The 114,752-nt window shown below is 34.9% G+C and overlaps 2 protein-coding genes across 3 annotated transcripts in view; both read left to right on the forward strand.

Moving 5' to 3' along the window:
• The first annotated feature begins 297 nt into the window (after positions 1-297).
• On the forward strand, positions 298-56,605 carry N4BP2 (NEDD4 binding protein 2). Its single transcript, XM_051964387.1, has 16 exons — positions 298-623; positions 2,372-3,548; positions 14,582-14,706; positions 16,383-16,471; positions 18,038-18,114; positions 20,009-20,164; positions 27,233-29,613; positions 30,361-30,446; positions 31,004-31,049; positions 32,360-32,556; positions 34,962-35,080; positions 36,539-36,677; positions 39,217-39,405; positions 44,226-44,394; positions 51,508-51,631; positions 53,015-56,605. Exons 1-16 carry the CDS (start codon positions 401-403, stop codon positions 53,058-53,060), a joined length of 5,343 nt encoding a protein of 1,780 aa, XP_051820347.1. The 5' UTR covers positions 298-400; the 3' UTR covers positions 53,061-56,605.
• A 28,221-nt stretch (positions 56,606-84,826) lies between these two features.
• Positions 84,827-114,752, forward strand: part of RHOH (ras homolog family member H) — a 47,368-nt gene continuing 17,442 nt past the window's right edge. The window contains exon 1 of one of the 2 annotated variants that reach the window (XM_051964419.1): positions 84,827-85,550. The gene's annotated coding sequence lies outside the window, so the exon portion shown is untranslated. Of the gene's footprint in view, positions 85,551-89,022; positions 89,413-114,752 lie in introns of those variants that run through there. The other variant, XM_051964418.1, reaches the window with a different exon arrangement.

Genomic DNA, 114,752 nt, shown 5'->3' on the forward strand with positions numbered 1-114,752 from the left:
TATGAGGCCTCCTAATTATTTGAATTTGTATTTCTTTCACTGTTAGTGATTTAGAGTTTTCTTTTAATAGGTTATTTCTCAAAAAATGCTGGTTCCTGTATTTTGAACTTTTTCCTGTTGGAGAATGTGCCTTAGTTCTTGCTTTACTAGGAATCCCAGTTGTTGGTTTTTTTTTTTTTTAACAGTGTGAAAGTTAATTTAAAACTTTAAATGGAGAATTGGGATTTAAGAAATAAAAGTTATACTCATCCAGTCTGAGTAATGTTACTTTTTTTTTTTAAATATGCCTTAGACCCTGTTACTACTGGATTATGCAAGTTATTTGGCCCTGTTTCCTCTGAGATATGACTTAAATATCATTTAACTTGAATAAGAAAGGAACTGATTTTTAGAAAGCAGAATGCCAAGGAAAAGGAAAAATCTTGGTGGAAGTCCTGCTAGGAAGTCTCTGAATGCAGAGGATGTTGCATCCAATATTGTTCATCGTGAGGAGCTGACACCTCTTCCTACACCGCCTCAACCAAGTGTTGACAAAGAAAAACTCTTAAACAGCTTGTCAGAGATGTTTTCTGACCTGGATCCTGATGTTGTTTATTTGATGCTTTCAGAATGTGATTTCAAAGGTGAGACACGAACAATTTTTTTATTATTTACATCTTTTTCTTGGGTTACTTTAATAAATCTATCGTGAGAAAGAAATTATCTTTCTTAAGGTTTCTAAGTGTCAGAATTATTTTTGTAAGGAAATTAGATTTATAAGGAAAAGCTATTAGAAATGTTCTTGCCACAACAAATATTTGAGAAGAAAGAAACCTAGCCAAGTTAATTTTTTTATGACGGATGAGCACATTTTTTGTCCTATAAGTATTGCAAAATGCAAAGTATAGTTTTTGCTTCCCAAGATAGTGACTAAGAAGAGGGAGTTAAAGGGAAAAAAATTATTCAGAATTCTGTAAGTGTTCATTTAACTTACTCAATTCAAGGAATCATTTACATGTAGACATATGTTGTTTCTTAATTTAAAAGTCACATTAACACAAAATTCCATAAATTAAGTAGTTGTGTGAGGAGGGTACTCTGTATTTGACATGAATAGGCACTTCATATCACCTTTACCCAATATAACGACATAAAGTTAAACATAATTCAACTTGACAAAACACATAAACAGCAAGAATTTATTAAGTGCCTACTCTATGCAGATGTGGTGTGTGCTGTAAATCCAAAGACAAATAAAACAGTTTCTCTTCTCTACAAGCTTATTTTTTATTCAGGGATATTACATGAATGTCAGTAAACACATGTAAAATATATATAAGACAAGTGTAAGGTAAGATTTAAGGTAGAGAGGGGACCAACATTTGAGAGTAGGGAATCAGGGAAGGTTTCATGTAGGAGGTGGCCTTTGTGCTGGGCTTTCAGGGAAGCAGAATTTTAAGAGATAGAGAACATGTGGAAATGCAGTATAGGCTTGAGGGACAGATAGGGTGAAGATGGGGAGGTATGGAATGTCGTGGAGGAACAACAGGGCTGCCTTAGCTGGTCTTGGAGTCTGAAAAAGTTAGGTTGGGACCAAGATTCTAATGAGTTAAAAAAAAAAAAACTGAACCGAGGACCTGATAGTCCAAATGTGAGGCACGATCAGGTCTGCGCTTTAGGGCAGTCCCTTTGGGAGCAGGTGGTGGATGGACTGGAGAAGGACCGGCCGGAAAGTGGTTTCTGGGTTCAGGGGAGAGGCAGCAGGAACCTGAAGGAGAAGGTGGCTGTGGGAGGAGAGAGTTGGCAGTGGGCCCTGGGAGCTGCGGGCCTGCAGACTAGTCTGCTGGGATTTTGGACAGAAGTCAGCAATTGTGGAAAGGGGATGGATTCACAGGAAAAAATGTTGGACCTGTGGAGTTAGAGATGGATCTCTAATTTATGAATCCTCTGCTTAGAGATCTTAATTAACCCATGGGTACTAGTGATGTCATCGAGTGAGGATGTAGAGAGACTAGAGGAGGATTCTCTGATACCTGATGATCAGCAAAAGGAACTGAGAAGGAGCGGTCCTGTAGGTGGGAGGAGAGCCAAGAGAGGAGTGAGGGATTCTTCAGGCAGAGAAGGTGCCGTTAGTATCAGACTCTCTAGATGGGTCAGGAAGGGGTGAGGACTGGGAAAAGATCATTAGATCTGGCAGTTCAGAGATGATTGGTTCAAGCCCTGTCATAAACATTTACTTGTCAAGTCAGGCAAGCTCTGTTAGCAGTAGTGTCCTTGTCTATAAAATGAAAGGGTTGCTCTTCAGTGGCCTCTAAATTTCCTCTCAATTCTGTCATCCTGTGTACATTTTTTGCCCTGATTATAATGTTTTTGTGCCTCTCTTTACAAACAGTTGAAAATGCTATGGATTGTCTCTTAGAACTGTCCACTGGTGCCAAAGGAATGCCAGCCTCTAAAAGCTTAATATTGGAGTCAGTTGCAACACCACGTGCTTTTGTTAATCAGCAATTTGCTGAAGGAAACGAAATGAATGAAAAATGTCCTCTTGCAGAAGATGAAGACAGTTCAACAGCTGATGCTTTCTCTGATATGCGACTTACTGAAGACTTGGATTCCTTAATACAAAATGCATTTGAGAAATTGAATTCTAATGACCAAGTGTCTACACAGTCACTTTTGCCTTTGGAAAATAATTTTGGCGGTACTAGTGACAGTGGGAGAAGTGTTTCTCTGCAAAAACCAGAAATGGACACTGAAACATTTGAAAATTCAGAACATGTAACTTTGTATTCAGATTTGAGCAAGTCCAGAAATTGTAAAAAGGATGCTGTATGGCCTTTAACAAATAGCAGTCCTGTGGACACCCAGCCAAATAGCTTTTTCACTCAACCGAATGACTCTCTAGTGGTATATGTTAATCCCAGGCAGACTCAGAAAGCGCTTTCAGATGCTCAGAATTTTGGATGCCAGTCTTCTCAAGCCTGTGTACATTTGGGTACGAATGAATTAAGGACTGCTGTTAATCCTCTTGTACAGATTTCAGACCAGGCAGAAGATGGAGTGGTGGGCACATGTGGGGATCAGAATGGTGTTTCTGGCCCTGATTTGTTTACACAAGCCAAAGGGTTTGGTTTCATGTCACAAAATCATGTAGAACGACCCCCACCGGGAAGGGATTTCAACTTTTGCCCGGGAATGCCCTCATTGCCACCCCCAGCAGTGCTACCGCAGAGTTCCTGGAATCCAATGGCTTCTGCCTTTGAGCCTTTCCAGGGCATCCGCAGCTTCATCACGCCAGTCGCAGCTAGTCCTCAGCCCGTGATACCTATGTTTGACTACTGTGAACCCGGGAGAGTCTGTGCTTCTCTGCCACCCCCGGTCCTTTTTGGGCCCTGGGACAGAAATGCTTCCCTGCCAATGCCAGTAACATGGAGAAGTCAAGATGGAAATGCTTACCAAGGGCAGGAGCCTTCTGCTTCTCACAACGTTCGAAGAAAAAACCCTTACGTAGGCCAGACGCTTGTCCTACTCAGAGGACTTCCAGGATCTGGGAAATCCTTTTTGGCAAGGTACCAGTTTTTGTTAAGTGCCTGATAGCTTGAGTATTAGTACTATCTTCGTAATGGCTTCTCTATGTTAGCTGAGGCTTGGCCAAAATCTTAATTAAACTATTAAATATAGACTTTTTTTCTGAACACTTATTCTCCTAACACTATGTTTATACCTAATAATGCTTTTTCCTCTAAATGCTTTTACCAGACTTTCTCAAGTTTCTTTTGAAAGTCAAAGGAAAATGAGATCTAGAGGATGATTCTAAGATCCTGAGCCTTAGGGGTTCATTAGCAAGAGTAGGGAATTAAGTAGGCAGCATTATGTTTTAGACAAATAAATCCTTGCTCTAGCTCTCTGAGAAGCTGTATGGATGTGAATAGGAAAAGACAGACAGTCAAGGAGCTCCCACTGATAATTTAATGAATCTCATGTCACCAGGCACCCCATCTGGTTGACAAGTATTCTCTGGTTTGTTCAGAGACCTCTATTGATGGGACATCCACTGATGAGGAAAGCAGACCGTTTCAGTTCAGGATATATGCTAGGAATTTTTCCTTAACATTTTTTATCGAGTAACTTCTGTCTATTGTTTCTACTTCTGTCTGTTAGAGTCTAATCCTCACTGCCCATGCCAATCCTGAAGATTCTGGAAGGAATTTGTTATTTTAGTTCTTAAGTGTTCTCCGGTTCTTCCCACTGATTGTCATATTCTGGAGGTATTTTGCTATCCTGGTTATTTTCTGTTAGTTGTTCTCCAGCTCATAACTATCATTCCTAAAATTTGGTGTCCAGAAATTGAATGTGGTGGTCTACATATGGCTTGGTTAGGGCAAAAAATTGGGGGATCTTTCCCCTCTTTGGTTCTGGATATTCTTTTGTAATGTAACATGAGATTGAATAAGCTTTTATAGCTGCCTTACCTCACTGATACATTTCAAAGAATAGAATACTTCTGACCCCTCTCTCACATCTTCCTACTTATTATTGATTTTTTTGAATTCAGATGTAAGGCTTTTCTTTTATCCCTATAACATTTTTTTTTATCAGATCATATCCAGTGCCTTGTGGATGCTAACTCTGTTGTTCAGTTCATTAAATATCCCTCCTAGATTTCTTTTATATATCCATTTGATAAACATGCTGTCTATACCTTAGTAAAGTTGTTGATTAAAATGTTAACCAGCACAAAGCTAGATCCTAGGATATTACACTAAAACAAAGATTATTAAGTTAACTCACAGAGAGTTTTAGGTTGTAGTCCCATATGGAGTCTCATAACTGAATGTGGGCATCTTGAAATTACAAGTTGTTATCAGTAAATGTTTGATTTGTATATTTACTTTATATATCTATATACCTGGGGTCATGCAAAAATTTCTTGGGTGAAAAGGGGTCATGAGCAGGAAAAAGGTTAAGAAGCCCCGACTCTTTGCAAGTCAAACTCTCAGTGACTATTTTTTGGGTCTGACCATTTAGCCATCCTGAATCTGCCTAATTTATCATTGTCTAGCCTATATCTTTGTCTTATTCACAAGGATAACAAGAGAATCTCTTTTCAAATATTTTGCAAAAATCTAGGTAAACTACAGCACTGATTTTTATTATTGCCTCTTGGTTTTATATGGCATTTTATCTGTTTATCTGCCATGCCTACTATTGTCAGTGATCTTTCCTTTGTTAAAAAGAAAAACATGACTCATTTTTAATGATGCCATGTTGAAATCAAACTCATGGCCTTTCATTTGGCAACTCAAATTTCACTGTTTTGGTGTGTTTGCCTTTCTTCAGGCTTGTATTGTTCTCATTCTCCACAGTTGTGCATTTAGTTCTTTGAGTATACAAGATACTGTTCATCTAGACTTGATGCCTCTTACAGTCTCCTTATTGATATTGGTTTAAGTGTCCTTTTAGTTGTATTTGTTTTGTCTTTTTGTCCTTGACAGAAAAGCCAGAAAAAGAACTGAGCAGCTCTGCTTGGTTTTCAATTAATTATCTTCCCATACATCCATGCAGTAGTTCCATTTCTCGCTCTTTTTTTTTTTCTGATATTTTTTTCCCCCAAACATTTCCATAAAAGTTATATTGTGAAAGAAAACAGACCTCCCACCCTAATGAAAATAAAACTCCTCAAAAAAGTGTTAAAAATGAGAGAGAGAAAGAATGAGAGAGAATATGAGAATGTTTCTGGTTTATATTCAGACACAATCTTTTCCTTTTCTGGGTATGGGTAGGATTTTTCATCAAAATCCTTCAAAGTAGTCGTGGATGATTGTATTGCTGAGAATAACAAAGCCATTCACAGCTGGTCATCCCAGGACATTGCTGTTACTGTGTTTACTATATCTTTTCACTTTTGAGTTCATGGAGGATTTTCCAGGTATTTTTTTCCCCCCTGAGCATCCTGCTCATTATTTCCTATGGAACATTAAGAATTAAGAACATATTTATAGAACAATATAATTCTATCATAAACATATACCACACTTTATTGAGCTATTCCCCAATTGATGGCATCCTCTTCAAATTCCAATTTTTTTTTTTACCCTGAGAAAAGACCTGCTATGAATATTTTTTGGTACATATAGGTTATTTTCCTTTTTTTTTTGTTTTTAAAATATCTTCATATTCACACCTAGTAGTGATATTGTTAGTCAAAGGGTATGTATGAATTTATAGCCCATTGGACAGGTTTTTGTTTTTAAAGCCCATTTTATTGTCTATTGCTTTTTTTTCAACAGCCTCAGCTTATTTTGAGCTTCAGCTCTCCTAACACTGTTTTCCTAGAACTATGGTATTTTCTGATATTTCTTGTTACTTGACTGGCTGCTTAGTTCAGTGTGCCTATTTTATTTATTTATTTTTTTCAGACAATTGTGGTTTTGTTCAGACAATTTTGGATTATTTTCCTTAATGTTTTTCCTCCTTGGAGTCCTTTGAAATCTGTTATCCCAAAATCTAGGTTGCATTGACAGTAGTCCTGGAGAATAGATAATGAAACATCTCTCTTCATCAGAGAGATGGGGAGTATAGCAGAATGTTATGTATAATGTCACATGTAGTCATTGTGTTAGGGATTTTTGTTTAATTTTTCTTTGCTACAAGGAAGAATCCACTTTGAAGGGATAGGTATACAATTTTGTTTCCAGAAAGAATTGATAGAAAAATTACAAAATCAGTCAACAAAATTTTTTTTTTTAATGCTCTCCCTTTTTCTTTAATTTTTTAGCATCCGTTAAAAAAAAAAAATTGAGTTCCAAATTCTCTCCTTTCCTCGAGCCTCTCTGCCAATCATTGAGAAAGCAAACAATATGACATACATGTGAAATCATGCAAAATATTTCCATATTAACTGTGTTGCAGAAAAGAAGAGAGCAAGAAAAAGAAAGTGAAAAACCAAATGCTTCAATCTGCACTCAGTTTATCAGTTTTCTCTCTGGAACTGGAGAGCATTTTTCAAAATGAGCCCTCTGGGATTCTCTTGGATAATTGTATTGGTCAGCGTAGTTGTTTTTCACCTGTTGATTACTATTACAATACTGCTGTTATTGTGTACAGTGTTGTTCTGGTTCTGTTTACTTTACTTTCCATCAGTTCACATAAGTTTTCTCAGGTTTTTCTGAAACTATCTTCTTTATTTTTCTTTTTTTAAAAATCAGTTTCTTTTTTTTCTTCTTCTCATTTTCTGTTAATTTAATTGCCCATAGCACCTTGGCAATGTCAAAAAATTAAAAAAGGAATCCATCAGTTTAATATTTAAAGCATGAGTCTGTGTCACACCATATTGTTTGGGGCATTCTTGGCAACAGGAATAAACCAGAACAAAGGACAAATTAGAAACCAGAGAATTGGTTCTATTTTCCTTCCTCAATCCTTGTCTCTGTTTTGTTAAAAGATGTGAATGCTAAGGGAAGTCTAAATCATCTGAGGACACACACACACACACCCACATGTATGGAAATAGATGTACATATGTGCTCGTGTATGTAAACCTGCATGTGTGTATATATAAGTAGGTATTCATCTATTTTGAGTTCAACACAACTGAAAACAAAACCATTTTACTCTTTATTATTTCTTACAACACAGTATTATTTCATCACAATCATTTACTACAACTCGTTTAGCCATTCCCCAATTAATGGACATCTCAATTTCCAATTCTTTGTCACTACAAAATGAATTGCTATAAATATTTTTGTATAGAGAGATGCTTTTCTTTTTCTTTCTTTGATCTCTTTGAATTACAGATCTTGTGTGATATTGCTTGATTAATGAGTTGGCAGAGTTTTCTAGTCCTTCCCAAATTATTTAAAAAGCAATTATGATGGTGCAGCTAGGTGGTGCAGTGGATAGAGCACCAGCCCTAAAGTCAGGAGGACCTGAGTTCAAATATGATCTCAAGACACTTAAGACTTCCTAATTGTGTGACCCTGGGCAAATGACATAACCCCTATTGCCTGAGCCAAAAAAAAAAAAAGGCAATTAGGATGCCATGAAAGTTTGTCAGGCTTTACTCTTCTCTGCCTCAAAATGAGCAAATGTGCTCATTTTCTCGAAGTTTCCACTCCATTTACCAGTTCTATATTAATGAAAGCCAGAACCAAATTAGGATTCACCTTTGTTAGTTTAGTTACCTTTTAAAAGATGGAATAAATGCTCACTATGGCAAGTCAGTAAATTGAGTTTTTGGTTAACCCAAGACTCCAGCAGTTTTTCAAATAAAGGGCCCTTACTATGTTCCTCCCCTTTTCGTGTATTTCTCACATTTTTTACATACCCTTCCCTCCTTTTCTAATGAGTTGGTCAGTACTTTTTTTTTTTTTTTTTTTTTTTTTGAGATAAATTGTTACTGTTTACTTCTTATGAGGAGGCAGGATAGCCTTGTGGATAGGGAGCTGTCCTTGATATCTGGAGGAATTTGGTTAAAGTTGTATCTCTGCTGCTTATTGACTAAGTAATCTTGAGAAATGTATTTAATTACTCAGTGTCCCAGAAAACTTTACATCAGGGCTGAACATATTTTTTCTATAAGAGTCCAGGTAGTAAATATTTTAGGCCGTATGGGCCAATAGTCAAAATTGAACCTGCTATATAAATACAAATTTTCTACAATTTTATTGATGAAATTATATAATCAAGTATAACAATAATAATAAATATTTTTTTCTTTTTTTGCAGTACAAATCTGTACTGAGAAGAAAGGAATTCTTTCTGGGGAGGATAACATTTTAATTAATTAAAGTTTGAAGTTAGTGTTCCCTATCAAAATTAGAAGTGTTTGTCTATTAGTTCTGAAGATAGGAGTATATTATGAATAATGAGATTTTAGATATTTCCTTTTAGAAAATATTTTTTTCATGCAGATAGGTATTGCCAAACATACATATTAATTATTAGCATTAATTGAATTGAAAGGCTAACAGTCCTTTTTTTTTTTAATGGTAAATAATATCTTATTTTTATTTTCCAATTAGAAAAAGAGAGATTTCAATATTCTTTTATTTTTGAGTTTCAATTTTTTTTCTCCTTCCTTCCATTCCTCTCTCCCCAAAGTGGCAAACAGTCTGATATAGGTTATACTTGTGCAATCATGGAAACATATTTCCATGTTAGTCATATTGTGAAAGAAGAAACACAGAACCAAAGGAAAAAGCCACGAAAAACAAACAAAAAAAGTGAAAATAGTATGCTTTAGTCTACCTTCAGACTCTATAGTTCTTTTTCTGGATGTGATCAGCATTTTCCATCCCAAGTCTATTGGAATTGTCTTGGAGCACTGTATTACTGAGAAGAGCTAAGTCAGTCATATCTGATCATCATACAGTCTTCTTATTGCCATTGTACAGTGTTCTCTTGGTTCTACTTGCTTTATTTGGCATTGGTTCATGTAAGAGTTTCCAGGCTTTTCTGAAAACAGCCTGCTCATCATTTCTTATACAATATTCCATCACATTCATATACCATAATTTATTCAGCCATTCTCCAATTGATGGGCATCCACTCATTTTTTAATTCCTTGCTCCACAAAAATTGCTGCCATAAACATTTTTGCACATTTGGGCCCTTTTTCCTCTTTTTTGATTTCGTTGGGACGCAGAATCAAAGGGTATGCTTTATAGCCCTTTAGACATAGTTCTAAATTGCTCTCTAGAATGGTTGGATTAGTTCACAATTCCACCAACAACATATTAGTGTCTCAATTTTTCACATCCCTTCCAACATTTATCAGTATCTTTTCCTATCATCTTAGCCAATCTGAGAGATGTAAGATGGTTTAATTTGTATTTCTCTAATCAGTAATTAGAGCATTTTTTATGATGATAGATGCTTTAATTTCTTCTAAAAATTATTCATATTTTTTGACCATTTTTCACTTGGGGAATGACTTGTATCACAAGTTTGATGATTTATGATCTTAAAATATATAGGGAGCAGTTAGGTGGCACAGTGGATAGAGCACCAGCCCCGAAGTTAGGAGTTTCTGATAATTGTTGTTGGTAGCTGCAGTATCATTGAGTAAAACATAATAATGCTTTGCCATTTATCTTGAAGGAGGAGAGAAATCAGGACTTTAGATTTGGCTGAAAATGCTCCGTGGTTATCCTGGGAATGGGTTGCAAGCCTATCACTGAAATCGACAGTTTTTGGTCACTATACTGAAACAGAAGGTGTATCATAAATCTCCTTTTACAGAAGTTTGGCAGAACAGTGAAGGAGAGAAAATTGTCCTGCATGATTTTATAAAGATCAGGGAGATGTATACATTTTTGAAGGTCGGACTTAGGGAAGAGGACATTAAGAGAGATGAGGGAGATGGAGGAAAGACAGAGAGAGAGTAGGGGGAAAAGGGAGAAGAAGATGGAGAGGGGGAGGAAGGAATGCAGAGAGAGAAACAGAGACAGAAAAAGGGGTAAGTGAGAGAAGAAATGAGGCAGGAAATTAGGGAAGAGTAAAAGCCCTTTCTCATGACTGATTTTTAAGATCAGTCACACAGAGTTAAGTCTGTATGATGACACAGTGATAGTGGTCTTAATGGGTTTTTTCTCTAGATATCATTTTTTTAAAATGTTATTTATGAATTTAAAACATTTGTGGTATAGGTATATACTATGTATATTATAATATATAGGGCAGCTAGAGGACGTCATTGTGCCCAGAATGTGGGGCCTGCTGTAAGAAGGATTCCTCTCCCTGAGTTCAAATGTGGCCTGAGACACTCAGTTAGATGTATGATCCTGGCCAAGTCACAACCCTCTGCTTCAGTTCCTTATCTGCAAAATGAGCTGGAGAAGAAAATGGCAAAATACTCTGGTATCTTTGTCAAGAGAACCCCAAATAGGGTCATGAAAAGTCAGACTTAACTACAACAGCAACAGAAACATATATTGTATTCATATTGCTACAAAATCCATGTGTCCTGTGATTTGGCTCTTAGGACCAACAGATGGTAGTAAGGCAGCCCATGAGAGGACAGTTAGGACAGTTAGTTAAAACAGGATGAGGATAAAAAGAGTTGTGATGAATAAAGTGCATTTGAATTGAACAAAAAGCAAAAACTTTTCAGCCAATGTATATGTATATAGTAACTTTATATATAGTTTTAAAAATTTTTATGTGCAATTTTTTATTTTTAAAAGAAATGTCATTTTAGGATTTTTGGCTTAGTTTGGAATTAGACTATTAAGATCAATGTAGTATATAAAGGTATATTGAGCAATGTAGCAAAATTCTTCAATTAAATTTGTAGTAAAGAATATTTTCAGTAGGTAAAACATGTTTTCCTTTTAACTTTCATTTTAAAATTAGAAATGTTTTGCAGAGAAAAAAGATAGCTCCTATATAAGAGTAAAATCATACTTCCTCTTAAACTTCAGAAAGCTCTTCGGATTCTCTGTGGATTTAACTCTTTGATTTCACACTATTCAGTATGCAGGCATTTAATTGTCAGGAAAGATTAGCCCCTTCATTACTTTGATCCTCTAATTTATTTATAATCTCGTTCTTTATGCCTAGGTCATGGATCCATTTTGATCTTATCTTGGTATATGGTGTTAAGTATGGGTCCATGCCTAATTTCTGCATACTAATTTCCAATTATCCCAGCAGTTTTTATCAAATAATGAATTCTTTTCCCAGAAGTTAGGGGCTTTGGGTTTGTCAAACACTAGATTGCTACGGTTGACTATTCTGTCTTGTGAACCTAACCTTTTCCACTGATCCACTAATCTATTTCTTAGCCAATACCAAATGGTTTTGGTGACTGCTGCTTTATAATATAATTTTAAATCAGGTACAGCTAGGCCACCTTCATTTGATTTTTTTTTCATTAATTCCCTTGAGATTCTCGACTTTTTATTGTTCCATATGAATTTTGTTGTTATTTTTTCTAGATCATTAAAATATTTTCTTGGAAGTCTGATTGGTATAGCACTAAATAAATGCCCTTCATTACTTTGAGAAGCAGTTTTTTGAACAAAAAGGAAATTTAGAATTTAAGTCCCTTTCAGAAGAGTAAATTTCCTTTGAATGTCATATGTCCTTTGAATGGTTCTCCAGCTTTCACATTGTCCTTTCCCTTTGTCCCTTCCCTTTGTCCTTTCCTAAGTAAGATTTTTCTGTAATGTGTGATGCTTCATTATCTCTGCCTTGAAATACTCTTGGTTCCTTGGCTTCTATTTGCTCTTTTCATTTTTCAGCCTGTAGGGCAGTCATTTTTCAGCCTCTTGTCCTGGTTCATTTTCATTTCATGTTTCCCTACATTTTGATATTCCAGCCACTTTTTCTCTCTTTATATTACTTTGGTGATTTCATGGACTCAATTACTATCTCTAAGGAGATGCTTCTATATATTTAAAGCCGGTTTCTGTCCAAAGCTTTTGGCCTAACATTTCCAACTGTACTTAGAATTCATCATGTTTGAAATAATTACTCCATGCCACTTCCTTCCTCCAATAAAACTTTTCCAAATTTTCCTATTTCCTTCTTCTAAAAAAGATTTTTAATAGTGTTTTATTTTTCCAAAATACATATAGAGCATTCATTTTTGTAAGACTCCAATTTTCTCTCCCTCTCCTTCCCTTATCTTCCCTTATCTCCCTTCTCCCCAAGACAATAAGCAATCTGGTAGGTGCAATTCTTTTATACATATTTCCATATTTGTCATGTTATACAGGAAAAATTAGGTCAAAAGGAAAAATACCATGAGAAAGAAAAAAACAAACAAAAAAGTGAAAATACTGTGCTTTGCTCCCCATTTAGTCTCCACAGCTCGCTCTCTAGCTGCAGATGGCATTTTCCATCCCAAGTCTATTGGAATTGCCTCGAATCACTACATTGTTGAAAAGAGCCAAGTTCATAATTGCATAATCTTCTTGTTGCCGTGCATCTTTTAGTTCTGCTCACTTCACACAGCATCAGTTGATGTAAGTCTACAGGTTTTTCTGAAATCATCCTGCTGATCATTTCTTATAGAAGAAAAATACTGCATTACATTTATATATCATAACTTATTCCAGTTGATGGACATCCACTCAGTTCCCAATTCCTTGCCACTACAAAAAGAGCCGCTACAAACAAAAAAAGTTATTCTTTAATATGAAGAAATTTTTGAGTTTAAAATTCTCTTCCTCCAGCCCCTCCCCTTCCTCTTGAAAAGGCAACCATTGTATCCATTATATATGTGACATCATGCAAAACATTTAAATATTACCCATATTGTGAAAAAAAGCAAGAAAAATAAAGTGAGAATTTGCACACAATTCATCAGTTCTTTCACTGAAGATGGATTCTTTCATCATGAATACTTTGGATCTTGGATCATTGTATTGATCGGAATAGCTAAGTCTGCAACAATTGAACGCAACAATATAGCTGTTACTGTGTACAATGATTTCCTGGTTTTGCTCATTTGACTTTGCATCAGTTCATGTAAATCTATCTTCCCATTCTGCTTATTTATTATAGTACAATGGTTTTCTATCATAATCTTATACACAACTTGTTCAGTCATTCCTTAGGATAAGTAAATTTCCAGTTCCTTGCTACCACAGAAGGAGATGGTTCTTTTCCTTTTTCTTTGATCTTCCTTTTTTTTTTTTTAATCCAGTTATTTAGGCCTGATTCTTCCCTCTCACATTGCCCATCTGGTATAAATTTTAAAGATTTGTCACTTCTGTCTCCAAAACAGTCTGATACAGAGAAAACAGCAAGCAACTGCTTGAACTAAATATCCTTTTTGCATGAGCACTGTGTACTTTCCTGAACAATTTAAATATTGTAACTAAAACAGAATACCGAGCTCTTGCATAGCAGATTTTTATTATCTCAAAAGTTTGCTGTGTGCATTTGTCATTATGTATATAGTTTATTAGATTATCAGCTGCTGAATTTAACTTTCATTGGTTCTTAATATACAAAGTATTCAAAACAATCTTAGTTTTAATCTGCTTATTATTAAAACTGTACTAAGTAAGCACCTTTAGAAAACTCTATTTAAAATACTGTGTTAATATATTAACATCTTTAAATCATCACATAATTTGTTATTAATACTTTTGAAACAGTTATGGGATTTATGAAATGATACTAGGTCCTTCTCCATTTTTGATCACTTTAGTTTAATCCTTTGTTACCTTGGTTTCTGCTTAATATAAAACCTCCCCTAAATTCTCTTTGTCTTCTACTTCAGTTGGTTCCACACATCCAGTATGTCTCATAGGTACAGGAGTGGAAGTATCCATAACTGATATGTCCCATGTACTTGACAAGCTACTAAGGCTTCCTTGATAATTCTAAAATTTTAAATCTGCAGATTTTTACTCTGAAAGTTTTAAAATAGATTTCTGAGTGATAAGTTATACAAAGAAGCATAGATTAGTTTCCCCTAGGGTTCATAAACTTCCTTTAGTCTTTAAAGACTGTTGCACTATCCTCATCAAATAATATTCTCTGCATTTTATATCTTGGTTATAGACTTTCAGAAGGAAAGATTTGAAATTGGGAAACTAATTAAAAAAATAATTCCACTGATTAAATTTAATTTTAATTACAGGAAATTGCTAGAGGAGAATCCTAATGGAGTTATACTTAGTTCAGATGATTTTTTTTACAAAAATGGACAATATCAATTTGATGGAAATTTATTGGGTGAAGCACATGAATGGAATCAGAAACGAGGTAAGACACAAGGACATTAGATGCTTGGTCGTATTAAAATCAATTTAAAGGAAAGAGTTATTGTCATTTATACATTGAAGCATCTGGTACTGGTAAAGGAAATGTTTGCCTATATTTTTATTATGCTGTATAAAAGCAAGATGTATGTAGGCAAACATAGCTTTAGTTGCTTTGTTCCTAGAACTCCCTGCAAATATATTTTTGGTATAATCAAGATGGGCCATAGCCATGCAAGTATCCCCATTAGTGCATCAGAGTCTTTAACAGAATTATCAGCCAACCTAATCTTTTAAAGGAATCTTTTTAACATTAGCTAAAGCTAAAGTAACTTTTGTTGGAATAGGTTTATTTCTTTTTTTAAATAATAGCTTTTTTAATTTTTCAAAATACATGCAAAGTTTTTAACATTCACCCTTGCAAAACCTTGTGTTACATATTTTTCTCCCTTCTCCCCACCTTCCTCCCCTAGATAGTAAGTAATCCAATATATATTAAACATGTGCAATTCTTCTATAAATTTTTCCACATTTTATCATGTTGTACAAGAAAAATCTGATCAAAAAGAAAAAATAAGAAAGGGAAAAAGGCAAGCAAACAATAACAAAAAAGATGAAAATACTGTGTTGTAAACCACCCTCAGTTCCCACAGTGATCTCTCTGGGTGCAGATGGTTCTATCCATCACAAGTCTAATGGAACTGGCCTGAATCATCTTGCTGTTGAAAAGAGCCATGTCCATCAGAATTGATCGTCACATAATCTTGTTGTTGTATACAATGTTCTCTTGATTCTACTCACTTCACTCAGAATCAGTTCTTATAAGTCTCTCCAGGTCTTGCTGAAATCAGCCTGCTGATCATTTCTTATAGAACAATAATATAACATTCATATAGCATAATTTATTCAGCCATCCCCCAACTGATGGGCATCCACTCAGTTTCCAGTTTCTAGCCACTACAAAAAGAGCTTGCAGATGTGGATCTTTTTCTGTAATAGGTTCATTTTTAGGGCACAAATTTCCTAGCTATATAAGTCATTAAAGAATTAATTTTTAAGATACTTTTCTGTACTATATGGGAAAATTGTTATTTCTTTGGAGATGTTGTAAACAAGTTTAGAAACTTATTTTGACCTTGAGTCCCTGTAGAGGAAGTATTTTCCTTTGCTTTCTTGACTATCTCTTGAAAAAAGGAAAACTAGAATATGAAAGCACCTATATAAAATAAAAAAATCAAATGAAAGAAAAACTTTTAAAACTTCAAATTCTTTAATCTTAAATTGTACCTGGGTTTTTAAAAGGATTAATGTTCTGTGATGCTCCAAACTTAGATTGATATATATAAAAATATATATGTATATATATATATAAAACATTTGTGACATATGTAGATCTTATTTGGTTTGAAGTAAAAAAATTTTTTTTGATTGGTATTTTGGCATTTTATGCAATTTTTACATTAAAGATAAGTTAGATTATGTAACACTTAAAATGTTTTTGTAGTTTTATTTTCACTTACGATTTTCTTTATACTCACAAATTTATTGTTAATCTTGAGTGCATTGGTATACTGTTAGATATTTCCAGTATTTCAATTTTACTTAAAAAAATTCAAGATACTGAATGTCTGCTTGCTAAAAGATTATTCTGTTTTTCATAAATGTGAATGTATCTTTCAGCTAAAGAAGCATTAGAGAAGAAGGTTTCTCCTATAATAATAGATAACACAAATCTACAGGCATGGGAGATGAAGCCGTATATAATTATGGTTAGTATCATAATTTATTAAAAGTCTGTGATAGTAGGACTCAGATTGATGATTACTGCTTTTGCATCTTCTCCCTCCTTCCTTTACCCAAATTCTTTTGATGAATGGATAGGTCGTGTAGTTGGCTTCTGAAAACCTGGGTTATGTTTAATTTGTGACATTGGGCAAGTCATTTAACAATTCTGAGCTTCAGTTTTTTTCTTTTGTTAAAAGGAGAGAACAAGACTTTTACCACTACTCTCATGGAGTGGTTTTAAGAATCAAATGAGAGTAATATATACTGCTTTGTAATCATAAAATAGTGTAAGATATTTTTTGTTTAATGCCTTTCCCACTATTCTAGAATTTCTCTTGTGTGCTAAAGAAAAGTCCTTTGAATACAATTGAGTCTTGATTTATAGGTAAAGACAGTGTTATACGGTGGTAGTTGATGCTTAGAACTTGACTCTCTGGGCAAGACATTTTTGGAGTCTTCACCCTAGGAAGGAACATCATTTCTTTCTTTTCCTTCCTTTGATTCCCTGCAGATATTCACTGGCTAGAGTGCTCCCTCACTTTCAGAGAGAAAATCAAGAGCCTTGAGAAATGATTTCTTCCCTGTTGGCTCAGCTGAACTGTGTCATTGTATAAATGGATGGTTCTTTTAGTTTCTTTTTAATTTAAACTTTCTGCAGATATATTCTTTATCCCTCTTTTTGTTAAATTTCCTTTGCAGTTTTTGCAGTGTTCCTTTTCCATCCTCTGTACAGTTATCACTTGCATATAACGACTTTCCCCATTACGGTTTCAATATATTAGGAGTTGGCCTACGTAATAAATTAAAAGGGAATTTTTGGGACATTTTATGCTTAGGCCAGCAGATGGCACAGAAAAAGTTTAGAAACTCAGAGATGCATAAAATCTATGTATAGTATCGTATAATATCAACATATTTTATCTTTTAATACCATAATAATTCAGCCTTCTCTGTTATAAAAGGAGAGTCAAACATTTTTACACAGATTTTCTAGATCACAGTGGTTGATCTAATCTCTAATTCCTGTGATGTGTAAAGGATAACAATTAATACTACATTGGTTCCCTGGTCTGCCCTATCTCTACTTATCTGCCCACTATAGGGTATCCACTTGAGACATTTGATTCTTGGAATGATCATTGTTGCAAGGACTTTGTTTATTTCTATCCCATGTTTGGCCCCAAGGTTTTTGAATGTATGGGGGTTTGGAATTAAATGGAAAAAGAGTCCACTGACTTGTAGGGAATTGAGATGAATAGAGTACAGTTTTCTGTGTTTTGAGCAGTTGGGAAAAGCCTTCTTATGTTGTACAGAAAAGTTTCTTGTAAAATTGCATTTTGTTTTGTTTTTAACTTTTTTCTGGATTATGCCCTTTTTAGAATTTATCACCTAAGAATATAATTTCTGAAGCATGTTTTAAAAATTACTGCTTAGTTTTATATCTATATCATGTCATAGAATTTTAGATTTGAAAGTTATGTTAGAGATAATACTGTTAACATTGAATTGTAAACTTTTAGAAATAAACATTTATGTTTGCTTTTATTTAGTCACAAAAGCATAAATATAAAGTTCACTTCCGGGAACCGGACACATGGTGGAAATTTAAACCAAAGGAACTTGCAAGGTAAAAACTCTTTTTGTTTCTCTCATGGTATTAACAATAAGTCCCTTTCGATTTCTAACAAATGAGTGAATCCAACCTAACTAGACTCCTGTTGCTATTCTTAAAAATGGTAAATTATGTTTTTAATTGTGTTCATTATCCTTCTAGTTTTGAATGATGAGTTTGCTATATTGTTGTCTTTTAGTTTAGTAGGCAGAAGAATAGCCAGTATTACATACAAGCAATGTTTTGTTACATTGAGAATAGCAAAAATATACCATTTAGCTATTTATCTTTTTTTTGTTTGTCCTTTCTTTATTTTTTCTGCAAAAATTGAATATCTATACCCTTTAGTTATTTATATTTTTTGTTTTCTTCTCTTTTTTTTTCTTTTTGTTTCTTTTTTTGGTTATACATGTATATTCATTTTTTAGTGAGTCCAGTTTGATTCACTCTGTGCCTTGCATCTTGTCACTTTTTCTTCTGTCTTTTATCTATTTTCTACCTTTCACAACTATTTTTAACTAGAATTTACCTGAAAAAGGAGGACATCGAGTATGACTTGTCCAAGGGTCATGTACTGTCTTAGTGGCGTCCCCTGGCATACTTTTGGTATTATTTTCCATCTCAAGATTTTACAAATTAAATCTTTTAGATTATTTTTGCTATTATACCTGATGTGCATGGATAATTGAGAACTAAGTTGTCATTTCAGATTGAATCAGAGTATGCCATGATTTGTTACAGGTGTTTCTTATTTAGGAAAATATTTCAGCAAATTTTATTTAAAAGAATCTTCTTTTACAGAAATATGATGTGTTCCATGGATGTCTTTGAGTGTCACTTTGGGCAAGAAACTCAGCCCTCATTTTCCTCATGTGGTTTCCAAAGTCCTTCCAAGTTATATTTATGTTTATAGAAATCTCTATTTATAGAGCTATAATCTATGATCCTGCATGCAGATATACTTTCACTAATTGTGTGCAAGTGATGACAAGAAATGGCAATGAAGTATTAAAAGTGTCAGTACTTCCTCAGCTTGGGAAGGTTTTGAACATATGCTCCATAGTAAGCTTGTTGAGGACCAACCAGCTAAGCTCATCCTGCCAGAGGATTGCTTATCTGATGGTGAAATTTTTAGTTTAAAGCACTTAAAAGAAAAAGAATGTGTGTGGGTGTGTGGTGTAATGTGTATGTTTTGGGGGTAGTGGGCTTGATTTGTTTCAGTGATAGAAGTATTCACATGGATTTTGAAGTCATGGATCTTTGACATGTTGCAGGTACAGATAATGAAGGAGAAATCACAACCTGATGATAGTAGTAGTGAGTCTAAAAGTATTTTAATATACTTGAGGTGAATTACGTTATTAAGTGCTTGTTATTATTATAGGTGACAATCCATGCAGCCTTCTAATCCTGTACATATTGTCAACATATTAACAATATTCAAAACATTGATCATTTGGAGTTTAATTGTAATACATAATGCTAATTGAAACTAGACAGTTTAGTTGGTATCAGAAAGGTATCTTTGTGAGAATATTTTTAAAATAGATTTTTACCTGTGATTCATCTATATCTAAAAGACTTAAAGCAAAATATAAATGTAAAGTTTGTGAAAGCATTTGGAAATGATGCTGCCAAGAAACATGGTCTTTGCCATTTTTTTCTGAGTCATAAATATGTATGTATTTGGAGAAGCCTTGCTGAACCAGTAAGAAAGAATATAAGACCATCAGAAATCCTGAATTAAGGGGAAAATAAGTGAGAATTGAGTAAGACAAACTCACAATGCATAATATCGTTTTGGTTTTTCAAAACAAAAATTGTCCATCTTCATAATACTTGGCTGAAAACTTGTGTTTTGTTTTATTCTTTTACATTCCCTCTTTTCTTTCTGCTCTGATTTTTATAGACGCAATATTCATGGAGTAACCAAAGAGAAAATAGTAAGAATGTTGGAACATTATGAACGTTATGTTTCTGTGACACATGTCCTGGATTCTTCAGTTCCAGATAGACCAGAACATAATGAGTTAAGTGAAACTTCTTGTCAAGATGAAAATATTAGGTAAGTTGAAACTTCTCGTATACTTGGAAATCAAATTAAGTAAATTATGTTTTTTGTTTTTGTTTTTTAAATAAAAGATGGTTTTAAATTTACCCTCTTTCTTCCTTCCCCGCCCCTTATCTCCAATCTTCTTTGGCAGGTTATTGAGTTATTTTCCATTGAGGATCTTTAAAAATATAGTAGATATTCATTATCTTTAGCTCAAATGGAATAAAGGGAGTGGAATATGAATACTTGCCATAATGGATAGGCAGTTGGAGTTGGACAGGGTTGACAGCATCAGTGTATTGCTTATTAATATTTTTAATTAATTTCCTATTTGTCCTAGGATTTATACAAAGTAGAATGGTCATTGCTTTTTAGACATTGCTTATTTAGCCAGACCAATAGCAACAGAAATTTATATAAAGAACAACAATCAATTGAATAAATCAGTGAATTAGATAAAGAAGTGCATAAAGAGAAAAATCTTTTCAGCATTAATGATAGTTGTGTGGGAGTTGGAAATTTCAACTAGATTCTCACAACATGAGTATTTTAATGTACAAAAAATGAGTTTATAGAAGTAAGTTGTCTATGAAATGATGAACTTTGGATATGTCCAGCTTAGCTCTCTCTTCTTTCCCTTCCCTTTCTTTGGGCTACTTTCTTTTAAATGGGGTTGAGGGGATGTGAAATGGAATTCAGATTTAATGTGGTCATTCCTTTAGTGCCCTGTGTTCCCTTGTGCACTTCGTGGAGTAGTGCTTTTTGAAGCATTGAAGCTCTCCTTTCTCCCATTATCATTCCTTTTTCACTATAGGATGCCCTTGTTCTACACTTAAAAGAGAAGACTGCATCTTCACACATTATCTCCAGAAATCGTTCCCTCTTCTTTCCATTCCTTCTTCTGTCTTTGATTCTGTGTTCTTCTGGACCTTGTTTCTCTCTTGACCTCCCAGCAATCTTTAATCTCTCTCTACCGCCAGGCTGTATTTGAAGATGCACTCCCTCCTCATTTCTGCTTCTCAGAGCTCTGCTCAGGGGCCTCCCTAAGGAGCTCTTCCTGATCCTCTTGGTTACTTTGTGTATGTTTTGTACTATCTTGAAGTTCTCCTGATTGAATGAAAGCTTCTTGGGGACAAAGACTGTTTAATACTTTTCTTTGTAGCTCTAGTGCCTAGCACAATTTGCTACATGGCAGGTGCTTAATAAATGTTTCTGTTTTTTCTTTCATTCTTCTCCTTATGCTTCTCCCATAGTTTAAATCTATCATCTATTCATATATCTTTCCTACTTTCCAGTGCTAAATACCTGGAGTGTTAAACTACTCTGGTGTCATTTCCTCACAATGCACTCAGTTCTCAACCCTGTCCTGCTGAAACTTGTTCTTTCCAGTTTTACCAACCACATCTGGACCATTAGCTCCATTTTTCTCTCAGGACCGAGCTTCCTTCTGAAGCTGTTGTAATATATGATGCTCATGACCACCCGTCCTGCTGGAGAGCCTCTTGTCAGATTTGTCTCCTTTTCTAGGCCTGCCTAATTGGAGCTCAATCATCAGCCGTTCCCTAAATATGCAGGCTCTATATGCCATCTCTTTGTAGTTTCTCCTTTATGATCTCCTTTGTTCCAGTGGCTTCAGTGATCCTTCCTATCCAGTTAACTGTATGAACTCCAGGCCCCCAGCACGACCTGTTTGTTGGACACCTGCCCCAGACATCCCATCAGTACCCCAGACTTAGTTCATTGCTTCCAGTTCTACCCCCTTGTTTTATCCTTGTCCATTTTGTTTAGGGAAAAGTCTTTTGTTCATCTTTGGCCCCTTCCTCCCTCCCCCTTCCCCCAGTTGTCCTTCCATAGTATGTGGCCTCTCTCCCTTTTCTTTGCATGCAGACTCCTTTTTTCCCTATGTTTGGACTTCACCACGTTTGATCCCTGCATGTCAATGGTTCCTTTTTGCTTCTAGTGCCTTTCTTCTTGACAGTTTCTCACTTACTTCATATATGAATGAGTCTTTTGTGAATGTGAGTGCGTCCTCTGATAAAATTATATTTTATGCCTGCCATCCTTAGACCTCTTTGGAGTGTCTGTTTAACATGGTACATGGATCTTCCTCTAGATAAAATTTCTTAAACTGTGGACTGTAACCCCAAAAGGGGCTGTGTAACTGAATGTGGAGGTCATAAAATTATGCTTTATTATCAGTAAATGTTTGATATGTATACTATTTTATATACCTCTGTGCCTAGGATTGCATAAAAATTTCTCAGGTGAAAAGGTGTGGGAAAAGTTTAAGAATCCCTGCTCTAGATCTCAATATCTGTGGACATTAGTGTGGCATAAAGACTGCCTCTTTTGCTCTCTTTTCCAATTTAAAATTAGCCAAACTTTTCTTCTGGTAATCCATGTCTTAGATGGCATATTTTGACATTTATTTTGTTCTTGATAGTTTGATCTAGTCCAGTCCCAGCATCCCTGTATCTATCTCTCCTCCCTCCCCCAGCCCCCCTCCATTTTTTTCCCTTTGGCAAGGCACTTGGGATTAAATGACTTGATAAGGGTCATACAATTAGGAAGTATGAAGTGTTTGAGGTCAAGTCCGCCTGACTCCACTGTGCCATTTAGCTGTCCCTCTCTATTACTTTTTAAGAGACATTATTTAACATTATTTTTAGGAATCTTTGTTGGCTCGGAGCCATTCAGTATCACCAAAAGAATATTCTTGTTTGAGAAATTGGCTTTAGGGCCTCCAGCCAGGTGAAGGCATGTGTGGTTGCTGACTACCATAATTCATTCTTCTCACTATCTCAAAACAGAAAAAAATATACAAAGTAAAGTAATTTCAATTATAAGATCAAGAAAAAATGTAAGAAAAGCTTTCCTACAAAATTAATCTTCTAAAAATAGCAACAGAAGGCAACTTAACTGATCCATATTTTGAACATTGACTATTGTAATATCTATCCTTATCTTTCTTGGAAATGATCTTTGTTCTCCCCTTTAGGGAAAACATTTTACTTGTCCAAAGGGACCCAAGAGCTAGAGGTAGTCTTAAGTGCCACCTTTTGCACAAAGCCTTTACTTAGCCTCTTAGTCGCTAATGACATCCTTTCCATATTCTCTATTTACCTCCTTAGTATTTATTTGTATTCTCCATTCATTTGTATATAACGTGTTTCCCCCATTAGAATGTAAGCTCCCCATACAAATTGTTTCACTCCTTGTATTTGTACCCTTAGCACCCTGGTACATACATAATGGACACTTGATACATTCTTGTAAATTGAAAGGGAAGGTTAAAAATTAGGATGCAGTCATCTAACTTTGAAGTTTTCCCCTGGCAGGCATTCAGCTGTGCTGTTCCTAAACCCTTTAATATGAAGAAATAATTGAACTTGGCCATTCTTTCTGTTCAGTAGAAAATGTGCAACAATGGCTGTGACAGGGATCAAGCAATGTGAGGGTTTGGTACTGTTATGCCACAGTTCTCTTTAATTGTCCTGACTCAGTTTCCCTGCATTAGTTTCCCTTATTGTCCTGACTCAGTTTCCCTGTTGTTCTATCTCAGTTGCCTTAACTGTTCTGCCTAAATCCCCTTAGTTGTAAACCCCCCCCTCTGGTCCATTAAGACTGAGGACCATTTATTCTAAGGTTATAAATTGTCAATATGAGACTGAAGATGAGGGGGAGATCAGACTTCCTGACTCCTAACTCCTTCTGTCCTCAAGAATTTATGACACTACCCCTCTAAAATATTTCAAAAGATAAGAATATCCTGGATACCTCATCGACATCTTTACTTCTGTTTATTCAGACATCCTGACTGGCTTTTTGTAAGAATTTATAGCTTCCTCCCCATCCTGACAGAACCAAATGGGTCTGTGAAGAAGTTTCCTGCTTCTTTCTCCTTCCTTGTTTGTAAAAGGTATATAAGAATTTGGGATTCTCCCATTCATCGCTAGATACTTTGAGATGAGAGTCCTGTCCAGTCAATTATGCTCTCCAATTAATAAAATATTAAAAACTCTCTAGTATCTATCCTGCCTCAGTTTCTCCGGCATTTCATTACAAAGCAAGTTAGAACAAAAAAAGGATGGTAGAAGAAAGTTTAGATGTAAGCTTGGCCTCCAAACAGATAAAATAATCATTGAGACCCATAAAAGAGAGAAAAAGGAGTAATCATCAATTGGTGCTATAGTTGACAGAACATGGAACTGGGCAGCAGGAAGAACTGGATTTAAATTGTGCTTCAAACATTTTCTGGGCATTTGTTTGTAAAGTGATGGGATTGATTGATCTTATGATCTATTTGTCATGTGCTTATTTTGTGTGCCAAATACTGGGCTAAGAATTGGGAATACAAAGAAAGGCAAAAAGAATCTTGACCCCAAGGAGCTTATATTCTAATGATGAAAGTGACATGTAATCAAATATATACATTCAAGTTTTATACATAATTGATGAAAAATACTTCAAATGGGAAAGCTCTGGCAGGTGGGGTGGCGGTAGTTGGGAGAGGGTCAGAGACTAAGAAAGCACCCCAGCACTGTTGGAACTGTTGTTTAAAAAGAAATCAGCAATTATGAAGAGAAAGAGGCAGCTTTCCAGGCTGGAGGGGCAGCCAGGGCCTGGACATGGAGACATAGTGTGCCAGCATAGCTGAAGAAGGTCTAAGAAAACAAGGATGGCAGGTAGGGGCCAGCTTGAGGATGCAAACTCCTTCCAATGACATAAATTGTAGACCATCTCTTTCTGCCTTAATTATATTTTTAACCAGATGAAGTAGAAATTGTAATGTTCTGGTTAGCTTTCTGGAAGTCTTTGGACCAGCCTTTGTTTCAGCTGAGTAATCACTACGAGAATAGCCAGAGATAAAGGACAAAAGTCTTTATTGTCTCCTTCACAGACTGTCTCCTTGCCTAAGGCTTGGCTAGCTTTCTGGAGGGCCTTCAGATGGGTCTTGGTCTCAGTGGGGGAAGCAAGAGGACAGGCCAGCCACCACAAGGCTGATGAAGATGGAATGTCTCTCTGAATCTAGGAGCTTAAGCTCCAGCCTCCAGTCCTCTGTCTTCTCCGAGTCTTTCTTTGGCTGGATTTGTCTCATTTTATATGCTCTATTACAATTACATCATTACAGTATACCGAATATAAACAATCATTATATTACTAGGGCAATCATACTGAAATAGAGAACTTACATGCTAAACTAGATAACCATTATCTTATCAATTCCACTGAGTTAACACCTTGTTTGAATCAATTATCCTGCCCTTTACAAGAAATGGTCTTAGAAAAGTCGGTTTTTGTTAAATGCAATTCAGTTTCTTGCACAAGCAAAACTAATGCAGCAAGAATAAGGGAAACTTGACTGGAAAAACTTTTCATCAAATATTTCTGAAATCTCAAATTTATAAAAAATTAATAATGTCCTCTAATACCAAGAACCATTTGAAGAGTTAGTATTTGTAATTTTATATATGTGTGTGTGTGTGTGTGTGTGTGTGTGTGTGTGTGTTTATATCTAGGATAGATAAATAGATAACTTTAAAGTTTATAGAATGCCTTAAAAATATCTCATTTGATCCTTGCAATCCTGGAAGGTAGGTGCTATTTTGCTCATTTTACAGATGAGCAGACTGAGGGAGGCAGAAGTTAAGTAACTTGCCCAGTTACTTAAGTAGCCAGTAAATAATTGAGTGTGGATTTAACTTGGGTTTTTGTGATTCCAGTTCTTTTGTTCTTTTCATTGTACCATCTAATTGTCCAATTCTCAGATAAGTCATTGAGGCATATGAAACAATAGTTTTCATAAATTTGGAGCTGAAAAGTGCCCTAAGAGCCATCGAATCCATCCCCATCATTTTAAAGATAATGAAACTGAAGCAAGTCATAGTTAAGTGACTTTCACAGGGTTATACAGATAGTAAGTGTTTTTCAGGTTGAGAATACAGGATTTTCTTACTCTAGTTCTTGTTTTCTGTTGTACTACTTAGCTGCATCATTATCCATTTAAGATATCTCTACCAGTTTAACAAATCTATGAACTGGCTGTCCAAATGACTTATCATTGTCAGTATGGTTTCCATTCTTCATCCACTTGCTTGTTCCTTTATGGATATTGAGTCTGAACTCTTTTCAGTGACAGTGGATCTTGTTTAAGGTGCTCTTAGGCTTGATGAAGTCGGCATAATGTCACCTGGATGTGCATCTGGAGATCTCATATATAAAGAATCTACTTTCCATTTAAATTTTGTGCTGATCATGTTTCATCATGGTGGCAAATAGGTTCAGCAAGGCTATATCTCACTGTTTTATACTTTGCTTATAATTAGTAATTATCAAATAGTTGCATATTATTCATCTTTTAAACTTGCATCTTTTCAAATGGTATAATTTTAAATTTGCATGGAAGATATTTGATTTTGTAAAACTTTAAGAACTCTCAAATCAACTAGTTTTTTTCAGATCAAGTGTGCATGATATTATCTTGTGTTCTTAGTACCTTTAAATAATGACAAAAATGTGGTTTATTGTAAATTATCGTTTGAAAAAAATTTTACCCAAGCCTCAAGCCCTTAAATTTGCCCTTTATATGTGATTATTCTTGTAGAATACCAACTCCTCAGCCAATATTTAAAACCTTTGACAATCTGAATGTTAACTATTTTTTCCCACTGTCTATAGTGTTGCAGATTATTTAGACTTCTTAATCAAACATTTAATTTATTTCTGTAAATTTGAAAAAGCTGTCCACCATGTCTGGAATACACTCCAGTCTTATTTTGCTTTGTCACAATTTTTGTAGGACAAAGCTCCAATTACACATTATTCATGTAGCCCCTTCCCCTCACTTGTTAATGCTTTTTCTCTTTTAGTCATTTTTGTCTGTGTTTTATCTCTTGGGGTAGAATATATTTGTGTACCTCTCAGACAAGTATTATTTCTCTCTTCTTTCTACATTCTTTATATTTGTTTTAATTAGCATTATGCCTTGTGCAAAGTAGCTAGTAGTAAATATTTATTTGATCTAATTGAATGAGAAATTCCTTCTTAGAATGTATAATACTTACATTTATTGTTTTTCAGCCTGAAAGACTCAGATGATTATACTTGTTTGAAAGAAAGTGATCTTTCCTTATCTTTGAAGCATCCTGAAATAAGCGAAGAAAAACTTAAATTGGGGACCAATATTTCTTCATTTCAAGAAAATATGAAGTGTTTTCCTATAGTAGATTTAGAAAAAGGAAAACAAGAAGTAAGTGCCATCGAACCTTATTTTCAGAAAACTGCCATTCAGGAATCTGGAGAGCATGAATTAGCGAATTCTGAAAATAAAGAAGTATTAGATGAAAATGATGCAGAGGAAGAAAATGTAGATCTATTTCCCGAAGGGCGAAGTATTAAAATAGATACTTCCAGGTCTGGAGATAATATTATGATAAATACTACTTTTAGTGAAGGAAACCAAGACGCCAATCGACTTTCAAAGAAAATCAAGGTCCAAAATGAAAACTATGGATGTAGTGAAATGGCTGCTGATCCAGAAATAATAAATGAAACACAGTTCATGACACAAAACAGTTTGATTTCAGAAAAGTCCCCAAAGCATGAATTACTCAATTTTTTTGGTGATTGGCCAGTTGAGAAAACAATGGGTCAGAGGATCAAGAGGAGTAAAAAAACTGAAAAACCTTCCTCTGTACAATGTAACCGAGAGTGCCCCACACTTGAATCCTACTTGGAAACGGGCAGCGACGGGCATGTGGCCAGGGCTTCTGCCCAGCAGCAAGGACTCTCAGAGGAAAGTGGGGAACGAGGGAAGACTGCCCAGGGTAACGAGCTTTTAGAGCCTTTATACAACTGCGCTGAACATGAGGCATCCACAGAGGGCGATAAAGAGGTGCCAGAAGCACTGGATGAGGCTGATTGGCCTTCCTCAGATTCTTTAGCTCAGAGAGAACCACGAGCAGGACTCTCCAAGACCTGTCTCAGTGAAGCTCCTCATGAATCTGAAAGGAGTCAGAGTCTGAGCGAGACAGCTTTAAAAATAGCAGATGTCTTTTATGAGGTCTTGGCAGACCACGAAGACCAGAGGAACTCAACTAAGGAAAAACCTGACCTTTTATCCTGTGAACTTACCAATGAGAATAATAGCGGATCTCCCTTGTCCCTTACTTTTACCTGCGGGGATGCCCCTCCCTCCCAAGGGGTGGAAACAAAAGTTGCACCTGAATTTCCAGAAGGAAGGACTGAAGATTTATCTTTTCTTGATGTAAACAAATGGTCCCAAACTGAGCCGAAAGATTTTGCTCTTTTGTGGAAAATAGAAAAAAAGAAAATTAGTGTTTCTGATTCAATCAGAGTATTAACAGGAAAATTAGATGGATTTAAGCCGAAAGATTTTAATACTAATATCAAATCAGATATTCAAGAAATAATTCCATACAGGGTAATGTATGATAAAAGTACATACGTGGAAGAAAGTGAACTTACGAATGCTGATGAATCTGAAAATCTAAATACTCTTTGTAAAATTTTTGGTTCTTTTTCATCTGAAGCACTGAAAGACTTGTATGAACGGTGCAACAAGGACATTATTTGGGCAACGAGCCTTTTGTTGGATTCTGAAGCAAAGTTATGTGAAGAGAATGAGGAAGAAAGTTTACCAGAATCGGACGATGATACACAAATCGAGCAATTTGATGTAAGTGCATATTTGAAGGAGATTATCAGCCATGGAGGGACTTCCAGTTCCAGTATACCAAAAAATGGCCTTGGAACTGGCATGGATCACGTTGATAAACAGCTTAGCTATGATGAAGACAGTAAAATCCCTGGAAGAGCAGACATAAAAGATATAAACACTGAGAAATCAGAATTAGTAACAAGTATTTTATCTAGTATTGTCAGAGAAGTAAGACATACCCATGAATTGCCTTCTAGCAGCAAGCAGACAAAACTTTCTGATTCAGATAACATTGAACGATCAGTTTTAGATATTTCAAAAAATAACTTAAGTGATATAAACTTTAAAAATATGAATGAAATAGATGGGGAATCTTTAGCCACAGAGTTTGGTTCATGTTCTTTACAGGTTTTGCCTGATATTTTCAAAACTACGTCTGATACTTTAAATGAAGAAACTGGCATTATTGAATATTTTGAAGGAAAGAAAAATGAAAATCTTACAAAAAATGATAAGAAATTTCAGGCGCTTACAGAGGGATTTATTGATGATGATAAGCCAGAAATGGGAAAAATTGTATGTGCCAAATCACCAGCCAATTTGGGAGGAGGAATTAACGAGGAAAGTAAAGTGCCTCACTGTGAAGGTGACAAAGCTGAGATTTTGAATTCCACCCCAACGAAACCTAAACCCATGAATATAGACTGTCTGGAGTTGGCATTACCTCCTGAATTGGCCTTCCAGCTCAGTGAATTATTTGGGCCTGTTGGCATTGATTCAGGTAAGGAATACACAGGTGTATGCGTTCTTAGAGATAGTTAATCGTCTTTTGGCCATGTTGTTAAATTTTGAAAATATTCTAGTTTTTTAAATGGAAAGGTTAATTCTAGTGTGTCTTAACTTGATTTTTTAAAAATTGCTTTTGTGGAGAATTTAAAAAATAATAATTTGCTAGAACTTTGAAATAAGTGGAGAGGCATTATATGCTAGTGGATAAAGAGCTGACCTCAGAACCAAGAGCTCCTGGGTTTATCTTTTCTTCTGACAATTTAACCTGTGGCCTACTCAGTTCTCTTAAGACACTCAAGAAATGATGCCAAACTTCATTGCAGAAGGAATTCCCTACATAGAATCATAATATATTTGTGTGATTTGTGTCGTTACCTATAATAGATAATTCTCTGTTGTTTAGTTTACTCTGAGGTGGAACTTTGTTTTTGATGCTTGAACTACTTATCTTTTTAGTTTTTAAGGTTGCTCTGTGCCATAGGCCAATAGCAAAGGGTGAAATGGAAAACATTTACTTACACTTATAAATGGGAAATAAGGGCAGTTGTATAAATGTTAACAAAAATATAGGAAATCTTTTAGCATATGGGAAAGTTGACAGTCTGTTAATAATGCCTTAAGTAGGCTTAAAGTCTGCACCAAGCTTATGATTCACAAATAATAGTCACTGACTCATTACTAGTTTGATATGGTTTTTAAGGGGAAAATAATTAGTGTTTTCTTTTTTTTCCTCCAAAAGGGTCTCTAACAGTTGAGGATTGTGTGGTTCATATAGATCTGAATCTGGCTAAAGTGATTCATGAGAAATGGAAAGACTCTATTATGGTTGGTAGGCTTCTTTCTTATGGACAGTAAATTTTCTATTTGTTTTGACTCTAGTTTCCATTCATTTTTATAAAATGACACATTGTAGATTAGGCATGAAAGAACACCGAGATCTAGCCAACTGATTTTTCAGAGATGAATCAACATTTTGCTGCCAAGTCTTTTAGGGATGTTTTTTCTGTTATAAAAATGTATTGAGTAGTTGATACCTTTAGCTATACATTTTGTCATTATATTTCCTTAGGGAAAGAAAAAGGAGCAATTTGTTACTTTTAGCATGGAAATTCACAAAGACAATTTATTAAATTTAAAAATATAATACTTAAAAATTCACCAGAATAGCCATATAAATGGAAAGTATCTTTAGAATTATTTTTATTTTTAAAATCATTTATTATTTATATAGATTTTTAAAAATCTTTTTTGCTCTTTTTGTGAGGTTGCTTCTTAAGTGAACAAAGCCTTGTTTTATCCAGAGTCTAATATTAGAAATTATGTGAGGAAAATCCCATGTTTATTTTCATTAACGTGTTCTTTCATCTGCAAATTTTCTTTAGGAGCGACAAAGACAAGATGAAATATCACGTGCTCTGCATACTAGAGGTAAAACATTGCAATTCTCTTATGAATTAAAAGAAATTGAAAAATCATTTTAAGCAGTATTTCATCTTCATAATTACTAATTAGGGATTTTTCAGAAACATTAAAAGTCAAATAAAATATTTTAAAAGAATTTTAAACTATCTTGAATGATGGTAGAGATTCCATTTTCATAAAACTATAGAAGACACAAACATTCTGTTATTAAAATTCTAGTTTTATCTTGATAGTAAATAGATTTACCTCTTGGCAGAAAAGATGTCAAGATTAAAAGAACAATATCTTGTCATAAATAATACAAGTCTTTAATTGAAAGGTGTTTGTCCTTGTCATGGATACAGATGTTTCATTTAATGTGCTCACTGAGAAGAACTACAAAAGCAGTGTAGAGCTCCTATCAATGAGGTAACCTCATAATCCAAGCCTTATTTAGTTCCAAGAAATCTTTTTTGCTGGCTCTTCTCCTCCCTCTTGGGAGCCTTGTAGCTGCTCTCCCCTTTGGTCTAGAATGTGCTTTTGCTTCACTTTTGCTCCCAACTGCCTTTTAAGCTTAGCCTAAGTGTCCCCTCTTATGGCTTCTTTTTTAAACTCCCCTGTTAAAATGTGTTGCTTCCTTGTCAGATTCTGTCATATTTACTTGTCTGTGTATAATATTGAATCTCTCCATCCTTCTCCCCTTCAAAAGTAAGCTTCTTGTTGGGGGAGGGAACTCTTTTTTTTTTTTTTTTTTTTTTGGTCATTGACCAAGACAGTGTTTGTACATGGTATGGCCTAAATAAATGTTTGTTTTAAATTGAATTGAATAGAGATAAGAGCTGTCTCTTCACATTCCAGTAGAAGAGACTAAGAAGGAACACAAGTAAATATAACAGAAAGTAGAATGTGAAGTGGTCTAAAGTTTTATGAAAGTTCAAGGAAGGTAGCAATCTCTTCTTAAGGGAAGCATTCAAGGAAGGGAAGAGGTGGGCTTTAACTGCAGGGATAGGGAGCAGTATTGTGTTACAGTGAATTTTCAAGGAATAATCATATTCATCCCTTTTATTTCTTCAAATAGGGTGTTAAAGATGGACCTGATAACCTTTAGTAGAAATATGTTCATTATAACTATATGTACTAAGGGTCAGCACTTATCATAGATAGCAATCTTGCATTCCCTTCCAAAGTAGATATGTTTTTATGGATATGTTCTTATGTTTAGAGAGCGTATTCTAGAAAATTAAGCTAAAATTGCATTTTTTTTGTCAATTGTTCTGACTTTCTCTGAATTATGCTTAAATTTTGAGAAAAATCAAACTATTTTGTTGCTTTTGAAGATACTTCTATTGTTGGACATTCAAATCCTGATACTCCCGAACAAAAATCATCTCAAAGAACAGGCAAAAAACTGCTAAAGTGTCAAAATCCATCTGAAATGCCGCTCTTCATGGATCATTGGAATACTCAGACTAAAAAAGTTTCACTCAGAGAAATAATGTCAGAAGAGATCGCCTTACAGGAAAAACATGATATGGTATGAATGAGAAATGATTTAAGCCATTATCTCAGATTGCAAGTAGGCATGTGACTGTGGGACAAAAGATTTTTATCATAATTATTAGCAATTATTTGGTCTTACAGTTTGTGGTCCCTATAATAATAAATAATAAAGAGAATAGGTATTTTTTTCTTTCTTGTCCATTGGCAAAGCTGGGTTTTTGACATTCCCCTTGAATATAACTTTTATGACAACATTTCAGATTCCCAATTTTTTTTAATCCTTGTGTGGGGTTAAAAGAAATCTAATATTACAGTTTGAGTTGTACTTGATTCATGTTTCTAGAGAAACATGGGAAGATGTTTAGGGAAAGTCAACTTAAGAATTGAATTCTTAAAATGAATTTTAATAAATCTTTAAATCTCTTCACTTCTGAGATTAAATTAAATAAAACATTGTTTTAATATTTTCATTTTTGTTAGCACTAGTGTAATTTGAAGAGAACACAAATTCTAGCTCATGGTTTACTTTTTCAGAATCTGAAATTTAAAAAAAATTAGATGTTGTATGATCAACAAAGCTTTGTGTTCAATGTTTTTCTCCGTCCCTTCCCCTAGATATAAGCTTCTTTCTTTCAAATTCAACATATATTTGTTAAATGACCACTATATACATCGTATGGAGCTAAGCATTGGGAGCCAAAACACACTTCAGGGGGATATATGAAGAAAATCAAAACCAGAGACTAGAATGAGGAATTGTAGGGAGGGCAATTTATATGTGGTGTTTTTCTACTGATTTTCATCTGGTATGTCTGTCTTCTGAATTAGAAAGCTGGTTTATTTGCAACTTTATATTTGCGTAGAGTTATTTTCCTGAAAAAACTTTTACCTCATTCATTGAGTAGGTTGTTCCTTAGTTTCAGGAATTGAGGAAAGTCTGCTTTAGTTTAAAAAAAAAAAAAAAAAAAGCAGGCTCTTTGGAGACCAGGGATTACTGAATCAGTTAGCTTACTTGTGCCTCAGTTTCTTAATTGAAAGATGGTTTGGTTTCTGAGGTGTCCCATCCAATTAAAAATCTACAGTCCTGTGATCTTTTCCTAGATATATTTAGCACAGTTTGCCCCCCAGTGTAGTCTAATGCTTGTTCTTCCAGAGAAACACTTTCTGTGTGATAAAGAAAAAAATGTTACTTTAACATGAACAGAATTGTGTAAAGAGAGCTATCATATTGATAAATTTAATGAAATAATGAATTTTAAATTAATTAGGAAGTTCAGTAACACTATGAACACTATGACTTAATGACCACCTAAGTGGTCATATTGTTCCAACAACTAATGTTATTTTACCATGAGATTAATTTAAAAACAGCATTATAATTTGTGTTAACCTTAACTGTATAACATGTAGAAAGTTGATGGAGTTTTTAATATATAAATATAGCTTATATAGCTCATTTGTCAGAATGGAAAGAAGGTTATCTTTTTTATTATGAAAAATAAAAGCCAGAGAAACCCAATTCCATACCACTATTTTTCATTTCATATTAGTTGTTGTTGATGGTGGTGTTTTTTAAATGTATATGTATTAGGTGTGTGTGTATAATTCTCCTACATGTTATTTTCAAACTTGTTTTGCTGATCTGTGCTTACTTGGAGGTTATTCTCTTCTGTACATTTTAAAAATGTTAATGTTAGCCATATCTTTTTAATAGCACTATTGCCAAACTCTCCTCCTCTAAAATGTACCCCCAGGTAAAAACAGTTAGAAAGAGGAAAAAAACAAGACTTTTGTATCAGATAAGCAAAATGAATCCATACGCCATGTCAACAAATCTTCAGGTTCTTTCTGCCTTTAGAATTAAGAAACATCTTGGGGCACTGTATAGTCACAAGGCACTTTTTTTGCTGATGCTGTTTAATTTGTCAGTACACAGAATGAAATGAGGGACATTCCTGTGTGGTGTTGATTAACAAGATTAAGAAAGTTGATCTGTAAAATCAGGGAGTCTTGATGGCTTCCTAGAATGGTCCAAATGTAGTAGCATAATTTTTATATTGTTGCTTTGAAAATAAATTCAGTTTAGTAAAAATAGATATTAAAAATAGTATCTAAAAAATAAGAAGTGGCAGGAATGGAGTGTTTCCTCACTAGGAATTCTCCACAGTGTTGCTATCATAGATCCAGCATTACTCTCTTGCTAAGAAAAGAGAAAAAAATCCTCACAGTTACTAAACTGGAATTTGCTTATTTGTATATCCTACTCATTTAGGAGAATGATAAAGACTGCACAACAATAATTGCATTTTCATATTAGTAATTATGGTCATTAATCAGCAGCAAAAAATTACATTACTTTATGACAACCTCTGTTTCAAAATACTGTTCTCTTAGATCAGAGCAATTAGCAGTAAGGCTAATTTTGTGTTTTTGGTTTAGAAACAGGTACCACTTGTATTTGAAAAAAATTGTGCTGCAAAACTGAAGGAGAAGCAACTCTTGAAGATGTTCCCAACCATTAACCAAAATTTTCTGATGGACATTTTTAAGGACAACAAGTGAGAACTAAAATAATTTTCTACAACTCCTGATATAATCATATGTAAAAGATACATGCCTTAAAATTTTTATTTAATTAAAATGGAAATTTAAATATACATTTTAGTGTAGGGGATAGTATAGCCAGTTCTTGAAGAAATCCTATAATGCCTTAGTTTAGAAAAAATTAGATGAGTTCATATTATGTGTATGTTAATGAAAAAATATTAGGCATATAATTACCCAAAGAATAGCCATTGATTTGGTAGCAGCACTGTTTCTGAAAATATGATCTCAGTTTGTTAAAGATTACCGTATTAAAGGTTTGATTATTTGTAGTGATAAATTTAGATCAGTAGTTGTATTAAATGTCTTGTTATTTCCAAGGTACTACTAGGTGTCCGAGATACAATAGTAAATTATGGCATAGTCTCTGCTCATGTCCTGCTGTGGGGGAAACAGTTACAGTTTAGTGCAGGAATGGGAAAACATTTCTGCCAAGGACCATTTGGGTATTTATAACATCATTTGTGGGCCATGCAAAATTATCAGCTTGAGGGAGAGGTGGGAGGTAGTTGTTGGCAGGTCCAGATCAAATGATTTTGTGGGATTTATATGACCCATGGACTGGATGTTCCCTGCCCATGATATAGGGTATAATTACAGAGTGTTATAGGAAAATTTGAGAAAGGAGAGAACTCCTCTAGCTGGATGGTCAGGAAACACTTCTCTGAGGAAAATAGCACCTGGTAGACCGATTAAGGAAGAGTGGAGTGGAAATGTTGGGAATTCAGTTTAGGCATAGGGATGACCAATAAAAAAATGTGGGATTTGGCAAGCATTTACTTGGCTTGGTTGAGCTGCAGAAAGATTCATTGTCACCAACACCACACCTTGAAACAAATTTTTCGAGGCATCTTAATACTTGCAGGTCCAACAGCTGTAGAGGTGATAATTGCCATGGCCACATTTTCCCCTACAGATATGCTTTAGTACTGTTATAATTTAAATTTGTGTCAACCCCCACATAAGTAAAAGAATAAAACCCATTGTTTGTGAAAAATGCTTTCTAACAATTATTTTATCTTGTTAAATGCTTTTGCTAAAGAATTGAGCTTATTGGTTAATTCCTTAGAGAAAGCATCCACTAGGATGGCTTCTTTAGCTCCAAGGTTAGCAGAGATAGCTATCCTCAGGGTTACTTTTAGAACCAAACTGCCAGTGCTAAATGGGTTGGGATGGTAGCTCAGTGGGATATTTTAAACAAAGAACAGAAAAGAACAATAAAAGATAAGATCTTTTGTGTCACCTTCTGAAACTTTGGCTCTGTATTTATTTACATACATGTGTTTATAATTATACTTAGTGTTTATGTTATTCTGGTTCTGCTTGTGTTTTATAGGATGATGATTTATTCTAATGCTTATTATAAGTTGTATTTTCTCTTCATTAACAATATTTACATTTTAACTCCACAGCTACTGTTTAGAACAGACAGTGCAATTTCTGAATTGTGTCCTTGAAGCAGATCCTGTAAAAACTGTTGTAGCTCAAGAATTTATTCATCAAAATGAAGCTGCCTCTTCTTATAATACACCGAAGTCTAAGGAAAAAAAGGTATAATATGGTCTGCCTTAGAGCTGATGTCAAAGTCATCAGCTTCTTTCTTTGCTATTGTAGTGAATCTGTTTGTCTGTGGGGAATCTGACAAATGCAGACCTGCACTGAAACCAAGGCCTGGCTCATTGTAGTTGTCTGGCCTGATTTCAGTGTGAGTTTTCCAGAGGCAGATTTTCCTGAGGAAAACATTGTTTGAATGCAGAGACAGACATAGAAACAGATTTATTGAAGGTTAGAGGTCCTTATGCCCAAAAGACAGATTTTGTGAAGCACTTCCTTTTAGTCTAAAGTGAATTTGCAATTAATCTTGTCTTCACAATTGACAAGTGGATTGGTAGGGTACACTTTAGGCAGAGGATGACCAATACAAAGTGTTGCATTTGGCCCATTGTGTTTGGTACCAGAGATGCAGGATGAGCTGTCATCACCAACCCCATACCCTGCAGCAAACTTTAGAAGAAACCTCAGGAAAAAGAAAAGGACCTCCAGGTCCTAAAGTTCTAGAATTGAGAGTTACCATGGCCCCATGTAATTTAAAACATTTTTTATTACTATATTTGTTTTCACATTGCCTAAATTTTCCCCCTTTTCTTCTCTAATGTCATCCCATATAGGAAATCATAATTTTTAGAAGAAGAAAAATCAGCAAATTCCAATTAGAATCTTAGAAAAAAAATTTAAAATTACATAGAATGTTTCACTCTGTAGACTTTTTTGTCTCTGCAGTTGAATGAGGAACAGTTTTTTGTTCTTTTTGTAAATCTACAACATCTACTTTTGTTGTTTTTTGGTGGTATTCTGTTTACATTGTTGTAGTCGTGTTTTTTGATTTTGCTTTATTTCACATTACTTCATCTTAAGTTTTTCATGCTTTTCTCTATTAATATTTCTTTTCTTATAGCTTAACAGTAATATTCTATTATACTTATGTACCGTAATTTAACCATTTCCCAATCAGTTTGCATCTACTTGGATTCTAGTTCTTGGCTTATCACCAGAAGTACTGCTATAAATATTTTGGTATAGATGCAGATTTACTTTTTGTCAGTGGTTCTTTCTAATCCTTATTTTAAAAAATCTTTCTAAAAACTATTTTCTTCTGGAAACTGAATGGATGCCCATCAGTTGGAGAATGGCTGAATAAATTATGGTATATGAATGCTATGGAATATTGTTCTGGAAGAAATGACCAGAAGGATGATTTCAGAGAGGCCTGGAGACTTACAGGAACTGGTGCTAAGTGAAATGAGCAGAACAAGAAAATCATTATACATGGCAACAACAAGATTATATGATAATAAGTTCTGATGGGCGTGGTTCTCTTCAATATTGAGATGATTCAAACCAGTTCCAATTATTCAGTGATGAAGAGAGCCATCTACACCCAGAGAGAGGACTGAGGGAACTGAGAGTGGATCACAACATAGCATTCTCACTCTTGTTTGCTTGCATCTTATTTTGCCTCTCTCTCTCTTTTTTTTTTTTTACTGGTTTGATTTGATTTTTCTTGTGTGGCACGATAATTGTATAAATATGTATGCATATATTGGATTTAACATATACTTCTGTTATGTTTAACATGTATTGGATTACCTGTCATCTTCAGGAGGGCATGGGGGAAGGAGGTGAAAATTGGAACACAAGGTTTTGCACAGGTTAATGTTGAAGAATTGTCTATGCATATGTTGTGAAAAATAATCTTTTAATAAAGAAACTATTTTCTTGCCCTTGTGATGTTAATGAGCCTAATAATTAAACCTTTATTTGATTTATGGATCTTGTCTTTAGAACTGATAATTTTTTTTTAGAACTTAGTAGTACCTTTAATGTGTTAAGATATATCCCTCAAACTGGACAAAAGGTCTATGAGTGACCCTCATTTTCTAATTTTCTGTGTACAATCCAGGAACTGGAAACAATCTGATTCAAAAGTTAATGTTATCTTTTTCTGAGCAGAAATGTGAAAAAAGCCAAGACACATTTAGTTTGTTTTTTTTTTAATAGCTTTTTTATTGATAAAACATATGCATGGGTAATTTTTCAACATTGACCCTTGCCAAAACTTCTGTTCCATCTTTTCCCCTCCTTCCCTCCACCCCTTCCCCTAAATGACAGGTGGTCCCATACATGTTAAAGTATATGTTAAAAACAATATATGTATACATATTTATACAGTTATCTTGCTGCACAAGAAAAATTGGATTTAGAAAGAAGGTAAAAGTAACCTGGGAAGAAAAACAAAAATGCAAGCAAATAATAATAGAGTGTGTAAATGCTATGTTATGGCCAACACTCATTTTCTAGTGTTGCTGGGTGTAGCTGGTTCTGTTCATTACTGATTAATTGAAACTGATTTGGATCCTCTCATTGTTGAAAGATAGCCACTTCCATCAGATCCTCATATAGTATTGTTGAAGACAACTAGTTTTTAGTTAGAAGTTAGTTTTTAATTAGAAGCTGTGTAGAGTCAAACTGCTTAGATTGATATATGTGTATATATATATATGTATATAGATATATATATATATTTTTTTAGGCAAAGAAATCCAAAGAGACAGAAGATATACCGAGTGATCCGTCCTTCCAGGATTTTGAGTACCCTAAGTATGATGATTACCGAGCAGAGGCGGTTCTTCACCAGCAAAAGAGACTGGAGTGCTATAGCAAGGCAAAAGAAGCTTATCGTATGGGGAAAAAAAATGTTGCCACCTTTTATGCGCAGCAGGTAAAATGGGTATTAGTGGGTGTTTTTTTGTTTGTTTGTTTTACTGTTGCTATTTTCTAAAATATCTTTTAGGTGAAAAAAATTTTTGTATCAATTGCTTCTGACTTCTTTGAGATGAGATAGTGGGTGGATCATGAAGAGGGAAAAGAGAGAAGGGCTCCTCAAAAAATGGAGAAGAAGCAATTTGTATAGGAGATTTGGAGAGATTCATGCTAGTGAAGTGGGTCAAAGCTTAAATTTGTGGGAAGGAGAATTTTGGAGAAATTGAGGAACATTTAAAGGGGAACAATTACTAACTAGGCTGAAGTACTGGTCCAAATTCTACTTCTGGGTTGAAAGAGAGCCAGGATAAGGGCCAATTGGAGAGGACATAAAAAAGGAGTAGAACCTGAAAAGATAATGAGAAGTAGTCACTAGACCAACTAACTAGTTAAGTGCTTAACCAGCTAGTTAAGTGGAATAGTTATGAATTCATTGATGGCATGGATTTGTGGGTGGGATGAATTGGTGGGATTTATTATGTTAGGCTTAAGGGGATCTGGTTGTGTAGCTGAGGAGTTGTTGTGTAGAGATGATATCTTATTTAGAGGTGATAATTCTGATTTTAAAAATCCTTTAACCCTTTTTCTTTTAAAGAAAGCTCAAAATTTCAACCATTATGGAGATATTCAGAGAAATTTTGCTGTGACTTTTTGTATTTTTCCCTAATATGAAGGACGGTTATTTGTATTCCAGATGTAGGATGGTCTCCCTTATGGAGAAGAAAGTGTGGAAGAGTTAGAAAACCTTTTATTCTCTTGATTGTTAAGTAGGACATTTCTAAAGCAAATAAAAATGAGGCTTCAGTGGGCAAAAAAGGAATCTGAGGTGGAAGGGTATCCCTGAGACTTCTTGGAAAGAAATTCATGGCTCTGCATGAATACTTTTTCAGAATAAATAGGATAGCTAAAAGATGATGAGGTGGGGGAGTATTGTAGATTGAGCAAGTGAACTAATTCAGGAATGAGTGCAGGGAAACATGGCATAAAGTATTTTGAAGGTCACTGACATGGAGAAAGAAAGAAACATTTTGTCCCAGACTAAAGAAACATATTGGGGAAAACAGGATAGGTCCTACAGGATTAAAGAAAGGCATTTGTTGTCCCAGTTTTTTAAAAGAGGGAAGAGAACAGATCCAGGAAAACTACACTAGGTCCGTGAGCCTTCAATTCTGGGACCATCCTACAATGGATCATCCAAGAGCAGGTTGATGGATATCTAGAAAAGGAAGCAGTGTTTGTACAAGAACCAGCAGGCCATCCCAAAGTGAGCTTCATTTCACCTTTTTTGGACAGGATCACTGAACTAGTAAATGAGAGAAAGAGTAAAGTGTTTGTAGTTTACCTGAGTTGTAGATTTGTTTTCTCGTTCATATTGTGGTGGAGATGGAGGGGTGGGTGGGTGGGTGGGCAGGCCGCAGATTCTGGTCCAGTGCCAGTGTGATGAGAGACCTGCTGTAGAGTATCCCAGGGATCTGACACTCTCCCGGCACTGTTGAACATCTCTTCATGCCTTGAGTGATCGGGTTATTTATCAGTAACTTGATAAAGGGATGACTGCTGTGCTCTTCAGATTTGATAGGTCTGCTGGAAGGGATAACAGAAACACTGACAGAATCAGGATTGAGAAAAGATCTTGGCAGACAAGAGCATTAAGTTGGACCTATTAATATTAAATTCACTGGGGACAAACACAAAATGATCAGAAAATCATTTTCATGAGTGTGTGATGGGGTGGCCAAGTTTTAGAAGACTTCAAGCTCATTCTCATGATAAAGGCATACGTTTGTATAGAGCTGTGAGGTATACTGAGGGCTTTACAGGTATTTCATGCTCCTAGGAGGTAAGTGCTTTTGTTACTCCCATTTTATAGAAGAGGAAACTGAGACAGAATAAGTGACCTGCCCAGCATCACATAGTAAGGGTCTCAAGCTGGAATTGAGTTCAAACCTTCCTGATCTCTTCTCTTGTCGGGCCTCTGCTGTCCTTTCTGGATGCCCATGTTTAAAGGAGGGCGGTTAGGGGCTGAAGGAGAAGAGTGTGGTCAGCCCAGAGAAGAGGAGACTCCGAAGGCTGTGAGTGCTCCTTGTGTGAAGGGCCTTCATGTGGTAGAGCAGGCGCAGACCAGAGTAGTGAGGAGAACGTGAAAGGAGGGCGATGGAGGCTCTAAGTCGTTAACCATCTGAGCTGTCCAGGGCAGGAGTAGGCCACAGGGAGGGACCCTGCTGGGCACGGGAAAGTGGACTTTCCTTTGTGTTTGATAAGAAGACTCTAAATAAAATGAGGAAGTTCAGTTGTTTCAGTCATGTCTGACTTTTCATGACCTCATGTGGACTTTTCAGTAGAGTGGTTTGCCCTTTTCTTCTCTAGCTCATTTTACAGAGAAGGTAATTCAGGAAAATGTTAAGTGCTTTGTCCAGGATTATGTAGCTAGTAAATGACTGAGGCTGGATTTGAACTGAGGCCCTTCTGACTCCAGGTCCTGTGCTGTATGTACTGTGCCACCTAGCTGCTTATAAACAAAAGTGTCATCTTATTGATACCTCGTATTTCCTCTCCTTTAAAATAGTTAAAAGATTTTGTTTGTTTGTTTTGAATGCCTTGTAGTTTTAGACCTGGATCTATTATTGTTTATTCTGAAAACAGAATTAACATTAATAAATATTTATTTAAAGTTGGATATTATCATCATTTATGTGATATTTTATTGAATTCTTTTTAAAATTTTTATTTATTTTTGGTAAGGCAGTTTGGATTATGTGGCTTGCTTAGGGTCACACAGCTAGGACTTATTAAATGTCTGAGGCCAAATTTGAACTCGGGTCTTCCTGACTTCAGGTTTAGTGCTCTATCTGCTACACCACCTAGCTGCCCCTATTTTATGGCATTCTTAATAATATATGTGGTATTAAAAAGCTGCCATAAAGTCCTTACCTCATTTTCTAGGAGCAGAAAGTGTCTTATCTAATCCCCAATGTAATAAGCTTTTGATATATAATTTGGTTGGAGAGGAAAGGTTATGGCAGCAACAAAATTGTTTCATTGTTCTAGTGTCTTGAGTTAAAAGACAGTTTCTTTTTTTCTTCTTTGAATTTTGTTTTTTATATCTGCTACATTTCCCAGACTATCTTTCCTCTTTGTTTTTTCAAAGAGCCATCCTGAATAAGAAGGTGGGCGAGAAAAGGTTCAGCAAAACAATAAACAGTAAACCAAATTTAATTTTGTAGTAATCCAAAGCTTAGCCATCTACCTTTATAACGAAAAGAAGTATGCCTTAATTTTTCTCTTAGGCCAAGCTTTTTGTAACTTTTTCACGTTTTCATTGTATATATTTTTTCTGTATCTACCTACTTAATTTTGTTTTCCCATAAGTCTTATCTCTTCTTTAAATTGGTTATTTTATGGCACAATAATAATCCATTAAATTCATGTATCACAACTACAGAAGTTGTTTAGTTATTTGTTATTTCGTTTATAGGACCTTTTTATCAGTGATGGTGCCCATCAATAACCTGGCACCCCAAATATGTCAACAGATATGGACATTTTGGTCACTTTCTTAGCTTAATTCCAAATTGATTTCCAAAATGATTGATCAGTCCATAGCTTTGCTAGCAGGGCATTGTTGTGCTCATCTCTTCACAGGTTCTCCACCATTGACCATCTTTTGTCTTCTTTGCCCAGTTGTTGGATATAAAGTAAAGTCTCAGAATTGTTTGATTGAATTTCTCTTATTTCTGATTTGGAGTAGTACTTTACATGGTTGTTGAGAGTTTGTAGTTCTTTTAATTATTGTTTATTCAGATCCTTTGAACATTAGGGAATGATTTTGGTCTTAATATTATTTGTTGTTTTATATATATGTATATCACATCCATCAGAGGCAGAGCATAGTGCATAGAGAGCTTTTGGAACGTTGGGCCACGAAGACTATTTTGACTTTGGTGATTGCTTCAAACCATTTTTAGTTTAAGAATTCCTTCCCTGATCATAATTGTGAAAGTTGCCTTATTTGGTTCTTTACAATGATAGGACTTTTGCTATTCAAATTACAAATTCATTTTGAGCTAATTGTGGTATATGGTGTAAGATGTAATAATATAATTTCTAGAAAACTGCTTTCTTGTTTTCTTAATAGTTCTTGACAGCATTTCTTAAATAGTTTTTATTGTTCTATTCATCAAACAATATAATATCAGAGAATATTAAATGCTGAAATTGAGGCAGATACTACTAATATTTAACCCATGAACATCTCTTCTTAAAAAACATTCCTTATTGCAGCCAGAGCCCCCTATTTATTTTAGCCATTGATTCTTTTATTATGATAGAGATTTATAGGCAACAAACAAGCGCAAGAAACTTTAGGAAGAATGTCAGCCATGTTCCTTGAGATTTCACCAGTGGCCTATGTATTTCCACTTTTATAAAGGGAAGGCCTCATGTCTAATTCTTGGGTCGGAAATATTTTGTTTCATGGGTGCAGAAGTATGGGTTTGGATTGTATCTATATGGTCTCATGCTGTTTTGCTTTCCTAATTTGTAATAAAACAATAACAACCATTAATCATTTTAAGTGAATTTTATTAGCTCACTTAAGATTTTTAGTAGTGTTTTTTTTTTCCCCCAAGTATATCTGTATATATGGGTTTTTAATTTCAGGTTCGTTTGTCTTCTATTTGAGTAGCCTTTTCTTGTGGGTCCTATTGATTTTTTTCTCATATATTGCTAAACAGAAAAAAAGCCATTTGTCTCAGCTTGGTGCTATATTTATAATTAAAGGGCAGTCTCCATGAGGAGAAGATGAGAGAAGCCAATCATCTTGCTGCCGTGGAGATATTTGAGAAAGTCAACGCTTCCCTCCTGCCACAGAATGTTTTGGACCTGCATGGACTCCACGTGGATGAAGCCATAAATCACTTAATAACTGTATTGCAGCAAAAAACTGACGGTAACTATTTAGTTCATCACTTTTCAAAAAGAAAGTGGTGATTTTGCTTATCTTTGCATATTCAAAGAGGAATTAAAGGGTCTATATTTATATGCTAATGATCACTTTGACTACAAGCTTGCATTATTTTCTTACTCAGTGACTCCTTTTTGAAAAATAATCCTTTTGGGCATACATGGAAACATTCATTATTCTTTATTTTGGCCTTCCATTGATTGCGTTTCCTATGTATTCTAATCCAGGATTTCTTAATGCTTATAAACCTATAATTCTCTGTGACTTGAAAAGAATTGTCAAAAATCTCACTCATCTTTGCTATAGTGGAAACGAAAAGGACATGACACAATTACTGAAAATTACAGAACTGTCACAAAAAGCATTTTGGAGAAACTCAGAAGTCCTTAAGGCATTGCTTTAGAACAAGCTGAGCATTTCATCTGCCCTGCTTATCTATCTTTGACTTAGGTGAATGAATTAGCTGGGTGAGGCCAGGTTAGGCAGGAGCGCTCTCACCCAGCGACCTCAGGTAGAAGTCCTAGGCCCCATGTGCCCCATGGAGCCAAACGGTACAAGCCTGGTGCTCTGAGCTCACAGCTTGCGGCCTCGTTGTGGGCAAGCTGGGCTGCCCAGAACAGGGCTGTGACAGCTCAAGGGCTGCTCACAGGCCTAGGGGACAGCTCGGGCCTATTCCCTTTGGTCACATTCGTCTTTGGTGAATCCTCCAAAGAACTTCCAAAGCCCAAACCGATGTTTGATCATTCCCAGTGCCTCAGCCCTCTTTTCTATACCAGCATGCCCAGGCCCATTTTCCAACTTCCAGAAATGACCAAATGCTGTATAAGGATCACAGCTGTTTGATTACAGGAGTGACCTCAGCCTCTGAAGAGTGGTCAGGTGACAAGGGAGACTCCGACTACATGGAGAAGTGTCTGGGTGGGGAGCTTCACCAAGGAGGCCTCTTCAGTACCTGTCTAACTTCTCCACCTATTCTTTATCCTAGTTTTTCCATGAATAAGCTATACTTTAATAATGATACTTTGTGTTTTCATTTATGTTATCATGATGTGATTGAATATTTAAAAAAACCCAAACTTACTGTTCCATTATTCACATTCATTAAAGGATTGCCTTTTCTTTTAGACTTACCCAATTCCACCACTAAAGATGAATTTTTTTTCTCCTTTGATATGGTTTTGTAGTTTTCAAACTTCTAAGTGCTTCTTCCTCTTTATCTTCTGTCATAATATGGAATTACTTAATCATACTTTTTAAACATCCTACTTTGTTCTTTCAAAAAGATATCCTTTTTTATTTCTCATGCAATTCATATAAATGTTTCCATTTTTGTTTTTCTAATAGTCTCAGAAAGGCTAAATAAGGTATGCAGGCTGAAAAATATGAATGATCCCCCAAAGAGCATTTTAAGCCATATTTGGATTAAGAGGAAGAAAAAAAAAGAACAGATCTCCTTGTTGGAAAAGATGACCTAGAGAAAGCAGATCTATGTAAATTCTAGTTTGCTATCAAGCAGGAAAATTTATTTATATTAGGATTTGGGCTATAACTTTTTTTAGGGGAAGGGCAAGATAGTTGGGGTTAACTGATTTTTCTAGGGATAGGTAGCTAGTAAATGTTAAGTTTCTGAAGCAGGATTTGAACTTAGGTCCCTCGATTCCAGGGCTGGTGCTCTATCCAACTGTGCCTTCTAGCTGCCCCTGGGGCTATAACTTTTGCATCAAAGTAATTAACATGAAGGAATCCACCATTCACTTGTGAGAATGTTGATTCCAGAAATTACAGATCTATAAGATTGCTCTTCAATCTGCAGATCTCTGCAGATTTTTTGGAATGGATTTTTTTTTTTTAATTGATGGTCTGCTTCTTATATCATACTCCTCCCTTTCCTAGGGAGTCATTGATGGATTTTTTTAAAAAGACAAAATAAAAAGAAGATTCTCGTAGGTCTTCTTTGGGACCAATCTTATATGTTGTAATTTTGTAACATTTTTTCTTTTTAAATAATTTTTTGACTACTTAATTATAATTTTTCAGTTGATAATTGTTCTTAAATTAATTGATCCCTTTTTTTAAACCTCTTTGCTTTCAGTTGAGCAAAAAAAAAAAAAATTAAGCCCATAGTTGTGTAGTTTGGCAAAACTAATTCCCATATTAGTCATATTCAAAACATCTTTTGTCTCACTTTGCATTTCAAGTTTATTACTGTTTTATCAGGAGATGAGTATTCTTTTAGATTTATCATTGGGCTTATTCTTTTGGTTTATGATTATATTGATCAGATCTAAAGTCTTTCAAAGTTGTTTTTCTCTGTGATATTGTTATTTGAATAAATTGTTCTACATCTGCATTAGGTCATAGAGGTCTTCCCAATTATCTCTCAAATGGTTTATTTCATCATTTCGGTGACCCAATAATATTCCATTAAATTGATATTCCACAATTTGTTTAACTGTTCCCCAATAGGAGAATTACTTTAGTTCTCTTTCAGTTTCCAATTTTGGCTGTCATGAAAAGATCTTATAAATATATTTGTACACATAGATCTTTTTCTTCTCCTTTTTTTTTTTTTTTTTTTTTGCCTTTTTTTGGAAGATAGACCTAGTAATAGTATAGTTGTCAAAGACCATAGTTATAAATTGTTTTTCAGAGTGGCTATACCAATTCATGGCAATACCAGCAGTACACAAGTTTGATTGTTTACTCCAAATTCCTCAAGCATTTGTCATTTTCTTCTTTGTCAGTCTTCTAGGTAAGGGGTGCAGTTTTTTAAGTTTAAGTTTCTCAAGTTATTAGTGATTTGGAACATTTTTAATATGATTTATAGCCTGGATTTCTTCCTTTGTAAATTGCCTGCTCATTTCATTTGGGAAATAGTTCTTATTCTTATAATTCGAAGTGTTTTGTTTTTTTTTTTTGTAGAATATAGTAATGCCACTTAGATAAATTGGATTAAAAATTGAGCCCAAAGAATTTTGAACAATGATTTGTAGAAGTTGTCAAAGGAGATAACTGTGAGTGCACAGGTATCTTTTTTATCTTCCTATTACCATTTTAATCAGTGACTTTGATGGTAAACATGTTTGAAGACATAAAATTGCAATCAGAACACAATCAAAAGTGAAAATTTATAATCATTAAAATTCATAATAGGAAAGAGGTGGGGAGACAAAAGCATTAAGAAAAAAAGAGAGGCTGAAATCCGTAACTTAAATTTGCATAGGATTTGTCAGCCCATAAAGTATAGGAATCTCTTTAAGATGAAATTCTAAAGATGTAACGCAGAAATAATTTCAGTAAGGGAGAAACAGGGAACTGTCAAAAGAGAATCTTATGGCTACACAGGGAACTCATTAATAATGTGAAGATAAAGCAAAGAGACAAGGATAAGTGTCAGAAGCCCTAATGTTCAAAATGAGCTTTAGTAAACAAAACAATGGTAACAATAGAAACAACGACAGCAATAGTTTAAATTGGAAAAAAACCACAACAACTGAAGAAATGTGGCAAAATCGCGAAGAACTTTAAGCATGGCTTGAATAAAGAGATACTCCTTTTCATTGAGTGTGGAACATAAATATATTATGAGACTTTTCTGATGTACTTTTGGTTTGTTGATTCCCTCCCTATTCCCTTTTAAATTTTCTTTAAAAAAAAAAAATTCCCTATATGTGATAGATTTTTGACAGTAGGCAGAATCCTAGGAGACATTGTGAGGTAGGAAAGAAGATATGACAGTGTTTTGTTTTAAAGAAAGATCATTAATAAAGGAGTCAGAAATGTACCCCAATTTTTTTAAATGAGTAAAGCCTATAAATTATAAAACAGTCAAGTGGTTTTTGATTTTTGGCCAAATACTAGAATATTATTAAGGAATAGCTTATGAACATTTAGAAAAGTGTAGGCTGATCATTGACTCATATGTAGAACTGGAAGAGAGTTCATTTAGTCCAACCTGCTCATTTTATAAGTGAGTACACTGAAGCCCAAGGAAGATAAATCCTTAACCAAGGAGTTTATTAAATAGAAGAGTGACATGGTCAGACCTATGCTTTGGAAGCTCTTTGGAGCTCTGGGGAGAATGAACCAGGGAGGGAAAACTTGAGTCAGAAAGGCTGTTAGTCTAACTGTGTTATACTTAAGAGATGTTTGTTAATTGATTGGTATGAGTTTTGTTTAAGTATCGAAAAGAATCATAGATCCAAGTTCAATTTAGCACAGACTATCCGTGTTGAGTTGGGCCAATTAAACCTCTCAGGATTTTGATTGTCTCGTCCTTAAAATGAGTTAGAGTAATTCTCATTCTAAATCTAAGATCCTAATACAATATATATATTTTTTTAAACACTGGGTCTCTCTATCTTTATCAGTATGAAAGTACTGGGCTCATTTCCATTATTAATTTCTTAGGCAAATAAAAATCATGAGAAAAATGTGAGTGACAAATATATAGAGGACTGAATCAAATTTATAAGAATATAAGCCATTCCCAGTTGATAAATGGTCAAAGGTTATAAACAGTCAATTTTTAGATGGAGAAATCAAAGCTATTTATAGGCACATGGGGAAGTGCTCTAAATTACTTGATTAGAGAAATGCGAATTAAAACAGCTTTTTAGATGCTGCTTCATAGCTATCCAATTAACTAGTAATAATAGTACTGATCAAGTGTTGGAGAGGATGTGGGAAAATTGGGACAACGCACTGATCCAACCATTTTGGAAAGAAATTTGGAACTATACTCAATGGATTATAAAATTATGCATATGCATACCTTTTGATCCAACAGTATCACTACTAGGTCTGTATTCAAAAGAGATCATGTGCAAAAATATTCATAGCAGCCCTTGTCGTGGTAGCAAAGAATTAAAAATTGAGGAAATATCCTATGCCTGAACAAACTGTGGTATATTGTAATGGAATACTATTGTGCAATAAGAAATGATGCACAGGCAAATTTCAGAAAAAGCTGAGAAAGTCTTGTACAAACTGATGGAAAGTGAAATGAGCAAAATCAGGAAAACATTGTAAACAGCATCAGCAATACTGAGTGATGATCAGCTATGAATGACTTGGCCCTCCCTTCTCATTGAAACAATGATTCAAGACAAGTACAAAGGATTCGTGAAGGAAAATGCTGTTTACATCCAGATAAAGAACTGGTTCGTTCTTTTGTTGTTGTCGTTTTCCTTTTGACCTGTTTCTTCTTTCACAACTGTAATATGGAAACATATTTTATATCATAGCGCACACCACACACATACATATTACACTATAACAAACTGTCTACTATCATCAGAAGAGAAGAGGGGGGACAGAGGGAGAGAGAAAAATTTGGAACTCAAAATCTTACAAAAGTGGATGCTAAAAAATTTCTTGATATGTAATTGGGGGGAAATACCATTTAATTTTTTTTAAGAAAAAAGTAAATGAGTTGAACTGAAAAATGTGAAATTCATCTGTGTGTGTTTGCCCCTTAGTGTAACTCACTAAGGACTGTGAAAATCTAGAAGAACTGGCTCAGACAAACAATTGAATTCCATTTCTATCTCTCTTTCTGAAATGCGCTCTCCCCAACCTATGACATCTTGTATTTCTTCAGGTGCTGCTTTCTGTGTGAAACCCGTTGCAATCCATTTCCTTCCTTTGCTCCCCTTCCCACCTTCTCAATTCAGTCTGCCAATTTTGTTATCTACATCTGTCTGTTTTGTCCCTCCATCCATCCATTCATCTATCCATCTATCCAGCATCTTCCCTGCATACATTGTAAAGTACTTACATTCCCTAAAGGCAGGAAGTGTTCCACTTCTGCTGTATGTCCTCACAAACATTGCACAATCTGTGGCATATAGTAGACACTTAATAGTTGTTGCATAATTGATTGAATCTTGGCAATACAGGCTTAATCAATCAGCTAAACATTTCTTTGTACAATGAAAACAAGAGGGGGAAGGGAATACTTCACCAGAAGATGGAGTTAGACCAAGTAAGAATATGATAGGACACCAAATAGGCAGGTAAACCCTGGGAAAATGAGTCCAGGAGTCCCAGGATTGTGGGAGAAGGAGAGAAAATTAGTTCCTAGTAGATAAAAAGTTAGGGCCTGGACTTGGGTTTTCATTGGTACAGAGCAGCATTTCTTAAACTTTTTCCAATCCCTTTTCATCTGAAAAACTATTATGGGTATGTAGATACATATATTATATGGTATGTAGGTGTACAAATCAAACATTTACAGATAATAAATCATTTCTCACTTCACTCAGGAGGCTCCAGCTGGAGTGTAAACCTGAGGATGTGGCGATAGAGCGGAGCCTGGGCCTAGTGTCTTGAGTCGGACACTTACTGGCTGTGGAACCCTGGGCTAGGCACATAATCCTGTGTGCTCAGTTTCCCTATGTTTAAAATAGTGATGATTATAGCACTTGCCCCCAGACTTGCCGTGAGGATACCTAAGCCAATAATAATGAGCACAGTGCCTGGCTCATGGTGTGGTATAGACACTAGCTGCTGTTATTCCACTAAAGATGACTCGGAGAACAAAGGACTGGTCTTAACTCGAGAAAGCTTAGATTCAGGTCCTGCCTCTGAACCGTGACGGACTCCCTTTCAGTGGCCTAATGTCAGCGACCTTTAAAAAACAACAACAGGTCCTGGCACAGTCCAAGGGATCCCTTGGAGTGCTGCTATTAATCAGAGCAGTCCCCATGTTCCTGACAGGTGCTATAAATCTGTTGTGTCTGATTCTTGTGACCCCATTTGGGGGTTGGAACAGGTGTTGGCCAGCTTACCTCTGGGAATAAGTAAGTGATGCTCCTTCACTTCAGAGCCAAGGGGAAGAAGAGAGGGTTTAAGAAGGGATAATAGAATGACCTCTCCTTTATTCTTTGATTTTGTGTGAAGATTCACTGTACATGGAATTTGGATAAAACATGCATTATTTTAGTGCAATTATTGGGGAGGGGGGTTTGTAGGCATTATTACACATCTCAGTAATTTAGGAAACAATTTTTAGATCCGTAAGTGTAGATCTGTTATATCTATTGAGAGCTCCCCTATAAGAGTGCATTTTAACGGTTGTCATTCCTTTTGTAACAGAGCATAAGCAGAATGGTGGTAAACCATATCTCTCTGTGATTACGGGAAGAGGAAACCATAGCCAGGGAGGAGTTGCTCGAATCAAACCAGCAGTCATTAAATACCTCACAAGCCACAACTTCAGGTGAGCTTAGATTTCTGTTACAGATAATGAAACTTAGTTATGCCATCAGGTAAACACCGATATTTGTTCAAAACAGGTGCTTGCAATACTTAATTGATATTAACTAATCCTATCAAACCTCCCTCCCCAATAATTGCCACAAATTATGCATATGAATAAGGGCAGGAGTTTATATATGTTTTTATATTTCATCGCTCTTCCATTTTTAGCCAAACTGCAAATTCAAGAACATATATGTTGTTTTGAGGTAGATTGTAATCTTTTGTACAGAAATGTTTTCTATCATGAAAAATTAAGATTGTACCTCATTATTTAGATTTGCTCATTGTTTTTCCTATATTTTGAATATTACGTATTTATTGACTGAAATGGTGAAAAAAGATGAAAAAACGTACTTAAAAGATACATTTTCAAATTAGCACATTCATCAGTGTGGTAAAATTGTCATAGTTACTTCTTTGTAATAAAAATGCCATATTTGTACTAATACTACACATAGTATTATTACACATCTCAGTAATTTAGGAAACAATTTTTATAATTGTTTTATGTAATACTTTAATGTAATAATTACATAGTATTATAATTATAATTATATATATAATTATAATTATAAAAATAATACTATGTAATGTAGAAACATTCATTTTGAAGGTGAGAAGTAATATTTTAGAATTAATTTTGGAAAAGGAGTCATCCAGCCAATACATGGTATCGTTAAATAAGAATCTTTCTTACTGACTAATGCTACTGTTTACTTTTCTGTTGAACAAAGTTCAAGTTCAGCAGGATCTGAGGACTTTATTACTTTCATCTTCCTGCTAGCATTGACCTTTCCTCAGCAACTTCTCCTGAGGACTGACTTACCTCTTATTTGCAGACAGTTTAACTACAGATAGTAATGATCTTATCCTTAAGAAAGCAAGTGCCTGTTTATTCCTTCCTGAATGTAGAGATATTGGCCTTGGTAGTTGAGAAAGCAGGATTCAGACTTGATAGTTGAAAAAGTAGAGCTTAATTAGCAGGTATTCTGGTAGAGATGCTCCTTCTTTTTCTGAATTGTATTTAATTTGACATTAAGTTACAGGGACTGATAGCAAACAGTCAAAATTAATGATCTTAGAATCATAGAACTTGATGATTTGAAAGGAACCTTAAATTTAGGTCATCTAAGTCTTCACTTTTTACATACAAGGAAAATATCCGGTGAATTTAGTGGGTTAGGGAGTGGATTCTGAATACCTTCACCCCTTGTTTGAGATTCTTTTGTGGTTATACCCTTAATATCTTGAGTAGAGGTAGTTTCAGATGAAATTAATAAGAATATACATTTTAAGTCTGTTATAAAGCTGTGTTTTGAATCTATTCCTTCTTGTTTTACAGGTTCTCTGAAATTAAACCAGGGTGCTTGAAAGTTTTACTGAAGTAAACAGCTGATTTTTGTTGTTTTTGTTAAAACTTGTACTGAAACATTTGCAACATTTGAAATTGACTTTACTGTTATACAAATATTTCCTTGGGAATACTTTCCACTTTTACAACGAAATAATTTGTGATGTTTTTCAGAACTTGAAAGAATCTTACTTTTTTACTAAGTCTAATGCCAAATATGTTGCCTATCAAAGATGAAAAAAAAATACAGCATCCTTATTGATTACAGAATTTTAAAGAAAGCTATTATTGATTATCGTTTAAAAGTTTGGTGTCCCCTCAATTCTTCTTTCGGATAGAAAATTAAAACTTTGTATTCCTATTTTAACATTTACACAGTACTAAAGACTTCCAGGTAATGTGGAGAATACTAGAAGGCATAATTTCCACTTGTCAAAGTCTTATTTAGAACAAACATATTTGAATTTGATACATGAGTCAAGCATCTTCTTTGCTGTTGTCATTGTGTCCTACCATATACCAAATGGGGCAAAGGGGGACTACTGTTATTTTTTTCTGACTTGTGGGACCTCCTTTGCCTTTTTCCTATGTGTACCATGTATGAAGAGAGAGTGGGGAGAGGGGGAGGGAGCTTACAGGGTAGGTTTCAGTTCAGTTCTTAATCCCCCTCTTTCACCCACCCCCCGCCACTTCCCATCAATCTTATATTCTCCTCTGCACCAATTTTGATAAGGCAGAAACATTAAAGAAATGTTTAGACAGACCATGTGATTGGGAGATATTCTTTATTGCTTAAATAGAACGGATCCCTTAAACTTAGTATTAAGTATCTTCATTTATGTTTGATATGGATAATGTCTAAATTGTAATAGGTTGAAATCCTGTTTCCCAGCCTAAATTTAGAAAACATTCTTAACTGAATGATTTAAAGGAAAATGCTAAAGCTAAAGTTTTAACCATATTAAACATAAACTTCAGTGTTTTCTCAAAGGAAAATTCTATAGATTTGCTCTGCTCAGTGGACTAGTTGTACATACATACTTTTGTTTCTTTGTATTTCCATTATGCTGCACATTTTTGAGCTGAGAAAATTTAAATGTAATTTTCCTTATGAAATTTATTCCCCATTATAACATCTTTAAAAAAAATTATTGTAGCATAATAAGTAGGTTTATTGTTTTAAAAAATATAGAATAAATTTTTATATTTTTTTGGTGGGGGGGAAAAGATTTGACTCTAAAAGGTAGAAAATATTTTCCACATTTATTTAGCAAACTAATTTTTTAGCTTGAAATATGAGATCAACAATTCAGGACTCACCTTTCAGGTACTACTTTACTATAAGAAATTCCCAAAATTTATAACTATATCTGCAAAAAGAAGATACATTTTAATAAAAACAGATCCCAGGAGCATCTTGAAGTATTTTTTTAAGATAAAAATACACGTACTATGAATGCATGCTTTTTAAAGGAAAACCTTACTTGTGAAGTTGTATTTTCAGAAAAAAAAAAATCTGAGTTTATGTACAGTATCAGAAACATTTTTAGTAGTTGCCTCTAAAGTATTTTTCACATGATTACATTTTAAACAGTTTTATAATTTGTTAAAATCTGAAGAGATATTGGTAATTTAGTTTATGGTCTTTGTCCTATGTAAAGAGCTGTACGTGTAAAAATAAAACCTAGCTTTTTCCACAATTACTGCAAAAGTGTGATTGTTAACGAAGCCAACAAAATATGTATGTTAGTAAGAAAGTTTAAGGGGTGTCTTAAAAATTTGAATTGAGACATATTAATAAATGAGCCAACTGAGTACTGGAGCTTATGCAACTTTCTGCTCAGTTCTTTAATTTTATATTAGGAGACCCAGTGATAAAATAATTTAGTTGATCACTTGAGTTAGAATATATCCACTGTGTCTTCACTATGAGTAGAGGTGTGGACAAAGTGATCTAAAGGCCACATGATACATTGAAGTAAAAAAAAAAAAAAAAGCCAAATTGTTGTTATCTTGGGGTTGTACATTGGTAGCTTGAATCGAATACCTTATTTTTGTTAAAAATGGTGGGGCTTTGCCCTTGATTATTAAAGATGCACCCTGGAATTTTTAATCATTGATGGTTTATCCATAAAAATATTTTTATTCCAAATTTCCCCCACTCAATTATCCCCCATTCCCCACCCCAATCCCACACTTCTTGGCATACTTCTGAACAACCTCTCTTACAGTTGATGTGTGCTCAGGAGACAAAAACTAAATTAATTTAGGCAAAACATAATTAGCAAAGAAAATATTACTTCCCCCTCCCAACCATAGAATAACATGCCAAAGAGAGTCAATTTGGGGATTATCTACTGTTTTGTGTGTTGGTTTATCTGTGCCATAGTTCATTGACTGTCTTAAAAAATTTATTTTGTGTTTGGTTCTATTTAGTTTCATCATTGATTATGTACTTCGAGTGTAACCTTGACCAATATTTAACAAGAAATAGATATTAGAAATGATTTCTTAAAAAATAGAATTTTTTTCCCCCCAAATGAGAAATGATAGCACGTTTTATCAGAATTTTTCGCCATTGCATGGTTGCCTACATATTAGTTGTTTTTAAAGCTTTTCCTTGCTGTTAAGTTCATTGCTCAGGTTGATAAAATCATCATTTCTTTTAAAAATAGAATTTGTATAGATTATGTGAATGAGTGCATCACAGGAGTTGCAAAACACTCTGAAGGCATAGCTTGAGATTTCTTTCTGCTAGTCTTTTTGAATTCAATTCTTTCCTATGGTTGGCAAAGGACACCTGCCCCAGCAATGGTAGAAAATTTTTGAGGTGGTGGAAAATGGAAATCTTTGAAACTCAGGAAATTGCTCCGACAATGTTCTGCATGATCTAAATTTATGAAAGTGACCACAAAAATGTAGTATGCTTTTTCCTATGTGCTTTTCATTGGATACAATTCTTGTGTGTTAACACTCTATTTTGCTTTGTGATGGGGATAAAATTTATTAACTATTGTACAGTGGTTTAATCTTTGTTCATCTTTATTTTCATGGTGAAAAAATAGACCTAAATGTTTGTATGGTATAAAGTGTCATATAAAGATCTAATATGAGTCTACATAGTCTATGTTAATGGTGCTTATATATCCTTTAAATGTAATTCAGGTTTGCAGAGTATCAACACGGAATTAATGAAGAACAAGGCTAGAACCACATCAGTATCTTGAAACTTTTTTTTTAATGCCTTCATGTTGGATGCCAAGTTTGTTTTTATTCTTCTAAACATGAACTTTGGATTCTGTGTCAAGTAATGGGCTTGCTATTGATGAGTAACTGAAATAACTGTGAAAAATCTCATTGAAATAAAACATTGCAGCTAAGGTTATTAAGATCAGTTCATTGGAGAACATATTTAATTTTTTCAGACAGTATATCAGAAACTGTATTATAGAGAAAAGTGTAATTTTGTTGTTAACTGTAATTTTTTTATTGAAAGACTTTTTATAATTTTGCTTTTAAAATTTCTATTGAAAAGAATTTGCAAATTGTACATCTAGTTTAATAAAGTACTTTAAACATAAACCTTTGTGTTGTGATAGTCTTTTATTGGCAAGACTAAGTAATTCTTTAATTAATTCAGAGTCCAGTCATTAGGTATTCATTAAGCAACTGCTTTATGCCATTGTGCTATACATTGTGGAGATATAATTAAAGATTATGAGGAGCTTACACTAATGGGGGAGATAACAAGTACTTATATGAATATATGTGACATAAATATAAAGTGAATAAATAAGATACATACACTCAGACTTAGAGCTTTTAAGGGAAAGATGGTGATTCAGTTGCCTCTAAAAGAAGGAGCTGTCCTCTGTGGTGTGATGGTGAGAAGGGGAACATTCCTGGCATGGGGGGACCTATGCCGACAGAAAGGGGAGTGTAGTGTTGGAGGAGTAGAGAAGGTGGGAGGAGGAAGGATGTACGGGGAGGATGGAGAGAGCGTGGGTCAGCTTTGCTGGGGCTTCCGGAGGCAACTGAAGAGGTTTTATTGTATCAAAGTCATCAATTGGGAGATAATGGAGTTGATTGAATAGGGAGTCAGATTATTATTTGGGCTACGTACGTACTTCCTCTGCCCATGTAGATTGCAGTTGGTTCTTCATCTTTAGAAAGTGAACTTGATGAGAGTCTGTGGTCACAAATCACTTTTTGGGCTTAGCGAGGCTGGTTCTTATACCATCAAAACTTATAATTTGATACTTTGAACCATTAGAACTTCTGGTTGTATAAAATTTGAGAATTTAGGGTCATTCTCAGTCCATTAGCAGATACTGGAAAAGTAGAGGAAGAAGTGCAATTCAATTTAACGAGCATTTATTAAGGTTGAGTGTTGTGGAAAGTGCTGGGAGATAAAACGATGAAAGTCTTTGCCCTGTCTAGGAGCTTAAATTTGACTTGGCAAATACAAAACATAACCAGATAAATACAAAATAGAAGCAAATCATTTTGACAAGGGGTGTAGTTGACAAAATCTGGGTAGTTGGGAAAATCCCCCATGTAGAAGGTGGCACCTAAGTTGAGTTTAAGATCCTGCACTATTTCAAGCGAGAATTGAACAAGTAGGACATTTCAGTCAGGAGGCACTTGTGATGCAAAAAAAAATAAATAAATAAATAAATGAGCAAAATCAACAAAATTGACCTAGCACAACCTGCTTTCTTTTTGTGATACAAAATCCCAAGATCTCTTACTATCCTATTCCAACTGATGTTCCCAAGACAAGAGAAATATTATGTTATTGCTTTGGCTCAAGTCATGAAAGCAAAACAGAAAGAGGAGGCAAAGTTCTGTCACAAATTGCTGCCAAAGCACACCTTCATTAGTCTCCAGTCAGATGTCTGCTCAAGGTGATGGGGTACCGGCTTTTAGATAGTATGGATTAGTTGTTTTCAACTATGCTTGCTTATGTTTCTGTATTGCTGGGTGGGTGACATTTAGGGGGTTCGAATAATTGAAGTACATACCATTTTAATAACTAAAAGAATTTATGTATCTCTTAAAGTATAACATCCCATAGAATAACTCAGTCTTCTGACATGGTCATAAGTAATATGAAATGTTAAATACTAAAGCTGTATTGTGTATTTTATTTGGAAAACAATTCAATTTTATCTCCTGAACGACATGGCATGCAGATGTATAAACTATGAAAATCCTCCATTTAAAAATTACCTTTTTAAATGTAAAGGTTTCAAGAAGAAAGCTGAAAAGTTTCTTTTTTAAAAATGATTTATAGGATTTCTTCTACCTTAGTTGTGTGAACAAACTAACCAAAGAGACCAAAAAGACATTTTAAGTAGTGTGTCTCCTATTAGTTGGCTAATTGATTTTTTATTTTTATTTTTACATTGCCTTTTCCTCCCCAAATAATTTTTTCTTCTCTTCTCTCCCATCCCTTGCCTTTTCCTCCCCAAATAATTTTTTCCTCTCTTCTCTCCCATCCCTTGTAATGAAAAAAAAAATTTTTTTTTGGTGGGGGAGAGTTTGATCCATTTAATTAGCAGAACTAATACCAATTTATAAAGGGCTTTAAAAATGCATACTTGAATTTTAAAGGCTACAGTCAATTAACATATTAATGTGTAATAAAGAGTAGATATGCCTTTATAGTCTTTTCACCTTTATTACTTTTCCTTCAATATTGGATCTTCTAGTATCAAGGCTGGCTAGTATCCACCATTATGCCCAGTCCCAAAGCAGTGTAACAAAGTCGTTTAAAAGACAGAGATAGAGAGCAAGGCAGAGGGAAGAGAAAGAGAGAGACAGACAGAGAGAAAGACACACACACACACACACACATACACAGAGAGGGAGGGAGAGGAGAGAGGAAATTCAGAGTTAATTGATTTGTAAAAAAAAAAAAAATACTGAACTTAATCAAAAAAAAGTATTTTCCAAACAACAGAAAAGGGAAATCCATGAATCTGAATTTCTATGGCATACAGCTTGCTTTCTTTGTGTAGATATCTACAAAACTTGATGTGGGCTAGCTATGTGCTTCAGTGGATAGATTGCTGGGCCTGGAGTCAGGAAGATGAGTTTTCCTGAATTCAAATCTGGCCTCAGACCCTCCTAACTGTGACCCTCAGCAAGTCATTTCAAGTGAGAGCTGAAGAGGGAGAGCATTTCAGTCATCAGGGACTTTAGGTAGATACGAAAACTAATGCAAGCAAATCCTGTTTGCCTCTGTTTCCTCATCTGTAAAATGACCTGAACAGGAAAGTGTCAACCCCCCTCTGGTATCTTTGCCAAGAAAACCTCAAACAGGGTCACAGAGACTGTGTCGCCTCAACACCACAAAGCCCAACATACAACTTTCAATGCTGTCTTGTTTGTATATCTTGGATTTTCATCTGTTCTTTGCAGTAAATAAATACTTCAGTTCCCTCTTTTAAAAAAATAAAAACACCAGCAACTCTATTGCTAGTTCCCTTTTACTCCTTTTATTTAGAGGGGAGGAAAAAAAAATGTAAGAAAAATAAAGCAAAACATTGTTCAACCATTACCCAATTCCCTCAATTCTTTGCCACCAGAAAAGAATTGATTTTTTTGCACATATAGGTTATTTTCCTTTTTCTTTGATCTCTCTGGGCTACAGACCTACTAGGTTATTGCTGAATCCAAGGGCCTGCACAGTTTTACAACCCTATGTGCATAGTTTCAAATTATTTTCCAGAATGGTTAGATCCATTTATCATTCCATCAATAGTGCGTTAATGTCCCATTTTTTCCCACATTCCTTCCAACATTTGTTATTTTCCTTTTCTGTCATAAAAACCTATCTGGTAGAAGTGAGGTGGTACCTCATAGTTGTTTTAATTTGCATTTCTCTGATCGATAGTAATATAGAGCATTTTTTGGATATGATTATGGATAGGTTTGATTTCTTCCTCTGAAAACTATAGGTTAATATCTTTGTCTATTTATTAATTGTGGAATGGCTTATAAACTTGACTTCATTTTTCTACATATTTGAGAAATGAGGCTTTTATCAGAGAAACTTCCTATGACATTCCTCCCCAGTTTCCTACTTTCCTTCTAATCTTAGCTGCACTGGTTTTGCTCATGCAATCCCTTTTTAATTTAATGTAATCAAAATTGCCCATTTTACATCTTGCATTGCTCTCTATCTCTTGTTTGGTTATAAATTCTTCCATTCTACATAGATCTGATAGGTAAAATATTCCATATTTCCCTAATTTACTCATTGTATTACCTTTTATGTCCAAATCATGTACCTATTTTGACCTTTTCTTGTTATAGAGTGTGAAATATTGGTCTACCAAACTGCTTCCCAGTTTTCCCAGCAATTTTTGTCAAATAGTGAGTTCTTGTCCCCGAAGCCGGGATCTTTGGGTGTACCAAACACTAGAGTAATATCATTTACTATTATGTTTTGTGTATCTTTATGATATATTCCTTTGTTTCTTAACAAGTACCAGATTGTTTTGTCCATGACCACTGTGTAATACAATTTGAGACCTGGCATTGTGAGGTTACCCTCACTACTTTTTCCCCATTGAATCCTTTGATATTCTTGACCAGATGAATTTTTTTAATTATTATTTTTTCTAGCTCTGTGGAATTCCTGCTGCAGTTTTCAAGGTTATCTTGATCACCCCATTGAATTGAAAATCCAATAAATTAGAGTCACAATTTATTGTCTTTCATGCAATTGTCAGGGCAATTTTCTGACCAGCAGAATATCTCCATGTATGTCTCAGAAATAAACAGATATGATCAGGTAGCTTTCATATATTCTCAAAAAGTAATCAAGACACTTTTTCTTTTCTTTTTTTTTAGCTTTTTATTTTCAAAATACATGCATAGATAGTTTTCAACATTGACTGTGCAAATTCTTGTGTTCCAAATTCTTTTCTCCCTCCCTTCCCCTCACCCCCTCCATTAGATAGCAAGTAATCCAATATAAGTTAAACATGTGCAATTCTTTTATCATCTTTTCATATTTATCATGCTGAACAAGAAAAATTAGATCAAAAAGGAAGAAAAAAACATGCAAGAAAACGACAAAAGTGAAAATACTATGTTGTGATCCACACTCAGTCCCCATAGTCCTCTCTCTGGGTACAGATGGCTCTCTTCATCACAAGTCCTTTAGAAATGAAGGCAATTATTTCTGATTTAACATTTACATGTAAAAGATTACAATTCAGTATACAACCGTAAAGATCATAGGAATCAGCAGACGTTCTCACATGTGGGTTAAGCAGAAACTCGAGAAAAATTGATCAGGATGGCCCCCTGGATACTGGATTTTCTTTCCTCTCTGGGATTTCATGCCTTTCCCTACTTGACCGATGTCTCATTTTCTGCCTTCTTTTGTAGATGTAGTAGCCACTAAATGTAGATGTCCTCCAAAGCTCTGTCCAGGGCTTTCTTTTCTTTTTTCTTTTTTTCTTTTCTATCTATTCTCTGTTGATTTAATCATCTCCCTAATGATTTCAAGTATCATCTCTATGGAGGTCATTCCAACCCTGGTCTCTCTTCCAGAATTCCAGCATCAGCATCTGCTTTTTGTACATTCGCAACCAGATGTCCTGGATCAGATAGCAAACTCAGTACGTCCAAAACAGAACTCATTATCTTTGGTCCCAAATCCTCAGTTTTTCTCAACTTGCTTATTACTTTTGAGATTACCACTATCCTCCCACTTGCTCAGGCCCTCAACTTCTGACCATGGCATCCCACCACTCAAGAAATTCAGGCGGTTCTTCATTACCTTCAACTTCAAATGGAAAGAATTTTGTCACTCAAATCTCCTCTCCATTTCCTCCTTTTCTTCCTTACCAATCTTCTCTCCATTCTATTGCCCTTTTGTATCCTGTGGCCTTGTCTACACAGGCTAACTTGTCGTTGCTCTCCATCTCCTGTATTTGGGCCTTTGAATGAGCTAATTCCTCAAGTTTGGGATGTTCTCCCTCCCAGCCTATCAATTAGAATCTCTGGCTTCTTTTAAGATAGCTTAAGCATGCCCTATTCAGAGGCTTTTCCTAGTCTTTTCAGTTGTTAGTATTGTTTCTAAGATTTCCCTCCATTGATTCTGTATTTATCTTGTATGTTCTTTTTTAGAGATCTAAGGAGGGGGAAGAATGGGGGCTTTTTAGCACAGAGCCTGCACACAGTAGATACTTAATGAATGCTTATTTTCATCTATTTGGTTGGTAAGGAAGAACATTTTATTTTACTTTAAATAAAGAGGTTCCCCCTCCTCCTCCCTCTTTTTTTTTTTTTTTTCTACCAGGACTATCAGATAAACGTGTTTTCTAGAGTAGCAGTAGTAGAGACTGGCATTCATATAATTCTAATATTAAAAAAGTACTTTAGAAAGACATATTTAATATTTAGTAATTAGTACTTAATTATAGATAGCATTTCATGTGGTGCACGATGTGGTGCAAAGTATTTTACAAATAATTCTTTTTATCCTTATCACAAACCTATGAAGTAATTATTATTATTATGCAATTTTTATAAGCAAGACTCAGAGTTAAGTGACTTATCCAAGGTCATACAAGAAGGGACAAGACTTAAATCTTCCTGAATCTGTCAAAATCTCCAAGTTGTGGTGACATCGGTGGTGATGCTGTTGCTTGACATCCCAGGATTCACAGGTGTTATACTAAATTATACTTAGTATACTTATTTACAATGTTCTACTAAGGAATACTAAGATTGGATCATGATTACTTGCTGACCTTTGAGTGTTATTTTTTCTATAAATACCTATAATAGCACTCTATAAGAATGCAAAACAATATTTTGTTGTGATTTAATTAGATTCCCATCATGATTTTTATAATTTGTTGGAAAGGCGCTTTTCCCCCTCTGGTCTGCAGTTTGGATATCTCCCTGTTGAGAAAATTCTAAGAGTTGTCTAAGGGACACAGAGTCGTTAAACAGATTTCTAAGACCACCCAACTACTATGTGTAAGAGGCAGGAGTTGAAGGTCAAGTGTTCCTGGTTGTCCGAGGGCAGCCAGCCTTCTGTTTCCTACTATGGCCACTGAATATTTCACCCCTTCATGTCCAGGCTGGTTTTTGAATTGTTATAATAGCAATAGCACTTGCTTGCGTTCTGATATCTATCAGCTTTTGGAAAACTATCTCATAATTAATTAATGAACTAGGATGGGATGTTCAGACACAGGTGAGACATCGAGTCACTGTCACTTTGAACAAATAGCTTTGCCATTGGACCTTTCCTTCCTCATCTGTACCATGACGGAGTTGGACAAAAAGCTCTATAAGATCTGTTTAATCCTCTAATTCTTTGATTTTGTCATTGTTCAGAATTGATTTCATTGATGTAGGGATTTGGGGGTCAGGTAACTCCTACCAAGTCAGATCAGCAACTTAATAATATTTAGATATTATCTAGAGCAATGGGGTCAAACTAGACATTGCATGTTGACTTAAAGAACCACAGATTACTATTACCCATGTTTTGTTGCATTTTAATTTATTTTGTTAAATATTCCCCTGTCACATTTTAATTAGATTAAGGTACTTCTTGGGAGTATTGCAGGCCCGTGTCTTGCCTTTGAGGCCTTTGACCTGAAGCACTGAGAAGCTAAAATATACCCGAGGTAAGACGTGAATGCAAGTTTTCCTGATTCTGATGCTGTCCATTATGCCAGAGTCTCTGATGGTTTTTTTAACAGTTCTTGCGAAAGGTTTGCTTTAGGGGACTGAAGACAGGCTTAAAGTTTGATGTACCTAAAGTGAATCTTGTTCATTTTAGGCATGTCAAATAGTTTATTGATCAAAAAAGACCCTCTCTATTCAGCCACCACTTGTTTAATAGGACAGGGGGTGATAGCATCTGAATTATCTAAAAATTGAGAGTTCATTCATTCATTCATTTTCTTTACTACATTCTTTCTACCACTAGAGGTCAGAAATTAACCCCTGAGAATATTCCATCTTCTGCTCAACCATCATCCCTGGCAGCTGTCAATCTTTGCAGTCATTCATGCTAGTCAAGTATTTTTGAGGGTTAAGCAAAGGTGAAGATAATTTCCCAGGTTTTTTTATACTATTACAGTCACTTCCCTCAACTCTAACCTTGAATCTCAGGATTGCATTAATTCCCTCATTTTTAATATGTAAACATTTCCAAATATTTAATTTAAGTGAATATTTTGGATGTCAAGATAATAGTCAAGTTCAAGTTAATAAGCATTTATTAAGTGCTCACTGTGTGCTGGACACTGTGCTAAGTAAGCCCTATAACAATAATAACAATGAGAACATACCTTGGACATCACCTTTTCTTTCTTTATAATTGGAAACTGAAGAAAAAAAAATTGAATATAAATTTTTTTCAGTTATATTTTTAAGAAAAAAGTTACAACCCAGATAACTTTTTTTAATTAAATCTTTTTATTTTCAAAATATATGCATGGATAATTTTTCAACATTGACCCTTGCAAAATCTTGTGTCCCAAATTTCTTCTTTTTCCTCTAAACCCCTCTCTTCAATGTCCAGTAATCCATTATATGTTAAACATGTTAAAATATGTTAAATCCAATATATGTATTTTTACATTTTTAAGCAATTTATACAATTATCTTGCTGCATAAGAAAAATCAGATCAAAAAGGAAAAAAAATGAGAAAGAAAACAAAACGCAACAAACAACAAAAGGAGTGAGAATACTATGTTGTGATCCAAACTCAATTCCCACCATTCTCTCTCTGCATGTAGATAGATGCCTCTCTCTATCACAAGATCAATAAAACTGTCCTGAATCATCTCATTGTTGAAGAGAGCCACTTCCTTCAGAATTGATCATCATATAATCTTTTTGTTGCCATGTACAATGATCTCCTGGTTCTGCTTGTTTCACTCAGCATCAGTTCGTGTCAGTCTCTCCAGGACTTTCTGAAATCATCCTGCTGGTCATTTCTTATAGAACAATAATATTCCATAACATTTGTATACAGGTCACTTTTTTTTAAAGCATGCAAATAGTATGTTTTTATTAATCTATATGGTACCAAGATGCAATAAGATTGCTTTTTTTTTTTTTTTAAATATTGTATTATACCATATAGTAAGTATATATGATAAATAACTACTATTATAGTACGATATAGTAAATAATATATAGTAAATAATTTTAATATAGTGAATAAAGCAAATTATTGCCACTAGGAGTTGTAGACATACCATACGTATTTATTGTACATGCTTAAATTTGATCTGATCTGTTATATAAATGTTTCAGTCAAAGTGGCGTTGACAGTGAATTTTCTATGATACTCCATGAAACTAAGTACTAACCTTCATACAAGAAGCTGGAAGTATTACTAGTTCATTGTTCAAAAGATATCAAGTTCCTGATAAAACTGTTTGTCAAAAGCACATTTCTTCTTTTTTTTCCTTTTCTTTCCTTTTTTTTTCTGGAGACAACCAGGATTAATTGACTTTCCTAGAGCTTGTAATTGACTGAGACTAGATTTGAACTGATTCCAGGGCCAATGCTCTATCTACTGCACCACCTGGCTGCCCCATCAAAAGCACATTTTGCTATATTTTCCTCAAAAAAATGATATAGTATATACTTCTTGGAGTTATTTGATGATTAAATGAGATTGCTAATGTATGCTTACAGTTCAGATCATTTTAAGTATTTATTTGGTTGAAGCAGTTTACTTTTCCACTGGAACATAACAAAGCAGAGTTTACTCAAAAGGTGCAATGGAGTGAAAATTGAATTCTAATGTTCGAAAGTTCTAGGATGACATTGTTTTTACCATGATATCAGAAGTTTATTCTGAAGCAACTGTTTTTCTAATGAAATACAGTTGCTGGTTCCAGTCTTTTAAGCAGGGCAAATCTATAATATAAGAACGATATCCTTCTTGGTCTTTGGAACATTTTAGAAGTCAGATACTTTAAAAATTAATCAATCCATACAGTCTATGGTGCCTCTTTGTAACTCACTACAGAAAACAAATCAAATAAGTAATACCACTAGACATTGACTTCCTATAAGAGCAAGAAAAGTGGTTTTTGGTTTTCCAGATTAGTATGATGGGTTTTTTTCTCAAAATGTTGGGGAAGGAAAAAAAAGGATGTTGCTAATCGAGATTAATCACATAATGACAGTTCACCAAAATAGTAGTATTATCTCCTACAGATTTTAAGCATTGTCTCTTTTTTTTTTAATTTTTATTTAATAATTACTTTATATTGACACTCGTTTCTGTTCCGATTTTTTTTTCCCTCCCTCCCTTCACCCCCTCCCCTAGATGGTAAGCAGTCCTTTATATGTTGGATATGTTGCAGTATATCCTAGATACAATATATGTTTGCAGAACCGAACAGTTCTCTTGTTTAAGCATTGTCTCTTGTATTACATGGCAATATTTCAAATCCAAAAGAGCATATATGAAACAACTTTGCAAAATCTTCTATTTTATGGAAGATTTTTTAAAGTAAAATGTGCTAAATCCTATGTCATCTTTCTACATTAAAGAATCAGAGGCTTAGAATATGATATTCCAGAAAACAACCCCAAATCAGCTATCCAGTAAAACTGAGTAGAATATTTCAGGAGAAAAAAATGACATTCAATGAAATACGGGACTTTCAAACATTTCTGATGAAAAAACCAGAGCTGAACGCAAGATCCAATTTTCAAATATAAGATTCAAGAGGAGACTGAATAGGTAAACAGTAAAGAAAAAAACAAATTATTCAATAAGATTAAATGGTTTCTATCCCTTCTGGATCAATAGCAGAATTTTTAAAAAAGATCTGAGCATTAAAAAAAAAAAAAGAATCTGAGCATTACAATTGCACATAATGTTAGAGGGTATAGTAACTACTCAAAATAGCCCTCTAGTGAGGATTTTTTGACTCAAAGTATAAATACTGCGCCCAATGGTTAAAACAAATGTACAAAAAATTAATAAATTTACTTACTTACTATGTTCCAGGTTAAACAGGTAGGACACAAAGAAAAGCAAAAATATACTCCCTAGGAGCTTACATTCTTTAAAAAAAAAAAAATATATATATATATATATATAATTGAGGAAAAATAATATCTACACACACACATATAATTGAGGAAAAATAATATCTACACACACACACTGTGTGTATAGATATTTTACATGTGTGTGTGTGTGAGTGTGTGTGTGTAGATATTATTTTTCCTCAATTATAAGCAAAAACAATTTTTAACATTTTAAAAAACTTTTGTATTCCAAATTTTATTCCTCACTCTTTCTTCTCCCCCTTCCCTGAGACAGTAAATAATCTGATATAGGTTCTGTGTCTGCAATCATATAAAACATTTCCATTTGAGTCATTTTGTACAAGAAGACTCAGAGAAAAAGAGAGGAAAAAAGAAAGAAAGGAAGGAAGAAGAAAGGAAGGAAAAAAGAAAGAATGAAAGTAAAATAATATGCTTCAGTTGTATTTAGACTACATTGGTTCTTTCTCTGAAGGTAGATAACATTTGCTTTAATTTAAAAATTTTTTATAATAGTTTTTTATTTTTCAAAATATATGCAAAGATAATTTTCAACATTCACCCTTGCAAAAACTTGTAATAATTTTTTTTGTTATGAATTCTTTGGGAGTATCTTAGATCATTGTATTTCTTAAAATATGTTGATCATGTTGATCATTATACAATGTTGTGATATGTTCTTGTTCTCCTTATTTCACTCTGCATCATTTCATGTAAATCTATCCAAGTTTTTCTAAAATCATCCCACTTGTCATTTCTTATAGCAAAATAATATTCCATTATAATTGTGTACTACAACTTGTTTAGCTATTCCCAACTGATGGGCATACTTTTAATATCCAATTCTCAACTACCAAAGAGCCGCTATTAATATTTTTATACAAATAGGTTCTTTTCCCTTTTTTTGTTTTTGTTTTTGTTTTAAGATCTCCTTGAGATATAGACCCTAATCAAAAGATAAGCACAGTTTTATAAATCTTTGGTCATGGTAAGAATCTTAGATTCTAATTGGAGAGACAAGGTACAAAAAATAGTCAATGCAAGATTTACACAATAGAAACACCAGCAATAGAGGGGATAAGGTAAGAAGGGGAGCTCTGGAAAGATTTGTAATAGAAGATGAGATTTTAGTTAAATTAACAAATTAACTATTAGAAGCTATTTTTTTTTAAGAAGAGAGAAGGTTGGTCCTAGTTTGTTACAAGTAGTGTGGGTCTTTTATATACTCTTGTAGAAATCCTCTTGGAAAGTCCCAGGTTGTTTTAGAAATTTCTGCATACTGTAGAGAACATTATGTTACAATTTAGGAAAAGAATGCTAAATAAAAAAAGGGAAAGCAAATCAAGCTTACATTGTGTGACATTAAGGACCTCCTTGATAAATTCTTAAGGATTTCTTGGATTCACAAGATTCAGATAATAGTAATTTTATGTTCCTAAACAAAATTCTATTCATGCTCTTTAAAGAAAGGAGGAAGAAATGTGGAGTTCTTTCTTTTTTCTGTTTTCAGCAGTCTAGTAGAAAAAGGACTGGACTCATAGTGATTCTGTTTCAGGCCCTGCTTCTATCTCTTCATGTTTTTATTCCTCAGTTTTTTGTAGAAAAGAGGCTGATTTATCATTATATTAGTAGGGATAGTATATTATTATACTATGTACTAATATGTCATTATTATCAGTAGGAATAGTATATCATTATAGTCCTAGCCTCTTGATCAGTACCTTGCTCATAGTAGAGACTACGTATTGTTTATCAGATGTATTTGGACTGAGGTTGAAGTAGACGATCTCCAATGTGACTTCCAATGGTAACATTAATATTTCCTTTATAAGCATCCCTTTTTAAACATCCCATCAGAGAACTACTGCTTTTATTTTGATTTCATAAACCATTATCTTTAACAGGAACTAAAAAAAAGTAAAACCAAAAAACCCTGTGGAAACCACCTAGAACTGTCTAATGCTTGCAGTATATTTTTCATAAAGCAGGCAAAGAATTAAATAAGCATTCAAAGAAGAAAATAAGCATTTATTAGTCTACTACATTCCAAGCACTTTACAAATATTATCTCATTTGATCCTAAGAACAATCCTGAGAAGCAGCATTCTTATTATTTCCATTTTACAGATGAAGAAACTGAGTCACACAATAAGTAAGTGTCTGAGGCAGAATTTGAATTCAGGTCTTCCTGATTCCAGGAACCATTCTATCCACTGAACCATTGAGTTGCCTAAGCAAGACTTACCTGATGGATTCTGTTTTCTACATAAAGTTCTTTGGATAAAACACCCTTCCAATTTATTGCATTGTTCTTATCTTAGGAAATCTGGTCTTTTATTTATTCTTAATTCTGAAGATCCCTGGACCTTATCATCTCAACCATTACTGTTGTCTTGAGGATTTCTAGACCTTTTCCTTCTAACCTGCATTTGAAATTTCTTTTATGTCTTGTTTTTCCCAATTAGAGAGTAAAGTCTTTGAAAGCAGAGAAAAGTCCCTTGCTTTTTCTACTTGTATCCCCAGCATTTAACATAGCACTTGGCCCAAAGCAAGCTCTTAATAAATATTCATTCTTTCATTTATTGTCCCTCCATCCATTCATTGATCCACCCATCTGATGTATAGAAAAGCCTTTCATTTGCATAACATTTTAAGCCTATAAGCCATTGTCACTGGACACTTCATTTGGTCCTCACAACAATCCCTTGAGATAGCAATTTCAAGTATTTTTATTCTCATTTTGGATGAGTGGAACTGAGGTTGAGAGGTTAGGTGAATTATCAGGCTCACACAGCTAGTCGGGGAGGAACTGAGATTCAAACTCAAATCTTTAATTCGGAATTAGTGCCCTTCCTAATATTAATACCTAATATTTCCTTGGTTGTCCCGCATGAGACAATACTTTGTTATTTAATCCTATATTTCTTTTGCTTTTGCAGGGCAACACGCCATTTGTTTCAAAACTTTAATCCTTATATTTAATAATCAGAGTTTCCTGAGCCTCTTTTCTCACTTATTCCCTTGTTCTTCCAAAGACAACTGAACTGAAGAAATGGCCTTTGCGAGATAAGCTGACAGATGGTACAGTGATTGGCTGTTTATATATTACAAAACGTGGAATGGGGAAGGGAACTACAATATAAAGCAACTGTGATTTTAGCTTACTCTTTAAAGCATGAAAAACACATCTGTTTTAAGGAGAAAAAAAGAAAATTTCAGTAAACCAAAGAACTGAAGGGAAAACAAATAGAGCAGACAATCCTTGAAGCTGATATATTGTACTTTATAACAGCTTTCAAGAGACAGATTTTAATTCATCTTTTATTCTTCTAGTATTTCTTGTAGTGCCTCATTGAATTTATGTGTATCTGATTTTCTAGAAAGGAAAATGCTTTAGCTATCATTTACAAAGATGATCAGGAAGTGATCCATTAGACTGAATACCCTATTAGATTGAGAATGTGTCCCATTTTAAAAGTCTTATCTAAAATTCTATATTTTATTTATAAAATTTTTATTGATGTCTTTTGTTTTAACTGAAGTCATCCCTTAATATGGAGCCTCCTCTTACTGAAAAATCTTTTGTAACAAAGAACACCTGAGAAGAAAAAGCAATGGACAGGGTAGCTTTGAGGGACGTTTTGTACTTGCAGTCCCTTATCTTGCTAATGAAAGGAGAGAAGGAGGTTTTGTCATCTGTTCTCCAGGATTTAGAGTACTCATTACAGTTAATCAGAGTTCAACAGCCTTGGGGTATTATTTTACTAACACTCTTGTAATAGATAAACAGCAAATCACTGCACCATCTGTCAGCTTAACTCCAAAAGGCCATTTCTTCAGTTCAATTGTTTTCCAAAGAGCCAGCTCATTTTCATTATTGCAATTATTGTATATGCTGTTCTCCTGGCTTTGCTTATTCCTTTCAATTCATACAAGGCTTCCAATGTTTTTCTGAATTCCTTGTATTCATTGTTTCTTACTGCATAATAAAATAATAATATTCTATTACAATGAAACAAATGAAGCAAAATGCTGCTACGAATATTTTTGGTATTTCTGGAGTCTCTTTTTTTGGGGGGGGATGAGATTTGACCTTCATGTGTTATATAACCAAGAAAAAATTCCATTAATTTAGATCTGACAAATAATATAAAACAGAAATTATAAGGAATAAATAATGAACAAATTTGTGTTAAATACCCAAGACTGATAGACATCAAGAAAATTATAAAGCCATAGATTTAGAACTGGGAGGGACCTCAGAGGCCATCTAGATCAATCCCTTTGTTTTATGGATGAGGAAACTGAATCTCAGAAAGGTTATTGCCTAAGATCACACCACTAATAAGTGACAAACTTGAATGAAGGTTCTGTGCTACAAAATCTATAGTTCTTTTCATTTAACCATGTTCTCTTTCAAAACTATTAAGAATTGCTATTAGAATTGTTTGGATATGTATACTTACATTGTATTTAATTTCTACTTTAACATATTTAACATGTATTGGTCAACCCGCCATGGGGGGGGGGGGGAAAGGAAGGGAAAAATTGGAACAAAAGGTTTGGCAATTGTCAATGCTGTAAAATTACCCATGTGTATAACTTGTAAATAAAAAGTTATAATTAAAAAAAAAAAAGAATTGCTATTAGGTCTACCCAGTAAAGAGATCAAAGAAAATTGAGAGAGATTTAGATAAAGCTCAGTTTGAAAATAGTTGATTGAAATTACTTCAGATTTACAATTACGGCCTTTGAGAGATGTAAAGAAATCGGGATTGTCACTTTTTGTTGTGACTGGAAAAAAGGAGAAGTTGCATCAAATAGGGGAGTGGAGGAAGAAATTATGCTGTATGGATGTAATGAGATATTGTTGTGCTTTACAGAATGATGAAAGGGACTGTTTCAGAGAATTGAAGAAGTGTATGAACTAATACATCACCAGAGAGCAATTTATATGGTAACAATAGCCTTGTAAAGATAAATAACTTTAAAGACTTCAGGATTCTGATCAATGTAATGACAAAACATGACTTTAGAAAACTGAAAAGAAAGAGTTGTTTTTATGCCCGTGGCCTCCTTACTCTGGTGCATCCTACAATTCTTGACTTTGGACCATCTATCCCTCTTCAAAGTCAGCCTCCTTCTCCTATTGGTGAGTTCTTCCTGGAGTCTCCATTTGGTCAAGGGGCCCAGAAAGATCTTCCTTTATTCCCTAGGCTTGACTTTTGGGTATCAAAATCATCCCCACCTCCTAACTCTCTAGCACTGGTACCTTTATCCCTTTCCCCCTCTTTATCATCTTTTGTATGTTGTCTTCCCACATTAGAAATAAGAAGTAAAACACTTTATAAATTTCTTGTGATATCTATATTATTAAAATTGTATATACATATTTATATGCAAGCATATGATTAATATATCAAGATAATCTAATAATATTGCTTTATCATATGACTGTTGCAAATCATAATTCAAAATCTATTAGATGGTTTTTATGTCATTTTAAAAATAGCTTTTTATTTTTCCAAAAGCATACAAAGATAGTTTTCAGCATTCACTTTTGCAAAACCTTGTGTTCCAAATTTTTCTGCCCCCCTCCCCTAGACAGCAAGTAATCTAATTCACATACAATTATAGAAATAAGTTTCTTGAGGACTGGGATTGTTTTTTTGATTGTTTTTGTATCCCTTGCACTAAGTACAGCAGCTGGCACACAATAGGATGTAATAAATGTTTGTTTCCTCCTAGTCCAGAATTGTGTGATTCTAGGAAAAGACAGAAAATGAGAGAAAGTTACCAAAAAAAGGGGGGAAAGAAAAAAAGAGAATTATTGAGCATTTAAAAAAATACAGAGAAGATAGAAGTTCAGTGGGACCATCGATGAGCAGCAGCTTTGAAAACAACAGGGTGAATTAATCAAATACTTTTTTAAAAATTAAGCTGTAAATAATAGTTTTATATTTTTACAGTTGATCCTCTCTCCCTTGTTCCATTGTAATGAGAATATTCTTTTTAATTTTTTGGTGTGAACATTAGATTTAGAATTTTTAAAAATTAAATTGTTTTCCCCTAGAACTCTTGTCCTTAGGTTATTAGATATAGGAAGACTAATTTTTTTTGAGAAAATTTCAAATGATAAAAATAGAGGAGAGTTGATATTTTTAAGGATAGTCACTTAGACAAACTAAGACTTTACAGTGTATAAATTATTTAGTATAAAAATTTTAAAGTATTCTATAAGCATATAAAAAATCCTCTTATCAATTGTTCTTTATAATGAAATGAGCATTGGACTGGGTGTTTGGAGTACTTACTCTTTCACTAATTGTGTAATCTTGAGTAAGTCACTTCCTCTGTCTGGAGACCAGTTGCCTCATCAGTAAAATGTGGATACCGATATTTGTAAAACCTAACTTAAGGTGCTGATGACTTTGCAAATCTTTGAATCCTGTTGTTGATATTAGTATTTTGGATCCAGAAAGAAAAGAAAAGAAAACAAAAAGGCTTTATTTCTCCTAAAAGATGAAAAAAAGAACAAGGCTATAACATTACTGGAAAGGAACAAATGATGATGATAATGCTACCAATGTAGACTGATTGCATTTGACACAAATTTTCTTTATCAGGTTTACTCTTTCTTTCCTTTTAAAAAAAGTTCCAGGGAATTATCTCACTTGTGTCCAAATGCCCTTTGATCTTTCTCCTGGTGAGCTAGAGCTTTGGACTGGGCAGGATTTTTCTCTACACTATATCTAGGTCCCTAACTCCAAAGCCAGCATTTTTTCTATTATAATTCATTGGCACTTGATTTGTTATTAAAAATCATGAAGACCTTTATCTGAATGTCTTTTAAAACTTGAATTAAAAATTATTCTAAATTTAAAATCAAATACAATGGATATTTCCATATATACATATATGTGCACATATATACATGAATAATTATTTCAGGAAAAAAGGAAAGAGTACAACAAGCTTCAGGTCTTTTTTATATATAGCCTGTTTTTATTTTTTAAGATATATAGCTTTGAAAGCTATCCTAATCTGGCCTTTCTGGACTTTCTTTTTTCTTCATTTTTTTTTTGAAGGAAAGTTTATGATCCTCTTTTTTCCCCTTCCCTATTTCTATCTACTCCTGAACTTATCATTTCAATGGCCTACCCTCAATGGAAAAAAAATAAAGAACAAGAAAGTTCTCGTAACATTATATAGCAAAGCAAAGCAAAATCTCACATTAGCTGTACCTGAAAATGTGTCTCATTCTACCACTTCTCCACCAGGTGATATGAAGCCTTATATATCATCAGTCTTTTGGACTTGATGTGGGTCACTCATCAGAGTTTTAATGTTTTTTGAAGTTGTTTTTGCCATTGTAAATTAAATTTACATTACATTTGCCTTTATATTAAATTACTGTACCCAAAAAAGAGGCACTATAGCTACTTTTGTATATATAAATCATTTTTTCCCCTTTATTAGATCTCTTTGTGGGGATAGTCCTATTAGTGACATCAGTGGGCTAGAGTTTGCACAATACTATGATTTTGGAGCCATAGTTTTGAGCTGTTTGCCAGAATGACCCACCTAATTCATAGCTCCCCATTAGCATGCTTGTTTTTCCCAAGCCTTTCCAACAATTGTTATTATTCATTTTAGTAAGTTTTGCCAATCCATTGGGTGTAAGGTGGAACATCAGAGTTGCCTTAATTTGTATCTTTAGCTATTTTTATTTGAAACACTTTTTAATATAATATGGCTATAGATAACTTGGATTTCCTCTTCTGAAAATTGCGTATTCATATCCTTTGGCCATTTATCTTTTGGGAATGGCTCCTAGTCTTATAATTATAATGTAATAATTATATTTGAATCAGTTCCTTATGGATCTTGGAAATAAGACTTTTCAGAGAAACTTGTGGAAAAGATTTCCTCCCCACTTATTTGTTTGCCTCCTAATTTTAATTGTGTCATATTTGGGCAAATAGTTTAAAACTTGATATGAACAAAATTGTTTATTTTGTTTTTTTGTGATCCTGTCTAACCATTGGTTATTTACAAACTCTATCCATAGCTTTAAAAAGTACATTTTTCTTTGATCCTCTAATTTGTTTAGGATAGAACCTTTTATGTCTAAGTCATATCCATTTGTTTTTAATTTTTTTGGTGTAAGATGTGAGATGTTTGTCTAACTCTAATTTCTGAAAGACTCTATTTCAGTATCTTTTGCCTTTTGAAACATCATATTCCAAACTGAAATTCCTGGGAGTTTTCATTGAAATTTTCTTTCAAGATATCCTATCCAACATCCTAGACTCCCTGAAATCTGACTATAGAACCCTTCTAGCCAGGATCCAGAGCACTTAAATCCAGAGAAATTCTCCTAACCTTCTAAGGAGGTAAGCTGAAAATCAGGAAAATGTTGAGGTGCTGGTTCCTTTATATAAAAGTATTTTCTTTCTTCCTACCTGAAGAGAACCTGGAACTGTATATGGTGCAGTTAGACGGAGCAATGGGGAGAAATGCTGAACCTAGAGTAGGGAAGTTCAAAACTAGCCTTAGATATTTGTTAGCTACATAACCTTAGACCCAGGGAGGTCAAAATAGAGACAATAACAGCACCTTTCTTGCAAGAGTTTTGTGGGGATAACATTTGTAAAACACTTAGCAAAGCGCTTGGCCCATCGTGGACCCTATATAAGTACTTATTTCTTTTTCTTCCCAAGTTCTTGCTAACTCTGCCCTTCACCCAAGCATTCAATGTTAAGTAATCATCTCCTCTACCAAAGAAAAAATGTTTTATGGGAATGCACCAGGCTTGAAACCCAAACAAAAGTAATATATAATTATATTGTGATAGATAGCACTGGTATACTTTTATACTAAAATATTAATATATTTATACTAAAATATTAATATAGATAAAAATAGTCTGCAATTACATCATGCTTTAAGATTTGCAAAGGACTTTCAGTGTGTTAACTCATTTATTCCCTACTTAGTGTATAGAAAGACCCGATCTGTATTACACTTTTATAAGGTAAATCAATCTAGTCTTAGATCCATTTATTTACTCATTCAGCAAGAATTTATTAATCTAATCTTGTAAATAAATGCAGGCTTAAGTTTGTGTTTTAGGCCTATATTCCTCAAGAAAGTTACACTGGTATTAAACAGTCTATTTTTTAAATCCCTAGTGAGCCCCACAAACCTCTTGAGCAAGTGGGTATTCTCCAAGAGAAGAGATTATTTCAAAATGAGACCGCTAACTTTTCTTTGGCTAAAAACTTCCAGAACTACCAATGATGAAATATGCAGCAATTTATGGAAAATATAGACACGGGACTGGGAAATCCCAGCAGCATAAACACAAATACTGTTGGATAGAGATTTAACTTTCTAAAGACTTGCCAATGTAAACACTATTTACAATCCATTTTCTTTACTGTACTAGGGAACTGGGAGAGGAAATAATTTTGGAAAAATACAGGGATCTGAATCCAGTTATTAGCTGCAATACACAATACAGCTGGGGCACTCCTGGGTGTTTCTGGTTCCATATTAAAGGTCAAGAAGATGCCTTGATCTTTGGTTATTTATAAGCTCTTACAGAATAAACTTTTCATTTCTCTGGAGAGTTAGCAGCTCCAGGATTCTGCTTTGGTTAGAGACTATGGAAGCTCTGTAAGGAGCTGACCCAAAAGTCATTTCAATTGTGCTTGTATTTGGTTTTCAGATCAAACCACAGTGAGTTTCTTTGGTTGGTAAAACTTATAATATCACAAAAACATCTTCTTGTAGTGGTTACTTGCTCCTGGGCTTCCTCTTTTCTGGTTCTTCTCCTTTCTTTTATAAACAGGTTTCTGTTGGCTCTTTGTCAGGCTGGGGACCGAGTGCTGGAGTCCCAAATGGGCCAGATGTCCTTCACCTTGTCCTCCGGCAGGAGCTTGGGGAAGGGGGATTTTCCCATGTCTGCGTTTCATGGATGTAGCAGCAAGAGCTTACATAACGTGTTAAAACTGAAGCAGGAAACGAGACGTGACTCAGAAAAGGCAGAAAGAGAAATAGAAAAAAATTAGCATTGTAAGGAAAGGATACAGGAAAAGTGATCACTTTGTTCAAGAGGGAGATTTTTAATGGAAAATAGCAAACAAACCTGCCTGATATATCAGAGCGATTTGGGAGCAAAAGCAAAACACGATACATACATTTTACATAAATATACAGTTAATAAATAATAGTTTAATATGAGAGTTTGAGGGTGCAGGCAGTAGCACTTGGGGTGATGAGAAGAAATTTCAAGCAGAAGATGATACCTCAGCAGCATCTTAAAGCAAGAGAAGGACTTGGTGGGATGGGAATGAGGAATAGAGAGAAGCAATTTGGCAGGTTGTAGAGTGCAAGAGGGAGGCTGGAAAGGTAAGTTGGGAGCAGGTAGTGTAAAAGCTAAACACAGGAGTTTCTATTTTATTCCAGAGGCTATATAAACAAATTTATTATTTTATCCCAGAGGTTATAGTTCAGGGTCAGGGGAGTCACAAAGACACATCTGCATTGAAGGAAAATGACTCTGGGGCAATGTGGAAAGTGGCCTGGAATGGTGAGAGAATGGAGGCAAGGAGGCAAGGCCCAAGGTAATGAGTGCCAGAACTAACATGGAAACTTTGTAGAGAAGAGTTGTCTATGTATTGAAAAAGCAAAAATGGCAAAATTGGACATGGAGGCTCAAGTGGAAGTTAAGGATAATGTCAAAATTATGAATCTGAGAAACTGAAATGGTTACAGGTGCCTTGGAGAGAAATAGAGGCATTTAAAAGATGGAAGGCATTGGAGAAAAAGAATGAATGAATTTGGTTTTAGTTGATTAGTTTAAGACATAATGGGTCCTTTGGAATTGTCTTGGATCATCATATAAAAAGAATTCAGAGTTGGTCATTGCACAATATTGCTGTTACCGTATACAATGATCTCCTAGTCCTGCTCACTTCCCTTTGCATCAGTTCCTGTAAATCTTTCTAGGTTTTTCTGAAATCATCCTGCTCATTTCTTATAGCACATTTTACTCCTTCCCAATTATATACCACAATTTCTTCATCTTTCCCCCAATTGGTGAGCATTCTTTCAGTTTCCAATTTTTGGTCAATATCAAAAGAGCTGCCATAAATATTTTGTACATATGAGTCCTTTTAATTTTTTTAAAAAAATTAATTCTTAATGCAAACCTAGTAGTGATATTGCTGGGTCAAAGAATATATAAAGAATACATACATACATATATATATACTTTTTTATTGTTTTATAGCCCTTTGGACATAATTGCAATAATATGTGCGTGCTGTAGAAAATGTGTGTGTTTTGTAGGAAATGATCATGTGTGCCTATATAGTAATCTGAATTATATATCACTCTTTGTAAAAGCCAAGCAACATTAAGTGGATTAATAGAAGTAGGTCTTAGTTACCGGCTTTCAGACAGTAGGTGGGAGCTTGAGCTGGTGAGAGCAGACATTTCAAAACTCCTCAAGAAACCTTAGAATCCTAGGGGGGAGGGAGATGTAACAGGCCTAGCTTTGAGGGGTAGGATCAGTCATATGTATTATGTCTGAAATAATTAATTACAGCCTCTCTCCAGTTCTCCATCATGGCCATACCTCTCAGCTAAACTCCACCCATCTCCCAATTCAGACCTTTCCAAATCTTTCCCTATTCCGTCAACAATTACCATTCCAGATTGAAAGAATTTCCTTCGTTCTGAATCACTTTCTTTTTAAAAAATTTATTTTTAATATGTGGAATAAAGCAAGCATTTCATAACAGCTGATAAAAAAGATGATTATACATGAAACTGCAAATATATAACTTGCTGTTCCTTCCAAATATATAATAAAATTATGAACATTTCTTTTTTTTCTTTTTTCTTTCTTTCCCCTAACCCTAGAGATGATTACTATAAACATTAAATATAGATATGTGCATTTTTATATTTGTAAATTTATTTTATACACACTCTGTTTATGGGTTCTTTGGTGTAGATAGCATCTTTCTTCATACCCCGATTATCAATAAAAGACATATGGACCACTTTCTCTAACATGCTTCCTGTCTGTTGTCACTCCTAGAAACTTGGCTACTCTCGGATGACAGCATTGTCCCTATCTGTCCTCTCTGTTTGTGCCTTTTCTCACCTCCCATCCATCACCCTGCTCCAGGAGGGGCCATTCCAATGCTTATTGCTCCTTATTGTCTTTTCTTCCCTTTACCCTTTGAAGTTCACTTAATCAAATTTTCCAACAATCAAAATTATGGTAGTTGTAGCACACCGACTCCCGGGTCATTCTCCCTCCTTTGTCTAACACTGGCTCATCATCTTCTCTTCCCCAGTTCTTGCCCTTAAAGGAAGAGATTTGGTGTCTACATCAATGCTCCCTCAAGCTTCCTATCCTTCCGATTTCTCAACTTTCTCAAGTCCCATAAACAAACTCCTTCACTACAAGTCAGCCACACTTAGGGATTGTCATCCCAGATTTTGGCATTGTCCACAAGGGTTCTCCTTTTCTAATTGAAAGCTCTCACATCCCCCACCTAACCATAGCTTCCCATTTCCCCAACTCTCACCTCCCCTACTTAACCATAACCTCCCATTTCCCCCACTCTCACCTCCCCTATTTAACCATAACCTCCCATTTCCCCCACTCTCACCTCCCCTATTTAACCATAACCTCCCATTTCCCCCACTCTCACCTCTCCTATTTAACCATAGCTTCCCATTTTCCCAACTCTCACATCCCCCACCTAACCATAACCACCCATTTCCCCAACCCTCACCTCCCCTATCTAACCATAACCTCCCAAACAGGGAGTAGTTCCACTCTTAGTACAGCCCTATCAGAAGAATTAGAGGATTTAGGGATTAATTATCCATCCCATGTAAAGAGCTCTGTGCAGATATTAATAGACTTTTATGAAGTGAGATGTAAAAATTAGCCAAATTTGAGGGGTTTGAAAAGGATGTGGAAACCAAATTATTAAAAAGAAAAAGAGAAAATTGTGAGAAATGGATGGGCATTTGTTTTCCACAGTTATGTAAATTAAATCTGAGAAATGAAACTTAAATTAGAAAATAGAAACCCATAAGCACATCAAGGAACAATCTAGGATGGAGTTTATTTTCTACCAAAAGAATGTAAGCTCCTTGGGGGCAGGGATTGACTTTTGTGTTCAGCAGTGAAGGCCTGAGATTTGAAATTTGCCTTTAGTCCTTCTCTGTTACCTTTCCCTCCTTCCTCCCTTCTAGTATGGAAGCGCCTTTGGAGCAGGGACTGGCCATGTAATGAGGGGTGGAGATTCATGTCTTGTAGCTTCTGTAACATCCAATTAATGGGGAATCAGAAGAGGGATTTGTACTTCAGGACAGGAAATAAAATGCTGCCTTTAGAGTTTCAAAGGTGTGTCTACTCACCTAGGCACCCATTCTTCCAAGAATGTAAAATAAATCATCAGGGAGTCTGTGGAGTTTTTGGTAAGCTATTTTATTTCTTAAGTCCAGGATCATACAGATTGTCAGGGGCAGAGCCAAGATTAAAAGCCCAGGGCCCTCTAATTCCAAATATAATATTGCTTCCACTTTATTATAGTCTTAGATCCAGACATATTTTGAGTGACGGTATAATATTATAGGAGGAAGGGTCCAGATTTCCAAGAGACTGCTCTGAAGGGTATAATACTTATATGACATGGACTCTGACATGTTGGTAAAAAACAAAAGATAAAACTCAACTTGTCTTTATAATAACAGATTTTCTCATTACTAATGGTCCCATCATTATCTTCTAGAACAAATCACAGCATGCTATATTCAAGGTGACAAAATGCCAGCCTGGATGGGAAAATTTGTTAGATAAAAATTGCATAAGACAAATATGCTGGGACCTAAAGATCAGTAGAGACTGTTGAATATTTAATAGCTGTTAGAAGAAAACATGAATTATGTTAGATTAAAATAATAAAAGAGAAAGGGGATGTTGAAAACTAGAGTGGAATAGCGATCATTTCTTCTGATTATAGCCTTCTAAATGAGAATACAGAGTATGTTAAAAATTCCATTCCTAGCCCATTATAGGAGGCTGTATTGATAATAAATTCATTTTGATACTTATATATTTAAAGGATATTTTATGTAAATGTGTTTTAATCTATCAAAGAAGTTTACCAAAAATGAGCTTCATATTTGTAGAAGCCAGTAACATCTTACAACTTGTCCTTGAAGGTTCTACCACAAGAAACAACACTTGATTTGCGTGAAGGCAGTTGGGTGTCGTGATTTGGGGTTGTGTAAGCAATAATGAGGGCAGTGGATGGAGCACGGGGTCTGGAATCAGGAGTTATGTTCCTGAGTTCAAATCTAACCTCAGACACTTAATGGTTGTATGACACTAGGTAGAACCCTTAACTCTGTCTCAGTTTCCTCATTTGTAAAATGATCTGGAGAAAGAAATGTCAAATCACTCCAGTATCTTTGCCAAGAAAATCCCGAATGGGATCATGAAGTCAGATATGACTGAATAACAACAAAAATAAAGCAATATTGATACTATAACCATAGTGCTTTAGAGCTCAAAGCACTAGATCATGGTGTTAACCTATCAATCATAACCCTCTGAAATATTTTCCCTTGTTAGCAAGTAGTTTAGAAATGATGAACCACCTATATGTGAAGAACTATACAACAAATCTATCTTTTCATTTAAATGATAATTTTTTTTTAGTACTCAGAAACTGAGAGTGTAGTAGAAAAAAAGTATTGAATGATTCATAGTCTAAGGGTTTCACAGAAGGTTCAGATTTATTACTATTACTTTTACTCAATGCTGATAAATTCAGCACAGTCCATTTGGAATGACTCTCATTATTTGTGCAATAGCACATTTGCACAAATAAATGATAACTGTTACTTAAAAATCTCAATAAAAAAGGCTGTTTGTCTTAGGAGACAGTTAAATGTGAAATAAACTAGAACACCATTTTAATATTCTAGAGAAGAGAATTACTTTCATCTGCTAGACTCGGGTTGAATTTTAGATGATAGTATTTATGTGGTTTCCACAAAATGAAGATTCAAATTTTAAAAATCAGTTGTGCCTACTAAAGAGTTATTGCCAATGGCAGGTGTGATCTGGGTAAAACTGGGTTCCTTTCAGATCCTGACCCAGAGGAAGTAATGGTGGTTTGTAGATCTTGACCACAGACTTTTATAACAGATATTTACAATGTCAGGTGGATTTATAGTTCTCAAACTTTTGTCCTCAATATCATTACACTACCAAAAATAATTGCCCGTTCTGTCCAAAGAGTTTCTGTTTGTGTGGGTCAAATTGATAGATATTGACCATATTAGAAATAAAAATTGATTTTGAATTTGTAGACCCTCTGAAAGGACTGCAGAGACCTCCAGGGTGCTGTGGATCACATTTTGAGAACCAGTGCCATAGAGAATTATGCACGTAGAAAAACCTTCATGATTTGCTTTGGCTGTGGCCAAAGTTGCACTTCTTGTCTCTTGGACATTTTACAGAAAGTGAGTTAATTTGTTGAAGCTCAGTTCTCTGGGGCATTTCAAATTCAGAGTGGGGTGGGCTCCATTGTGAAGTCAGTCACCTGATGACAATATGTGAATGGATATTGGGGATCCCTCATTCCTCACCCTACTCTTCCTTTTCACCCTTTTCTCTATGGGATATTAGTAGGTACAGAGCTCTCTCTATTTCTCAATCAGTGGAGGGCTATGGGTGAAAGATAAAGTAGAATGATAATAATCAGTCTTCAATCTCTCTTTTCTCCTACAGAATTCTCGGGTGTTCCCAAAAGGTCACCCCACTGGAGATCTTTGGGGTAAATAATCAGGGAATGAAAATTCCTTTTCTGAGCATAACTAGAAGATGCTATTTGTGATTTTCATACATTTCAGAACATGTTGCAAATATATATATATAACTCAGTATTTTTAGCTCATATTTACTATTCCTTTCTTGTTCTTCCTGCTCCTAATAGACCTCTTCCCCCAGATATGCACAAATCACAGCAGTTGGCAGCATGAAAGTTTGCTTTACTGATGGTTTCATATCTCAGAGGCAATTTACAGCTACAGATGAACTTTCCAGCTGAGTTGCCCCACAAGACAAACAAGAAGATTTTGCATTTCTAGGCAAATGATCACCTCCGAGATACCTGAAAACAAGTCATTATGCCTTACTAAAGACACAGGTGTCTGTCATTAAACCACTCAGAGTTGAGTCAGATAGTTTGGTTCCCTGATACCATTAGTTTTCTGTTCCTTTCTCTTGGTATCCACCAGCTATGAAAATGGACTTGAAAAGTATTCCCTTACAAACCACCATCACAACAACAAAAAAAATCCCCCATCAAAGACATCCCTAGTGTGCTTCTGTTCACAGAAGTGTAAAGTTTTGAGGTACTTTCTTTTTTTTTCTTTTAAAAAAATTACCATTTTACAACTTTGAAAAACTTCAGAACTCTGAAAATTGAAATGATAAACCATCTGAAGCCAAATGGCTGAAGGTGAAGCACCTTATTCACCTCCTGCCAGACAAGGGATGGACTTAAAATTTTTCTTCTGTGTTTTTTTTTAAACTTTTAAAATATACATTGCTTAATGAATCATGTTGGGAAAGGAAAAAAAAAAACAGAGCAAAAGGGAAAAACCATAGGAGAGATTTAAAAAAAAAAAAAAAAAGAAAAGAAATTAACCTAGCAAGTGTTGATTTACAGTCAGTCTCCTTAGTTCTTTTCCTGGATGCATATGGCATTTTCTGCCAGTGAACCACTGAGAACGGAGCCTTTTATACTTGATCATCGCACATTCTTGCTGTTACTGTGAACAAGGTATTCCTGGTTCTGCTTGTTTCGCTCAGCATCAGTTCACGTAAATCTTTCTCTAAAATCAGCTTGTTCATCATTTTTTATAGAACAATAATTTTCATTACCTTCATGTGCCACAACTTGTTCAGCCCTTCCCCAATTGATGGGCATCCACTCCTTTTTCAATTCTTTACTATCCCCAAAAAAGCTGCTACAGACTTTTTCACATGTGGGTCCCTTTCCCTCCTTTATGATTTCCCTGGGATACAGACCCATTAATGGCACTGCTGGGTCAATGGGGTTGCAGTTTTATAGCCCTTTGGGCATAGTTCCAGATTGCTCTCCAGAATGCTTGGATCAGTTCCCAACTCCACCAACAAAGCATTAATTGGACTTACAAAAGGAGACATATTTCTGAACATGGCCAATGCTGGAGTTTTACTTGCTGGGCTATGTATATTTGTATTGAAGGTTTTACTTTTACTTTTTATTGTTCAAATAAGGAGAGAGAATAAATGTGAGTAAACATTGTTGTTTTTTATCCTTCTGGAAGAAGACCAATACCATCCCGAAGGTAATGTCTTGAGTTATGCATGAACTGAATTTGTATGAAGCAGAGTTTGTGCAAAGTCATGTAGGTAAATAAAGGAATGAAGGAAATGAACAACATAAAAGCAATTCTTTAGTGATGGCCTTTTTTTTTTACCCTCTCTTCCTCTTTTTTTTTTTTTTTTTTGCCCTCTCTTCCTAATATTACTCAGAAACTATTCCTTAGAAATCTTTCTAACAAAGAAATCTAAGCAAAAGCACACTGGCCACCTCGAACAACACAGATTTTATTCCACATAATTAAGGGGGAGAGGCTATTTCCTCTGATAGAGGAGAAAGTCCTGAAGGACTTTTCTTCAGTCTAAATCCTTAGAGAAGTCTCAATGTGCCTTATTTTCTGTGGGTCTCTTTGTTCTTCTGTCTCTGTGGAATAATTGCTTTTGGATTGAACTATTCCTTTTCTCAAGAACAGGATGACTGGAGATCTGTTATTTCTCAAGGAGAAAAAGGGTTCAGTAGCAAAAGCAAACAAAGCCATAACCTGCATCTTCATCATCAAGCAGAAAGGTGATCAAGGGGAGAGGGTATGTGGGGGAGGTGTGAGGGGAGGGGAGGGATGGCAGCAGAGTAGAGAGACACCCTCGAACAAGTACCCCGACACTTATACCAACAAAATCTATCAACGGTTGGTGAGAAGGCTGAGGAGTTTCTACAGGAAGTCAACTTAATCTTTCTGATCACAGTTGAGATTATTTCCACTGTCAGAACTCACCCATTTTAGAGTGGATCCTCTATTAACCCAAATTTGTATTTTTTTTAAAAAAGAATCAGTTCCATTTTTGGTGGGGATCATTGATATTTTGTCCTTCTATCTCAAAGAAGACCATTGAGAGTTTGAGGGAAGGATGAGTCCTGGAAGAAAATCACTCTGACTCAAGGAGCTCAAGGGACCTTCATTTTCACCCGTTTCCATGGAGCAAAGCTGACTTTTGTGGTCCTTCCTTTTAAGGTCCCAAGGAACGGTGTCATCCAACATCTGGTAGGCCTCTTTAAACAATAATTTCTCAAGTCTTCCAGGGAATATAACTATCATGTCACTGACTCTTTACTCCAGGCTGATGGTCGGTGTCTCTCTGATGCAATAAAATTAATGCAAGGTTGGGAGGTGGTAGAGAGAGAAAGCTCTAAATCAGAACCCATTCTTAGCAGGATGTATTGATAATTTTATCATATACTGTAACCTATTTAGCATGTAAAGGACTGCTTGCCATCTGGGGGAGGGGATGGAGGGAAGGAAGGGAAAAATCGGAACAGAAGTGAGTGCAAGGGATAATGCTGTAAAAAATTACCCTGGCATGGATTCTGTCAATAAAAAGTTATTTAAAAAAAGATAATTTTATCATAGTTTGTTTTAAGAAAAGACATTAATAAGCCTTCAGCTTTTAAAATCTGTTTTGGAAGCATTCATTCACATGAGGCTGAACATAGGAATGGTTAAAATAGGGTGCTTGGGAAAAATAATACTAAAATTCACTCTATTCTAAATCCTTATTCCTTCTGCTCAAAGTTCTATTTTATTGGCCTGGACTTCTTTCTCCTAAACATCTGTGAGTGACCAGAAAAATTAATATCAACAGTAGAAAATCAAGAGATTTCAGAAACAGTGTCCAAATTAATGTTGCCTTAATTTGTGCTTCCTTAAACAAGCCTGCTTTTGAAAAACTAAAACAAGAAAAAAAAAGTTGCAGATTTAGATCGGGACTTCCTAGCCTTTGGGGAATTGAGACTAACGTTCAATTTGAGGTTTGAACACTATTACTCTCCTCTTCCTAAAATATTTTTATATTATACATACAAAGAGAATCTTATAGTTTGTTAATCATGAGATGTTTCTTAACATTTCCTGGTACCCCTTGGGAGTATTTGGAGGAACTTTGGTTTATTATAAGACTAGGTTTAGGAAATGGCTAATTTTGGTGTTGTCAAATTAAAGTTAGCCTTAAAATAGTGTATTATTAAACTTAAAAAAGTTAAATGACTTACAATTAAACTTTATTCTATTAATTGGTAAATCAATTTACTACTTATTAAAAGAAGTCACATATAGTTCTTAGTTCATTTAAAAGCAGACATGACTTTTGTTGGTAAACTGGTGATGTTCATTAAGTCTCAATTCTGAGTATTTAAGGAACACAGGAGAGCTTCCACCAATGGGGCACGGGCAGAACGTCATTTCTCTTTCTGTGACCACTGAATTTCCGGACATCTTTATTGTCTGTATTTTACTGAGAAATGAGGCACCTCAGTGGCTGGGAGCTGTTTTGAAAGTCTGGGAAACAGGATTTTTCTTTCAGGTCCTATCAATGGGAAAGACTGGATCTGTCAGTTTTCAAAGACAGATTCAATTCCATCCAGAGCACTCTATTTAGCTCTTGGATGTTCAGTATGGCCCAGGCTGTACTTTTGGGATCTTGAGTGTTACTTAGGGACTAAGCCAATCCTTTCAGTTCTCAGAACTCATGTGGGTGGGGGCTAGGGCAGCCTTTTTGGTTGAGAGAACTCTTAGGGTCCAAGCTTTTGGATCTCAGAGGATAATTGGGGTGTACACTGTTTTTTTTTTTTAATTCCCATCTACTCCTTTTGGTTTTCAAATTAGATTTATGGCCCAAATGTGAATGTTCTACCCTGGAGAATTATTTATAAACTAGCTGAAACTTTTCTTCTCTCAGATTGAAGATAATGATGCTCTTGGTCAATATTTCTGATTACATACTTATATCAGTTAAAAGTTCCCACTGTTTCAATAATCACACTTAACTATTAATGACATAGATGTATTTCTAAACCAATATATCATGTCTGTTATATATCACAAGAAATGAAAAAAGTAATGTGATTTTCAGTGAGAGCAATGTGAATGAATATGCTCTACTCCGTTGAAAATTCTCTAGATACTCCAAAACAAACAACAATACTTTGAAGCATGAAAATACTTAAATATTACAAGAAATGAAAATGAAATATTGCTTTCATTGAGAGCAATATCTTTGAGTATTCTCTATTATGCTGAAAATTCTCAAGGAAGATTTTCCAAAATAAACAAAAATATTTTGATGTATAAAAATACTAAAATCTTATGCTAAAAATTCAAATTGCATCTGACTTGAATACAAAAGCATTAAAGTTCTTTGATTTAGACAGTTCACTGATAACAATTTGCTGGGAGATAATTTACTGGCCAATGCTTTTCGCTTCCATTTTTACAATTTAAAAAGCAATTTACCCCCAAACTCGAGCTACGACCATGTACCATTTAGTCTTCAAATTCTATTTAATTTCAGCTGCCTAATAGGGACAGAATCTCTCCGTCTTTTTGTTGAATTTGGCATTTCTTTCATTAATGTACTCAATATCAGAGTCACCATTGTAAGATTGTCCCTTGTTTTTAAAAACTTGTCTAAATTTGTAACCATTCTATTAATAAAACAATATATTTTATAGAATATGTGAAATACATATATAAATACACACACACACATATACATGTATATATATATATTATATCTATACATATACACATATATAGACATACACACATATATAGACATACCCATTGTAGGTTTTTTTTTGTTTTTGCTGGTTCCTTAGTTAGACTTGAGTCAAGAAAAAATTGTAGCATTTAAAAATAAGGGTCAAACATGATTTTCTCCCAAATCCCCTCTAGCCTCAACTTGCAAAGACTTTATGTTTCAGATAGCAGAAATCTGCCACCTGTAAACCTGCCTCCCATCTTTCCCTGATCAGTGAGAGCAGAGAATGCTCTCTGCATGACCTTCCCCTTCCTCAAACCATCCCAGGGGCTTCACCCTTTCAGATGTTTTTTTCCCAGAAGTTTTATGTGTGATTTCTGGATTGAGCTGGGGTTTCGAGGCTCTCTATGTCAAAGCGATAAAACATGAGGTACCTGACATAGTAATGAGACTAAATGAACAAAAACATAGCAATTCACAGAAGATAAGTTAATTCTCAGTTTATGGGCTAAGGATTGATGGGAGAGTGTGAAGCGATTTACAAGGGATCTGGGTGTTCATGTGTTTTTAACCCAGTACCCAGTTTTTAACCCAGTAAATGCCAGCTGTTAGGTGTATAACCTATGTTTGGTTGCTTATCATCTCAGGGAGGAGTAGGAGAGACGGGGGCTTAAAAGCCATGTTTAAAATTGTTTTAGCATATATTTGGGAGAAAAAATACGTTTAAAAATAAATAAATACCAGCTATTCTTCTCATTCTTATTATATGTGTATCCAATATTACCATTTCTAAGTTTAACATCTACAAAATGTATAGCATGACTAATAGAACAGCTAAGCAAACATGCCTTCTAAAGCCTGAATAAATAAAATGCCTTTTATGTATTTGTCCATATATGGGCAGAGGATTTCCTGAGTATAGGAACTTCTGGTGTGGAACTTCCCTCTACCCCTACAGTGGAGTAGAGAGCCTCCCACGAGCACATACTACTGACACCTACAGCAAAAAACCCGCTAGCAATAGCTGGTGAGAAGCCTGAGGAGTTTCTACAGGAAGCTGACTTCAATTTAGCAACTTCCTAATCTCTTTGCTCACTTTGAGATTGTTTCTGCTGCCACTACCATCTGATGCACTAACTTATTGATTTTTAGGGAATCGTCCATTAACCCTAGACTGATATTTGTATTTTTCCTTAAAAAAAATGAATCAGTTATATTTTTGGTGAGAATCAAGTGTGGTGGGAAGGCTAAGACTGAGAAGAAAATTATTCTGACACAGGGACCTTCGTTTTCATCCACATCCATGGAGCAAACTGACTTTGGTGGTCCTTCATTTTAAGGTCACAAGGAAGCAGTATCATCCGCCATCTGGTAAGCTTCTTTAAATGATCATTTCTTGGGTCTTCCAAGGAACTGAGTTCTCTTGACCCAGGCTGATGGTTGGTGGGGCAGCTTTGGTTCCTTTTTGATGCAATACAAAATTAATGCGACGTTGGGAAGCGGTGGATTTGGGAGCTGAGTATCAATGTTGCTTTGAATTAGAACACATGCTTGGCAGGATGTGCAGATTATTTTATCATAGCTTGTTTTTTAAGAAAAGGCATCACTCTAGTCAGCCTTCAGCTTTTTAAATCTTTTTGTTTTAGCTGCATTCATTTACCTGAGGCTGAACTTAGGAGTGATAAAATAGGATGCTTAGGAAAAATAAGACTAAAACTCATTATATTCTGAGTTCTTTATATATATCTATATATCATATATTTATATATAAAGTCCCATTCTTTATTCCTTCTGTTCAAAGTCCCATTTTATTTATTTGGATTTCGTTTTCATAAACATTTCATTACTATAAACCTAGAAAAAGACAAAGCACAGGTCTAAAGATTTCAGACATAAGGTCTGAATTAATGTCTCCTTAATGAATTAATTTGGCCTTAATTGGTTAATATTGCCTTAATTTAACTTCCTTAAAGCAAACCTCTTTTTGAAAACCAAAACAAGGAATAAAGGATGCGTATTTAGGTTGGGGCTTCCTAGAGTTTGTGAAAATGAGACCCTAATGTTCAATTTTTGATAATATCACTTTCCTCTTTCTAAGCTATTTTTACATTATATATAGAAGGAGAATTATATAATGTTAGTCACGAGATGTTTCTTAAAGTTTCAGATGCCCCTTGGAGGTCTTTGAAGGAATGCTAGTTTGTCATAAGAGGTTCAGGAAATAGCTGATTTTGGTGTCCTCAAATTATAGTTACTCTTAAAGTAGTCAGGCCTTTAACAATGGCTAATTAATCTCATTTGATTAGTCATTAAATTGGTTTTCTAGTCATTTATATCAATCAGACCTGGTTCTGAGTTCAGTTTTTGAAAGATATTTCATAGTGTAGATTTTCCCCAGGAGGTTAAGAAATTTGTAAAGTGATTACTGAAAGTAGAGTCTCCTCAGGAATCTCAGACAAGAAATGCTTAAATTTCACTCGAGTTATGGATGAATCTGCTCACACACTTACTAAACTTCACTTAGTTTAGTTTCTTTAGTTTCCTTAGAAAGGAGACAACTCATTTCCAGGACCTTCCCTGAAAAGCTGGGTTTCAGGATTTTTCTTTCAGTTCATATCGAAAGGACAAGTGGTGGCTTGTCAGCTGACCAAAACAGACATGCAATCCATCCAGACGAGTCTGCTCAGCTTTCACATGTTCGGCATGGTCTGCTCTGCTCATATTTTTAAAATCTGGAGTGATGATTAGGCTTCAGGTTAGTTTTTTGGGTTCTTAGAGGAAACTAATAGTTCGGGCCAGTCTTTTAGGCTCTCTGGATGACGTTAGGGTCCAGGCTGGTTTCTTAGGGTCTAAGATGATACCTATCATTCCGAAGGTCAATGATTTCAATTCCCACGTCACTCTTAGAGTCACACTTTTTGGCTTTCACATCAAATTTACAGCTCAGATCTGCCTTTTTTAGCCCTGGAAGCTATTTACATTCAAGATGAGACCTTTCTTCTCAGGTTAAAGTTAATAAAACTCTGTTGCATTATTTTGATTGGTTCTGACAGCTAAAAGTCCTGACCAGTCTTCCTGTGATATAATCACATTTTTATCTCTTTATCACATAAGTGTTACTCTACCAATAAGTGTATCATGCCTGTTATACATCATGAGAAATGAAAAAGAAAGAAGAAATGATGCTTTCTGTGAGAATAACATGATTGAATATGCGCCATTATGTTTAAAAAGTTACAAAGGAGACGTCTGTTAAAGAAACTGTGGTCTATAAACATAATATATCACTATGGTATTTCAAATGAGCAAAACAATATCAATAGCTATGTCTCTAACCCTGTAAAAGAAAAGAAACATAAAGTCATAAATTGAAGAAATGACCATTGGAATGGATAAAAATGAAGAACTAGGAAAATAATGCACAAATAACTACTATAATGGAAATGGAAAGAAATAATCAAAAATAGATTATGAGATGGCCCCAACAAATATTTGAAGTTTTCGGATTCTGTTTTACTGGAAGTGATTTACATTATAAGAATTTTTGGTTTTAATTATTGTTTTTCAATATCTGTAGCCATCACAGCAATAAAGTACTTAATTTTAATGAGTATAAATTTTTTTTATTTCCTTAAGATGTTCATATATGTGCATATATATTTTTTGAAAGATGATTTTATTAAATCAAGTCATTTCACGTGGTTATTTTGTTGTTACAACAAAATAGGACATTTTAATAATTTATTATTAATTATAATAAATTATTTAAAATAATGATTTTAATAATATGTGTTAAAGTGTATACTAGGTGCCAGATATTATACTAAATATTGAGAATATTAATAGAAGAACATTCCCTGATCTTAAGAAGGACACATTCTATTGGGAAAGACAATGCATAAAAGGTGCATAGAAGATGTGGAGAATGATGGAAAAGTCCAGGAGATAGCAGCCTGGTAGAAAATGAGAAGATGGATGGCCTGCCTTGGGATGAAGACACTTCTTCTGGAAGGACCAGAGGGAGGGAACCAGCCTTGTGGGGAATGGTAGAGGAGTCCAGAAGAATAATTCCACTTTCGTTCTGCTGCTGTCTATGACAGTATACTTTCCCTGGCCTCCTAAAGAAACCCATCAAAGGCTAATAGCCCCCATGACATCCTGAAGTTGCCCTTATACCCTGGGTCCCTTGGAAATTGCCATTTCCAAGTTTTAGCCTTCACAGACGATATAGCATGACTCTATAATCAATAATACCTTCTGGATAAATAACACCCCTTTTTAATATCTGTCCATATATGGGCCTAGGATTTTGGGAGTGCAAGGAAGTCCTGGTGTGGAACCTCCTTCTATTCCTACAGTGGTGTAGAGAGCCTCCCACGAGCACATTCTTCTGACATCAAACATAAAACTCTAGCGACGGTTGGTGAGAAGACTGAGGAATATCTACAGGAAACTGACTTCAGTTTAGCAATTTCCTAATCTCTTTGGTCATTTTGAGATTGTTTCTGCTGCCACAACCATCTGATTCACTAACTTACTCATTTTAGTGAATCTTCCATTAACTCAAGACTGATATTTATACTTTTTCTTTTTTTAAAAAAATGTGAATTAGTAAGATTTCTTTTTCTTTTCTTTTTTTTTGGGGGGAGGGAGGTGAGAATTGAGTGTGTGTGGGAAGGGTGAGTCTTGGGACAAAATCATTCTGACACAAAGAGCTCAAAAAAATTTCATTTTCACCCACGTCCGTGGAGCAAATCTGACTTGTGTGGTCCTTCATTTTAAAGTCACAAGGAAGTGGTATTTTTCACCACTGGTAAGCCTTTTTAAACAATAATTTCTTGAGTCTTCCAGGGAATGCACTTCTCTTTACTCCAGGCTGATGGTTGGTGGTGCAACTTTGGGGTTTTTCTTTGATGCAATAAATATTAATGTAATGTTGGGAAGTGGTGGAAATAGGGAGCTGGATACCAACATTGCTCTAAATTAGAACACATTCTTAGCAAGATGTGCAGATAACTTTATCAAAGTTTGTCATAAGAAAAGGTATTACTGTAATCAGCCTTCAGCTTTTTAAAGCTTTCCATTTCGGCAGCATTCGTTCACCTGAGCTTAATTTAGGACTGGTTAAAATATATGCTTAGGAAAAATAAGACTAAAATTCACTGTATTCTGAGTCCTTTTACTTACCTGAATCTTTTTCTCTTAAACATCTGTGAGTGACCCAGAAAAAAAGGGAAGATTTCAGACATTCAGAGTCTGAATTAAAGTTGCCTTAATTTGTACTTCCTTAAAGCAAGCCTGTTTTTCAAAAACTAAAACAAGAAAAAAAGTCTGCAGATTTACATTGGGACTTCCTAGACTTTGCGGAATTGAGTCTAATGTTCAATTTGAGTTTGAACACTATTATTCCCCTTTTTCAAAAAATAGAAAATGTGTTTATATAATGTCCATAAAGAGAATTATATACTACAATTTGTTAATTATAAAATGTTTTTAAAGTTTTGTGAACCCCCTGGGGGATATTTGGAAGAACTCTGCTTTATTTCAATAACAGATGGAGGAAACGGCTAATTTTTATGTTTTGAAATTAAGGTTACTCTCAAAACAATCAGGTATTCAATAGTGGTTTATTAATTTCATTTTATTAGTCATTAAATTAGTTCACTGATCATTTACAACATTAGAACAAGTTTTACTTTTAAAAATTACTTCATAGTGGACATGAAAACTGTTGTTATACTTTATTTGGTAATTAGGGTTCAAGCTTGAGTTTTTAATGCTCTTATCTTAGTTATTATTGTTATATGCATTCCAAATATTGCCTTTTCCAAGTTTTACATTTATCAAATACATAGCAAGAGTCAGTAAATGAATAAGCAAATAAGTTTTCTGTACCCTGAATAAATAATATGCCATATATATAACACATATATGTACATATATAGATATGTATATATCTATATACACTGCTATCTATATAAATAGGCTTAGGAGTAAGATTTGTGGAATCTTATATAAAATACAAGAATATGGAATATATATATATATATATATATAATATATATATATATATATATATATATATAATATATATATATATATATATATATAGAATAGCAGTTCTATATATAGAATAGCACCTATATAGAATAGCAGTTTGTCTGAACCTATATCTTCGAGAATTTCCTTGAGCCCTGAGAGATTCCCCGTGGTTACAAAAGAGGATTAGAATAAAGGTTTTTGTATTTCCAAGATCTGCGCCCATTTGACACAGATATACATATATGTGTGTGTGTGTGTGTGTGTATGTGTATGTGTGTATGTGTGTGTTTTACACACTTGTCTGTGTGTGTGTGTGTATGTGTGTGTGTGTGTGTATACACATAACCATTAACCATATTATTTGTACTTTTGTTGATCAGTTCTTTCTCTGGAAGTAGACAGTATCTCCCTCCATAGGTCATTTGCAATTGATTTGAGTATTTTTAATACTCTTCAAACAGCATTGCTGTTACTATACACAATGTTCTATTACTTATGCTCATTTTACTCAATTATTTCATGCAAATCTTACCACTTTTTCTAAAACCAACCAGCTCATCATTTCTTATAGCCCAGAAGTATTTCATCACCATCATATACCCTGTACAACCATTCCCCAATTGATGGATATCGCCTCAATTTCCAATTCTTTGCCACCATAGAGAGAGCTGCTATAAATATTTGAGAGTGTATAGGTTCTTTTCTTCTTTCTATGATAATGTTGGTAAACAGAACTAAGGGTGGTGTTGCTGAGTCAAAGGGGATACACAATTTTATAACTCTTTGGGTGGCGTAATTCCAAATTGCTTTCCAGAATGATTGGATTAATTCATATTTCCACTAACAGTGTATGTGTCCCAATTTTTCTACATCCCTTCCAACATTTGTCATTTTCCCCTTCTATCATTTGAACCAGTCGGATAGATGCGAAATGATATCTCAAAGCTGTTTTAATTTATGTTTCTCTAATCAATAATGATTTAGAGCATTTTTTCATATGACTAAATAGTTTTGATTTCTTTAGTAAAAAACTACCAGATGATATTCTTTGACCATTTATTAGTTAGGGAATGTCTCATATTCTTTTAAATTTGATCAAGTTCTCTGTCTATCTGAGACAACTCCTTTATTTGAGAAATTAATTAATTCCCCCCAATTTTCTGCTTTCCTTAAAATCTTGGCTACATTGGTTTTATTTGTACACCCCCTTTTAAATTTACTGTAATCAAAATGATCCATTTTCCACCCCACAGTGCTCTTTCTCTTGTTTATTCATAAATTCTTGTCCGATCATTAAGTCTGATAGATAATATTTTGCATGTTCTTCTAATTTTCTTAGTATATCTTCCTTTATATTTAGGTCATATATCTATTTTGACCTTATCTTGGAAAATGGTGAGAAATATCGGTCCATATCCAATCTCTGCTTTTCAGTTTTCCCAACAATTTTTTTAACCAAATAGTGAATTTCCAAAGTTTAAACCTTTGAATTTGTTTAACACAAGATTACTCTCATAATTCACTACCCTATATTGTATATCTATTTTGTTCCACTGATCCATTTTTCTATTCATTAGTCAAAATATGACAGTTTTGATAATTATTGCCTTATAGTATAGTTTAAAATATGATACTACTAAACTTCTTTCTTTCATATATATATATATCATTAATTCCTTTGATATTCTTGACCTTTTGTTCTTTCAAATTAATTTTTTCTAGTGCAATAAAGTATTTTTGGGGTAATTTAATTGCTATGGCATTGAATAAGTAGTTTAGTTAGAATTGATAATTTTATTAGAAAACCAAGTGCCATTTGTCTGGTTGACTACAGATTAGCTCAACTTTTTTTTTCTTCCAGGAAAGTAAAGACATAACACAAAAATAGAGTGTAAAATGTAGAAACAAAATAGTAATTGTGACTTTAAGGAAACCAGGTAGCCTCTGTAAGCCTCAGTTTCCCCATCTGAAAAAATAGTGGGATTGGATTAGGTGATGTTCAAAGTTCCTTCTAATATTCTGACTCTATGCTTGGAGAGTTAACTAGCTATTAGTTGCTTCCTTATCCCACTGTTTTCACCCCATTTGTGAAGGTAAGGATAAAAACACTGGATATTGAATCAGAAACTCTGCCTTGAAACTGGACTCTTACAAATAGTGTGAAATTGGGTGATTCAATTAATCTTTTTTTTTAATCTTTAGTTTTCTAATTTGTGAAATGAAGAGGCTGGATTGGATTTCTAAGAAGTCTTTTAAATCCAAGGTCTATAGTTACCAAAAAAACAAATCCCCAAATCCCCAGTCCCCAAAAACCCATTCCACCTCTTGCAATTTTAGCCTACTTATCTTGGCGTCCTCGGAATAGAATGTGTCCAGTCCACTAGATGAGGTAATTTGACTGAGTATTCATCCAAATTACTTAACTTAAAAATGCTTTTTTGATTCTTTGTGGTGGTGCTTCCTGCTTTTTTTTTTTTTTTAAGTATTCTTATCAGCTAGGTCCATGGAACCATTATTTTCAGTGCTGCTTTGTCAAATTACTTCCAAAAACTCTTTGATTTTTTTTAATCATAGCTCTTATTATTTGCCTTTGAACATGCCAGAATTTCTTACAATGTTTGTCTATCCTTGAACCTGACTGTGGGCCTTTCCTGTACTGACTTCTTTATGCAGCTATAATTATATTTGTTCTGTATTATATCTATTTGATGCCGGGCAAGCCTTGGGTGTAGCTTCCCTGAACCAAGACCATATGTGGTGGTGTCCCATGTGGCTCTTGAATTGTGTTTTTTAGTTTTAATTTTATTCTTAATTTTAGCAAACTTGAAATAAAATATACATTGTATACACAGAATAGAACAAAAAATAAAGACTTGGTCATCAAACTGTGCTTCTCTCACTGCAGTTTGCTTTTTTTCCCCATGAAGCAATTGGGGTTAAATGACTTGCTCAGGGTCATACATCCAGAAAGTGTTAAATGTCTCAGGCCAAATTTGAACTCAGGTCCTCCTGACTTCAGGGTTGGTGCTCTATCTACTGCACCAATTAGCTGCCCCATGCTTTTCTTTTTTTAAAAAAAAATTATAGCTTTTTATTTACAGGATAATTACATGGGTAATTTTTCAGCATTGACAGTTGCAAATCCTTTTGTCCCAACTTTTTCCCTCCTTACTCCAGATGGCAGGTTAACCAACACATGTTAACTATGTTAAAGTATAAGTTAAATACAATATTAGCATACATGTCCAAACAGTTATTTTGCTGTACAAAAAGAGTCGGACTTGAAATAGTGTACAATTAGCCTGTGAAGGAAATCAAAAATGCAGGCGGACAAAAATAGAGGGATTGGGAATTCTATGTAGTGGTTCACACTCATTTCCCAGAGTTCTTTCCCTGGGTGTACCCATGTTTTTCTTTGTACGTATCTAATAAATTCAGCCTGTAGCTTTCAAAGCTTTTGTCCTTGTCAATTTTTTCATTCTGAACTTCCTTCTGTTCTCTGATTTTTAAAAATGCCTCAATGTCCCTCTTTTTTTTCCTTTTTCTTTTTCTAACTTATCCCTCTCCTTTCTTACTCTGCCAACCTATATGTTAGACTTCAAACAGGACAGGATTTTCTGTGTATTTCATGTGTATTTTATAAATGTTTTCTGTTTCTTTTTAGACAGTCTGACAAAAACAAGAAAAATCTGCTTTCTTCTGACATGTCTGTCTCATTCTGGGACACTAAACTTAAATGAGGGCTAAAATTCTTTTCAAAGAAACGTAGTTGATCCAAATCTCACTATTCGTTAACAAAATAAGGACTGTGGACCCTGACCCAGACTGCAAGGGGACAGAAGTCGTTATTGTCAGTGAGAGCTTCAGCAAGCTTATGGTGGGATCCTCAGAAGCTGGGGATCTGAGTGGCTCAAGAGAAGATACTGAAGAGGAGAAGGCCTGGGAGAAACCCGATTTCTGGTTTCCACCTCTTCCTGTTCTTTGAATAGACAGATATTTGTTAAAGAGGGTGAGCCTAATTCAATATTTGAATGAATCCATTATTTCGTTAATGTGGGTACTTCTTATAGTTGTATCATTTAGGTGTTTCCAACTCTTTGTGTCCTCATGTGGGATTTTCTTGCCGAGATACTGGAGTAATTTGCCATTTTCTTCTCTAGATCTTTTTTACAAATGAGGAACTGAGGCAAATAAAGCTAAATAACTTGCTCAGAATGACACAGTAAATGTCTGAGCCTGGGTTTGAATTCATGATGAGCCATCCTGATTCCAAGCCCAAGACTCTATCCACTGGACCATCTAGCTCCTTAAGCAATGCTCACATTCAAATTAAGAGGTTCAAGAAGTGCCTACAAGAGCCACTTATGGTAAATTGAGGTTTATAGGAAGGATATGCAAGGCTAGATATTCAGCAGCTCCTATGTACTGCAGGAGTTCTCCAAAGTAGGGCTTGTGGTCTTTTGAGGGATCATGGTTTGACCAGAAGGGGACTTGGTCTGACCCAATATATTGGCTGTATGAACAGCCAATAGGAGGGAGAACAGCTGGATTTTCTCCTACCTTTCTCAAAATAGCCACTCCTACAGTTTATGTCCAATATGATTACACATAATCTGATCTCCTAACACTGCTCTTTCCCTCTGTCTCCCTTCTCTCTCAACCATGAAAACGTCCAACTTCCCATCTTCTAAGTCTAGGATTTACCCTGTTGGACCAGTTATAGCCTAGCTGGGAGTATCATGTACTGGAGTGACTTTGGGAAAATTTTACTCCCATGATGGTACTCACATCTTCCTTAGTCTAGATGGGATCTACAGTGTGAATAGTGACTGGCGAGGGAGCCTTACCTTCCATCTTTTCACTTTCAATGACAGAATGAGTAGCACAGAATGGAGTCACAGATTTATTAGATGATTCCCCTCACTTCCCAAATCCAGCCTTCTTTTAACCTTCCCTCTTGCTATCAAGGATACTTCACCTTTCTGGTAACCCAGGCTCACAATCTTAAATTCACCATCCCTCACGCCCCATATCCAAACAGTTTCCAGACCTCATTTGTAAGTCTTACAGTTGGATTTATCTCTACTCCCACCCCTCATCGCTTCTTGACTACACTACTGGAATCACCTCCTAACTGATCTTCCTGCCTCAAAGCTCCCTTTCAAAACCTCATCTCCAAGGAAGTTGCTTCCTGGGATGATAACTGGAAGGAATAGTGGCTTCCACTCTAAGACTCTCGGGATTACCTATCAGTAACTAGAAATTGGTGATGCTGATGTTAAAAAAAGGAAAAAAAAAGGTATGTTTCTTATTTGCAGTGACTGCTTTCCTCAGTGTGGTTTGAGGAGGACTGCTATTCCTGTAACTCCATAGATGAACAACTGGGAGATACAGGGTGAGATTCAGGAACCCTGCCCCATGTATCCCGTGGCTTGCCCTTTGAGGAAGAGGAGATTTTATTCTCAGTTGAGAAGCAGGTTTAAAACACCCCACCAGCAATGTTGTCATGACATTTTCCAACAGTCTTACATGAAATATCTTGAGGCTAGGCAAGAGGGAAGGCAGAAATTATGACAGATGGTCATGATTTAATTGATCTCTACAAAGGAATAGTGGGAGTCAAGAAGAGTAATTCCCTGGTAAACAAAAATGAACAGAGCTCACGAATGTGAGCCCATCATTTAGGTGGTTGATAGAATCATCTTCATAATACTCCTATTTCCTCCCTATTAATCCATCCAAATCTTCTAACCCTTAATTATTCTCATTCATGTCCTGCCACGGATATTCCAATCTTTTAACATTTTATGCCTCCTAGTGCTTTACTTGGTCTGACAATGAGTATTTCTTTCCTAAAATCCCACCAAAAGTACATTTCAGTACAGAAAATATAGGACATATGGCTACCCCAGGTAACCCCACTCACAGTCACTGTTTAATGCTGGCAAGAATCCACTTCAGTTCTTCACTTACCACCCCCTCTGCTCTTGAGTAGTAGAGCGTGGATTTTATAGTTCATTGGCAGATGCCATCATTATCAATATTTTGTTTGGATCCCAGCTTGCTTCTGATGCAACATATAGCAAGGGCTTTTGCTCATGGGAGATGTGGGAAAATGGACCAGACTCAGGCTAGTACCTTGTTCCTTTGGGCCCAATGAATGAAATAGGCTGGTGGTGGGTTGTTTGGCAATTACAAGCACACCTCAAAGATATTGCAGGTTCCATTCCAGAACCCTATAATAAAGCAGGTATTTCAAGGAAGAGAGTCACAATTTTTTTGCTTTTCTAGTGCATATAAAAGTTATGTTTACATTACAATGTAATTATTAAGTTTGCGATAGTATTGTGTCTGAAAAATGTACATGCCGTAATTAAGAAATACTTTATTGCTAAACAAAGCTAACCAGCTTCGGAGCCTTCTGTGAGTCCTCATTTATTTATTGATTTGCTGGTGTAGGATCTTGTCTTGATATTGATGGCTGCTGACTAGTCAGGGTAGTGGTCACCGAAGGCTGGGGTGATTGTGGTAATTTCTTTAAATGAGACAACAATGGACTTTGCCACATTGATAGACTCTTCCTTTTACTTGGACACTTAGAGGTCTTTGTAAGGTTATCAATTAAATTGATTTCAATATTGTTGTGTCTCAGGGAATAGGTAGGCCTGAGGAGAGAGATGGAGGGAACAGCCATCGATGGAGCAATCAGAAAACACACATTTATTGATTAAATTCGCCAACTTATATAGGAATACTTCATAGTGCCCCCAAACAATTATAATAGTAACAGTAAAGGTCGCTGATCACAGATCACTGTAACACATATAATAATAATAATAATAATAATAATAATGAAAAGTTTGCAAAATTATGAGAATTATCAAAATGGGACACAAAAACACGATGTGAGCATATGCTATTGGGGAAATAGTGCTAGTTGACTTGACGCAGGATTGCCACAAACCTTTGATCTGCCCCAAAATGCAATATCTGTAAAACATAGTAAAGCAAAGTGTAATAAAATGAGGTATTTTATCAGGTATCAAAAAGAGTTTTACATAGCCAAAACTTAGAAAAAATCTCACCAAAGATGTAGCAGGTGACCGTCATTTAGTTTTTTATTTTATATTATTTTTAATTTATGGAATAAAAGAAGTATTTCTATAACAGTACAATAAAATGATGATTGCTTATGAAACTGTAAATCTTCTATGTACAACTTGATATTCCTTTCAAATATACAACAAAATTATCATGTAAATTTTCCTCTATCTATTCCCTCCTAGAGATGACTTAAAATTAGATACACATTTATATATATATGTACATATATATATATACACACATATACATATATGTATATATGTAAAATTATTCTATACCTACTTCTATTTATTAGCTCTTTCTTTGGATTCAAAAAATGTCTTTCTTCATATATCCTTTATGACAAATTTGAGTATTAATATTAGCTAAAATAACATATTTGCTCAAAGTTGTTCTTAAAACAATATTGCTGTTACTGTATACAGTGTTCCCTTGGTTTGGCTCATCTCACTCTTCAAAATTTCATGCAAGTCTTTCCATGTTTTTCTAAAATGATGAGCTCAATCATCTTAGATTAATCTAAGATGATTGAGCTCATCATTTATTATTGCACAGTAATAATTTCTTCACAATCTTATACTACAACTTGTTTGGCCATTCTCCAATTAATGGGCATCCCTGTAATTTCCGGTTCTTTGCCACCACCCTCCCCACCCAGAGAGCTGCTACAAACATCTTAGAACATAAAGTTTCTTTTCCTTTTCCCCAAATTAGCTTTGGAAATAGACCAGGTAGTGATATGGTTGGATCAAAGGGTACAGGTAGTTTAATAACTCTTTGGGCAAATAAATAATTTAGTTTGAACTCAATGCTTTTTGTTATTTGTCAAGGCCTTTTATATGCTTAGGTGAACAGGAAGCCTTGAGGCCACCAGGGAACTGCATCAACCTCTAGGCTTGAGTTTTAGCCCCTGGACCAATCTTGTCTTAGTATCAGCCTCTTTGCCTTTTAAGCGCCAGATTTAGCTTAAGCTGCATAGAGGTTTGGAGTTGGAGGAGAGGGGATAGTGATGGCGGGAAGGATGGGAATCTGGCCCAGCACATTAAATGTCAGTGGTGTTTATTAAATAAGTGATTGATGGTTAAATATTTACTTGAATGGGGCTCTTAAATGACATTAACAGAAAACAAATTGCTCTTTATTAATTATAAAATATGTTTATACAGTCTTTTTTCTATATTCACCCCTTTTCTCCTTTTCCCTCTCCCTCCTCTTTTTCCTTCTTTTTTTCTTTCTCTTTCCCTTCCTCCTTTCAAGTCTCTCCCATATTTTATCTTCCTCCTTCTCCAACCCTCCCTTGTCCTTCATTATTCTTATATATAACATTATGACTTAAACAGACAAACAAAATCTGCCTTTTTCTGGTGGAAGGAAACATTTTTTGCCTGGTTTTCAAACTAGATGGATCACAATTTAGAAATGAGAAATAAGTTCCCCAATCCATTAAGTATATTTACTAGAAGTCTCTGCTCAGAGAGATTTGGAATTATGCCTCTAACTAATAAATTCATTGCTTAGCAGCAGGTAGATGACAAGCAGCTTGGCAAACAGAGCCAGCTTCAGCTTTCTAGCTTGGTGCTGTGCTTCCAGAGCGACTCAAACCAATGAACAAATATTTATTGAATATCTTCTCAAAGACTTGCCCCACAATGCACTTTAAATAATAATAATAGCTAGCATTTAGAAAGTACTTAAAAGTTTGCAAAGCACTTTTTAATAATAACTAAAAATTATCATTTATAAAATGCTTTAAAGTTCACAAAGCACTTTTAAGTAATAGCTAGCATTTAGAAAGTGCTTTAATATTGAGGGCCATGCTTAAGTGCGGAATCCAGAAAGTCTGGAAAAAGGTTCAAGGGACCCCCCCCCACTTCCACAACTGTGGATCCCAGCCCCCACAACTGTGAATCTTGGCACACTAGAGAAACTAAAGGAATGTTTTGGTAATCTTTATCTACCTCTCTAAGCAGAGCTGGCAAACTCCAAGAAAGCTCAACAGAGAGGTCAGAGATATCTGTCTGGAGGCCATAAAACAAATTTACTGAAGCAGATGTTACTCGTGAAAGAATGTATGCTTTTAATTTAATAACCTTGCTGTGCTTTAAAAAAAAACTTTTATATATATTTTGTATTGGAAATGGAATAGAGAGGTTCAGGGATTTTTACTGCAATTGCTTCTCATCTCCTTGTATCATTATGTCCTTTCACATGACAAGATTTATTCTGCTGGTCAGACTTAGATCCCCAGCAACCACAAATAGGTGGCTCCCTTTAAGATTTGCAAAGCACTTTTAATAATAATAATAATAATAACAACTATCATTTTTAAAGTGCTTTAAAGTTTGCAAAACACTTTTAATAACAATAACAATCACTTGTAAAGTGCTTAAAAGTTGGTAAAGCACTTTAAATAACAATAAAAATTCATTTATAAAGGGCTTTAAGATTTGCAAAGCATTTTTAATAATGCTTTTAATAATACAGTACTTTAAAATTGGCAAAGTGCTATACAAATGTTATCTAATTTGATCCTCCCAACAATTATTATTCCCATTTTGCGGATGAGTAAACCGAAGCTAAAAGAGACTAAGTTGTTAGGGTCATACCTCTAGTAGTTTGTGACTGGATTTGAACTCAGATCTCCTTGATTGCAAGTATAACAGTTTTTTCCCCCCTCTTATACCATTTAGCTACCTAGATTTTTATATAATCTCATTTTTAGCCACATTGTCTTCTCAGAAAACCTCCAAGTTGCCTGGTAGAGTTGTAGAATTCTGGGGAATAGAGATGGAAAGGCCTTGATGGAGATTATGATATTTGAGGCAATTTCATCAGAATCATGTTCTGCTTTGTTAGCTCATTAAGCAATGTGGATGTTTTCTGCACCCACACAGTTGATCTTGTTGAAAACTTCTGTTGCTTAGTCCCCCTCTAACCAGCCACAGATTGAGAAAGGTACATTAATAATGATTGTTTCATTTAGCACCCTTTAAATTGACTAGAGAATTGTTCTTAGACAGGTCTACTTATGTTCTGTATCCACCATTTTAATAACTTCAAAACTAACAGTTTGTGAATTTATTTGTGTTACTCAAAGAAAGAACACTGGGAAATGAATATAAACTGCTTGTATTTTTGTTTTTCTTCCCAAGTTATTTCTACCTTCTGAATTCAATTCTCCCTGTGCAACAAGAAAACTGTTTGGTTCTGCACACATATATTGTATCTAGGATATACTGTAACCTATTCAACATGTAAAGGACTGCTTGCCATCTGGGGGAGGGGGTGGAGGGAGGGAGGGGAAAAATCGGAACAGAAGGGAATGCAAGGGATAATGCTGTAAAAAATTACCCTGGCATGCGTTCTATCAATAAAAAGTTATATTAAAAAAAAGAGATATGTTAAATAAGGTTATATAGTATTTGAAAATATTATGAATAGTTCAGTTTACAATAAACTAATGAAGATGTTAAAAAAAAAAGAATTTATTTGTGTTATTGTTTTCTCCAATTCAGATTAGAACTATTCTATACCTTAGTAGTCTAGGTAAGTTATTGTCTTCCATATTCCTCACCGTGTAGACCAATTCTTTGGATATGTCTTCCTTTTGTTCCTAATTTTTAATGTTCAATTTGGAATTATCAGTCATCTCTCCCTCATCCACTGAGAAGGCTGCAGCATGATATTAGTTATACATATTGAAGTCATGTAAAACATAGTTCCATATTAGCTCCCTCCAAACACAAATAAATAAGAGAAACTGAAAAATAAAGAAGGTGAAAAAAGGATGCTCACTTGAAGTTTATCATTCTCTTGGTGGAAGTGGATAGTGTTTTTCATTATGAATCTTTTGGATTTATCTCTGTTAAAGTAACTGTGTCTTCTATAGTTGATCAATCTTACAATTTTGCTGTTACTGTATCCAGTTTCTACAGGTGCTGCTTACTTCACTTTGCATCAGTTCATATTAAGTCTTTCTAGATTTCATAGAAATCTTCCTAAATTGAGCTAGACAAATGACAGATGTAGTAGGATTTTCACTAAAGAAATAGACAATCACCACCCCTAAATGAAGTCACTTATTGCTTGCATCCATAAGCCTTGGAAAGTGAATGTAATTAAGCTAGAACTGACCTTGTCTCAGGTCTCCCTCCCTTACCATAGAATCACGGATTCAGAGTTGAATGATCTTTGAGGCCATTTTCCATATAAGGCAATTGAGACCTCGAGAGATTAAGTCATTTGTCTAAGGACACAGAGGTGATAAAAGGCAGATCTGGATTTTGCATCTAAGTCTTTTGATGATCATTTGTTGGACCTAATTTAACCCTCCTCCCCTTCATACGTGTGTGTGCACACGCAAACACACACACAATCATGGGATGGTTTGGGACCATTGGAATTGTCCAAGGAAGAATGGAATATAATAGAGTTAGGTGAGGGGGCTTTCCAGCTTTCAACCCTGTCCTATTTCAAACCCATTAGGATCCTATACAGATAGTTTCATAGATTAATCAAACTGGAAAGAGTTTGATTAATACTCTTAACCACATAAGTAATCACATAATTCAACTTCTTCATTTAGATTAGTAAATTGAAGTGCCAAGAGGTGAAGCTATTCATTCAAGGTCACCTGGCTGACTAATAGCAGACCCAGGTAGTCCAGGTCTCCTGACTACCATTCTTGTACTTCCATTCACTACCCTGCTGTCTCTCTTGAATTAATTTATTTTAAGTTAAGAAATTTGGTTTCAAGTTGTACTTGCATTTTAATAATAATAGTAGCTGGCATTTGTATAGTGTCTACTATGTATATCCAACCACTGGGCTATTTGCTTTACAAATATTATCTCATTTGATTCTTATAACAACTCTTTTAAAAAAAAAAACTATTTAATTTATTTTTATTTTTATTTTTATTTTACCATTTTAACCCTCGTTTTAAAGGTGAAACTGAGGGGAGCAGAGGATTTGTTTTACTCAAGGTCATGTAGTTAGTAAAGGGCTGAGGCTGAATTTAAATTCAGATCTTCTCTGATTCCAGCTACAGTGAGTGCTCTGTCCACTTGACTGTCTTTTTAACTTTTTAAATAAAAGAAATTTCAAGCATTAATCTATCGGATGAAGAAGATTAGATTGTGGGGTTTGTTTTGTTTTTAGAAATGTTTTTCTTCTTCACCCAAATCATATCAAGTGGATAAAGCTCTCTAATCTTGGGATTATGGTGTTGATGGTTGAGCTGTCACTGTAATTCTGAGTGGGGTAAATAAAGCAGGAGTACATCTCTAGAATGTGAGATTCAAGAGGCCTGTATTGTTATCTTACTGTCTTTGTACTTCCCTCAGCACCCAGCATAATGCTTTACAAGTAGAAGTTTGTTGAATTGAGCACAGAGAAGTACTTCCGCCTTCTCCTCTCTCCCCTTTTGCCTTCTCCCCCAAATTGAAGAAACATTTTAAGAATTAAGTTATAACTGTATTTTGTTGGCATGGCTACCATATTATTTCGACTTGCTTTTACCTCATATTTCCTGTACAGAACTGGAAAATGCCACAGAGACCATAGATGCTGAGTAAAAAAAAAAAAAGTATTTTTTTTTTGCATCTGCTCTAATTTATAATCAGATTTCTCCTTCAGCACCCTTAAATCTCTCTATTTTTCATTGTTCTCATTAAATTTTGTAATTCCGTGTGATTTAAACTAGGCTTTGTCTAAAGCCACATTAGATGAAATATGAACATCTTATATTTAGATCAGAATTTGATGCATTAGGAATATAATGTCAACAAATTTTTACATAGCTACCCCCAAATGTTCATAGGGACTCTTTGTGTCCGACATGTGGCCGAGCACTTCGAGCTCACATTGGTCTGATTGGCCACAGTCGGACACTGTGAAACTCGACTCTGATGTAGCGAAGCCATTTTGGTCCTCTTCAAGATCGAAGGACAGCAACCACTTATGAATAACTGTGCGAGCAATAAATTTAGCAGTTAAAAAGGAATTTTTGCATTAGATCTCACTGACAGAGAATTTTAAACTAGCTGTGACACCTGAAAATTTTCTGTAAAATGAGTGGGTTGAGTTAAATGATCTCATCTCTAAAGTCTCTTCCATTCTAAAAGATATGTCATGCTACAAACATGCTAGGATGTTGGTAATTAATTCTTTTATTTTTAATATGTAGATACAGATATGTGCTTATCTGTCTATCCGACTGTCTATTTCATCTGTGAATATAGATTTCTTCATCTATATGAGGGGTTATTGGGATCTGCGAATTTAAAAACAATTTGGTAACTGGATATCAATATAATTAGGCTCTTTTGTAATCTTATGTATTTAGTTTTATGTATTTAAAAATATTATTCTGAGAAGGGGTCCATAGGTTTTATCAGATTGCCAAAGGGATCAGTGACATAGAAATGTTTAAGAGTTACTAGTTTAGTTGAAGGAACTAAAGGACAGTAGTTCCCATAGTATGATTGCTTTCTACCTTTCTAGTCTTCATATACTTTATACTCCCTACATACTCTGTGGTCAGTGACATCAGTGTCTTTGCAGTTTCTTATACAAGAAACTCCATCTTGTGATCATCTCCCATGTGTGGAATCCTCTCCTTTTCTGCCTCCTGGCTTTCCTGGCTTTTTTCAAATCCCAGATAAATCCTACTTTCTACAAAAGCCATTTGTGACTCCCCCAGAATGCTATTGTCTTTTTCTATTGACATCTCCAATTTATCTTGCATGTCTATTACTTGTGCGTTGTATGGTCTCCCCCATTAGACTGAGGTCCTTGAGAACAGGGATTGTCTGTTGCTTTTCTTTGTATCCCCAGGCCTTAGCACAATGTCTGAGAAGATGTTTAATAAATACTTCTGGACTGAATGAAGAGATGGATCCAAAGTTGCTTTGGTAGCAGCAGACCTGGAGTGTGTGTGTGTGTGTGTGTGTACACAGGCTAACTAGGTGAATGGGTAGGGTTTTGTGCTCATTATAACATCTTTATTTATAAATAAAGCAACTTGTTAAACTGATTAAACTCTAAATCAAAAGAATATTCAAAACACTAGTTACTGTCTTCTAAAACATAGAATTTGTTTTGAGGGATACTAATGAGATGCTGGAAAAAGGGAATATTTGTGTTTGCCTCCAATCCATGAATTCCTAGTAAAATTGTCTTATCAGTCTTTACTATAGGAATGACTATTACATAAAACCTCTGCATTATATAAATAAGAATACTGTATATGAGCATCATGATATAATGAAAGATGAGGACTGAATCAGGAGACTTGGGTTTGCATCCCATTTCTTACACTTACTAAGCATGAGACTTTGGGGAAACTTATTTCAATTCTATAAGTCTTAATTTTTTCTGTTTTGTAAACATCTGAAGGATTAGATGAATATATATACAAGAAAAATGATTCTTTAAGAACTTCACCTAATATAAGACTGTAGAAGGATGTTATTATAGAGCAAAGAAGACTGAGACCAAATACTATTAGAAATTTGGAAAGGGAGAGAATAAACTCATTGCAGTGAACCCATCCCATATTTCTCTTACCTTTTGTAGCTAAACTCCTTGAGAAGGCTGTCTATAATAGATCTCTTCTCTCTCTCTCTCTATCTTTCTCTCTCTCTCTCTTCTTCTTCTTCTTTTTCTTTTTCTTCATCTTCTTCTTCTCCTCCTCCATCCCATATTTATTTTTTACATTTATATAATAAACAAACATTTCTATAACATAGTGTAATAAAAAAGATAATTGCCCATGAAACGGCAAATCTATGATGTACAACTTGCTATTCCTTTTAAATATATAATAAACTCATTAAATAAATTTCTTTTTTTCCTTCCCTCTCCCTTCCTTAGGCACAGACAGGTACACACACATACATACATATATTTGTAAAATTATTCTATACAAACTTCTATTAATCAGTTCTTTTTCTGTATGCAGATAATATCTTTTTTCAATAGTCCTTTATAATTAATCTGATTATTTATAATAGTTAAAATGACTTATTTATACAGTGTCATTCTTAGATAGTATCATTGTTACTATATACAATGTTCTCTTGGTTCTGCTCATTTCTCTTTTCATTACTTTATGCAAGTCTTTTCCTACTTTTTAAGATCATCATTTCTTACAGCACATTAGTATTTTATCACAATCACACAACTTCTTCAGTCATTCTCCAATCAGTGGGCATTCCTGCAATGCCTAATTCTTTGCTACCACAAAGAAAACTGTTACAAACAGTTTAGAACATATGGATTCTTCTCCTTTTCTCCTAATCATCTTTGGAAATAGATCTAGAAGTGGTATTGCTGAATCAAAGGGCTGTTTAATAACTCTTTGAGCATAATCTAGATTGCTCTTCAAAATGGTTGGATCAGTTCACAATTCCACCAACAATAAATGTGGCCCAATTTTTCCACATCACCTTCAACATTTGTTGCTTTTGCCTTCAATCATATTAGTTAATCTAGTAGGTATAAAATGATATCTCAGGTAATTTTAATTTGTATTTCTCTAATCAGATTTAGATCATTTTTTAATATGGCTATAAATTGTTTTGATTTCTTCATTGGAAAGCTTCCTATTCATATCTCTGTCTTCTTAACTCATTACAATTCAGCTAGTCATTGAATTGAAATTGCTCTTCCCAGTGTTGTTAGTGATCTCCATTGCCAAATCAACTGGTCTTATTTTGTCTTTATCCTTTTTGGCTTCTGTAAGTTTTGACAATGTTGATCACCTTCTCCTCGATACATTTTTTCTCTATGTTTTTAAAATATTACTCTCCCCTGGTCATCCTCCAACTCTCTTACCATTCATTCTCAGTATCCTTTGCTGTTTTTTAACCCAAGTCACGCTTGCCGCCATCCCTCCACTGCATAAGATTATATTAAATTTTGCTTGGTGGGTTATTCTTGATTGTAAATCTAGAAACTTTGCTTTCTGGAATACCATATTCCAAACTTTCTACTTCTTTTTAGTAGCTGCTAAATTTTATGTGATCTTTTTTTGTGCCTCCTTGGTACTTGAATTCTTTTTTTCTGATTGTTTTCAGTATTTTTTCCTTGACTGGAGAGCTCTGGATTTTGACTATAATATTCCTTGGAAGATTAATTTTGGAGATTCTTCCAAAAAGTGACCAGTGGATTCTTTAATTTCTACTTTGCCTCTAATTCTAAGATAGCTAAATGGTTTTCTTTAATGCTTTAATTCTTTTAGTTCTTGGTGAATGTGTTAAGTTGCATTTGTCTTTGAGGTTTTGCTTGTAGTTTTGTTGGTTTTAAACCTCCTTTTCACCATAATCGCTCTTTATGGTTAGATTCTTTTTTCTTTTTTTTGCCTGCTTATTCTTCTAGCCAAATTTTTGACTTTGGACTTTCTATTAATGTTGGGCCCTGCACACTTCCTAGGAGAGTGGGAGTGAAGAGGGGGGCAATGTTTGGCCTGGACTTCTATTCTCTTACATCTTTCTGTGGCTTTCACAATTCCAACTAAGGACCTGAAAACTTTTGGTACCCTTAAAGTGAAGTGATCCAAGATGAGTGGAGGGAGAGGTGTGTTATTCACTGCCCTCTTGATCTGAATTTTCTGAAAACTTATGACCCAGTTTTAATTTGTTGGCTTGTTTCCGGTTGGGTGTTTCAGATTATTGACTACTTGACTCAAGCATTCTTAGTCTGCCCAGAGACTCAGCAAGTTCAAAAGTACCAGCTTCCCTGTGGTCTGGGGTGTTTAACTAGCTTTGCTCAGTTACACAGCCATTGTTTGCTTCATAGAACTTTTACTATGCTCCATCATAGCTGGAACCAAGCCCAAAGTCCTCCTCTCTGCCCCATTGTGAGATAGGTACTTTGTAAATCTGAAAACAGATAAATAAATTATTATTATTATTATTGCTAAAAAATAACAAATGTGGATGTTATTAGCGAGTTACTGTCCTCTCAGTAAAGAGACCTGGTTTTTGTTCCTGAATCTGCTATGAATTAGTTATATGACCTTGGACAATTATTTTGAAGTTTGAATTACAAGTCCCACCTTCTGCAAGTAGCCTTTCCCAATTCCACTTAAGCTAAAGCCTGAGTTGATCTCCAGTTTATCTTGTGTGTATTTTGTACACAGTTGTCTCCCCATTGGAACGTAAGCTCCTTGAAGGAAGGAATTATTTTTGCTCTTTGTATTCCTACTGTTTAGCCCAGTGCCTGGCCCTTTGTTGGCAATTAATAGATCCTTGCTGACTTGACTAAAAGATCTGAAATCCTGCAAGTTCTAAGACTTTTACTTGAAAAGGGAGGGCTCTTGGACTCTACCTTTTATGCTGTTCAGTCATGCTAGGCCTTGGACTTGTTAGGAACTCAGGAGTACCTAGGACACACTCTCTCTCTCTCTGTATGTATAGATAGATAGATATAGATATAGATAGATAGATAGATATAGATATATAGATATATATCTATATATGGATATATATAGATAAATATATGAAACTATACCCTGTGGTAATGCGTTAAGGGAAAAATGGAGGCTAAAGATAGCTAGAATAAGGTGACCATCTTCTCTAAGGCTACATAGGCAAGGACAAAGTGATGTTACTGTCCGCATTCCCAGCTGTTGGCTTGAAAATGTGAAAAAACATGAGGAAAATCTTGCAGAGATCTATCAGGACAGGTAGACCATAGTCCCCTCTCAATCATTATTGCTCAAAGAATAATCTGAAGCCTTAGGAGAAGGTCAGAAACTGCTGGAAGAGGCTTTCTACCCCTGCCCACATCTGGTGAAAGGATACTTTTCAAAGAAAAAAAGGTTTTTATCCCTTACACTGCTTGGGTCTGTGACTCAGATCTCAAGAGCATCTTCTATTTTTTTTTTCTTGAACTGGTAATGACATGTGCATGGGGATGTGGACATTTCCTGCTAATAAGATCTTCAACTTGTCTATAACTGTCAATCTTAAAGAGTAATTTGAGCGAACAGAGAGATTAATTAAATTGCTCAGAGTAGCAAAGCTAGTGTGTGGCAGAGATGTGACTTCAAACTCAGGTTCCTTGATTTCAAGCTTGAGCCCCTTTTCCTCTATTTCATTCTGTCTCTTTCTTTAAAAAAAATTTTTTTTGAGTTTCTGAAAAGTTCTCTAAGATTTTAAGTTATAGAAAAGGTCTGACCTAAAAATTGGTAGAGAACATTTCTTTATCTTAAAGTTCCCTATACTAAATGAAATCAAAGGTCCAAACTCAGGGCTTTGCCCTAAAAGTTCTGTATGTTGACATTTTCTTTTCTTTTTTGCAAGGAAGAAACCATCTCGTGTTTAAAACTGCAGAAAGCAAAGTGAAATCAGAGATTTCATCACACCATTTAGGAAGACAAGGGCTAAGGTTACCACGACAACTTCAAAATGGACAATACTTTCTAAGGAACTCAGCGAATAATAACTAGTCTGTTAGTATTAACAGGGACTCTAGAGTTGATCTAGTTTACTTGCCCTATTTGATCGATGAAGAAAAAAGCCTTTGTTACACTGGGAGGTGGAATATAGTTTCTAGAAAACAACAGAATGGAAACCAGAAATCTATTCTTTCATCTCTACTTGGATATTGAAATGGATGAGAATCTTGGTGCTACTAGATGGATACACGTTAATTTGGAAAATCGCTTGGTATGGATTTCGGATGTTTACTCAGGGCTGCCTGGCCCAGGCTTTCCCAGACCATCTGCCGAGACCTGGCCTCCATGTCATGTTTGGGCTAACTCTGCCTTGCTCTGTTAATCACCATTTGGTGTTTAGGGGTTGGACTTACCATTCTTTAGAATTATTATCAATTATCAGGGAAAGAGAGAGAGATGGAAGGACACAGAGAGACAGGGAGAGAAAGAGACAGAGAGAGAGAGACAGAAAAAGAGACAGAAACAGAGAGAGAGATAAAGAGACAGAGACACAGACAGAAATAGAGACAAAAAAAGTCGCAGAGAAAGAGACAGAGACAGAGAGAGACACAGAGAGACAGACAAAAACAGAGACCGAGAAAATAGAAAAAAGAAAGAAAAGGAAGAAAGAACAAAAAAGAAATAGTTAACAAAAAAGGACTTTTTTAAAAAAGCTACTTTCAAATTATCTGAAGTTCCAGGACATCAAGGCAATGTGAGCAGCACTTGTGGTCTGGCTAGTCCTCAGAAAGGGTTTTGAACATGAGCCCAGTGGTCTGAGGTTCCTCTTAGTAGAATTGGGAAAGGCTGGTCTACAGGATGGTGCATTTTTCAGCCTCTGGGCTCTCAAAGATCATTTACTAAGTAACATTAAGTCATGGCAACTGGGTGGATCAGTACATAGAATGCAGGACTTGGGATCCGGAAGGTCTGACTTACTGGGGCAGCTAGATGGTACAGTGGCCCTAGAGTCAGGAGGATCTGAGGTCAAATGTAGCTTCAGACATTTAACACTCACTAGCTGTGTGACCTGAGTAAATTATTTAGCCCCAATTGCCTCTAAAAAAGAGAAAAGAAACATGTTTTGCAATGTGATCCTGAGCAAGCCACTGAAGCATTTCTCAGCCTCAGATCTTCATGTGTAAAAGAAAATTAATAATGGTACCTACTTCACAGGGTTGTTGTGAAAAACAAATGAGATAACACAGGAAAAATGCTTTGTGTACATGAAAATGATATATAAATGCTAAGTATTTTAGACAAGTTATGATCTGCATTTATTGAAGAAATCTTCATGCCAGCAATATTACAAACCCTGAAAGTATTAAAGTATGTTCAAAGCAAGAAAAGAAAAAATAATTTAAAAGAAGAAATAAAAAAAGAAAAGAAAAAGTAAGAGTTCATCCTTGTGCTCCAGGAAGATGTTAATAGAAGTCATGATTCATCTTTTTCATCAAAAAAGCCAGAAAAATAGAACAAATAGCATATAAAGAGGAAATTGAGCTCCTTTGACTAGGAAGTCAGAAAAAGAGAATTTAATACGTTGAGATGGCTTCATTAGTGAATTCTAGATTAGATTACTGATGGAAATTACAGATGCAATCCCACTCACTGTCTGAAGTCTGAGAAATAATGGTGAAAGGCTAGGGCCAGAAGTCTGGAAAAAATCAAATAACCCCAGTTTAAAAAAAATAAAAAGAGGGTGTGTGAAAGGAGAGGAAGCTTACAGAAACCAGTAAGCTGTTAAAGTCAATTTTTGACAAAAATTCTCACATAGGCGAGAACATTTAGGTTTCTATTAGAAGAGGGAATGGCATTGATAAAATGCATCTTACCAAACTAAGCACAATTGACCTTCTGATAAGAATATTTTAGTAAATCATAACAAAAGTTAGGCTAGAGAATAGAAAAAAAAAGTTCAGCTCCACAACTGTATTCCTTTCAGCTGAATGATACCATAAAATGATTCTTGATTGAATGAAAATTATCACTCACATAATAGTGACATTCGGATGTTTGAAGATTCATTATCTGGGAGATTAAATTTAATTTATTAACAATTAATCTAAAACACGGATGAAAGGATTGCAGTTATACAGAATTCAGATTTCTTCTTAGTATA

Source organism: Antechinus flavipes, chromosome 6, assembly GCF_016432865.1.
Source record: "Antechinus flavipes isolate AdamAnt ecotype Samford, QLD, Australia chromosome 6, AdamAnt_v2, whole genome shotgun sequence".
NCBI classification, from domain to species: Eukaryota; Metazoa; Chordata; class Mammalia; order Dasyuromorphia; family Dasyuridae; genus Antechinus; species Antechinus flavipes.

Bases quoted from the DNA above. Each gene is read 5' to 3' on its own strand.
- N4BP2 (XM_051964387.1), top strand. From the start codon at position 401: ATGCCAAGGAAAAGGAAAAATCTTGGTGGAAGTCCTGCTAGGAAGTCT. The intron at 31,050-32,359 runs GTAAAACATTGC...TTGCTTTTGAAG, and splicing joins ACGTGCTCTGCATACTAGAG to ATACTTCTATTGTTGGACAT. The intron at 32,557-34,961 runs GTATGAATGAGA...TTTTTGGTTTAG, and splicing joins TACAGGAAAAACATGATATG to AAACAGGTACCACTTGTATT.